Consider the following 144,179-nt stretch of genomic DNA (forward strand, 5'->3'; position numbering starts at 1 on the left):
AAAACAAGGGAAATTTTAATGTAAACTACTCAAGATTAATGAATGCTATTTTTTGGGAGAGAATGAGGGACAATTTTTTTGGGTTTATTGATATTGTTGAAGGTTATTTTTGGCATGAAAAGATTTGCCATGACTTTTGAGTTCCTACTTTTATAATATAGTATGATATGATATGATATATATATAAAGAGAGAGAGAGGAGGGGATTGAACAACGAGATTAGACCCCACCGCACCAACAAATTTTATTATGAGTAAGGATTGAACAACGAGATTACCCCATTTTTGGATCTTGATAGGGTGTTAAAAGTACAAAATGAATATAATTATGCCTCATTTTGAATCAAAAGGGGAAAAAATAATAACATCTCACTTCTTTTGGAGAAGTATTCCTCTGAAGTCTCAGCTGGATTGTGGTAACGGAAACAGCTTCTCTAACATGGCATTAGAAAAGATTTTGTTGGGGTCCAACTCCCTCCGAACTTTGTTGTACGTATCAACTGGAAAGCGCTTCTTTAATCTCGCTTGGAGGGCTGCAAGCTCTTCCTTATCCTTCGGAACCTGCACAAGTGGAAAAGAGGTTGTTTGCAGAAAAATAAAGGAGGTAAACATGTATACAAAATGGAGGACAATTCCCTCGATGTTCCCAGCCTGCTTTTTCTTATGGTTACTTATTCCTAAAAGATCCAGAACAGAGTTCAGTTAGGGTATACCCAGTGCCCGAGGCTCCCGCCACTGCGGGGTCTGGGGAGGGTCCCATAATGTACGCAGCTTTTCCCCTGTTTTCACAGAGAGGCAGTTTCCAGACTCAAACCCGTGACCACTTGGTCACAATGGAGCAACATAACCATTGCACCAGGTTCAGTACAGGAAATAAAAAGTCCTCTCTTCTTTCCCCACTCTCTTACCTTTGGCATGGGAAAATACTTTGTAACCTTGCCAGATTCTAATCCTAAAGCAGTTGAGTCCACAACATATCATAAGGTATATAGTTAGCTAGAATTCCAAGTTATCAAAACCATTGAAGTTCAAGCTATGGAAAGGGTCCTCCAGGTCCAGATGCCAATGTTTAGACCATACACTCCAAAAATGTATGGGCAACCATGAATTTGATACAACTCATTCAAATCAGAAAAATATGAAAGGTGTGAATCATACCTCAATCTTAGCCCAATGTTCATAAGCAGAATATTCATCCCATAACCGTGACTGAGTCAAGCGCCTGTAATGGAAGAACTCCTCCGTAATTTCTTTTCTCTGGCGGGCATCCATTGTAGGAAGGTACATGATTATTCCCACCTAATAACACAACCAGGTGTAGCTCAAGAACATCATTCAACTGTTTATTGGCAAGCTGGCAAAAGATGTGTTTTAAGTGTATTTAATATTCCTTTCATTGGGCCAGTAAGAATTAAAAAAATGCCTTCAGGTGGTAATGATTTTTATTCACTTAGCAAGAAGATGCAAGATAATTCAAATGACTCAAACCCATGCATACATTTAATATTTCCTCTAGCAGTCTAAAAATTGAGATAATAGACAGCAAATCGTTGTTTAACAATACAATAAGACAGCAAGAGGAAGCCCAATCATGATTAAATTTATAATCAAAGTGAATGACGCATTACCCATGAGTATATGTCTTCTTCCCCTGTGCTTGAAGCAGGACTCATAGGGCTCTTACTCCGTGCAGTCCACCTCTGCTCTATAGGAGCAGGTGCTGCTATCCCTTCCCTCTCAATGAGCTGCTTCAAATCTTCAATGTATTTAAGGTCTTTCATGCTTGGCTTAGGTAAGGTTCCTGCAGGGAAACAGGTCTCTGAGACCCATTGTTGGCCACCACAATCAAATCCCAGAATTTCATCACTCCAACCCACTCTGTAACCCTCGGACTTCTTCCAGAATTCAGCTTCGGCTTGATTGACCTTTATGACATGCTCTTTATTGAGTGGATCAAGTGCAAGAAGTTTATCCCTCAGTTCAGTGAATGAAAGCTCATTAATGCCTGGTTCATTACTTGGTGAAAATTGATCAGCTGTTCCTACAGCTCTGCATACAAATAGAATGACGATTAGAAAATTAAAATAGTCATAGTAGCAACATAAAAAGTAGTATATGAATAATCTAAATGTCAGGGGGAAACAATGGGAAAACAAAGAGCTAGAAATGTGAAAAACCTAACACTGCAAGCTGAATCTAGGCAAACAAGCCACCAGATTTAGATGGAATCACCAGAACCAGGGAACCATTGTCATCACGTTAACTACAACTTACAAACAAAATGGCTATACATAAAATATAATAACAATTATTCTAGAAAGGAAGAATATAAACTTGAAGGAACAAAGAGGAATGGTTACATTAATTTGTTTCAGCAATTCTGTTAACTATTCAATCCAACATTTAATGAGATCCTGGATCCACTTAGAGGTGATCTCTTTGAATGAAAAAGGAAAATAGATTGAATACATAGCACCAAAAAAAGAACCGTCAGACAGCTTTGGGCAACCAAAACATGCAATGGAAGGCTCTTCGAAACAACAATTGCAATAAGTTCATAACAATATTACATCTTTGCTATTTAATAAAGAATAAACAATGGCATTACGCATATTTCTTGAGTGACTCCTGGTAGAGTTCACGAACAGGCTGTAGTGCTTCACCCTTCCCATATTTAGGTTTGTACTTAGGTGGACCTTTCCACTTTGAAACAGGGTTGCAACTCACAACCACAACTGTATCTGTGTATGGAATCCACAAGTATTTCACATGCTTATTTTCAGCGAGCCTTTTCCTGCAAAATGATAGCAAACAATATGGTGGTTCATGAACCAAATACTTTTTTACAATATGACATGTGATTTAAAAGGATGCCACGGAAAACAACCAATTAATAGCTTGTGATCTGATGACAGAAAAATTAGATGTTATATATGGATGGAGAAACTAAGTACTTGTGATTTTTTCTAATCTCATTCATGTCAGAGACAAATGTGTGCTCCACGAGCTCGAGTCTCTCAACACATTGGATTGTGGCTTCAGCAATCACTCCAAGGCCCCCAAGACCACAACGAGCTAGATAAAACAGTTCCGGATCTTTTTCTTTTGAAATCTCTATTGTTCCCTTGGCGGGAGTAACCAGCTTCATGCTGATCACCTGCTCATCAATGGGAGGCAACCTTGCACCAGTACCATGTGCACCCACCTGAAAAAGTATTAGTGCAAAATAGAAAACTGAGATCCAAACTATGAAGGAGGTGTTTTGTATTAGAGTATTTAGCAGTCATCTGTTTGCCACATATTTTGCAACAAGATGGAAAAATTATTTGTTCATTATATAACAATAACCACCCGTGAACAGATTTCTTTTCCCATAATGATGCAACCCAAAGGTTCTATCCACTCATTTCAAAAAAATACATAATGGATAACCAAACAATTCTGATAAAGAACTACATTGTATTAGAATGACAGTGTTTGAAGCCAAATAAGAAGTAAGAAGCAAAATCCCCAAAAAAATAAGAGATCTGATACAGAACCAAGCTATTAGAAATATAAAGCTTTTAGAACAGGAAACTACATAATTCACAGCTCATAATTGATATTGCAATATTTAATATGTAAATAAAAAGTATATGGATGTAGATTTATAAGTGAAGCATTACCTCTAAAAATCATGAATGTAATGATTAGTGGGGAAAGGAAATGGTGCATATATTCACAGATGCCTACAGCAGCAAAGACCCCAGAATCAGGAGATTGCTTGTAACTGCATTAATGGATAAATGGCGAACATCCAGATGTGTTTCTTTTTTCTCCACTCAGAGCAATCAATAAAGGTATATGTAGTGTTTTTGGGTCCTCCAATTCAATTTCATTTTCCAAAATCAACAGAATCAAGAAGAATCACTTGAAACTGGTTTGAGTGCATAAAGAAATGAGGCAAATTAATGGGAAAAAAAATAAAAGAAAGAAGGGTCTTTGGAGAGAGCTTGTCAAAATTTAAATGAACCTCGTATGAAAGCCAGGATTCTTGGATAAAAAAAACTAAAAGTTTGAAAAAGAAAACCAAAATACTTCTGCTTGTACTCTTTGTATAAAATACCTCCTTAATAAGAAGATAAACAAAGGGTTAAAAAACCATATATAGCTCTCTAAAGATCTAAAAACTTCCCTAAAATTGAAGGAAAAAAAAACTATTGAAAAGTAGGTTTACTTAATGATGATTTCTTTATTAATTAGTTATTTATACGTAGAAATATCATCAATAAAACATATGATCACCTTCCTACACACAATTGTGAGTTAAAATTGCAAGAAAATACAAAACCCTAAAAACCCTAAAATCTGCCTAGACCTATCCAACCATCCAAACCTCACCAAATTACAACCGAACTCTCTCTTCACTGCCTTTAGCACTCGACCTTAAGCCCTAACCCAAATTCCAACTCTAAACCCTAAAACTCACCACTCATTTTCCCCAAAATCCTAATTTTATAAATTTTGAATTTCCATTCAAAACTTATTAAACTTACACTATTAGCTTCCTATAAACCTGCCTAGCTTTACCAAATAAAATCCAACCCCATTACCCTAACCCTAACCCTAACCCTAACCCTAACCCTAGAATTTGACCTAAACCAACAAATCTGTCCAATCGGCCAACAGGTCCTGGTTACTTGCCTCCTAGTAGATCCTTTGTCTATCTAGGACCACATTAAGAAGCTACTGCTGCTTCTCTTCCACTGTGAAGATTGCTTTGTGTCTGATCAAAGCTGGTGGGATTGGTATGATCCAATCGACACCTTGAGGTGTGAAGCCCGGGTGGTTCGTACAAGCTCTCTCTCAAGTTTTCTGTCCAAGCTAAAAATTTTATTCAAGTTTCTGCTGCAGCTGATTGTTCTCTGCCACTGCTAGTAAGTGTGACAGCATCCCCATCCCCTTACTTCTTCTCATCCTCTACAACCCAACCCTAACCTCCCCCTTTTAATTTTTACTGTTTTCCACACTTTAAACTCTGTTCAGACCTAATCCTCCATCAGAATCTCACTAAATTTAAACCACAACACCCCCTGCCTAGTCCCTACACTCGACCCATACCTCTGCCCCCATTCATCCAGCTAAACGCTAGATCCTCCATTACCATTCTAAACCCCAAAACCCTAACTTACAGCCCAGCCAATTCTAACCATCAAAACCCTACCCAGCCTAACCGAATCTCACTCTCACTCACCCTAACACTCGATCCAAGCCTTGGACCCACTCCTCCATTGCAAACCCTAGAATCCATCAATTTACCCTTTTCCAAAACCCAAAACCCTAACCTGCTGCCTAGCTAGTTTACACACTTTCGTTCATCAAACCATTTAAGGACCTTCACTGATAGACTCCCCCACACCTGCCTAGCATAACCAACACCTCAAACCCTTACCCTAATTTTGACCTAAAACCATTTTCTGCCCCAATCGGCTTACCAGTTCATATCAGATCCTTTTGTACTGTCTCCTAGTTGGTCTCTAACCAATCTAGGACTAGATTAACCACTCTCCTGTCATGTACACTGTAGTCTTTAGGTACCATAAATATGTCATGAACTGGATTTGGCATTCCCCTTACCATAGATAATTCCTACAAGTGGAGAACAGGAGAGATCACTCATGACCCACCACTAGAAATAGATCTAGAGGGTCTCTTCAAGGCAAAACATCGACTAGACTGAATGGTCATGCTATACTATGGCCATTACAAGTCAATAGACTAACAAACATATTTTTCTCCATGCCACCACCAATAATTAACCCCCCCCCCCCTCAAAAAAAATAATTGGCAAACATGTTGGGCTCAAATCTCTGAGATACAGGTGAACATGGTCAAGCAAGTGCCTAGGCAAAATGTGATCATTTTCCTTCACACTATAATCATATAACAATAATAAGTCTAACATAGGTTCATCATCAGCATATAAATCACCAAGTTAAAATATAAGATCCATCAAGGACTAAAGCATTGATGTATTAAACTGAAAATCCAAGATGGTGGCGTAGCTGGAGCACCAGAGTACCAAAATACATCAAAATATTTAGCAATTTGAAATCAGCACTCTTGTTAGAACCTCAAATTGCAATGGTTTGTCAACAGATGAGGAACCCAAAACGACGGTGTAAGCTACTATAAGTCAACCTACAACAAAGTAAGAGCATTTCAAATAGAAAGATTTAAGATTAAAAGGACACCTGAATGATCCCACCAATCTGTTGTTCCCTGATGGAAGCAAAATTCTGCAATGTAAGCCCATGCTCCTTGATCCCATCAACCAGTTGCTGAACTCTAATTCCAGCTTGAACCTTCACAGTCTTTTTCTCCTTATCAACGTCCAAAATCTTATCCATCAAAGCCAAACTCACCATTCCACCTCTCTGCAACCCAATACCATTGGGCGACAACCCAGAACCAACAGGACGAATCTTCTGCTTCTTCTCATTCGCATCCTTCACGATCTTCTCCAACTCTTCCATATTCTCTGGTTGCAGAAAAACCCTAGTTTGGACTTCATGGGTCCCGCTCCAATTTGAAACAGTGTGGAGATCTTCCGGCAACGGAGCATACCGAAAAATGGTAGCTTTCTTGTGCTTGGCATCTTCAGAGAATGGGAATGAGTAATAAGTGCCGATACCACAGCCGAGTAGAAGTGCGAAGTAGCCCAAGTATTTGCGGATTTCGGCATCCGAAAGAGAAGAAGAGGATGGAGAAGAGCAGAATGAACGAATGAAATTGGGATTAGGGTTTACGTTGAAAGGGTTTTGAGGAGCCGAAGTTAATGTTTTCAGGGCCTCAAAGTTAGGGAGCGAGGAGGGTTTCGAAGAACAATGTGGTTTGAGTAAGGTCTGGGCAGAACGCCTCAGATTGAATGCTCGAAACATTCTTCTGGGTTTCTATATTATGCTTGAGTTGGCGAGTTCTTCAAAGCAGAGGAGAAATGGTTCCTTTTTTGTATCACAAGCTGCTCTGGTTTTTTGTGGACCAATGGTCAAGTTAAGCCATTAACCCCATGTCTCTCCATTGTTCCCATCTTCATAATTACCACAACAAACATGGGTTACATAGACTATAGAGCCAAAATATCTACTCTAAGACCCACAACTGAGTCCGTTCTTGTAAGAGATTTCAAGACAAAAATCTGAATTCGATTCCCATATGTATTCGTTAGGGGTATTCGAATCCGTTTAGGGGTATCCCAATTTTTATTCGAATAATTCAAAGGAAAAAAATTAGGGGAAATTACTTGTTTAGCCACTATTAGATTTATGTTTACAAAACTAACCAATCATTGGTTTAATTAACAAAAGGGAGAATGTTACAGCATAGGCTGCGCCCAGGCACATGGGGTGCAGGGGCCAAGGGGGCAGGGTGGTCATTGCACGCCACCCCCATGTGCCTGGGCGCAGCCTACGTTGCAGCACAGAGAACAACGTCCCTTAACAAAATTCAACTGTTTTGAGTTTGGATTTACAAAACTAGTCAAAACAGTACCCATTGCTCATTGAAGAATTTTTTTTTTTTGATAGTTTTAGCCCTCCCTCCTCCTCCTCTTCATTGCCACCCACCAGTAATTTCTCGCGTCCTCCCGCCTCTGCCCCATCTTCTTCTCCCCATCCCCTTTCACATCTCATCTCTCTCTCGTCTTCTATTGCAACAGCAACCAACAAAGATTTCAGGGGTGGAGATGGATGGGATTGGGTAGGAGGTGATGGCAATGGGGCAGAGGAATCGATCTCTGATGGAGTGGGGCGGGGATGCGGGTGGGCTGGTACCAGGGACTTTGAGTATTGGAGGCCAACATGGTAGTGGGTTGGTTTAGCCATAGGTTAACGAAGTGGGTTTACTTATTAATTAAGGTAAATTACACGTCAACCTCTGGTTTTCAAACGAAACTCAAATCACCGCCTATATAAGACCCCAATATGACAAATTAGCCCCTATCGTTAGTTTTATGCTGTTAAGTGATGATGTCAACCAGTTAAATAAATTTAAATCTCTAAACTACCCTTGACATCCAAACATAAATTTTGAAGGGTAGTATTATAAATTTAATTATAATATTTTAGTACAAGGATAAAATAGTCCTTTCACACTAATAACTAACAGTAAACTAACATCGTTACATAGAGGGGAACGAATGAGTATTTTCAAAAATCAGGGGGTGGTTTGAGTTTCATTTGAAAATCAGGAGGTGACGTGTAACTTATCCAATTAATTATTTTGGAAAGCAGCGAAAGTATGCATAAATGTCCAAGACTCACAGATGGATCTGTAATTAGGCCTTACCTCAGGGGAGGTACTTGTAAAAATTTCCCTTGCTTTATCTCAGTTTATCGATTTGACTCTTATTCGGTTCAGGTTGCAAGGGATGCAAAATCAAAACTGAACCGATTAGTAATCAAATTCTCAATTTTGAAAACCAAAACGAAGTTTGATTATACGACATGTGATCGTTATCAATTACGCAGTTGGTTTTCGGTTCCTGATCGAACCAAAACTAATTATTCAGTTGAACGGTTAGAATGTTTGTTACAGTTTTAGCTATTTGCCAGCAAAGAACCGACTTATTTGAGATGAACCAGAAGAAGAATATATTTTCCTGTACTAAAGGTTTCGTTGTCGTTGTTTCCTGCAAAAAAGTGAACGAATTGTGCAGTCCATCCATGTAACAGCGTTGGCGAATCAGAGCTGACGCCTGATCGCTCGAAGCTTGAAACATTACAGAGAGTTTGAGAGGATGAGTATGAGGAGCTCATCGGAGGATTTCTCTGTGGTGGTTCTGGCTTCAGATCTGGGTGTCGACGCTCGACCCTTCTTATTATCATCTTCAGAGGAAAAAGAGAACTGGCATGACTTCTCTGCTTACCTTTCCGATGAAGACTTTTCTGACCTCGACGCCTTGCAGGTCTTCCGTGTCGAAGGCACTGATAACTGCGGCAATCGTATCTTCCGCATCGTCGGCAAGTACTTTCCAGGTCCCTCTCTCTCTGTGTCTCTGTATTTCTGATTTCTATTTTGGGGACCAAATGAAGAAAGGGTTTTAGTACCCATTTGGCCTAGTTGGTTTTTTAAACAGTATTTCTGCTGGATATTGTTTCCTTTTCCCCAACAACCAATCTCTTGAAAGCATTAAATGGGTATCCAAGCTTCCAATTATTTGTTCCCTAGTTTATACTAATATTTAGTGTTCAATGGATATAGGAGAGATTCAATGTGCTTACTTAGGTAAATTTTTTTTCTGTTCTTGTAGTTGTGAGTCCTCATGCTTCAAGTGAAACTCCTACTTTGTTTACCTTATTGATTGTAGACGGAAGAGAAGATGGATGCCATACTTGTCTGTTTTCCTATTAATTTTATTTGAATCGGAGCTTTTCAGCTAAATTTATGAAGAAAAAAAATATGGTATTGCAGAAAATATGTGTATAATGAAATACCCAGATGATTTTAATTTGTGGGAAACAGTTTCTGTGAGATAAAATTAGATTTTGTACAAAAATAAAGATAAAATTACTTTTCTATGTATCGAATTTTGTCAGCTAAATCTGCAGGGGAAAATTACTACTTTGGCAAAAATTTGGGGAAAATGAAACACACATGGAAAATTTTCATGTGATCGAACTTCGAACTTGTCACCGAACTTTTTTATAAAAAAAATTGGGAATAAATGAAACACCTAGATGAAATTACTTGCTTGTTTTAATATCTCCAGCTCCAGTTGTTAGTGGGGAGCGGGTCAAGAAGTATATCTTCCATAAGCTATCCATAGAGTTGCCAGAAGGGCCATTTTGTATTGTTTACATGCACAGCACCGTGCAGAAGGAGGATAACTCTCCTGGAATGACTGTCTTGAGGTGTATATATGAAGCTCTTCCTTCCAGCTACAAGGACAGGCTCCGTGTTGTGTACTTCTTGCATCCTGGTCTTCGGTCAAGGCTCATTTTAGCAACTCTTGGCAGATTCTTTTTAAGTGAAGGGTGAGTGCTGGCTTGATATATGGAGCAGTTAATAACCACAAAACCTACTTTGATGATTACAGTAGGTGGTGTATATCCATTACTTTTTTGGGGTATTAGATTACATTTTGGCTGAGCACATTCTCTGCTGTCTGTCTGTAGCTTATACTGGAAGATCAAGTACATTAGCCGCCTCCAATATCTTTGCGAGAATATAAAGAAAGGAGAGATTGAGATTCCTGAGTTCGTGAGAGATCATGATGATATTCTTGAGCATAGGCCACTTACAGATTATGGGATAGAGCCGGCTCTTCTCCATTTAACTGAGGTTCGACCGATGGGTTACTCGTTTGGGAGGTACGAAGGGAGATGGCAATCTCGAGAGTATGTGTCCTAGTGTCGTCTTTTTAGAGGCTAAAAATTGTACAAAAGGCTTAAATTATGAATGTTATAGCTGATAGAGTCCTATAATTATGCAATCCTTTTGTAACTTAATTTGATAGTAAAGATATGGCAGTGTCATATTTGCAAACCTGGAGAAAAAAAAAAAATTACAAATGTGATATACTTCTTTACTCCTTTATTTGGTAGACATTCAATTCAATCAACCTTCTTGTCTTGCCTTGCTTTTTACAGGTTGCTTGGACTTCTTGTGGCTAAACTCTCCCCCAACACCCCCCCCCACCCATTTTCTTTTTTGCTTTCTTGGTTCCTTTTTCAAAATTTGAATCGTGGGTGCTTCAAATGATGTTCGACATAAATCTATGCTATTCATTTTGCAGTTTCATGGTTCTACTCTAATTCTTTAGTAAATGCATAAGTTCTCTTTTCTGCAGCTGCTAACTAGTAATTTACTGAAAAAATATGTACAATTTATGGAATAGTGGAACTTTTCCCTTCATTGTTGGCTTTGTTATGTGGTTTATCCTGTAAAATTTGGTAAGAGTCCTTTTCCCACTACCATTCATCATAGTTTTCATGACCTTATTGTCATGTTTTATACTTTTATGGAATATGCTTATAGATTAAAATCTTGAAGGCTGTGTCTTTTGAAGGGAATATGTTTGTCATGAATTTCTCACTGAGGAACTTCTTGGTCTTTCTCACTAGGGTAACCATATGTATTTGGGAAAATTACTTGGACACCACCTGTATTTTGGCCATTTTGCTTACAATTATGAACGTTTCAAACAATTACTTGACATCCCCCGAAACTTGACAGTGTTAGTCCGCTGTTAGTGTTTAAATGGAAATATCTATTTTACCCTTATAATCATATCTATTGAAACTTGTTAAGTGTAAATTACACACTTGCCCTTTACATTGAAAAACCTTAAAAAACCCAAATCGGGGAGGTTGCAGTCGCCGGAGAAGAAGCTTGGCAGGTGGTGGGTTGACGGAGGCGCACCGGCTCCGTCTAACCACGTCTCCTCAGTTTGTTTCACACGCGGCACTCTTCTGGCCTTCACAATCCATGCCCTTCTTCCCCATGTTAGTCTAATTACTGCCAGCAAGAAACGGTTCTTCCTATTCTGTTCTTATGCATTCGTGTTCTCCGATCCAATCGACGGAACAGTAGTTCTTAATTTCGGCTTTAATTGAGGGGAAGCAGTGAGAAATTGAGGAAGCAATCGATCCACTGACAGAGCGATGCTGGGGTGGAAAGTGAGGTGAAATGTAAACAGTAACACCGTCACTGGCGAAGAATGGGTTATCTGGGTGTCGATTTTAGGAAATCAGAGGGAAATGGACTTTTGGGAGTGAGGACTAGAATGGGTTTTGGGTGAGTAGAATCCAGAGAAGTGGAATTTCTTTTGTGGTTTCAGAAACGAAAAGTGGATTATGGATTTCAAGAAGAAAGAAAGAAAGAAAGAAGAGTGTAATGGGGAAGAGGGACGATGGTTTCAGAGGCCTAAATGAAAGGAACAGAAGTAGGAGGTCACGGCTACTGGTTTCAAAATGAAGAGAATCGAAAGAGAAGGTGATTTAGAGAGAAAGAAGAAGATGGAGATGTAAGATGGGCAGTGCGCCTGCTACTTCTTCTTCTCCCGGCTCAGGGAAGCTCCGACATCATCGTCTCAGAACTATTTTCAATTTTTCAAAAAAAACATAGAACCTTCCATTCTTTCTTGCTTTCTTCTCTCCCTTTTCCCTTTTTTTGTTTCTCTCCTTTTCCCTCTCTTTTCCTAGAAATTCCGGTTGTGTTTCAAGGCGGTGTCGGCTCCATTTCGGGTGACGGTTCCAATGGTTTTCTCAACGAAGCTTTGCATCGGCCTTTCTGGCTTGACAGTGAAGCGGAGACGCAGGTCAGCGAAGCGCCATTTCGACCATTCGGGCTTAATCTTCTTCCTATTCTATTGGGTTTTTTTTTTTTTCCTTCTATTTTTTGGGTTGCAGGAAGAAGAAGAAAAAAGAGGAGTAAGTGTAAATCTATCATTTCACTACACCTCAAGGGTAGTTTAGGCATTTAAAAAATATTTAACTCATTGTAACGGTGACTGACTAACGGACATGGCTACTTGAAAGAAATGGTAAATTACAAGGGTGTTTAAGTAATTATCTGAAAAATGGATGTGAATAAGCAAAATGACCAAAGTACAAGGAGTGTCTAAGTAATTTTCCCTATATATTTCTATAACAGAAGTATTCTTTCAGTGTGAGCCTGATGTTATTGTAAATAGATGTTATTGTTTTATTTACAAAACTGGAATTTCATCAATCAAGCTTTTGAGTTAAGTGGGATGATAAGTGTTAACATAACTGAATTAGAGAATAGTTGCTTGAGGGATCAAAATGATCAAACAAGCCTTGTATTTATAATGGAGAAAGATTACAACCTAATGACCAAAATACCCATAGTATTGTTGACTTAACTAGGGATTACAAAAAATATAAAAAACAACTGTAAAATGACTAGAATACCCCCACGATATTCTGGTGTACATAATTCAATACTCCCTCTCAAGTTAGAGCAAATATGGCTGCCCAACTTAACTAAAATAAGATGGAACAGTTTTCTAGACAATCCGTTGGTGAAAATATTAGCAATCTGATCAGTAGACTTCACAAAGGAAACACAAATTAATCCGTCTTTCAATTTTTTTTGATGAAATGCCTGTCCACCTTAGCATGCTTTGTGCGATCATGTTGTACCGGGTTGTGTGCAATGTTAATTGTAGCATTGCTGTCACAGTACAACATCATAGGAAGGGGAATAGGAACACCAAGGTCTTGTAGCAAGCCTTTCAACCAAAGTAACTCACAAATGCCTTGTGCCATAGCACAAAACTCTGCTTCAGCACTAGAACGAGCCACCACATTCTGCTTCTTGCTACGCCAAGTGACAAGATTGCCACCGACAAAAGAACAATATCCAGAGATAGACTTGCGATCTGGAGAACCAGCCCAATCGGCATCGGTATAAGCCTCTATCCATAGGTTACCATGAGGAGACAGGAGAATGCTTTTTCCAGGGGTTGACTTCAAGTAATGAAGAATCCAAAGAACAGCCTCCATATGAGACGAATAGGGATCATGCATAAACTGACTCACAGTACTCACAGCAACAGCAATGTCAGGATGTGTGTGTGAGAGATAAATCAGTTTCCCCACAAGTCTTTGGTACTGGTCTTTATTAACAGGTTCACCCTCTGTTTCTTTGAGACAAACAGTAGCCTCCATAGGAATATCTGAAGGGTGACATCCTAACAAACCAGTTTCAGCCAACAAGTCTAAGACATACTTCCTTTGGGAGAGAAAGATGCCTTTGGAAGATCTGATAACTTCAATCCCAAGAAAGTACTGTAGCTTTCCTAGATCTTTAATCTCAATCTCCTGCCCAAGAAAGGTCTTCAACCGACTGATCTCATCACCATCATTGTCAGTGACCACAGTGCCATCCACATAGACTATAAGAACAGTGAGTTTTCCACCAACCCTCTTTATAAAGAGAGTGATCAGCATTACTCTGTTTATAGCCCATAGAAATCATAGCTTTGAGAAACCGCCAAACCATGCTCGAGGTGACTGCTTCAGCCCATAGAGTGCTTGCTTCAATTTGCACACTTTACCTTGATTACTATCACTAAAAAACCCTGGTGGAATATCCATGTACACTTTCTCACCATGTTCTCCATTGAGGAAGGCATTCTTCACATCTAGCTGTTGTAGATCCCATCCAAGATTGACTGCACAAGTTAGCAAAACTCGAACAGTATTCAGCTTTGCAACAAGAGCAAAGGTCTCCTGGTAATCAATCCCATATGTCTAAGTGAAGCCCTTTGCAACTAGACGTGCCTTATATCGATCCACAGTCCCATCAGCCTTTTGTTTGACCACAAACACCCATTTACAGTCCACTGGTTTTTTCCCTGGAGGAAGAGCTATAAGATCCCAAGTATTATTTTTTTTCAGTGCCCTCATTTCTTCCAACATTGCTACCTTCCACTTTCCATCTGTATAAGTTTTTTGCCAATTTTTAGGAATGAAAACAGAAGAAAGAGAGGATGCAAATGCACGAAAAGATGGAGAAAGAGAACTATAAGAAACAAAGCGAGAAATGGGATGCTGGGTGCAAATCCTAGTACCTTTGTGATGAGCAATAGGTAGGTCGGAAGAAGAAGTCTTACCAGGAGAAGATGGATCTATTGTTCGATGGCTGTCACTGAGAAGGGGGGTGAATCAGTGATTGAAATTCTTTTAATTTCTTCCCCACTGATACTGATAGTTACTGGCAGAAACTGAATACAACTCACAAGGTCGTTTACACACCCCAACCAGACTCAAAGGCTCTACCAAGTGTGTACACCCATCCTGCAGCCCACACACTTCAAATGCAAGAATGAACAAACACACAATTCCGCACGCACAACACAAGATATACATGCCAGTACAAAATAGCACCAACTACCTGAGAGCGCCCACTCCCAGTATTTAGCACCTACTAAATACAGTACAAAATCAATAGGGTTTTGGGCTTATAGCAATGCTCTACAAATAAACACAAACTAGAATAGGTCTATCAACAATTTTCACTTATTTCTAGCATACATCACTAACAAGGATGAAGCATAAATAAATAAAGAGTGATAAGAATGCTTAAAACCCTCACACAGGAGGCTTGAGCTTTACTGAGATCAGGTGGAGCCCACTGGAGGTTTCAACTCTGTCCTTTGTGGAGAGATTTGAGCTTTCAAGTAAGCTCTGCCAAGAGGGGACCACAACAGCTCTTTTCTTCTTGTCTTCTTCCTCTTCTTGTATTTTCTCAAAAACACAATCAACACTCCACTTTCTTCATGAACAAAGTTTCAATAGACATGTCCCAATCTTCAAAGAAGCATTTGAAATGAGCTTTTATGCATCTGAAACAACTTTCTATTCTTAAAAAACAAAGCTTGAGAGAGAGAGGAGTTCGTTCCAGTTTCTTTTGATTGTTCTGTTATTTTTTTTTAATGGAAAACCCTTTTTCCTCCCCTTTTTTTTCTCTCTGCTAACGATTCTGTTGTTGTACCCATCTGAAGAAGAAGAACCACTTCTCCTTAAACAACACAAGACATTGTAAAAGGACCAAAAACCCTTTTTAGATAGGCCAATCAAATTTTCATAAAAGGAACCTTCAAACTGAGCATAGATAAATGAACTTCTTGGAGAATTCAAAAAGGATTGCACAGCTTCCAAGATGCTTTTTGGAGAGCAAATCAAATGCTCAAAAAAAGAATCTAAGAACTTATAAACCCCTTTTTAAAAAACAGCCACTCATGACTTTCACGTGATATACCAACAACCCACCTTTTTGAAATCTCTTCAACTTCTTGTTAATTTCAGAAAACCCCCCTTGTTTCACCTATTTATGCCACTGTAGACATAACAATTAATTATTTACATTTAAACCCCTGAGACAAAAACAGAACCTACGTTGCTGGCCGAGAGCATGAATTGAGTTCCAAAATGTTTCAGATTTGCTTCTTTTCTGCGCACCCATACGAAAAAATTCATAACTCCCTCGTCTGACATCGGATTAATGAATCGTTTGAACCGATGGAAAGAGGACTCGACGAACTAACTTTTTCCAGATCAAAGCTCTTCCAAATTCTGCTACAGGACCCACTGAAAAAATCACTGAAAGTATCACAGCCGCAGTGACCTGTGAATTAGGACACAAGTATGAATCCATAAGCCACCAAACACCTCCAAACACTTTGTATCACTGCTGCCCATGCTTGCAATGCTCTGAACTGCTACCAAACAAAATTTCCTGAGCCATTGGACACTGCCATAGCCTCAAGACTAGCCATCTCATCACTGCTCTGCGCTTGGTTGCCAACAATGACAACCTATATGCAACAATCTCCCCCTTTGGAGTTGTTGGCAACCTTCTCATAAACTGTGTGCCTGAATCTACAATCATACACAACATATACTCAAACTCTCCCTGCTTGCAAAACCTGCATTTTCCTTGAGCCACTACTAAGGACAGGAATTCTCCCTATACAGTGATGAGGACTCTCTCTCCCCCTTTGACAACAAGTACAGAGGGATGTACAAGGACTCCCCCTGAGCCCATAATAGGAGCAAATCATCTATAATAACCATGCTCCCCCTTCCCCTTTGCACCTCAGTGCCTGGGAATAAGAACCACTCCCAACTTCTGTCTGAGGAACTCAAACTGCTCCTTGGGTAATGGTTTTGTGAAGCCAACTGTTCTGCTGTGGGGATAAACTCCAATCTTACTACTACTTCTGTGACCTTCTCTCTTAAAAAGTGATATCTGGTTGCAATGTGCTTTGTCCTAGAGTGCATGACTGGATTCTTTGAGATGTTGATAGCGCTTGTATTGTCACAATAAATCACCACAGGCCTATCAAGCTCAACACTCAAATTCTTCATCATCTGTTTCATCCATAACACCTGTGTACAACATGATGTGGTTGCTATATACTCAGCCTCTGCAGTAGAAAGGGAGACCGAATCTTGCTTCTTGCTATGTCAAGCCACTAAACTGCCACCCGAATAAAATGCACCACCACTGGTGTTTTTCCTGTCATCCACATCACCTACCCAGTCTGCATCTGAAAAAGCTGACAGTGTGAAGTTTTTGGTTTTGGGATACCACAGGCCATAGTCATTGGTACCTTTCAAGTACCTGAAGATTCTCTTCACAGCTGCTACATGAGTTTCTTTGGGCCCAGCTTGAAATCTTGCAACCATACACATGGCCTACAAAATATCAGGTCTACTAGCTGTCAAGTACAAGAGACTTCCAATCATTGATCTATAAGTAGTGTGATCAACTAATGGGGATGCATCATCTTTAGTCAACTTGCATCCAGTCATCATGGGTGTACTGACAGGTTTGTAGTCTTCCATGGTGAATCTTTTCAACATTTCTCTCACATACTTGGATTAACAGATAAAAATTCCTTATTTTAGTTGACTGATCTGCAACCCCAAAAAGAATGAGAGTTCACCCAACATAGACATTTCAAATTCTGCCTGCATCTTCTCTGCAAAGTCTCTACACATCTCATCCTTGTGGCCACAAAAAATGATGTCATCTACATACACAACTACCACAATCTGACTATCTACAGTTGATTTCACATACAAATTACTGTCCACCATGCCCTTTTTGAAACCCAAATGACATAAATAGGTGTCCAATCTAGCATACCAAGCTCTGGGAGCTTGTTTCAGCCCATATAAAGCCTTCCTCAATCTGCATACAAGTGTAGAATCTTCACTGAGTTGGAATCCATCCGGTTGCTCTATGTAAACTTCTTCATCCAATGTGCCATTCAAGAAAGTAGACTTAACATCCATTTGATAAACCTTGAAGCCTTTGTGAACTGCTAGTGCTAGAAACAATCTGATTGCCTCAAGTCTTGCCACTGGAGCAAAAGTATCCTCAAAATCAATACCTTCTACTTGAGCATATCCCTTGCATACAAGTCTAGCCTTGTTTCTTACAACTTGACCATCTTCATTGAGTTTGTTTCTGAAGACCCATTTTGTGCCAATTACATTTTTGTCAACTGGCCTAGGAACCAAGTCCCATGTGTGATTTCTTTCAATCTGGTCAAGCTCTTCATTCATGGCTTTCATCCAGCTCTCATCTCTACTTGCCTCGTCAATAGTTTTTGGCTCAACTTGTGAGAGAAGAGAGTAGGTGTTGGAGTACACTCTTCTAGTTTGCCTACCTGCACTCCTGGTTTTCATCCCTGCACTTGGATCACCTATAATTTGATTTTCTGGATGATTCTTAACAGTCCTGCTTTGCCTTTCCTGCTCATTTGCCTCAGTGTCAGGCTTGTCAGGTTCATGCCCATTTCATCTCTTCCTTCTTGCCTATCCTCACCTGCTTCACTCACCTCAGTCAGGTCTTCAACTTCAATAGGATCAACTCCTGAGCTAGTAGAGAAATTTATTTTCTCATCAACCTTGACATCTACACTTTCCACAATTTTGCCAAGTCTTTTGTTGTAGCATCTGTAGGTTTTACTTGTGGTGGAGTAGTCTAAAAAGATGCCCTCATCAGCTCTATCATCAAACTTCCCCAAATCTTGATTTATATTTTTTATGTAGCACTTGCTACCAAAGACTTTGAAATGTCTTGCTGTAGCTTTCTTGCCAAACCAAATCTCATAGGGAGTTTTGTTCTCATGAGCTCTTAACATACATCTATTGTGAATATATACTGCAGTGTGAACTGCTTCTCTCCAAAATTTGTTACCCATGTCATTTTCAATCAACATGGTCCTGGCCATCTCTTGAATAGTCCTGTTCTTCCTTTCTGCAACACCATTTTGTTGAGGTGTTCTTGCAGCTGAGGTCTGTCTTCTGATGCCATTTTCATAACAATATTCTTTGAAGTTTTTCCAGGTGTACTCACCTCCTCTATTAGATCTCAGACATTTAATCACTTTTCCTATTTGTTTCTCAACTTGCTTTCTGAAGACTTTGAATACTTCTAGTGCTTCTGATTTGTGCTTCAAGAAATATGCCCATGTCATCCTGGAGTGGTCATCAATAAATAAGATAAAATATCTCTGTCCTGTGATGCTCTGTGTCCTCATAGGACCACATATATCAGTGTGTACCAACTCCAATGGTTGACTGGTGTGGTACTCTTTTGACTTGAAAGATGTTTTAGTTTTTTTCCCTTTCTGACAAGAATCACAAATATGGTTTGATGGTTTTTTCAAAATAGGTATATCTCTAACAGCCTTCTTTGAAGAAATTTTTCCAAGACTGTTAAACCCAATATGTCCAAGCCTCCTGTGCCATAACCATGACTCTTCCTCCATGCTTACCATACAAGTGTCTTTAACTGTCTCTGTCAAGGTGTAGAGATTCCCTAAAGTTCTCTTTCCTGTTGTCATCAACTTCCCTGTGTTTGTTCTTCTAATTTCATAACCCTGGCTATTAAACACCACTTCATGTCCCCTATCATAGATTTGACTGATACTGAGTAAGTTGTGTTTAAGCCCTTCCACATACAACACATCTTGGGATTGCACCTTCCCATTGTTGAGACTAATGGTACCCTTTCCAACTATTTTGGCACCATCATTGTTCCCAAACTTCACTGACCCACCTGCATAGGTTTCTAACTTCTCAAACCCCTTCTTGTCTCCTGTCATGTGACTTGAGCAGCCACTATCAAGAATCCATGGTGTTGAGCTTTGAAAGCTGTTTGTACAACCATAGAACTGTTGCCCTTTTCTGCACTGCTCTTTTGAACCCAAACTCTGTTTCTTGATTGAGGTTTCTGTAGTTGCTTCTCTCTAGGAATCTGTTTCTTAGGCTTGATTGCTTTAACACTTCTGACATTACCTTGTCTATCTCTGTTGTATGGTCTCTGTGAAGGAAATACAATTCTGCAGTCGCTGACAATATGTCCATAATTGCTACATCTGTAGCACTCAACCATCACATCCATCAAGGGTGCAAAAGGATTCCTGTCAACAAAGTTTGGTGGACCAAGATTGAATTTGCAATCTGAAATTTTGTGTCCAAAAGTATTACACTTGAAACAATGACCTTGAAAGAACTGTCTTTGTCTCATTGGCTCTCTTTGCCATTTGTACTGAGCCCTGTGATCAACAACATTTCTAGCTTTTTATTGAGAAAGATAGTAATAACCAAAGTTCTCTACTCTCCTGCCTGGCCATGCCATTTGTTGTTGTCTAGCATGGTTAGTCTTATGGGGTGGAGTTTGGTTTTTCTCAACTCTCTTATCCTTTACAGTACTAGGATTCTGTGATGTGCCTTTTCCTTTTCCCTTGGCACTCTTTGATGATTCTCCTACAAATCCAAGACCGAATTTGTTGTGAGTTGATCTTTGAGAACTAAGGATCTCATCAAGCTTCTTACTACTAGGATGCACTTGTGAAGATGTTTCTATGTCATGTATACTTGAGTCATTCTCAAACTCAGCTACCTTTGCCTTGAGAGCATCAATCTCCTTCTGAAAATCAGAATATTCAGCTAGGATATTGGACTCTTCTTCCAATTTAGTCTTAAGAGATAGATTTTCTGATTCAAATTTTGTGCATTTTGTAATTTTCTGTGACAACTCCTCTTCAAGATCTTCTAAAATTTTTCTTGATTCATCTGCTTACTTTTTCAACTGAAGAACTAATTGTTATTGTTCCTTAAGATTTTGTGAAACTTGTTTAACCTTCTTTCTTTCTTTCTTGAGCTCTTTGAGAGCAGATCTCAACTCAGCTTCAAAATCCACTTCTCCTTCTTCTTCATCTTTTGAGGTTATACTTGTTCTAAGTGAATCATTCCCTTTTTCTTTAAACACCATGAACATGGCATGATCATCTACATCATCTGAATCATTTTCAGATTCTTCCTCGGATGTGTCACTGTTTTTCTTGGAGGTAAAGCTTCTTTTCTTGGGCTTGAATTTCTTGCTTTTATGGGAAACATATTTTTTCTTTCCTCTGACTTTGGTCCATTTATCTTCCTCATCATCATCACTTTCTATTTTGTCCTTGTGAGGACATTTGGATGCAAAGTGTCCAACTTTACCACAGTTGAAGCACTTAAATGGAAGTTTGTTTTTATACTTCCCTGTCCCCTTTTTCAATTTTCAGGTGAAGTGGGCTATGACCTCATCATCATCACTGTCTTCCTCTTCTTCACTCTCAGATTGCTCCTTCAGCTTTAATTTTTTCATTGTCTTGAATGCTGCCTGTTTGTCAATTGACTTGCCCTTTTCTGTTCTCATCTCATAAGTCTTGAGTGTGCCATGTACTTCATCAAGTGTAATTGTATCCAAGTCTTTGGCTTCTTCAATAGCTGAGACTTTGGAATCATATCTAGGCAATACAGATCTAAGAATCTTTTGACATACCACAGAGTTGTCAAGAGTTTCTCCAACTCCCCTGATGGAGTTCACAACTTCATTAACTCTGACCATGTAGCTGTCAATGTCTTCTTCTTCAGTCATCTTAAGACTCTCAAATTGTGCTCTAAAAATCTGCAGTTTAGCTTTCTTAATTTTGGCATCTCCTTCATAGATGCTTTTCAAGCTATCCCAGACCTCTTTTGCTGTATTGCAATCCATCACTTTAGCCATGACATCTTTACTCAACCCTGACATGATAGTATTCAGTACTCTGAGATTGTTTCCATAGGCTTTCTTGGCCTCATTATCTGTAAGTGGAGTGGTTGGTTATGTATATCCATTAACTACTGACTGTCATACATCATACCCAAGGGACCCTACATATATCTGCATTCTTTTCTTCCAGAAGATATATTTAGTACCATAAAAAATAAGAACTCTCCCTGAGTCTTTTGAACTCCCTTCACATGTAGCCATGTTGACCCTGATCACTCAGATGTCGATGAGACTGTGATTGAGTCCAAGCTCTGATACCAATTGTTGTTCGATGGATGTCACTGAGAGGGGAATGAATTAGTGATTGTTTTAATTTCTTCCCCACTGATACAGATAGTTACTGGTAGAAACTGAATACAACTCACAAGGTCGTGTACACACCCCAGCCAAACTCAAAGGCTTTACCAAGTGTATACACCCATCCTGCAACCCATACACTTCAAATGCAAGAATGAACAAGCACACAATTCCACACGCACAACACAAGATATACGTGGTTCAGCAAGTTGCCTACATCCACGGAGCAATGCCACTATGGGCTTCGTATTTGCTCAATACTCAACTTTTGCTGCACCTACAGTTGGGAGCACCCACACCCAATTTTTCTCAGCATAGAACTGAGAGGGCAAATAATGCCAGTACAAAATAGCACCCACTACCGGAGAGCGCCCACTCCCAGTATTTAGCATCCACTAAATACAGTACAAAATCAATAGGGTTTTGGGCTTATAGCAATGCCCTACAAATAAACACAAACTAGAATAGGTCTATCAACAATTTTCACCTATTTCTAGCATACATCACTGACAGGGATAAAGCATAAATAAATAAAGAGTGATAAGAATGCTTACAACCCTCACACAGGAGGCTTGAGCTTTACTGAGATCAACTGGAGCCCACTGGAAGTATCAACTTTGTCATTTGTTGAGAGATTTGAGCTTTCAAGTAAGCTCTACCAAGAGGAGACCACAACAACTCCTTTCTTCTTGTCTTCTTCCTCTTCTTGTATTTCTCAAAAACACAATCAACACTCCACTTTCTTCATGAACAAAGCTTCAATAGACAAGTCCCAATCTTCAAAGAAGCATTTAAAATGAGTTTTTATGCATCTGAAACAGTTTTCTATTCTTCAAAAACAAAGCTTGAGAGAGAGAGGAGTTCGTTCCAGTTTCTTTTGATTGCTCTATTATTTTTTTTTAATGGAAAACCCTTTTTCCTCCCCTTTTTTTTTATTTCTCTGCTAACGATTCTGTTGCTGTACCCATCTGAAGAAAAAGAACCACTTCTCCTTAAACAACAAAAGACATTGTAAAAGGACCAAAAACCCTTGTTAGATAGGCCAATCAAATTTCCATAAAAGGAATCTTCAAACTGAGCATAGATAAATGAACTTCTTGGAGAATTCAAAAAGGATTGCATGGCTTCCAGGATGCTTTTTGGAGAGCAAATCAAATGCTCAAAAAAGGAATCTAAGAACTTATAAACCCCTTTTTAAAAAACAGCCACTCAACATGATACACCAACGACCCACCTTTTTTAAATCTTTTCAATTTCTTGATAATTTTAGAAAACCCCCCTTGTTTCATCTATTTATGTAGGCATAACAATTAATTATTTGCATTTAAACCCCTGAGACAAAAACTTAACCTACGTTGCTGGCCGAGAGCATGAATTGAGTTCCAAAATGTTTCAGATTTGCTTTTTTTCTGCGTACCCATACGAAAAAATTCATAACTCCCTCGTCTGACATCGGATTAACGAACCGTTTGAACCGATGGAAAGAGAACTCCACAAACTAACTTTTTCTAGTTCAAAGCTCTTCCAAATTTTGTTGCGGGACCCACTGAAAAAAATCATTGAAAGTACCACAGCCGCAGTGATCTGTGAATTAGGACACAAGTATGAATCCATAAGCCACCAAACACCTCCAAACACTTTGTATCACTGCTGCCCATGCTTGCAATGCTCTGAACTGCTACTAAACAAAATTTCCTGAGCCACTGGACACTGCCATAGCCTCAAGACTGGTCATCTCATCACTGCTCTGCGCTTGGTTGCCAACAATGACAACCTATATGCAACAGGATCTGGATCCTGAGTCGGCAACTAAATGGGTATTGGTGCTACAGTGGATTGAAGCTGCTCTCTTTTGGAACATCCCTTTTTGTAGGTGAGAATGTTAGAGTTGTCAATTCTCTTCTGAAATTCACTGATGGTTCTCTGGATTGGAGTCAGCTCCCCCTGACTAGGAACATTACCACCATTATTTCCTACGAGCTCCCCCTGTAAAGGATTCCCTTTGGATGAAGGGGCAGCAGTCAATGGAGATGGGGTAGCAGCCAATGGAGATGGGGGAGCCACACACTTACACATTAATTTTTTATTATCACTTAATATGTATGGTTGTTATGATATGCTATTCATTTGTGGTTTTCTTTCTACACACACATCCACACACTTACACATGTAAATAACCATACTCATACATGCAATTGCACTAATCAATATCGAGTATTTAGTATTGGGTTTTGATCAATTCTTGCTCTATTATATATATGTTGTGTTTACGTTCTATTCCATGGACCTGCATTTAGCCCTGATGAAGGGAAGAGAAGGGTTATACATCTCGGTTGCAGAGAAGAGATTAACACAGTTCAGTTAAGGGCTGAAACAACTAGTAGATGTTTAGGATATATATCGGTCCATCGGTTTTGCACTACGCTGCTTGGTTTACAATGAGTGTTTTTCTATTTTGTTTGTACTTTCTTGGTGGGTAAGGTAGGATTCAAAACCCTTGGCATCAGCTTTTCAACCTGCACCACTCAAGGACTAAAGACTTGGGTTCCAATACATTATCTTGTTTATTTATAAAACGATTTTCTTTGAACTCGTGGAAAGTAGAAACACACAAATGATTGGAGCCTCAAAGCCAATGAGAGACAGAGAGAGAGAAGAATTCACTCTTGTACTGTATCAAATGTAAAGTATCCACTTTGCAGAAACACTGCGGGTTTTGCTTGTTTCTATTTGAAGGCTTCAACACCATCGTTGCCCATAATTATGGGATTCAATGCCTTCCTAATAAGCCTTTGGTTTTTATGGTGCAAGACACAACATAATCTTTTTCTCTCTCTCTCTCGCTCTCTCTCTGTTGTTAATATAGTGAAAAGTAGAATGCAACTTCCCTAAGAAGTACTCTTTGGTGAGGAGGCTAACCCGACAATCTGCCATAACCTTCAAATTCAGCGAAGAGGAGGTTTCATCGAAAAAGATCCTGTGCATCCGGGCAGTCGGGCTGCATGTGCAGTGCCAGGCTGAAGGCGGCGCACTTTGACCGCCTTACCCCTGCTCGGGCAAAACTCTTGGGCAGGGGTAAGGTGGTCAAAATGCGCCACCTTGAGCCTAACGCTGAACATGCAGCCCGGCTGCCCGGATGCACAAGATCCGAGTCGGACGTTTCATACTTGCGTTTATCTCCATTTCTAAACATGAATAACCAATGTTGCATCGGAATAAAGAGCCTGAACTGTACATGTCATCCATTTTCGAAGGACATAAATAATGGAATTTGGCTATCTCTGAGCCTATTCAAGGCAGTCATGCCAACTTCACAGTTGCCCACTTGATCATGTGTATCCTCATCTCTATTACAACCAGACTGTTCATTGAATGTGTCAGCACTAGGGTGAAACTAATAACAGTGATTCCCATTGCATCTCTTATTTTTAATTTACTATTTTATCCTAAACAAAAGGGCAAAATTGGAATAAGATTTAGATTAACATTGAGCAAACAGATTACGTTTCAGTTAAGTTTCTGTTATATTATTTTTTAACAATAAATAATCAGAAGTAAATGTGATTTGTTGAGCTTCAGCCACGTACATGTAGCTGTAGGAGGAACATTCCTGCTATTTTTTTTTTTTGATGAAAACAGTCTTGCTATGCTATGGCCATAGCAGCGAAATTTTATCCATACATGAGGCTACCCTGGTCTTCTAGCCTAGTTGACCATATATCACGCCATCAACATTGCTTTGTCTGTCATGCAAAATTGATGTGGCCTATATTGCCACTTAGCAGTAATTACTTTTATCTATTATGATTGGGAGTTACTCAATAACTGCTCTTAGTAGTTACGAGTCGGAGACTCGGAATGGTAACCATGGTTCTAAGTATCGGTATCATATCGGGCGATACGTACTAGTTTTTGCTAGTCACTGATATCGACATTGTACCAATAGCGTATCGATAGCACGGTACAGACAAGGGGTAAAATGATCCAAAAACTCATTTTTTAAAGGAAATCAAGGGGTAGTTTTGTCCAATACAACCGATCTAGGCCGATACCATATCGGTATCATATCAGTTTTTTTGTGTTGCCAATACCCATTCTGATACCGTGCACTAAAACCATGATCGTAATGCTCATTTGAACTTGGACGTTGCATTGACAATTGTATATGATGCTCATGAGGATTGTGCAATTGTTACATGGCTACCTTGGTCTTCTAGCCTAGCAAACCGGCCATATATCACGCCTCAACATTGCTTTATCTGTCATGTAAAATTGATGTGGCCTATATTGTCACAGTAGCATGCATTACTCTTATAGCAATTATGAGTGGGAGTTATTTTTCACCAAAAAAAAGAAAAAGGGCTGATGTTTACTGTGCCGCAGCACAGCCTATGAGCTTGCAATTCAGGGGACAGGGTGGTCATTTCACTCACCCCACCCCATGTGTGGCAAAAAAAATAGAGCAAATTACATGCACCCCACCTGTAGTTTGAAACAATATCAAAACACCCCCCTAGTTTCACCTTTTACAAAATACCCCCTAATGGTTCACGGTGTTAGAGAATTGTTAGTTTTGAAAGTAAAAAGACAAATTTACCCTTTATACTTCAGTGACCTATATTAATTACCATTTTACCCTCCATGACCTTTTTCTCCCCCAAAACAAAAATTCTCTAAATCGATTTAGGGTTTTACCTTCACACCATCTCCGGCGAAGGTTGCAAAGACAATACATCTCCGACGGACATCCCCTGGCCCAGCCACCCTCCAGCGAAGGTTAGTTTCTCCATCTCCTCTCTTTCTCTGTATGTTATTGTGAAATTCAAACACCTGAACCATTAAACCTTCCCTGCTATTCCAGCAACTCACACCTCCGAACAGACAACCCTGTAACCATTCCCACCCCTGCTTTTCATTGTCATTCTCTTTCAACTTGTATAACAGAAATTTGAGGGTTCTTGAAGAATTCTTCCCAATATTCTTCAAGAACCTTGCAACCAAAAACAGTTCTCCATTTGATTCAACCAGGTAGCTTATATACCCATCACCGCAATCGATTGAGTCGTCGTTATGATAAAGGTCATATTATGGTGACGCACCGCCACCCATGAAGGTGTGTTTTTTGAGTATTCATATCAAAAACCCTAACTCTCTTTAACAGACCAAGTGCATAATCTTCTCCACCACCAGAAAATATGATGTCTCCATCATCAAAGGAAAACTTAGATCGGCTCTTTTATGGTCCAATAGACCATGACCTGTCTCTAGATTTACAAAAGAATAGCTCCCTTGATGCTATGTGGGAAACCACCATCCAATCTTTACTGGTCTTAGGATTGGAAGACAAGATCACATTAAGAACAGATTTCAGGGGTTCAAGAATGAAAGGTGGAAGTTGAATTCTGGCTTTTGTGAATGGATTTAATAAGAAACAATGGCCATCCAATGCATCAGAAAACATAAACAACCATCCTTTTGTAGAACCGCGACACAAACTCTTACTAATATGAGGTATTCTTACCTGGTGAATCATATTTTAAGGGATAATGAAAATACTATCTTCTCCATTTTGTGTATCATGGGACGAGAAGAGTAACCATGGTATGAGCTGCCAAATGTCGTCGAAGATAGCCAGAGAGGACAGTGGAGCAGTTTTCGGTTTGGGGATTTATAGAAGTAGCAACACCTTCTTCAATTTCCTCTCTTCAATAGCAAATGATAGCAAGACCGCAAGCACCGACGATGATTTATAGCGACGTAGCTCCACCGGTGATGATTTATAGCGCAGAAGAGACGGTGTTGATTCTCCTCTTCACGATTCGCCAGAGAAGAAAGGGAAGATGGGTTTGGGTGTTATGTCTCATAAGGGTAAAATGGTCCATGGGATAAATTGAAGGGTAATGTAGGGTTTTTCAAAAGTTTAACGACAACTAACAGTTTAAACTTGACGGTAAGGGCTAATTTGTAAGCCTCCTAATTATCCAGGGGGTGCACGTAAAAGGTGAAACTAGGGGGGGTGTTTTGATATTGTTTCAAACTACAGGAGGGGTGCATGTAATTTGCTCAAAAAAAAAGGAAACTAAGGGGATGTTTTGATATTGTTTTGATAAAACTATAGGAGGGGTGCATGTAATTTGCTCAAAAAAAAAAAAAAAAAAAATAGTTATGAAGGTTTACCCCACAAAAAACAAAAAAAAAAAAAAAAAAAATTGGAAGAAAAGGTAGTTTTGAGTCGGAATCGTAACCCCCATTAGGGTTATCAGAAAAAAAAATATTGGTAACCCCCATTAGAGCTTGGACGGTGTTGGAGTGGAAATTGGTGGGGCCATGACCTTGCCTGCGTAAGCTCACCACACACCATTCATGTTATCATTTTCTATACGAAATTCATAGACGTACTACTATATTTATCGACGACGGTGGCCGCAAAAGCTCTAATTTCACTGATCTTTTTCCGGAAGTTCGTCAATTTCTGAACATTCGACTCCTAAGTACAATACGTTAATAGCTCTGCTGCGGTAAGCCTTCTTCTACTCGAAGTCTCGAACCCCTTTTTCTTGAATTCAATTTATAAATGAGGGTTTTAGTTTCAAGTGAAGTTAAGTGTGCTTTCGTATTCTTCTTATCCATATATTAGCAAAATATTCTCCGGTCCAGTTTAAATTGTCGAAGCTTTGCGTCCAATTGCTGATTTCCTGCTCTTTATTGGTGAAACTTTTAGATTCTATCGAGGACCCAGCTCAAGCTGAACTCAGTTGTGAATTTAGCAGAAGCTCGCGAGATTCAGTTCAGAAGGTGGGAATCTCCAAGCCCAGTTAGCGTTTACGTGTAATTCTTGATACCCTCTTCTGATTTTGCGGGATTTTCTAAAATTCATCTCAAATTTCCATGGGTACTCTGTTAAGAGCACACAATAAGCTTGAATTGCTACACCCACTTCATGGGTTTGCAGAAAAACGCAATCTTTTATGCTTTCCAAAGGGTCAACACCAGTTCATATTTGGTTCCAAGAGGTCTCATCAGACGTGGTGGAGGAATGGTTGTGTTAGCGCCCGCAGTGGTTCTGTCTTGGAGCTTGTTCCGGAAACCAGAAAAGAGAATCTTGAGGTTCAGCTCCCCTTGTATGACCCATCAAAGGGTCTGGTTGTGGACCTTGCAGTTGTTGGGGGGAGGCCCCGCAGGACTTGCTGTTGCACAACAGGTCTCTGAGGCTGGCCTCTCCGTTTGTTCAATTGACCCATGTCCAAAATTGATCTGGCCGAACAACTACGGTGTCTGGGTAGACGAGTTTGAAGCCATGGATCTGCTTGATTGCCTCGACACAACCTGGTCTGGTGCCGTTGTGTTCATCGATGACAAGACAAGGAAGTATCTGGATAGACCTTATGGTAGAGTTAATAGGAAGATGCTGAAATCGAAAATGATGCACAAGTGCATAACAAATGGTGTCAAGTTTCATCAAGCCAAGGTTATTAAGGTTATTCATGAGGAATCCAAATCTTTTTTGATCTGCAACGATGGAGTCACAGTTCAGACAACTGTAGTTCTTGATGCCACTGGGTTCTCAAGGTGCCTTGTTCAATATGATAAGCCGTATAACCCTGGGTACCAAGTGGCCTATGGGATCTTAGCAGAGGTGGAAAACCACCCCTTTGATGTGGATAAGATGGTTTTCATGGATTGGAGAGATTCACATCTAACCAACAAGAAAGAATTGAGAGAAAAGAATAGGAGGATCCCCACATTTCTGTATGCAATGCCCTTCTCATCCAAACGGATTTTTCTAGAAGAGACTTCTCTTGTTGCTCGACCTGGAGTTCCAATTGAAGAGATACAGGAAAGGATGGTGGCTAGGTTGAGAGCCTTAGGTATAAAAGTGAAAAGCATTGAAGAAGATGAGAGATGTGTTATTCCAATGGGAGGCCCCCTTCCTGTGCTCCCTCAGCGGGTTGTAGGAATAGGTGGAACTGCAGGTATGGTGCACCCCTCAACTGGTTATATGGTGGCAAGAACTCTTGCAGCCGCTCCAGTAGTTGCAAACTCGATAGTTCAGTACCTTGGCTCTGAGAGAGGGCTTTCAGGAGATGAAATGTCTGCCCAAGTTTGGAAAGATTTGTGGCCCATAGAGAGGAGGAGGCAGAGGGAATTCTTCTGCTTTGGTATGGATGTTTTGCTTAAGCTTGATTTACAAGGCACAAGGAGGTTCTTTGATGCATTTTTTAATCTAGAGCCTCATTACTGGCATGGATTCTTGTCATCTCGATTGTTTCTTCCTGAGCTTCTATATTTTGGGCTTTCTCTATTCTCTCAAGCCTCCAATACTTCTAGGATAGAAATTATGGCTAAGGGCACAGTTCCTTTGGTAAACATGATGGGCAACTTAATACAGGACAGAGACTAGAATGTAAGATTTCCATTTGACATCTAAATTTTACATTCTATAACCAGTACATGTCAATGTAACTACTCAATTTTTATGCAATGTTCTTGTTTGATCTTGTTAAACATCAAGGTAATTTGCTTGAAATATAGTTCTGGTTATTTATGTTACATTACATACATACTATGTAACAATATAGTTATCCTTTTGCTATATTGATATGAAGAATTAGTGGCTGTTAAACTGTAATTGTTGGATATATTTCCAAAGGCTTCTCTTTTATGGTTTGGGAATTTCATTTTATTTTTGGAATTGATTTGGGATTATATGAATAAAACAACACAAACTGTGTATCATGATGGAAAACAAAAGCAAATATCCATGAGAACATTCAGCAGAAATATTTATCTATGATATTATGAATCTAATGTGAATAGGGGTATACAGGTGTCATCTTGATGAGGTTGTGAACATCATGGGGGTCATGCAACATTTGTGAGAAACAGAATGCAATTTATCAATTTCTGCAACTGAACCTATCCTTCCCCATTAACTTAGTAGGAAACCTATGCTGCCTGTTGTCAGGCATATTTATTGGAATCCCAATTCTTCTGGCAAGAATAAGTGATTAGGCAGACATACTCATGGAGTACCAAATTTAATGAACTAAATTTGGGTCTCAAGCAGACTGAAGTGAAAAAGTTGATTGCTAAATACGTATAAACTGAGTATTTTGGGGTTGGTCAAAACTAAGGTCAGATCTGTAAATAAAGATTTGATCTTCCATTCTATTTGTCCAACTGGTTAAAAACGAGTTTCAAGCATTAAAGGTCAGGTTTGGATTTGTTGGGACCCTTCTGCTGTGGACATTAAAATGTTCAAATCTTCCCGCCATAAACTGTTTTGTGTGCTCCATTGCTTGGTTGCATGGGAGCAAGTGGAGGCTCATGAGCAAGTCAAGTAGGGGGCGTTAACTAAAGAGGTAGTACGAGATTGCTTCACACCTCGCGGTGCTTACACCTCTCGCTTATTGAAATTCTGTTCAAAAACCTCGTACGAGAACTTGTATAGGGAAAGATTTCCCTGCGGTGCAGAAGTTCTCTCATACCAACTTAGCTTCCCACCGCTGCTATTGGCATAACAACCGGTACACCTTAGGTTGTCCCAACCCAGTCCTCTCGCACTAGGGTGGGCTCCTTGCAATTCTCCCTTTTACACCAACTGTTGATAGGAACCTGTTAGCATTGTTATGGAGTACTTTTTTCCTTTCGTCCAAGCTGGATCTTTTTTCTTTAATATTAGTATAATCCAGCTTGAGGGGGAGTGTTAGAATATATGTACTCCAGAATACCGTGGGGGTATTCTGGTCCTTTTGCGGTATTTTTATATTATTAAGTGTACTTAGCTTATGTCGGCTATGTGGATTTTAGTCCCACATCGCCTAGCTTAGACTATTTGTAATTTCCCCTCTATTATAAATAGAGGGGCTTACCTATCAATATAACAAGCCATTCCATTATTTTATTCCCTCTCTCTGACCCACGGTTCAACCAACATGGTATCAGAGCTGGTCTGATCTAGGTTAGAGAGAAGAAAAAAACCCTATTTCTCCCTACTTCTCCTCCATCGATCTCTCTCTTCTTCTCCCTTTCTCGGTTTTCTCCTTCTCCTGTTCTTCTTCTTCTTCTCAGCTATAAAGGGGCAGCACTAATGAGGTAAACTGAGAATATCGATGACTTAGTTGCTGCCCCCCCTTCCTTTCTATTTTTTTATTAAAAAATCTGCTCGAACCCTGCTGGAGCCACATTTGCGATTTGGAGTTCCCCTTTTCTTTGGAGATCAGATCTCTATCACCTAATGAAAACTGATCCTCCAATTTTGGAGCACCCTATGCAGCCTTTTCCAGCCCTATTCTGCCCTATTCCAAAACCTAACTTCCCTTTTTTCTTTCTCTCCATCTTTTCTTAAGTTTTCCAGCCACAATCCCTAAATCGATCTCACCTTGTTAGGGTTTTTTTGAAAATCCTAACTCCAATCGATTTTGGGGCTTCCCTTGTCAGATGTAGTTAATTTTCAGGGATAATTTCCTACTACTACCAGCCTTAATCGACCTCAGTTTGGCCACTATCTGATGGCTAGATTGTACCTACAACAAAACCTTCTCAACCTGCTATTTTTGGTTACCTGTTAAAACCCTGACTCAAATCGACATTAGGGTTACAGGTTTCAGTTTTTGCTGCCTTTTGGAGGGATGCTTACTCCACCTACAAGGATCACTCGACCTCAGTTTCAGCCTCTTTCCAAGTGTTTGAAGACCCCTAACCCCAATCGATCCTTTTCTTAAGGGTTTTTTCAAAAACCCTGACAAATATCGATTTTAGGGTTAGGGTTGATTGCTGCTATTGGAGTTTTTTGGAGGTGTTTCTACCATCAAGAAGGACATTCTACTTCAACTATTCTTGGCTTGAAGAAGGTCTATTGCACATGATAGCTGCTGCCCTATTTTTCTACAATTTTTTGGTGTTTCTCCCACGTGAAGATCAAGTCTCAATTACCAAGGAGATTGGTTATTCGAACTGGAGATCCATTCCAACAATGGTGGTCAGCATCTATTACCAGAAGACATCACCTTTGACAAGTCATCATCACTTTGTTGAAGCCCCCTTCCCTACAATCGATCTTCCCTTTCAGGGTTTTTTACAAAGCCCTGACTGTAATCGATCTAAGGGTTAGGGCAGTCCACTATTGCTGATTTTTTGAGGAAAGTTTTATAAACATCGGAGGAGTAGTCAGCCCCTATTTCAACATCATTCATCAGTTCTTTTTGGCAAAATTCAGGTTCATTCTTATAGCTCGGTTTCTCCAATTATCAACCTATGTTTCTTACTTGTTCCTAAATGGCTGGCTGCTTCAACTACCTATGGATCTGTCTGGTTATTTATCTTATATTTGTTGGTTATTTTGAGCTTTCATGCCTACCTGACTGGTGTTATTGATTGGCTTCTGTAAGCATGACTGGTTGACATGTTACTGCTGCCTTTATGTGGACTACTGCTGCCCTATTATTGTGACTGAGTTTCCTATTATTGGAGATCGAATTTCTTTCGTTATTGAAGACTCGAATCTACTACCCTGGAGATCAGCTTATTTGGGATTACAACAGTGTGTTCCACGGTTCTTGGTTGCAACTACGAACCTATTCAGTTATGTGAAGCTTTTCTGGTTCATATCTGGCTCACCTAGGAGCTTGAATCCTAGCATGGTTACTAATTCAGATCTGATCCAATTTGTGTGGAAGCTTCTACAATCCATTGCTGTCTAGATATCTTCGTTCGTATTGTTTAGCATGTGGGAGTTTATACCTTGGAGTTTTTGCACACTTGTTCCTCCTTGTTTGAAGTTTGATCAAGCCTTGAAGAATGGAGCCTTTCCTTACTTCAAATCAGATTTGTATCCTTGTCAGATTTGAATATTGGAGTAAGGAGTTTCTCCCCTGCAAGAGTTTCCATAAAAAGTGTTTGTTTGATCTTTTGAAGATGGTTGGAGATTTATATGTTGCATTACTTCCTCCATACTTCATTATCCCACTGTTTTTTTCTTCACCACCTCCCAAACCATACCTTTGGCATAGCCCATAACCACCTTGGAAGTTAATGGTATTCTTTTCATTGCCATTTCTTCTTTTTCCATTACCCTTGGCAGCTTTTGGAAAATTTTGGAATATTATGTTTTGCCCTATATCTTACATCATCCCTGTTATGTCCACGTGTATTACACGTGAGGGGGGGATTATATACAGTATACCTACAGCCATTGCAGAAAGCAGAACTTGTAGGAACACTTGGTGCAAAACATAAAAGGTCAGAGGTTTCACCATTGCCAATGGGTATCTACTTTGTTATTGGGTTTAGTTTGCCGCAAGGGGGAGGTTGGCCTTAAAATTTTGAAGATGTTTGGTTATTGCCTGCCTATATGAGGTTCTACAGTTGGGTTGTTTTTTCGCTGCTTGCTCTTTACTGCTGCCTGATACATCTGCTCGCTACGCTAGTCACTTATCTTCAAGATTATCAGTCCGAGATTCATCACTGGACAGCTGCTGAAGATTGGTGAAAGTTTACTGATCAAGTCTGCCCAAGTTTTGAAGATCTAATTTTACAAGTTCTTGAAGGTTTATTTGGGAGCTGCGTTCATCTTGAAGCTGGATTCTGCTACACCTTATCTTTTCCCATTTTATTCAAGTTGGACATTAGTACCTTGTATGCGCCAACTTGAGGGGGAGTGTTAGCATTGTTATGGAGTACTTTTTCCCAAGGATTTAAGTCTCGGTGCGTATCGTATCGTCTCGGCCGATACGTCTCGGTATCGGTCGTGGTCGATACGATACAGGCCGAGACGTATCTTTTTTTTTTTTTAAATGTAAATTGTCGATCAGATCGAGACGTATCGACCGAGACGTACCGATACGATACGATACGATCGATACGTATCGATACAGCCGAGAGTTTTTAAAAAAAATTATTTTATTATATTTAAAAAACGATATGTATCGCGACCGATACATACCGATACATATCGAGACGACTCGATACGTCTCGGTATGTATCGTTAACTTAAAAAACACATGGCCATTTCATCATTTTCACCCAAAACTCGATTTCTAGCAGTCCAGGCGGAAAAAAGGTCTTCCCAGCTTTGAGAAACCCTTCTAAAAACACATTTAAACTTGCTTTTTGGGTAAGATTTCTTGAGGGCTTTCAATTCTTTGCCAAAAACGAACTTAGAGGAGCTGAAATCACATCATTTGGTGGATCTAACAGCCTACATTCGAATTCAAAAGCTGTTCTTGAAGGGTTAGGTAAGTTTTTTGAAAAAAACTTGAATCTTTTGCTTTAATCTTTGATTATTGGTATGTTTTTTGGTATGAATCAAAGAGAATATGTTAAACAAACATAGAAATTGCATTCTTTGTATGTATTTACAAAGATTTGGTTTCAAATCCATGTTTCTTTGACCATTTTTACCCAAAACCGAAAATTCCTTCTTTAAAATGAAAATTTTTTTTTTTTTCTTCTTAACTTTAAAACAAATGGTAATGTTTATAAGATATGGAGTACATTATGTATAGATGTATGACATCCCAAGAAGATTATACATTTACCCTAAAATCTGTATTTTTTTTTTTTGTGGGTATTTTCTGAATTTATAAAATACTTAAAAAAATGTAAAAAATCTGATTTTTCCATCTATACTCTTTCATTATAGTTTGATAAAATGTATAATTGGCTGAAATAGAATCAAAGACTTAGATTCATATATGTAGTACATTATGTCATTTTTTTTAATTATTTAAAAAATTAAATAATGTGTAACTAGTTGTAGAAAATATAAAAATGTTTAAATATTGTTTATGGCAACTTTGCTAGGTAGTAAATAAAAGAAGATGATGCAATGCATGACATGCATCATAATGTGTGTCTATACTTGTATAGTTGTATAAATAATAAATTATTGATGTGTGGATTTGAATATTGTTTAATATATATCTTATATAGTTATCTACTTTTGTTTGGTATTTAGGACGATGCCGCGACAACAAAACATTGGGTGGTCTTATTGTACCAAAATAAACAATAATAGATTGCATACACAGTGCAACTTCTGTGACACCCAACATCTTGGAGGTTGGGTAACTCGCAAAAAGAGCACATGGCAGGAGGATATGGAAATGTTTCCAAGTGTACACGATGCCGTAGAGTTAAGCAGGCAATGCAAAAACACCTTAGAGATTCCAAAAAAATCCAAGCAAGCACATGATGATGTTGATGCATTGGTGAAAAATTTGATGGAAGATTTTGAAGATTATGAAGGATCGGATATGGAAGCGCGGAGGACCCGAGTTGGCATTGGCGATGAAACAATCAAGACATGAAGCAAAAGAGCAACAATGGAGAGCGAGCAATTGATTAGAAGTCAATCAACTCGACCCGCCAGGGCCCTGTAGATATTGGTGTTGGCTCCTCTTGTCGTCCATCTCTAAGTAAGGGTAAGCAGCCTGTTGGCCTTAGTAGAGCAACCAGTGTGAAGGGATGTTTGACCGGTTTACAAAGAGTGGTAAGGGTAAGAGAAAAAAAGAGCCCAGATATCGAGACATGGATCCTAATGTCTATAGAGCAAGGGATGCTAGCCAACAGAGGATTGAAGAAAGCTTTCAACCCAAAACACTTAGTAAAAGGATAGGCGAACAATCTCCGGATGGTTCCACAGTTCTATGATTCCACCACATAAGGCCAAAGATCCCCACTTCAAGGCCATGGTAAAGGAGATTCAGCGGTGTGGGAAAAATGTTAAGCCACCCACACCTCATGAGATTGCTGGGCCTTACTTGGATGATATTGTCCAAGAGGTGCATGAGTATGTAGAGAGGTTCAAGGAGAAGTGGCCACTATATGGAGTGACCATCATGTGTGATGGATGGAGTGGACCAACAAGATTATCCATCATCAATTTTCTTATCTACTGTGATGGAAGGACGATCTTCCACAAGTTGGTCAATGCATCTAGTGAAATCAAAGACGCTAACTACTTGTACAAGTTAATGGATGAAGTTGTGGAGGACATAGGAGAAGAAAATGTTGTCCAAGTAGTAACTGACAATGCAGCAAATTTCAAGAAAGCTGGTCAGTTGCTTATGTTAAAGAGGCAACATTTATTTTGGACACCATGTGCAGCTCATTGCATAGATTTGATGTTTAAGGACATAGGAGAATTGCCCAAGGTCCAAAAGTTGATTGGTAATGCAAGGAAAATCACCAACTTTATTTACAACCATAGTTGGGTTTTGGCATTGATGAGGAGTTATACATAAGGGGATTTAGTGAGGCCTGCAACAACAAGATTTGCAACAAATTACATTGCAATTGATAGCCTCATTTCCCGAAAGCATGGGCTGCTACAGATGTTCACCTCTACTGAGTGGTTGACTAGTAATTATGCAAGGTCTGAAATTGGGAGATTTGTTTAAGATCTTGTTACCTCCTCAAATTTTTGGGCTGCAATGGGCCGACTTTATAATGTTATGATGCCACTCTTTTGTCTGCTTCGAGAGGTTGATGGGGATAAAGAGCAGACCATGGGTAAGATGGTAGATGCCATAGGATGTGTGAAGAGAAAAATACATGGGAATAATCCAACATCAAACAAGAAGTATTTGAAGATTATATCCGATCGATGGGAAAATATGTTGGTTCAAGATGTTCATTGGGCAGGTAATCTTATAAGTATATGATTTTGGTTTCATTTTAAACACTTAGTAGTTAGTAAGTTACTATTTATTTATTTATTATTAGAATTTCTAGGTTTCTAACCATCCATTACAAACCATGTGCAGCATATTATTTGAATCCGGATATCCAATACTCCAATGATATAGGGTGTAGATCGGATCTATTGCGTGCCCTAAGGAATGTTGTGAACAGAATGGAGCCAGATGTAGCGAAGGCCACACTTGCCATGGATGAGGTTAGAACTAAATTAGTTGTATAAATGATTGAAACCAAGAATAGAGTGATTGGTGGAAGTGGAACTAATATATATATTTTTTTAATACCTCTCTAGGCTAAGTATTTTCGGGAGGCCACTCGTGGTTTTGCTGATAGAATGGCTATCCATGCTAGGAGCACACAACGCCCAGGTAAGTTAGGTTTACCTAATTTATTATATCATTTAAAATTTGTTTTAAGGTTTTGTCTTTTAATATTTCATTTATTATTGTGCGGTGATTGGTGGCTCAATTATGGGGTACTAGTGCTCCACACTTAACCCGAATTGCAATTCGAGTATTATCCCCGACGGCATCCTCTAGTGGCTGCGAACGTAATCGGAGTACATTCGGGTTGATACACACCAAACCCCGGAATCGTCTCGCTTATTCAAAGTTGGAGAAGCTAGTGTATGTCCATTACAACATGAAGTGAAGCTTAAATATTTAGAGCTGGAAAGAGAAGGAGATGATGTAGATGTCAACCCAATCGACATCAACCACCTACTTGACGATGAAGATCCATTTAGAGCATGGATAGAAGATACCGATAAGGTATTGGTGATGGATCAATTAAGTGAGGATCGCCAGACAACCAAACCTGATCCAGTGATAGAGAGCATCATTCAACAGATGGATGAGGATGCAACACAGCCACCATCACAAGATCCTTGTCTTAATGTTGAAGAAAATGAAAGTAGCTCTGAAGAAGGTTTAGTCAGGAGGACGAGGTCAGGTCATCCGTATGGAGGAACTCAACAACATGTTGATGATGAGGATGAAGACGACGATGGTGATGGTGATGGTGATGGTGGTGGTGGTTCTGTTGCTGCTGCTGCTGATGATGATGATGATGATGATGATGATGATGATGACGATGATGATGATGGTAGTGGTGGTGGTGGCCATGGTGCTGGAGGTAGTGGTGGTGGCCATGAGGCTTCACAACATCGTGCTGGGGTTCAGTTCACATGTGAGGCAGGATACACACATACTACCCAAGATATGGATCATGGTGCTGAGCCTGCTGGCCATAAGACTTACTCGCGGAAGCCGCATAAGGGCAAGTCTGCCAAGCGCTCCCACAATCCATATGATAGTGATATGCTTATGAGTGGCATGGAGTCACTTAGCATTAGTTCGATTATCTTGGTGCTTCATCAGGCCATGGGCATTATGCATCAGGTTCTTCTTCAGGCTATGGACATGGGGCTTCTGTAGGGTATGGAAGTTATGGATACGGAGAGAATCAAGCACAAGCACAACCTAGTGCTGTCGTGACATTAGCCACTCCAGAGCAGTACACACGATTCTACTATGAGTGGGAGAGTCACTACCATCGAGTATTTTGACTGGGCTCGTGATTGTGCTTATGTTCGGACAAGACACAACATCATCCTAGTCGGTCCTATTGTTAAAGACCCTTACAGACATGACTTTGATCCACCCCGACATTCTTCATGGCAATAGAGTGACTCTATATGTAAAGAATTTCATCATTTAATCTTTTATAACAATTTCAAAGTGCTGCACTTGTCTGGTTATTGATTATTCACAATTCTTAGTATATATGCATGATATATGACACAAATTGCTTGTTTATATTGTTTTTTGTGTCCAAAAGTGTATTTTCATGTGTATTTTGATCATTTTCATGCGTTTCTGCACCGATCGATACGTATCCCCGATACGATACGATACGATACGATACGTCTCTTAAAATCGCCTGACCGATACGATACCCGATACCGAGACTTAAATCCTTGCTTTTTCCCTTTAGTCCAAGCTGGATATTCTTTCTTTAATATTAGTATTATCCAGCTTGAGGGGGAGTGTTAGAATATATGTACTCCAGAATACCGTGGGGATATTCTGGTCCTTTTGGGGTATTTTTATGTTATGAAGTATACTTAGCTTATGTCGGCTATGTGGGTTTTAGTCCCACATCGCCTAGCTTAGACTATTTGTAATTTCCCCTCTATTATAAATAGAGGGGCTTACCTATCAATATAACAAGCCATTCCATTATTTTATTCCCTCTCTCTGACCCACGGTTCAGCCAACAGAACCGAACTGTCTCACAATTTTCTAAACCCAACTCACGTACCGCTTGAATCAGTGAACAACCGAACCCTTGGGACCTTCTTCATCCCCATGATGAGTCAACATCAAGGTGCCAAACGACTCCATCGATAAGAGCTCTTGGGAGTCATCAGCCTCTTATCCCCGGCGTAGCTTTGATGAATTGAGCAAGAGCTCATTGGCTCTGTAGGTTTCCAAACTTATGGTTTTGAAGACCTTTAAGATGTCAAATTGGCAAAGCAATATATAATTTGTTCATACCAGTGGTTGCATTGTGCAAGTTATGCAATTTTCATTATGGTAAAAGTCCAGACAGAAAATTCAATACATTAACCAGTTGCATTGAGTATAAATTAATTATTTATATCTCTATGAATTTTTATATAAAAATATCTGACTCATGCTACAAAACACAATTTCGTTGATGCTTTGTAAGTATGAACATCAATGCTGAATAGTGTAAGGTCTTTTCTCAGAATGTGTAATTGAAATGATATTTGCTCTCTAAATAGGAAAACAAAGAAAACAAATCTCATTGGGATAAGCCAAAGTGCAGCACTAGAGCTTCCACTGTTTATGGCTTAAATTTATATATTAATGCACCCAATAGGGAAGGGAAAGAAATGGGATGCTGCACTCTATGCCTAGAAATCCGTGTGAAACAGATTTAATATCGGGCAGAGGAGAAAAGGTTTTCTATGGTTCATTAGTTATAGGAGAAGCACACACAAACACATGCATATGAACACACCCAGACCCCCTCCCCCCCAAAACCCAGTCTTTAAGGTATTTCTATCCTTGTGTGAAGATTGTAAAGATGGTGAAAATGGAAATGGAGAATTGATAAGAGTTGCAGGGACAATCAACTTGCGACTACTACTCTCGAGGGAAGACTAAAGTTGGTCTGAATGACACTGAGGATGATAACAAGGGACACAGCATTACTGAAACCATTATCCAGGGGCTCTTCAAATGTGCTGTGACACAGGTCATCCATCCAGTTCCTCAATTTGTTCTTGTAATACTTGTCAATGCTGCACCTTGACTTCAAGATACTGGTGTACCAAGTCAGTTGTCCAGTCATTGAAGAGATTGACCAATTGTTCGGTGATCCCAAGGGTGCCTGATTAGTATGCCCCTTTGAGTGCAACTCTTTCAGTACTTCATCAGCACTATCAAGGAAATCTAGGACATAGACAAGGAGGTGATCGTATGGTCATCAGGAGCATATCTTGTACACCACCAGGTCCAGGTACTTTGTCTAATTGGTTGAGTCATGCATGGATGTCTATTCAAGGAAGTGACCAACCAATATCGTCAGGTAAACGTGGTCTGGTAAATTTGAAAAGGGCATCCTTTAAGCTACATGTGTGACTCATCCACTTGAACTGAATCTCCACTGCTTTAATCCTTGACTGAATGAAATGGGTGGTAATCATCTTTTTTTTTTGGGTGGGGATGATGCACTAGCTATAGCAACTTCAGAGAGTTCATGCACTGAGGAGTTAGGCCGTGAGAAAATCAAGGAGATTAAGGTGGTGATGTTCCTTCAGAAAACAGGGCCCTTGGTTTACACTATTTGTAGAATTGAATGCAACCCAAGAGGGGGATGAATTGGGTTGTGACCAAATTAAACAAAAAATAACAAACAAATCACATACCCAAAATTATTCTTAACATCGCATAATAGCATACGATAGAAAACAAATAAGAAACAAGTAAAGAGAGTGTCCTGGAGGATGTTACTAATTGCTTAATGTAGACTAAGTGCAAGGGAGAGATAGAAAGAGAGAGACAATCAAGCACACAACAATTTAGAGTGGTTCAGACCAATTGTCCTACGTCCACGACCTTAATCACAGATCAAAGATTTCTCTACTAACCAATTCTTTTCCCAGACAAGAATCAAGCCCTTACACCAACTCAATCACTCTTTCAAATTGAGCATCTAGGCCACCCTTGGTCAAGGATTTCCTTCAAACCACACAGGCTTCCTTTTACAGCAAATATGGCTTCTTCTTTCAAGCCTGATACTATAACACCCTTAAGTACATTGTGATCAAAACAAGGTGGTCTTCTTCTTTTAAATTGAACACGTTGCAGCTCTTGTTCTTCAACCCTTTCTTAAGATGATGTAGCACTTGAACACAGTCACACAGCAGCAGCTTTTTCAAAATGATGTACACAATGAAGTTCAACAGCTCTTCTAAAGATGATGATAGAATGATGCTTGTACTAGTTGATTGTTGTTGTATTCTCCTTTATTGAGCAATACTTGACATCAAATGACTCCCCTATATATAGGCAACAAACTAATTGTTAAGCTAGCCGTTAGAGTCGAGCTCAGTTTCTCTTTGAACATTTGAACTCCATTTTCTTTTCCAAGAGAAACTAGCTGTTGGAGAACCACTTATACTTAAAAAATGGTTAGAAGTATTAATTTATTTAGTCTCCAATGTTCAACTTATAAATTCCAAGAAAAACTAGCTATTGGAGCTCAACATCTGTGAAGATGTTTAAGAGTTCCACTCAAGTGGTTATTAAAAATGAGCCAAATTCCTGTTAACTTCTTAACCACTCGGTAATTATTACTATCACATGGAAGACCGCATGACAGCCACGAAAGACTGCGGCTGCAAGGACTCAAGACTGTCACTCTTTGACACAGATGGATGTTGATTATAGAAGACCGCGAGATTGTCCCTCTGAGAAGACTTAGTTTCAATCACACTCAGATATGCACAAAAGATTGCACGAAAGACCGTGATGGTCGGCTGTGGACACAAAACTTTAAACCTTGGTTGTCCGTGAGTTGTGACAGAGAGTATTTTTGGTCTGCTAATTAAGCTTGGTCATCTGTCCCTGTCTACGGATTACCGTGGACAGTAAACTTAGATAACTCTCTAAGTCAGACCACCTAGTTTTCTTGGTTTTTTCATTTACATAATTTTTTATGCAACTATTTTGGGCTTTTTACATCTTGTTGATCAAATACATTAGGATTATAAATATATGCCAATACAAATCAAATCCTAATTTTGTGCTTACAAGAATCCTTCAACTTGATGTTTGCTTTCAGCTCCTTTATCTTTCAAGCAACAAAAGACTGTCCCCTGTACGTAGAAGACCGTCTCCACCAGTTCTTCATCAGTTAACATGTCTTGTTCTTTCTTCAACTGTACCTCTTCAGTAGCTTGGGTATCATTAATCTCTTAGCACATTAGCACACATGTTAGTACACCCAAACACACATCACACAATGGTTTTCATATCTAAAACACATAATATATAAATGTAACCTTCTAGGTCCAACATTGTTTGATGAATTTGATAACCGTTTATTTCCATGTTTCTCTAGGGAATTTCAAGCTCATCAATTGTTTGAATTTTTAAATCATTTAATAGATGATTCAAAATATTGGAGGGTTATGTCTTTCCTAAAAGACACCTAAATGACCAATAGGTGTGTCTACTAGAAGATATGTTTGAATGGTCAACAAACATATCTTGTGGGAACAGACACGTTGTTTGGGCATGTCTTTTTGAGACACCCCTTGGAGGTGTTTCTTACTCTCCTATATATAGAGAGGATGCTAAACCCATTTCTCCAACAGTTTTAGACAATCTCAATTTCTATTTTGTTTGGCCAATTGAGCACAACTATGAAGTATCCCAATGTGACCCAATAAGCGAGTGCAACGATTATTAGAGGGGTCTGTGGGGTTGTATTATCTTGGAGGATGATTTGCAAGAACCCGGTTTGCACCGTATGGGCGTTTACAGTCTTAAGGAAAGTGTCTAGTGGCACGACTCAGCCCCACTGTTTCCTTACAATTCTTCTTATATTTTCAGGTTCATAATGCCGTGTCTAGTGCTTATATTTGCCGATGTCAATCGTAGATTGTCTATGGTTCAGAAACATTTTTATTCCCCTTGTCATATTCTGGAATATTTCCAACATCAATGCCTCGAGAACTATAAATGGAAGTTGGTTCTCCACAAGAACATGTCCTTTAACATGAATGCTAGCTATATTGTGACTCTTCATTGTTATGCCTATTATGCACAATGCTATCAATGCAATGGGTAATGAAGCAACCATCTAAGAAATCATCAATGTGAATTTTGTTGGATTTTTTGACATTTGATGTATGTTCATCAAACCCAATTTAATTGGATTAAATTAATTAATCACTTTTTTATTATGTGCTTGTTATAATTGTTATATGTGAGCAACAGTCCAATAGTACCGTTACTTGTTCTCAACTATGGACAGACTTGGGCACTATGTTCTAGGGTTGCCATATTGTATATATATTTCCCTAATAGGAAATGATTAGAAATATAAATACAGGCACTTTAATGTGTTGAATACTAATCCATTGATTGCAAATTATGTTGCAAATATTTTAGCTTCATTGAATGAATCGGGAACGAGATCAGGCTCTATTGATTTCGATTCAAATAATCTCGAAATTCACAAGGAACGGTCGGATTCAGTACACTTGGAATCGGGGTTATTTGGAACTAACCCTGGCTGATTCTGAGTTAAATTGATCGATTCCCTTTGATTTTTTGAACAATGCTCCCTGTAAGTATTTATTTTGTTCTGTTTTAATAGAATTGTTAAGGGCTGCCCAGGGTGCTGAGTTGGGGGGTATGAATTAAAAAGATCTGCAAATTCAGCCTATGGAAATAAAATAGTACTTCCATTTGGTTCATTCTGGATCATTGAAGCCTAAAACAAACTTGCCTCGTCCACTTAACCAATTAAAACTACACCATATGAATTAAAATCTCCACCTTTATTTAGTTCAAATTCTAAATACAATGTGAATAACTGAGTATTTATCGTCATTATGAAACTGAAACTGCAAACCAAAGTGATGCATACTGATATTTGTTATTAACCACAACATAGGGGGACTGACTCCACAAGCAATAAATAGCATAAGATCAATAACCGGCATGAAAGAAATAATAATTCAGTGAAACTCACTATGCTCACACACTATATATGACTGGCAAAACAGAAGAAGACAGAAACCTTGATCAGCTTTAAACTCAAAGCACACACATTAATCCACACAGTAACTCTGAGTAAAACAGAGATGCAGTTCCAAGGGGCTGGTGAAGAAAGTAGTTCCAAGTATTTGTAGTATGTTTGTTGCTTGCATGCAGCATGAGTTAGCATCAGCTGTAATGAATTTTCCTCGAAGATTTTGGAGTTCTCCGATTCTCATTGCTTCCTCCTCTTGGGAATACAGCAAAGTAAGCCTGCGCAAAGGTGAGAATGATAATTACTGCTGCAATAATGGACGCAACTGCGGTCAAGGGGCTACTGAAATGTGTGCTCCTAATTTCACATGCCCATTTAAACCTCTTGGACGTGTAGCAATCCTCAATTTGGTCCATAACAGTAGTATATTTACTTGGGCTTGGCACCAATTTCATTGCCAATTCATTGAAGAGATCAGCCACTTCTTGGTCGCTGCCAAGGAGATTGATGAGTATTTGCTTTGACCGCAGCTTTTTCACATCTTCAGCATGATCAATGAGTGCATCCAGGAAACAAATGTATGAAGTGACTATAGAGTCGTCAGTTGGGCCATTAGGGCATGCTTCATATGCTACCAAGTTCAACAATTTGGCTTTGGCTAAGTCATCAATAACAAGTTGAGGAAGAAACAAGTCTGCATAACAGCGATGAACTTTTAATTCAACATCTTTTAACCTTCCACTTTCACTTTGCTTGAACTTGATCCCTCCTGTTTTTAGCTCAATGGCCGAACGGAACGTATGCCGCATTTTTCGAAATTCAATCTTTTCTCCACCAGCAGCGAGCACCTTGTGGAGTAGGTGAAGGAGGTGAGGATGTCTATCATTTATCTTGAAAGATGTCAAGTGGCTGGCGCCGTCGAGGTTAAGTTGACTATTTGTTACAAATTTTTGGATGCAATCTTCCCAGTCACTTATGCTGCCTTTGAAGTACATTAAGGCCTGAAGAACTAGAAAGGGCAGTTGGTTCTCCAGCAAGAACAAGTCCCCTAAAACGAAGGCTAGGTGATGAGTCCTCAGCTTCGTTTCATTGAGCTTATTCTTACCCAGACACCAAATGATATGAAGAATGAAACAACCGTCCAGGAACATCATGCGCATGAATTTATCATCGTCGTTGTTGTTGTTGTCGTCGTCGACGTCATAACACAACCTTGCATTGCGAGCCACTTCCTCAAACCAATCTAATTTTTCAATGTCTTTGTCGATGAACTCCTTTGCTATTGAAGCCTTGAGCTTCTCCTCTTCTTCGAGCTCTTTTTTCCCATGGTGGTAAGGACCAATAGAGACCATCATGGGATCAAAGCAGCCTTTGTGTTTGTCAATGCCATGCAGGAATGATGGAACCTTATGTATATGCTCCTTTGTTTCAAATTGATGGGTTTCTAGCTCAATTAGTATCGGCAGCAGCCACTTTGGAGGTCTCTCCATGACCACAGTAGATCTTTCACGCTCATCAACTATAATGGCAGGTGCGGTACTACTACTGCCTCTGCTAGCTTCATTTGGATTTTCCATGATAACCTTTCTTTTCTCTGACCTCTCAATGCTAATAGAAGCTCTTGCATTCATGCTAGCCATTATTCAAACACACAACAAAAGAAACAGTTAATTTCATAGTTGCAATAGTACATTTACATTTGCATTTTATACGATCAGTGGAAGTAGAATGATCCGTCCTTTGCTCAAATTTCAAGCTTGGTATTGCATAGAAATTCCTTTAGTGTGTGTGTGTGTGTGTCACTACTTTTCCTCTTTGTTGAACATATTTTTCTCTTACCTCGACGGATGAAAGTGGGTTAGTTCCAAGGAGAGGAAAGTATAAGAACCTTCCAGATGGGTATCAAGGTCTGTAGTGTTCATGGCTCCTCAAACTTTAACCATCAGGAGATTCATGAGTTGCTTGACCAGGAATCGACATTTCTCTCTTTCTGAGACAGACTTGAAGTGGAATATGCAAGGAATCCCTTTCCTTATATTGGGGAGGTCCTTGATAGGGGTGGTCTTCCTTAGTTTCCCTTCTTGGGGTGAGTTGTATATCTTGGTTTTTTTGGTTGTTTTTATAGTTTTCTCTTTCTTTTAATAAAGTGATTTACCTATCCCCCCCCCAAAAAAAAAAAAAAATCCCTGCTTTCCTGATGACTGTCGTTATCTCAAAGCTTGAAACTGCTTTTCTCATGCATGGTAGGGCTGCAAGGGGCTGTAAAGAGAGGGTGGGCTTGGTGCAACAGTAAGGTTGCCCCATTGTGACCAAGAGGTCACGGGTTTGAGTCTGAAATAGCCTCTCTACGAAAGCAGCAGAGGTAATGCTGCGTAGATTATGACCCTTCCCAGACCCCGTAGTACCGGGAGCCTCGTGCACTGGGTGAGCCCTATTGGTGGGGCTGTAAAGCATTCAGTTTTTACATGTTGAATCAATTATGTTCATAGGCATGAGAAAAAGTCTGGAATTAGATGATCTTTGTATCAAGTTATTAACCAGCATTCCGACACGAGATATATTCTCTTTTTTTTTTATTTTTTTATCTTTTCCCTACCAACACTCTGCTTTAATCTTCTTAAACAGGAAAAGAGAGAAACCCAGTTGAGTATTATCTCAGTTACTTGGAGTTCAATGCACATTTTGAACTGTTTGGCTACATTCTTTTTTGGTTCTTTCGCTACCAATACTCTGCTTTAATCTTCCTAAACAGGAAAAGAGAGAAACCCAGCTGCGTATTGTCTCAGTTATTTGGAGATCACTGCACATATTGAACTTTTTTGGCTTCGTTCCCTTCTTTTTCTCTTATGCTGCTTTTGTTTCCCTCCCATCCCTCAAATATTTTATGAGTTATATTCAAAATCAACACAAATTGAGTAAAGATGTTTTCTCAAAAGTGTGGTGGTATCTTAATCCTTGGTCCATTTGGGACCCATGGGGGACTCAATCCCATTACAGAGTTGGATTCTTTCCTTCACTCAATCATATTCAAAGTGTTTATTGATCATGTACAACAAAAATCATGTCAAGAACTCAAGACTCAAATGGAAGGAAAAAATTATAAATAATAGGGAAATTTATGTCTACCACCCCTTTGTTTTCAAAGAATTATGTCTACCACCCCTGGGATTTAAAAAATTATGCCTGTACCCTTGAGTACTAACTCTGTTAGTTTTAGAAGAAACTGACAATTTCGCCCTTTCTTATAGTTAAATAAACCCACCCCACCCCACCCCACCCTTGTAACGACGACCTTCCATTATTGCGCCAACGACCGCCTATTGCTTTGGTGGATGTTGCGGGCATTTCCAAGGACTTCCTCGCTTCATCTATTTTTTTTTCTTTCTCCTCTCTTCTTTGTTCTGTCCATCTCCTCCTTATAAATATAGTGATTGTTGGAGATCAAGTCCATCTCTGGACCTCACTCTCAATCTTATTCAAAAATCATCCAGACCCAAATCCAAAACCACAACGACAACAAAAACAACAACAACAACCAGAGCATACAACAGAAGGCTTCAACCAAGTAATTGATGATGAAAGGATTTGAAACTGAGGGGTTGGTGGTAGGAGAAGCAATTGAAGAGAAACAAGAAAATGACAAATTAGTAATTATGGAAGGCGTGTAGTAGAAATTAGAAAGGAAGAGGTTAGACCGAAACAATAGTTCGTATATGAAATCCAATTTCAGATACTCTATCCAACTCTAATGCTAATCGTTGATTCAAAAGCCGAAAACCTAACCTTAAACCTGAACCAATCATTTCAAGGATTGTGGCGTGATAAATCAAACCTTAGTATTTGATTGTAAGTAAATTTTTGAGGAAAAAATCTGAATACATAATGGATTAAATCAGGACGGGTAAACCTTTCTTGTTTGTAGCAAAAACATGTGCAAAGCTCTCGAATCTCAACTACGAAATAATTCATACTCATTTTGTGAAATCCCTCTTTTGGTCTGATATATCGTCCAAACAGTCATGGTAAATATGTGGGCACCATTATATAGAGATCGTTCTTTACCATCTCTCCTTCGGTCACCTCTGCAACACACCACAGACATAGAGATGAAGGGAAAGAGAGAGAGAGAACGTGCTTGCAGAGACCGTCGAGAAGCTCTCTGTGTTCAGCGATGGGGATGGCAATGGTGAGCTCTGTGTTCGGCTTTCCTTTTTGAGACAATGGGGTTTCAAACAAATGAGGGTAAATATGTAAAAACACCTTCATTAAGGGTATTATGGGTATTTAGTTAATATTTGGGGATGAGTTCATTACTTAACTGTTCTCATCTAACGGTAAGGGTACATTTGTAAGAATCTTTTAAAATACAGGGGAAAGAGATAACAATCGTACAAAACTGCACACGGGGAAGGATGCCCAGCGATCCTGATCCTGTTTGAAGAAATAAAGCATCTGGGTATGGAGTGCAAGAGAAGTTATCACATGTCCCTTAGATTCAAGACATAATTAAAGTTCGAAAGTGGCATCATTTGCTACTTCATCCTATTATCATTGATGACTCAACTAAGCCCAAGTTGTCGATGTACTTTCGGTAGCCTACCAAACATGTCTTGATGTTCCTAATGACTTCTCCGCAGTTACCTCTTAGAATGTTTCCTGAATTCTCTATTAATCGATAGTGCTGAGGTTGTGAAAACCTGTTTGAAAGGGGTTTTTTTTTAGGGCAAGAGATCTTTACTTAGTCGCATAGTCTCTTTACATAAGCGTCTGGGTCAATGGGTGAGCATGCTTAGGTAGATACCCAGGGGGCAGAGGCGTCATCTCACGGTGTCTTATGAGAGGGCGTAGGAAACACCATCAAGTAGGGATCTTTTTTCTTGTTTTTTTTAGGGAAAATTACATTGCCACCCCCTGAGGTTTGCATTAAATATAGAACTACCCCTTGTGTTTCTAAATTATACAATCACACCCCCTGAGTGGACGGTGAATAGACGGTGTTAAATAATACATTCTAAATACCAACTTTGCCTTCTTCTAATATCATGTTAATACTTAGTGAAAAATTCCAACTTTACCCTTTAACCTTTATGTTACAAAATCCTCTTTCTTCTACGGAAACTCCACTGTCCTCTCCGGGAATCTGCGAGGGAGGAGCTCTCCGAATGTAAAAGGCACGAAGACGCAAATTCCAAAGCTTCCACTTTCCCACTTTCTCTTCTCTTCCCTTTTCACATCAAGCAGGTTCTAGAGATTACCAATACCACAGGGCCTAACCTCCCACCTCCTCCCTCCAAAATATATTCATTTTTACGGAAAGAAAAGAAACTCTCCATTGTGCAAGAAACCCTCCATTGTTGACTGAAGAACATCCTTCACAACAATTCGTATCAGAAATAGATAGTCATCACAGAAAACCGAATCAAAATCAAAGAAACGCAAAAAAGAAGAATAAGAGAAACATAAAAGGCCATTAAAAACCTACCTAGTCCAATTAGACGGACTACTCCTAAAATTTTGATCAGATCATCAGATAGAGATATCGGTAATTGATAACAATGTTGTCATTCGTTACAAATCGACGGAAAGAGACCATTTTCTGGTGGATTTCGCTTTTGCAGAAAGAGGTTAGTCAATTGAGAGTGGATACAATGTCTGCAAATAGAGAGAGAGAGCTCTTAAATGATCAAAATTATAGGAAGAAAGAGAGGATACGCAACGAAGTTCTTTGTACGCCTCACGTATGTACGGTCCACCTTATAGGGTGTGAATCCGCACCAGACTATTTCCGGTACAGAAGATTCGAACCGAAACAGAAAGTACCGAAATGAGATTTACAACAAAAAGGACTTTCGGGGATTCTCGCCGAAAAAAATTGTTTGAACTGAAGCATTAGGAAGCACCTCCAGGCTCTAGCTAGCACTGCTGTTACAGTGTTGGGCTCAAGATAAGTTTGTTTTTTGGTTTTTTTAACTTCCAGAAGCTAAAAAGCTTCTTTATCAAAAGGTAATCACAAGCATCAAATTTATGCCCGCCCTTTTGATTTCTATGATCGAATTAGCATATTCTTCAATTTTGTTCCGATTTCCAGAAAGCATATTCATCATCCGAACGCTTCTCTGTGTTTAGGAAAAACACATTTCTTCTTCAAAGTTTCAGCTTTTCAGGTGGTGGGGCTAGTGGGGTTGCAGAGAAGAAGAAGAAGGAGGGATGGTGATGGATGGGTCCCATTAAATTTATTTCAATGTAAAATTAGAAAAAAGAAAAAAATTGAGCAATTAGGGGTATATTAGTCATTTTAAGTCATGAACTACCAAGGGAATGATATAACGGAGTGGGGCTGTCTGTAACAACTAACCAAACCTCAGGGGGTGTGGCTGTATAATTTAAAAACATAGGAGTCACTCTGTATTTAATATAAACCTCAGGGGGTGGCAGTGTAATTTTCCTTTTTTTTTATTATTTAGTTTTTGTGTTTTTTTTTCATATGCCCCCTCGGTTTCTGACAATGGATTGATGTATTTGTTGGTCCCAAATTGTTTTCATGAGTACAAATAGGTTTTCATTGTTTTCCAAAAACTAAAATTTTGGGAGTGTTTGAATGTAGTTAGAACTTGATACCTTTTAATTGCCTCTTTTCTTATTCTAAAAAGTCCTTTAAGATAGGATTATAAAAGGATTTTCAAAAATTATTTGAAAATGACATTATGTTATTATCAAAATGTGTTATTTATGCACATTTTTTGAGTATACATATGAAAAAACATTATTATGAAAAAAAATGTGTATCATACTAAAAAGACAAAAAAGTATAATTACAAATTATTTGACACCTTTTAATAATGACATAATGATAAATGACTTTTTCAAAACGGATTTTGTTATTGAGACTTCTTAATATATCAAATAATATGTAACCATATTTTTTTGTCCATTTGAGTTTAACTTCATTTTTTCTTTTCAACTAGGATAAATCAAGTCATTTCACATGTGTATTAGAAAAATATGCAAGACAATAACACCTTTTAATAATGACATAATGATAAGTCCATTTCAAAATATTATTTTGGAAGTCCTATTTTACCCCTGACTTAAAAAAACTTTTGGGAATAAGATAAAGGATAATCAAAAGAAAGTGTCAAGTTCTAAATATATTTTTATAAAAAAAAAAAAAAAAGTTCTAAATACATTATTACCTGTAGAGGTTCCGTTTAGACTGTTCCTTTTAAAAATACTATATTATTATGAGCTAAAATTTTAAGTGGTCAAAATTACCCTAGATGACATTTATGACCTCATATCCCTATTTACAAGCGCACCATCACATCATTTTATTTTTGAAACAGAGTCGAACTTCAACCATCGGATGGTTAAACACAGTCAATACCTCAACCATCAGATAGTTGCATGAGCATCAAGTATTCTTGTTGAACGGTTGATACGTTGACTGTGTTCATACACGACTGTGTGTAAAACCTTTCACCTACTAATATAATATTAGTAAGGAAAAAACTCATTTGAATGTCCAACTTTGGTAAGCTTTTTGAAAGCGGCTAATTTTTTTAGTGTCGTAAGGGATGATTATGCTAAACTTATGATCACTGGATGGATGGTACTAGGTCTGGATTAACAATGTATCAATTTCAAAGCTTAATTCAATCAAATATCCTCTCATTCCTCATGTATGTCCATACACACCTATGACTACTAATGTGCACTATCTTATAATTTCGACTTTTCAAGCTTCAAAGTTATCACTTGGCAACTCTGTCAGGATTGAATTCATACATGTGAGCAGGGGGCCTTGGGTTTTACTTGTCCAATAAATTTGGGTCCCCATCCAATCTACCTGTGGTAAATTTAAGATGTGTAGGAAAATTAGAGGTCATTAAATTAGATGTAAAATCTATAAGCTCCCCCTACCCAAAGTTTTAAGTATCATAACGTATCCGCCGATACTAACTGATATCTATCTCATTTTTAGGATATCGATACAATACGATACGACATCGATACATGAACCAATACAGTTGACACTTATTGCAATATACACTAGATACATCTTTATCAGTGACTCAAAACACTAAACAAGAGCTCTTGTAAGGCATTGTAATCAATTTTGTTTTGGGAAAAAATCAACTTGATTCTTTGTTTTTACTTGCAAAAGCAAGTCTAGTAATGTTGACTTCATCATCATTTGGTTATTAAACAATCTGTAATCAAGGATTTAAATTAGATTTGTAATCATCAATGTGAATTTTGTTGGATTTTTTTATATTTGATGTATGTTCATCAAACCCAATTTAATTGGATTAAATTAATTAATCACTTTTTTATTATGTGCCTGTTATAATTGTTATATGTGTGCAACAGTCCAATAGTACCGTTACTTGTTCTCAATTATGGACAGACTTGGGCACTATGTTCTAGGGTTTCCGTATGGTATATATATTTCCCTAATAGGAAATGATTAGAAATATAAATACGGGCACTTTAATGTGTTGAATACTAATCCATTGATTGCAAATTATGTTGCAAATATTTTAGCTTCATTGAATGAATCGGGAACGAGATCAGGCTCTATTGATTTCGATTCAAATAATCTCGAAATTGACAAGGAACGGTCGAATTCAGTACACTTGGAATCGGGGTTATTTGGAACCAACCTTGGTTGATTTCGAGTTAAATTGATCGATTCCCTTTGATTTTTTGAACAATGCTCCCTGTAAGTATTTATTTTGTTCTGTTTTAATAGAGTTGTTAAGGGGTGCCTAGGGTGCTGAGTTGGGGGGTATGAATTAAAAAGACCTGCAAATTCAACCTATGGAAATAAAGTAGTACTTCCATTTGGTTCATTCTGGATCATTGAAGCCTAAAACAAACTTGCCTCGTCCACTTAACCAATTAAAACTACACCATATGAATTAAAATCTCCACCTTTATTTAGTTCAAATTCTAAATACAATGTGAATAACTGAGTATATATCGTCATTATGAAACTGAAACTGCAAACCAAAGTGATGCATACTGATATTTGTTATTAACCACAACATAGGGGGACTGACTCCACAAGCAATAAATAGCATAAGATCAATAACCTGCATGAAAAAAATAATAATTCAGTGAAACTCACAATCCTCACACACTATATATGACTGGCAAAACAGAAGAAGACAGAAAACTTGATCAGCTTTAAACTCAAAGCACACACATTAATCCACACAGTAACTTTGAGTAAAACAGAGATGCAGTTCCAAGGGGCTGGTGAAGAAAGTAGTTCCAAGTATTTGTAGTATGTTTGTTGCTTTCTTTGCTTGCTTGCAGCATGAGTTAGCATCAGCTGTAATGAATTTTCCTCGAAGGTTTTGGAGTTCTCCGATTCTCATCGCCGCCTCCTCCTCCTCTTGGGAATACAGCAAAGTAAGCCTGCGCAAAGGTGAGAATGATAATTACTGCTGCAACAATGGATGCAACTGCGGTCAAGGGGCTACTGAAATGTGTGCTCCTAATTTCGCGTGCCCATTTAAACCACTTGGACGTGTAGCAATCCTCAATTTGGTCCATAACAGTAGTATAGTTACTTGGGCTTGGCACCAATTTCCTTGCCAATTCATTGAAGAGATCAGCCACTTCTTGGTCGCTGCCAAGGAGATTGATGAGTATTTGCTGTGACCGCAGCTTTTTCACATCTTCAGCATGATCAATGAGTGCATCCAGGAAACATATGTATGAAGTGACTATAGAGTCGTCAGTTGGGCCATTAGGGCATGCTTCATATGCTACCAAGTTCAACAATTTGGCTTTGGCTAAGTCATCAATAACAAGTTGAGGAAGAAACAAGTCTGCATAACAGCGATGAACTTGTAATTCGACATCTTTTAACCTTCCACTTTCGCTTTTCTTGAACTCGATCCCTCCTGTTTTTAACTCAATGACCGAACGGAACGTATGCCCCAGTTTTTTTTGAAATTCAATCTTTTCTTCACCAGCAGCGAGCACCTTGTGGAGTAGGTGAAGGAGGTGAGGATGTCTATCATTTATCTTGAAAGATGTCAAGTGGCTGGAGCCGTCGAGGTTAAGTCGACTATTTGTTACAAATTTTTGGATGCAATCTTCCCAGTCACTTATGCTACCTTTGAAGTCCATTAAGGCCTGAAGAACTAGAAAGGGCAGTTGGTTCTCCAGCAAGAACAAGTCCCCTAAAACGAAGGGTAGTTGATGAGCCCTCAGCTTCGTTTCATTGAGCTTATTCTTTCCCATACACCAAATGAAATGAAGAATGAAACAACCATCCAGGAACATCATGCGCGTGAATTTACCATCGTTGTTGTTGTTGCTGTTGTTGTCGTCGTTGTTGTCGTTGGCGTCGGCGTCATAACACAACCTTGCATTGCGAGCCACTTCCTCAAACCAGTCTAATTTGTCAATGTCTTTGTCGATGAACTCCTTTGCTATTGAAGCCTTGAGCTTCTCTACTTCTTCGAGCTCTTTTTTCCCATGGTGGTAAGGACCGATAGAGACCATCATGGGATCAAAGCAGCCTTTGTGTTTTTCAATGCCATGCAGGAATGGTGGAACCTTATGTATATGCTCCTTTGTTTCAGGTTGATGGGGTTCTAGCGCAACTAGTATCGGCAGCAGCCACTTTGGAGGTCTCTCCATGACCACAGTAGATCTTTCACTCTCATCAACTATAATGGCAGGTGCGGTACTACTACTGCCTCTGCTAGCTTCATTTGGATTTTCCATGATAACCTTTCTTTTCTCTGACCTCTCAATGCTAATAGAAGCTCTTTCATTCATGCTAGCCATAAGAAACAGTTAATTTCTTAGTTGCAATGGTACATTTACATTTAGTTGCAGTGGAAGTAGAATGATCCGTCCTTTGCTCAAATTTCAAGCTTGGTATTGGATAGAAATTCCTTAAGGGGGTGTGTGTGTGTGTCACTACTTTTCCTCTTTGTTGAACATTTTTTGCTCTTACCTCCACAGATGAAAGTGGTTTAGTTCCAAGGAGAGGAAAGTATAAGAACCTTCCAGATGGGTATCAAGGTCTGTAGTGTTCATGGCTCCTCAAACTTTAACCATCAGGAGATTCATGAGTTGCTTGACCAGGAATCGACATTTCTCTCTTTCTGAGACAGACTTGAAGTGGAATATACAGGGAGTCCCTTAGTTTCCTTGATAGGGGAAGGTCCTTGATAGGGGTGGTCTTCCTTAGTTTCCCTGCTTGGGGTGAGTTGTATATCTTGGGTTTTGTGGTTGTTTGTATAGTTCTCTCTTTCTTTTAATAAAGTGATTTACCTACCCCCCCCCCCCCCCCCTCTCCAAAAAATAAAAAATCCCTGCTTTCCTGATGACTCTCGTTATCTCAAAGCCTGAAACTGCTTTTCTCCTGCATGGTGGGGCTGCAAGGGGCTGTAAAGAGAGGGTGGGCTTGGTGCAACAGTAAGGTTGTCCCTTTGTGACCAAGAGGTCACGAGTTCGAGTCTGGAAATCGTCTCTCTACGAAAGCAGCAGAGGTAAGGCTGCGTACATTATGACTCTCCCCAGACCCCGCAGTGCCGGGAGCCTCGTGCACTGGGTAAGCCCTATTGGTGGGGCTTTAAAGAATTCAGTTTTTACATGTTGAATCAATTATGTTCATAGGCAGGAGAAAAAGTCTTGAATTAGATGATCTTTGTATCAAGTTATTAACCAGCATTCCGACACGAGATATATTCTTTTTTTTTTTTTTTTCTTTTCCCTACCAACACTTTGCTTTAATCTTCTTAAATAGGAAAAGAGAGAAACCCAGTTGAGTATTATCTCAATTACTTGGAGTTCAATGCACATTTTGAACTTTTTGGCTACATTCTTTTTTTGTTCTTTCCCTACCAACGCTCTGCTTTAATCTTCCTAAACAGGAAAAGAGAGAAACCCAGCTGAGTACGTATTGTCTCAGTTATTTGGAGATCACTGCACATATTGAACTTTTTTGGCTTCCTACCCTTCTTTTTCTCTTATGCTGCTTTTGTTTCCCTTCCATCCCTCAAATATTTTATGAGTTATATTCAAAATCAACACAAATTGAATAAAGATGTTTTCTCAAAATTGTGGTGGTATCTTAATCCTTGGTTCATTTGGGACCCATGGGGGACTCGATCCCATTACAGGGTTGGATTCTTTCCTTCACTCAATCATATTCAAAGTGTTTATTGATCATGTACAACAAAAATCATGTCAAGAACTCAAGACTCAAATGGAAGGAAAAAATTATAAATAATAGGGAAATTTATGTCTAGCACACCTGTGTTTTCAAATAATTACGTCTACCACCCTTGGAATTTCAAAAATTATGTCTGTACCCCTGAGTACTAACTCTGTTAGTTTTAGAAGAAACTGACAATTTCGCCCTTTCTTATATTTAAATAAACCCACCCCACCCCACCCTTGTTACGACGACCTTCCATTATTGCGCCAACAACCACCTACTGCTTTGGTGGATGTTGTGGGCATTTCCAAGGACTTCCTCTCTTCATCTATTTTTTTTTCTTCTCCTCCCTTCTTTGTTCTGTCCATCTCCTCCTTATAAATACAGTGATTGTTGGAGATCAACTCCATCTCTGGACCTCACTCTCAATCTTATTCAAAAGTCATCCAGACCCAAATCCAGAAACCACAACGACAACAAAAACAATAACAACAACCATAGCATACAATAGAAGGCTTTAACCAAGTAATTGACGATGAAAGGAGTTGAATCCGAGGGGTTGGTGGTAGGAGAGGCAACTGAAGAGAAACAAGAAAATGACAAATTAATAATTATGGACGGCGTGTAGTAGAAATTAGAACGGAAGAGGTTAGACCGAAACAATAGTTCGTATATGAAATCCAATTTCAGATACTCTATCCAACTCTAATGCTAATCGTCGATTCAAAAGCCGAAAACCTAACCTTAAACCTGAACCAATCATTTTAGGGATTGTGGTGTGATAAATCAAACCTTTCAGTATTTGATTGTAAGTAAATTTTTGAGGAAAAAATCTGAATACATAATGGATTAAATCAGGACGGGTAAACCTTTCTTGTTTGTAGCAAAAGCATGTGCAAAGCTCCCGAATCTCAACTACGAAATAATTCATACCCATTTTGTGAAATCCTCCTTTTGGTCTGATATATCGTCCAAATAGTCATGGTAAATATGTGGGCACCATTATATAGAGATCGTTCTTTACCATCTCTCCTTCGGTCTCCTCTGCAACACACCACAGACATAGAGATGGAGAACGATAGAAAACGTGCTTGCAGAGACCGTCGAGAAGCTCTCTGTGTTCGGCAATGGGGATGAGGATGGCGATAGTGAGCTATGTGTTCGGCGATGGCCGATGGGGATGGCAATGGTGAGCTCTGTGTTCGGCTTTCCTTTTTGAGACAATGGGGTTTCAAACAAATGAGGGTAAATATGTAAAAGCACCTTCATTAAGGGTTTTATGGGTATTTAGTTAATTTTGGGGGATGAGCTCATCACTTAATTGTTCTCATCTAACGGTAAGGCGACATTTGTAAGAATCTTTCAAAATACAGGGGAAAGAGAAAACAGTCGTACAAAACTGCACACAGGGGAGGGCGCCCAGCGATCCTGTTTGAAAAAATAAAGCATCTGGGTGTGGAGTGCAAGAGAAGTTATCACTTGTCCCTTAGATTCAAGACATAATTAAAGTTCGAAAGTGGCATCATTTGCTACTTACTTTATCCTAATATCATTGATGACTCAACTAAGCCCAAGTTGTTGATGTACTTTTTTGGTAGCCTACCAAACATGTCTTGATGTTCCTAATGACTTCTCCGCAATTACCTCTTATAATGTTTCTTGAATTCTCTATTAATCAATAGTGCTGAGGTTGTGAAAGACCTGTTTGAAAGGGGTTTATTTTTTTTTAGGGCAAGAGATCTTTACTTGGTCGCATAGTCTCTCTACATAACCGTCTGGGCCAATGGGTGAGCACGCTTTGGTAGATACCCAGGGGGCAGAGGCATCATCTCACGGTGTCTTATGAGAGGGCATAGGAAACACCATCAAGTAGGGATCTTTTTTCTTTTTCTTTTTTTATTATTTATTTTTTGTGTTTTTTTTTTTCATATGCCCCCTCGGTTTCTGACAATGGATTGATGTATTTGTTGGTCCCAAATTGTTTTCATGAGTACAAATAGGATTTCCTTGTTTTCCAAAAACTAAAATTTTGGGAGTGTTTGAATGTAGTTAGAACTTGATACCTTTTAATTGCCCCTTTTCTTATTTTAAAAAGTTCTTTAAGATAGGATTATACAAGGATTTTCAAAAATTATTTGAAAGTGACATTATGTTATTATCAAAAGGTGTCATTTATGCACATATTTTGAGTATACATATGAAAAAACATTATTATGAAAAAAATGTATATCATACTAAAAGGGCAAAAAAGTATAGCTACAAATTATTTGACACCTTAAAGGGTGTCTATAAGAAAGCTCCATTTCTAAAACTCCTTTTTGTTCTTTTATATGATTAATGACTTTTTCAAAATGGATTTTGTTATTGAGACCTCTTAATGTATCAAATAATATGTAACCATATTTTTTTGTCCATTTTAGTTTAACTTCATTTTTTCTTTTCAATGAGGATAAATCAAGTCATTTCACATGTGTATTAGAAAAATATGCAAGACAATAACACCTTTTAATAATGACATAATGATAAGTCAATTTCAAAATATTATTTTGGAAGCCCTATTTTACACCTGACTTAAAAAAACGTTTAGGAATAAGATAAAGGATAAAAGGTGTTAAGTTCTAAGTACACCTTTACCAAAAAAAGAAAAAAAAAATTCTAAATACACTATTACCTATAGATGTTCCATCTAGACTGTCCCTTTTAAAAATATCATATTATTAGGAGCTAAAATTTTAAGTGGTCAAAATTACCCTAGATGACATTTATGACCTCATATCCCTATTCACAAGCGCACCATCACATCATTTTATGTTTGAAACAGAGTCGAACTTCAACCATCAGATGGTTAAACACAGTCAATACCTCAACCATTAGATAGTTGCATGAGCATCAAGTATTCTTGTTGAACGGTTGATACATTGACTGTGTTCATACACGACTGTGTATAAAACGTTTCACCTACTAATATAATAGTAGTAAGGAAAAAACTCATTTGAATGCCCAACTTTGGTAAGCTTTTTGAAAGCGGCTAATTTTTTTAGTGTTGTAAGGAATGATTATGCCAAACTTATGACCATTGGATGGTTGGTACTAGCTAGGTCTGGATTAACAACGTATCAATTTCAAAGTCTAATTCAATCAAATATCCTCTCATTCCTCATGTATGTCCATACACACCCATTACTACTAATGTGCACTATCTTAGAATTTTGAGTTTTCAAACTTCATAGTTATCACTTGGCAACTCTGTCAGGATTGAATTTATATATGTGAGCAAGGGACCTTGGGTTCTACTTGTCCAATGAATTTGGGCCCCCATCCAATCTGTCTGTGGTAAATTTAAGATGTGTAGGAAAATTAGAGGTCATTAAGTTAGATGTAAAATCGATAAGCTCCCCCTACCCAATGCCTTCCCATTTGAATTCCCTCCTGTACGTATCAAATGTAAAGTATCCACTTTGCAGAAACACTGCGGGTTTTGCTTGTTTCTGTTTGAAGGCTTCAACACCATCATTGCCCATAATTATGTGATTCAATGCCTTCCCAATAAGGCTTTGGTTTTTATGGTGCAAGACACAACATATTATCTCTCTCTCTCTCTCTCTGTATTGTATCAAATGTAAAGTATCCACTTTGCAGAAACACTGCGGGTTTTGCTTGTTTCTGTTTGAAGGCTTCAACACCATCGTTGCCCATAATTATGGGATTCAATGCCTTCCCAATAAGGCTTTGGTTTTTATGGTGCAAGACACAACATATTATCTCTCTCTCTCTCTCTCTCTCTCTCTCTCTCTCTCTCTCTCTCTCTTTGTTGTTAATATAGTGAAAAGTAAAATGCAACTTCCCTGAGAAGTACTCTTTGGTGAGGAGGCTAACCCGACAATCTGCCATAACCTTCAAATTCAGCGAAGAGGAGGTTTCATCGAAAAAGATCCTGTGCATCCGGGCAGTCGGGCTGCATGTGCAGTGCCAGGCTCAAGGCGGCGCACTTTGACCGCCTTAACCCTACTCGGGCAAAACGCTTGGGCAAGGATAAGGTGGTCAAAACACGCCGCCTTGAGCCTGACGCTGAACATGCAACCCGACTACCCAAATGCACAGGATCCGAGTCGGAGGTTTCATACTTGTGTTTATCTCCATTTCTAAACATGAATAACCAATGTTGCATTGGAATAAAGAGCCTGAACTGTACATGTCATCCATTTTCGAAGGACATAAATAATGGAATTTGGCTATCTTTGAGCCTATTCAAGGCAGTCATGCCAACTTCACAGTTGCCCACTCGATCATGTGTATCCTCATCTCTATTACAACCAGACTGTTCATTGAATGTGTCAGCACTAGGGTGAAACTAATAACAGTGATTCCCATTGCATCTCTTATTTTTAATTTACTATTTTATCCCAAATAAAAGGGCAAAATTGGAATAAGATTTAGATTAACATTGAACAAACAGATTACGTTTCAGTTAAGTTTCTGTTATATTATTTTTTAACAATAAATAATCAGAAGTAAATGTGATTTGTTGAGCTTCAGCCACGTACATGTAGCTGTAGGAGGAACATTCCTGCTATTTTTTTTTTAATTTTTTTTGATGAAAACAGTCTTGCTATGCTATGGCCATAGCAGCGGAATTTTATCCGTATATGAGGCTACCCTGGTCTTCTAGCCTAGTTGACCATATATCACGCCATCAACATTGCTTTGTCTGTCATCCAAAACTGATGTGGCCTATATTGCCACTTAGCAGTAATTACTTTTATCTATTATGATTGGGAGTCACTCAATAACTGCTCCTAGTAGTTACGAGTTGGAGACTCGGAATCGTAACCATGGTTTTAAGTATCGGTATCGTATTGCCCGTATTGGGTGATACATACTGGTTTTTGCTAGTCACTGATACCGATACTGTACCAATACCGTATCGATAGCACGGTACAGACAAGGGGTAAAATGGTTTAAAAACTCATTTTTTTAAGGAAATCAAGGGGTAATTTTGTCCGATACAACCGATCCAGGCCGATACCATATTGATATCATATCGGTTTTTCGTGTTGCCAATACCCGTTTCCCTACCGTGCACTTAAACCATGATCGTAACGCTCATTTGAACTTGGACGTTGCATTGACAATTGTATATGACGCTCATGAGGATTGTGCGATTGTTACATGGCTATCCTGGTCTTCCAGCCTAGCTGACCATATATCACGCCTCAACATTGCTTTATCTGTCATGTAAAATTGATGTGGCCTACATTGTCACAGTAGCAGGCATTACTCTTATAGCAATTATGAGGGGGAGTTATTTTTCACCAAAAAAAACAGAAAAAGGGCTGATGTCTACGTACTGTGCCACAGTGCAGCCTATGAGCCTGCAATTCAGGGAACAGGGTGGTCATTTCACTCACCCCACCCCATGCGTTTGGCAGAACATTTGGCAAAAAAAAAAAGGTGGGAGTTACATAATATTAATAACTGCATTTAGTAGTTATGAGTGCTTACCAAAAATTAAAATAAAAAAAAAGAAACAGTTAATTTCTTAGTTGCAATGGTACATTTACATTTGCATTTTATAAGATCAGTGGAAGTAGAATGATCCGTCCTTTGCTCAAATTTCAAGCTTGGTATTGCATAGAAATTCCTTAAGGGTGTGTGTGTGTGTGTGTGTGTCACTACTTTTCCTCTTTGTTGAACATATTTTGCTCTTACCTCGGCAGATGAAAGTGATTTAGTTCCAAGGAGAGGAAAGTATAAAGAACCTTCCAGATGGGTATCAAGGTCTGTAGTGTTCATGGCTCCTCAAACTTTAACCATCAGGAGATTCATGAGTTGCTTGACCAGGAATTGACATTTCTCTCTTTCTGAGACAGACTTGAAGTGGAATATACAAGGAGTCCCTTTCCTTATATGGGGGAGGTCCTTGATAGGGGTGGTATTCCTTAGTTTCCCTGCTTGAGGTGAGTTGTATATCTTGGTTTTTTTGGCTGTTTGTATATTTCCCTAATAGGAAATGATTGGAAATATAAATACGGGCACTTTAATGTGTTGAATACTAATCCATTGATTGCAAATTATATTGCAAATATTTTAGCTTCATTGAATGAATCAGGAACGAGATCAGGCTCTATCGATTTCGATTCAAATAATCTCGAAATTGACAAGGAATGGTTGGATTCAGTGTACTTGGAATTGGGGTTATTTGGAACTAACCCTGGTTGATTCTGAGTTAAATTGATCGATTCCCTTTGATTTTTTGAACAATGCTCCCTGTAAGTATTTATTTTGTTCTGTTTTAATAGAATTGTTAAGGGCTGCCCAGGGTGCTGAGTTGGGGGGTATGAATTAAAAAGACCTGCATGTTATGTTAAATCGATCCGAATAGGGACAAAATCCCAAAAGCCAGGATCTCCATAGGGCGTTCAAGAAAACAACCAAATAAATAATAGAAAACAGGGATAGAACCACCAACCTTGTTTCGCATCCATGACGACGACAATCGTAGCAAAAAATAAAGAACAAGAACTAGGTGCTTCTCCTCTATTCCCAAAGTAACTGGCTTGATGAGAATGCCGTATGCGCAGGGACGATGAACACTGAATATCTCCCTCTCTGTCCAGAATGCACTCCTCAATAATGATTTGAGAATAATTAGTTGTCATGGCTAGAGGGGGGACCTAGCTCTCCTTATATAGTAATTCCTATATGGTTTGATTCATCACAGTCCAAATAGGAATCCATCTGTCCACACTAAAGCCAGTCCACGTTATACTTCTAATACAACTTAATGACCCCACTTTATTAGATCAAAACCCTAATTAGCCTAGTTTAGGGATTTAATTATGTCCACATGGAATTATATTAGGACTAAAATTCCAACATTCTCCCACTTGGACTTACATTAAATTTTTCATTTTTAAAAGAGATTTAAAAACAGGTTTGACCAAAACAAATCACAGGCTAACAACCTTTAAGAAAACTTTATGTGCACATTTTTTAAAAATAAATTGGTCTAGAGGTAGTATAAAAAAATCAATCCTGCCCCATAGAGTTTTAGACACCGAATCATAGCGGTAACTGCATCTATGATCAAACGACACAACGCCTTCCATGGTCACGAGAGCCCTCAATTCTACTAACACGGATGCAATGTGGTAGTGTGACAACGAGATAATACTTACATACTGATTCCTTATGTATTATCTATTTATCAGTCCAAAATTTCTCTTCTTTAAGTGGCACAGGCTCACTAGAAAAATAATCTTTATAATTCCAACGAATCTGTGTGTCTCATCTTGAATAACTCAAGTTTTACTTTATGTGTTACAAGACATACCTTTAGGCTAATAACTTAATGCCCCAGCCTTGCTTAAGGTTAACATATTCCTTAAGTCTTTAAAACTAGATATATATACATCATGTTAATAAATGAAACACCCATGTGTTCAAAAAAAATTTGCATGCAATGACAACTGATATATATAAGCCAAAGTTTATCACATGGTAAAAATTACAGATGAAAAAGAAACTTCATTTTACAATGGAGCAAAAACAACTCCCATTAATCAACCGCATCCCATGATGCATCTAAGCCCATGCTTTTGACATGTCTTTCAAAACACAAGGGTGAAGACCTTAGGTTAGGAGATCTTTAACCATATCATCTGTACCAGTATGCTCCACTGCAATGTCACATTTCCTTTCTGTCTCCTTTACGGTCAAATACTTGACTTTCATGTGCTTAGACCCTCTAAGTCCTTTATTGTTGTTTATAAGCAACACAACAAAGCTGTTATCACTATATATCTGGATGGGTCTATCCACAAAATTTAAAATGGTCAACTACTTTATGAGATTCCTGAGTCAAATAACCTGAGTAGCAGCCTCATGATATGCTACAAACTTTACCTGTATAGTCGAAATGGTTACCAATGTCTATTTTGAACTGTTCCATGATACTGCCCTTCCTGCCATCAGGAAAACATAACCAGATGTGGACCTCCTATCATCCTCACAGTCAGCAAGGTCGGAATCTGTATGACCCACTAGCTTGAGTTCAGGAATGTGTCCTTATGTTGCATATAATCTTTTGTCCCCTTCAAGTACCTTAATACTTTCTTGGCAGCAACCCAGTGGCTAAGACCAGGATCTTACTAATATCTGCCAAGAAGACCCATCACAAAGGCAATATCCGGTCTGGTACAGACCTGAGCATCCATGATACTACCTAGTGCGCTAGCATAAGACACCTCATTATTTCATTCTTCTCAGCTTCATTTTTCGGGCATTGTGTCGAGCTCAGTTTGTCACCCCTGAGAATAGGAACATTCTCAAGTTTGCAATCCAGCATACTGAACCTCTCCTGAATACGATCAACATAAGCCCTCTGAGAAAAACTTAGTAAACGACGAGAACGATCCCTATGGATCTCAATGCCAAGGACAAAAGAAACCTCACCAAGGTCCTTCATGTCAAATTCCCTAGATAATAGTTGCCTTCAGTTATGCAACATCCCTAGGTCACTGCTAGCAAGCAGGATGTCATCCACATAAAATATGAGAAAACAGAATTTGCTCCCACTGACCTTGTGATATACACACTGATCCACTTTGTTTTCCACAAAATCGAATGAAGTCACGACACTGTCGAACTTCAAATACCACTGCCTGGAAGATTGCTTAAGACCATAAATAAACTTCTTAAGTCTACACAAGATGATCTGAACCATCCACCGTAAAACCCTCAAGTTTAAATCAACAAGCTCCCAAACAACATTATGTTTCATCGATTGCACCTCATTTCTCATCACATCTAACCACAAATCTAACTGAGAACTAGAAACAACGCCTGAATAAGTAACTGGATCAACCACACAACCAATGTCGTAGTCATGCTCTCCCAGATAAACCTTATAGACAGAAGGTATTTCTGAATTTCTCTCCCTGATGGATTTTCGTAATGGTGCCACCACTGCCTCACCCTGAATCTGAGAAATCTCAGCTGGAACTGCATCAATGATAGGATCCTCAACCGCATCTTGATTAAGAGGAATCTCATCAGGTGCTACATGAATATCAAGGACCATATCAATATCAGGCTCTTGAACTCCAGCAAGTGTAACTAATGGCATAGTATGCCCCACAGCCGTCTGAATAGGTAGAAGAACAGGTACTGATGTACCAACCATGTCACTATCTTGAATAGTCTGAGAACAGTCATTCCTTTTGGCCACATCAAATTCCAGAAACTTTGCTGTCTATAAGTCCATAATCCTAGTGTCTCCGTAGGGATTATAAAATTTATATCCCTTCGAATGATCTGGGTAGCTAACAAAATAGTCACGTGTAGTCCTAGGATCCAACTTGTTCAAAGTCAGATAATATAATTTTACTTCTGCAGGGCACTCCCAAACTCTAAGATGGTTTAAACTGGGTTTAGTAACTACATGGTTAAGGATATAAGGAGTAGTTTTCAAAACCTCTCTCATAAGAACTTAGGTAAATTGTCTTACTAACCATACTCCTCACCCGTGCGGTTATGCCTTTCGGCGACACCATTTTGCTCAGGACTTTCTAACATAGTAAACTGACCAACTATCCCAGAGTCCTCTAGGTATTTGGCAAACAGGCCCTTAAGCTGTCCAGCATCGCTATGTCTGCCATAATACTCACCCCCACGATCGAATTTAACAATTTTAATAACTTTCCCCCGCTGTTTCTCAATCTCAGTCCTAAAAATCTTGAACTTGTCAAGAGATTCAGACTTTCTTTAATTAAGAACAGATAGCCATATTGGGAATAGTCATCTGTAAAAATGATGAAATAAAAAATTTCTACACAATGTGGCTGAATAGGGACCACTGATGTCAGTGTGAATGACCTCCCACATGTCAGAACTATGGACTATAGTTTTCTTCTTTATCTTGGTCATATTTCCCTTACAACAGTCTACATAAGTTTCTAGATCACTTTCGAGAGTAGATAGGATGTCAGACTTTATCAGCCTTTCCACTCTTGGCTTAGAAATTTGACCTAGCATCTTATGTCACAATGTGAAAGACCGTTCTTTAGGTAAGGGTCTTTTGAAAACAACGTTTTCAACATTATAGGAGGCATAGATATCATTGGGAGATAAACACAGTCTGTACAATCCATTGGACATAATGCAGAAACCAACTTTACTTGAAACAAATTCATCATACTGTTCTTTATTTCAAAATGGTAACTACCAATGTCCAACATTGAAACCGAAATTAAATTCCGCCTGAAGGATGGTCCATAAAAAGTGTTCTTTACAGTCAAATTAAAACTAGAAACTAGTAATAAAATGATATCTCCTACGAACTTTACGTCAACATATCCATCGTTCCCTATGACTAGCCTTGATTCATCCTGATTTGGCCTCTTCTGGTTTATGAATCCATGTATGGTAAAAGCAACACAGTTAGTTGCCCCGCCATCTAGCTTCAAGAACTGGATGACGCTTCTGATAGATTGGATTCACAAACAAAAACCAAATAATCAATACCTGATGGCTTGGGTTTTGATAATCAAGTCTTGTATTTGTTGCAGTCCTTCTTTATGTGACCCTTCTTCTTGCAAAAGAAGTAGCGATCACTCTCTTTCTTGAAAGAGTCCTTCTTGGGAATCTGATGGTACTCTTTATTGGCAGACTTATGAGTATGGTGTTTAGACTTTTCACTCTTATGGGATGTGGAAGTAAAAGGGACAGTGTGGGCTTTATCTTTCTTTAGTTTCTCTTCCTCAGATACAACCCTAGAAATAAGGTTATTAATACTCCAGACACCATCCTGAAAAAAATAATTGGTTTTGATGATGTCAAACTTAGAAGGTAGGGTATTAAGAACTTGACGAACAATCAAGGCACCAGGAAGAGCAACATTCAAGGCTTTGATTTTGGTTTGATAGTTAACCATCCAAACAATATAATCCCTAATACCCCCAGAACCATGATATTCCATATTAAATAACCCTTGCAGAAGTCTCCCAATCTCAGCATTCGATGAAAGTTGATATCTCTTCAAAATTGCATCCAACAACTCCCTGACAGTACATTTATCAGGCAGACCACTTTTTAGGTGTTCCGGTATTGACCTCTTTATAGACAGTACAGCTAAGCGATTATTCTTTTCCCATGTAGAATGCACAGATTTTTCACCCTCAGTACTATCAGCTGTTAGGTCCATTGGTTTATCTATAACAAGGGACGTATGCACATTTGCCATCTCCATAGCAAACATAATGTCCTCTTTCCACTTCTTAAAATTTAACCCAATAAGAACCTCAATAGTGATCATATGATTGTTGACAGAAAAGGTGACTGAAAATTTAAACAACAAACAGTACAATAATCAGCATGATGCAAGTATAGCTTGAAACTTTATAAGCTAATAAGAATTTTACACACAACGTTGTGAAAATACCTTTGGGCTGAATTCCCAACATGCAATTGTAAAAATCCCTACATACCAGTGACCATGGGAATACAACTCAACTTTCAAAATCCACCACCTTTGGGTGTGTAGAATTCTAGGGTTAGCCTATTCATATGCATACTGTATAGGTACCTCTTCAAGTACCAATACATGATCACCACCTTTGGGTGTATGACCACATATCAGAGTTGAAGGACATCCCATAACTGTATGAGACCGATGTTTCACAAATCCAACAAGGAAGGTCGCTTTGGCGGCTGCATCCTGTCGAACCCATGGAACCCTCTCTTGGGATTTTTCAAAATTACTTACATCCCAAAAAAATTTATGTTATCTTATAATTTATGACAAGGGGCTTAAATGTCTTAAAACTAACACAAAAGGCTAACAATTTTGTTAATCAAGGTAGGTATTCTAGCAAGTCAGAAAATTAGTTCGGTTCCCAATGGAACGAACCGATAAATTCCAAAAAAGGGCATGCATCAAAAGAATATCAAAAAGATTTAAAATATGCATACCTGATCAAAACAGAGGGCACCACTGTGTAGAGCACAGAAAAATAGAGCCAAGGCAAAAAATGGGACCCCAAACAGAGTCTCGTAGCTCCCAGAAAGGCCGATCAAAGTTTTAGGCCCAAAATGCTTGACTGTACTGGTTTGACCGGTCCGTATGGTCAAACCAGTTTAGTCAAACCAAACCAATTTTGGTTCAAGCCCGGTTTAATCAAGTTAGGTTTACTGGTTTGTTCCAGAACATGCTGGGTCAGGGCTTGGTCTGTTCTGGGCCAGTTCTTTATGGTTCACTAGCCCCGATCCAGTTCTATACAAGTCAACTGGAACAGGGTCGGTCCGGCCTACTGATGGTTCAACCCTCTGGTCCAACTGGGTTGGGTCAACCCGAAACGGGTCAGCAATCCAGGTTATCGGGTCGATCCGACTCGGGTGGCGCACATTAGTATAGCATTAAAGCTGTCTTAGGCGCACGATAGCAAAACCCCCAAAACCTTTTTGTTTTTAATCCCAGCCGGAGAGTGAGATCCACTCGCCGCTGCCGCCGGTGCGTGAGGGCGCGTCCGGCGGCGATAATCCACATACCGGAATTTCTGATTTTTTATGCTCTATCCACCCATGTAATTAGATTTGACTTTTGTCGGCTAAAAAAATCGGCATTATGCCTATGTCCGTACGGGTTTTGCCAAAATCTGAAAAACCCTAACAAACTTGATTCCAATCGAAAAAATTTTGATTCCCTTAGCATGATCTATTATTTTGAATCCATATAGGTTCAGGAACGGATCTATGGAGGCTCTGATACCAATGTTATGTTAAATCGATCCGAATAGGGACAAAATCTCAAAAGCCAGGATCTCCATAGGGCGTTCAAGAACACAACTAAATAAATAATAGAAAACAGGGATAGAACCACCAACCTTGTTTTGCATCCATGATCACAACGATCGCAACGGAAAATAAAGAATAAGATCTAGGTGTTTCCCCTCTATTCCCAAAGTAACTGGCTTGATGAGAATGTCGTATGCGCAGGGACGATGAACACTGAATATCTCCCTCTCTGTCTAGAATGCATTCCTCAATAGTGATTTGAGAATAATTAGTTGTTATGGGTAGAAGGGGACCTACCTCTCCTTATATAGTAATTCCTATAGGGTCTGACTCATCACAGTCCAAATAGGAATCTATCTGCCCACACTAAAGCCAGTCCACATTAGACTTCTAATACAACTTAATGACCCCACTTTATTAGACCAAAATCCTAATTAGCCTGGTTTAGAGATTTAATTATGTCCACATGGAATTATATTAGGACTAAAATTTCAACACTGCAAATTCAGCCTACGGAAATAAAATAGTACTTCCATTTGGTTCATTCTGGATCATTGAAGCCTAAAACAAACTTGCCTCGTCCACTTAACCAATTAAAACTACACCATATGAATTAAAATCTCCACCTTTATGGAGTTCAAATTCTAAATACAATGTGAGTAACTGAGTAAATATCGTCATTATGAAACTGAAACTGCAAACCAAAGTGATGCATACTGATATTTGTTATTAACCAGAACATAGGGGGACTGACTCCACAAGCAATAAATAGCATAAGATCAATAACCTGCATGAAAGAAATAATAATTCAGTGAAACTCACAATGCTCACACACTATATATGACTGGCAAAACAGAAGAAGACAGAAACCTTGATCAGCTTTAAACTCAAAGCACACACATTAATCCACACAGTAACTCTGAGTAAAACAGAGATGCAATTCCAAGGGGCTGGTGAAGAAAGTAGTTCCAAGTATTTGTAGTATGTTTGTTGCTTTCTTTTTTTGCTTGCTTGCTTGCAGCATGAGTTAGCATCAGCTGTAATGAATTTTCCTCGAAGATTTTGGAGTTCTCCGATTCTCATCGCTTCCACCTCCTCCTCTTGGGAATACAGCAAAGTAAGCCTGCGCAAAGGTGAGAATGATAATTACTGCTGCAATAATGGACGCAATTGCGGTCAAGGGGCTACTGAAATGTGTGCTCCTAATTTCACGTGCCCATTTAAACCTCTTGGACGTGTAGCAATCCTCAATTTGGTCCATAACAGTAGTATATTTACTTGGGCTTGGCACCAATTTCATTGCCAATTCATTGAAGAGATCAGCCACTTCTTGGTCGCTGCCAAGGAGATTGATGAGTATTTGCTGTGACCGCAGCTTTTTCACATCTTCAGCATGATCAATGAGTGCATCCAGGAAACATATGTATGAAGTGACTATAGAGTCGTCACTTGGGCCATTAGGGCATGCTTCATATGCTACCAAGTTCAACAATTTGGCTTTGGCTAAGTCGTCAATAACAAGTTGAGGAAGAAACAAGTCTGCATAACAGCGATGAACATCTAATTTGACATCTTTTAACGTTCCACTTTCGCTTTTCTTGAACTCGATCCCTCCTGTTTTTAGCTCAATGGCCGAACGGAACGTATGCCGCATTTTTCGAAATTCAATCTTTTCTCCACCAGCAGCGAGCACCTTGTGGAGTAGGTGAAGGAGGTGAGGATGTCAATCATTTATCTTGAAAGATGTCAAGTGGCTGGCGCCGTCGAGGTTAAGTCGACAATTTGTTACAAATTTTTGAATGCAACCTTCCCAGTCACTTATGCTGCCTTTGAAGTCCATTAAGGCCTGAAGAACTAGAAAGGGCAGTTGGTTCTCCAGCAAGAACAAGTCCCCTAAAACGAAGGCTAGTTGATGAGTCCTCAGCTTCGTTTCATTGAGCTTATTCTTCTCCAGACACCAAATGATATGAAGAATGAAACAACCGTCCAGGAACATCATGCGCGTGAATTTATCATCGTCGTTGTTGTTGTTGTTGCTGTCGTCGTCGTCGTCCGCGTCATAACACAACCTTGCATTGCGAGCCACTTCCTCAAACCAATCTAATTTGTCAATGTCTTTGTCGATGAACTCCTTAGCTATTGAAGCCTTGAGCTTCTCCACTTCTTCGAGCTCCTTTTTCCCATGGTGGTAAGGACCGATAGAGACAATCATGGGATCAAAGCAGCCTTTGTGTTTTTCAATGCCATGCAGGAATGATGGAACCTTATGTATATGCTCCTTTGTTTCAGGTTGATGGGTTTCCAGCTCAACTAGTATCGGCAGCAGCCACTTTGGAGGTCTCTCCATGACCACAGTAGATCTTTCACGCTCATCAGCTATAATGGCTGGTGCGGTACTACTACTGCCTCTGCTAGCTTCATTTGGATTTTCCATGATAACCTTTCTTTTCTCTGACCTCTCAATGCTAATAGAAGCTCTTTCATTCATGCTAACCATTATTCAAACACACAACAAAAGAAACAGTTAATTTCTTAGTTGCGATAGTACATTTACATTTGCATTTTATAAGATCAGTGGAAGTAGAATGATCCGTCCTTTGCTCAAATTTCAAGCTTGGTATTGTATAGAAATTCCTTAAGTGTGTGTGTGTGTCACTACTTTTCTTCTTTGCTGAACATATTTTTCTCTTACCTCGACAGATGAAAGTGGTTTAGTTCCAACGAGAGGAAAGTATAAGAACCTTCCAGATGGGTATCAAGGTCTGTAGTGTTCATGGCTCCTCAAACTTTAATCATCAGGAGATTCATGAGTTGCTTGACCAGGAATCGACATTTCTCTCTTTCTGAGATAGACTTGAAGTGGAATATACAAGGAGTCCCTTTCCTTATATGGGGGAGGTCCTTAATAGGGGTGGTCGTTTCCCTGCTTGGGGTGAGTTGTATATCTTGGGTTTTTTTGGTTGTTTGTATAGTTTTCTCTATCTTTTAATAAAGTGATTTACGTACCCCCCAAAAAAAAACAAAAATCCCTGCTTTCCTGATGACTCTCGTTATCTCAAAGCTTGAAACTGCTTTTCTCATGCATGGTGGGGCTGCAAGGGGCTGTAAAGAGAGGGTGGGCTTGGTGCAACAGTAACGATGCCGGGAGCAAGGGGATGTAAAAGAGGTCACGGGTTCGAGTCTGGAAATAGCCTCTCTATAAAAACAACAGAGGTAAGGCTGCGTACATTATGACCCTCCCTAGACCCCGCAGTGCCAGGAACCTCGTGCACTGGGTAAGCCCTATTGATGGGGCTGTAAAGAATTCAGTTTTTACATGTTGAATCAATTATGTTCATCGGCATGAGAAAAAGTCTAGAATTAGATGATCTTTGTATCAAGTTATTAAACCAGCATTCCGACACGAGATATATTATTTTTTTTTTGTTTTTTTTTTTTTTTCTTTTCCCTACCAACCCTCTGCTTTAATCTTCTTAAACAGGAAAAGAGAGAAACCCAGTTGAGTATTATCTCAGTTACTTGGAGTTCAATGCACATTTTGAACTTTTTGGCTACATTCTTTTTTTGTTCTTTCCCTACCAACACTGTGCTTTAATCTTCCTAAACAGGAAAAGAGAGAAACCCAGCTGAGTATTGTCTCAGTTATTTGGAGATCACTGCACATATTGAACTTTTTTGGCGTCCTACCCTTATTTTTCTCTTATACTGCTTTTGTTTCCCTCCCATCCCTCAAATATTTTATGAGTTATATTCAAAATCAACACAAATTGAATAAAGATGTTTTCTCAAAATTGTGGTGGTATCTTAATCCTTGGTCCACTTGGGACCCATGGGGGACTCAATCCCATTACAAAGTTGGATTCTTTCCTTCACTCAATCATATTCGAAGTGTTTATTGATCATGTACAACAAAAATCATGTCAAGAACTCAAAACTCAAATGGAAGGAAAAAATTATAAATAATAGGTAAATTTATGTCTACCACTCCTTTGTTTTCAAACAATTACGTCTACCACCCCTGGGATTTAAAAAATTATGTCTGTACTCCTGAGTACTAACTCTGTTAGTTTTAGAAGAAACTGACAATTTCGCCCTTTCTTATATTTAAATAAACCCACCCCACCCCACTCTTGTAACGACGACCTTCCATTATTGCGCCAACGACCGCCTACTGCTCTGGTGGATGCTGCGGGCATTTCCAAGGACTCCCTCTCTTCATCTATTTTTTTTCCTTCTCTCTTCTTTGTTCTGTCCATCATCTCCTTATAAATATAGTGATTGTTTGAGATCAAGTACATCTCTGGACCTCACTCTCAATCTTATTCAAAAATCATCCAAACCCAAATCCAAAACCACAACGACAACAAAAACAACAACAACAACAACAACCAGAGCATATTACAGAAGGCTTCAACCAAGTAATTGATGATGAAAGGATTTGAAACTGAGGGGTTGGTGGTAGGAGAAGCAACTGAAGAGAAACAAGAAAATGACAAATTAGTATTTATGGAAGGCGTGTAGTAGAAATTAGAACAGAAGAGGTTAGACCGAAACAATAGTTCGTATATGAAATCCAATTTCAGATACTCTATCCAATTCTAATGCTAATCGTCGATTCAAAAGCCGAAAACCTATCCTTAAACCTGAACCAATCATTTCAGGGATTGTGGCGTGATAAATCAAACCTTTTAGTATTTGATTGTAAGTAAATTTTTGAGGAAAAAATCTGAATACATAATGGATTAAATCAGGACGGGTAAACCTTTCTTGTTTGTAGCAAAAGCATGTGCAAAGCTCTCGAATCTCAACTACAAAATAATTCATACCCATTTTGTGAAATCCCTCTTTTGGTCTGATATATCGTCCAAACAATCATGGTAAATATGTGGGCACCATTATATAGAGATCGTTCTTTACCATCTCTCCTTCGGTCTCCTCTGCAACACACCACAAACATAGAGATGGAGGGAAAGAGAGAGGGAGAACGTGCTTGCAGAGACTGTCGAGAAGCTCTCTGTGTTCGACGATGGGGATGGGGATGACGATAGCGAGCTATGTGTTCGGCGATGGGGATGGCAATGGTGAGCTCTGTGTTCGGCTTTCCTTTTTGAGACAATGGGGTTTCAAATAAATGAGGGTAAATATGTAAAAGCACCTTCATTAAGGGTATTATGGGTATTTAGTTAATATTTGGGGATGAGTTCATTACTTAATTGTTCTCATCTAACGGTAAGGGTACATTTGTAAGAATCTTTCAAAATACAGGGGAAAGAGAAAACAGTCGTACAAAACTGCACACGGGGAAGGACGCCCAGCGATCCTGATCCTGTTTGAAGAAATAAAGCATCTGGGTGTGGAGTGCAAGAGAAGTTATCACTTGTCCCTTAGATTCAAGACATAATTAAAGTTCGAAAGTGGCATCCTTTGCTACTTCATCCTATTATCATTGATGACTCAACTAAGCCCAAGTTGTCAATGTACTTTCGGTAGCCTACCAAACATGTCTTGATGTTCCTAATGACTTCTCCGCAATTACCTCTTAGAATGTTTCCTAAAATCTCTATTAATCAATAGTGCTTAGGTTGTGAAAGACCTGTTTGAAAGGGTTTTTTTTTTTAGGGCAAGAGATCTTTATTTGGTCGCATAGTCTCTCTACATAAGCGTCTGGGCCAATGGGTGAGCACGCTTAGGTAGATACCCAGGGGGCAGAGGCGTCATCTCACGGTGTCTTATGAGAGGGCGTAGGAAACACCATCAAGTAGGGATCTTTTTTCTTTTTTTCTTTTAGGGAAAATTACACTGCCACCTCTTGAAGATTGTATTAAATACAGAGCGACCCCCTGTGTTTCTAAATTATACAGTCACACCCCCTGATTGGACGGTGAGTAGACGGTGTTAAATAATACATTTTAAATATCAACTTTGCCCTCTTCTAATATCATGTTAATATTCAGTGGGAAATCCAAACTTTACCCTTTAACTCTTATGTTACAAAATCCTCTTTCTTCTTCGGCAACTCCACTGTCCTCTCCGGCAATCTGCGAGGGAAGAGCTCTCTGAAGGTAAAGGGCACGAAGACGAGAGCAGATGCAGAGTTGCAGTCCCATTGATAACTTTCCAAATTCCAAAGCTTCCACTTTCCCACTTTCTCTTCTCTTCTCTTTTCACATCACACAGAGAGAGAGAGAGAGAGAGGGAGCAGGTTCTAGAGATTACCAATACCACAGGGCCTAACCTCCCACCTCCTCCCTCCAAAATATATTCATTTTTACAGAAAGAAAAGAAACTCTCCATCGTGCAAGAAACCTCCATTGTTGACTGAAGAACATCCTTCACAACAATTCGTATCAGAAATAGATAGTCATCACAGAAAACCAAATCAAAATCAAAGAAAAGCAAAAAAGAAGAATAAGAGAAACATAGAAGACCATTAAAAACCTACCTAGTCCAATTAGACGGACTTCTCCTAAAATTTTGATCAGATCATCAGATAGAGATATCGGTAATTGATAACAATGTTGTCATTCGTTACAAATCGACGGAAAGAGAGCATTTTCTGGTGGATTTCGCTTTTGCAGAAAGAGGTTAGTCAATTGAGAGTAGATACAATGTCTGCAAATAGCGAGAGAGAGCTCTTAAATGATCGAAATTATAGGAAGAAAGAGAGGATAAGCAACGAAGTTCTTTGTACGCCTCACGTATGTACGGTCCACCTTATAGGGTGTGAATCCGCACCAGACTATTTCCGGTACAGAAGATTCGAACCGAAACAGAAAGTACCGAAATGAGATTTACAACAAATAGGACTTTCGGGGATTCTCGCGGAAAAATAAAGTTTGAACTGAAGCATTAGGAAGCACCTCCAGGCTCTAGCTAGCACTGCTGTTGCAGTGTCAGGCTCAAGATAAGTTTGTTTTTTGGTTTTTTTAACTTCCAGAAGCTAAAAAGCTTCTTTATCAAAAGGTAATCACAAGCATCAAATTTATGCCGCCCTTTTGATTTCTATGATCGAATTAGCATATTCTTCAATTTTGTTCCGATTTCCAGAAAGCATATTCATCATCCGAACGCTTCTCTGTGTTTAGGAAAAACACATTTCTTCTTCAAAGTTTCAGCTTTTCAGGTGGTGGGGCTAGTGGGGTTGCAGAGAAGAAGAAGAAAGAGGGATGGTGATGGATGGATCCCATTAAATTTATTTCAAGGTAAAATTAGAAAATAGAAAAAAATTGAACAATTAGGGGTATATTAGTCATTTTAAGTGATGAATTACCAATACCATATCACTTAATGGGAATGATATAACGGAGTGGGACTGTCTGTAACAACTAACCAAACCTCAGGGGACATGGCTGTATAATTTAAAAGCATAGGGGTTACTCTGTATTTAATATAAATCTCAGGGGGTGACAGTGTAATTTTCCCTTTTTTTTATTATTTAGTTTTTGTATTTTTTTTTCATATGCCCCTTCGGTTTTTGACAATGGATTGATGTATTTATTGGTCCCAAATTGTTTTCATGAGTACTAATAGGTTTTCCTTGTTTCCCAAAAACTAAAATTTTGGGAGTGTTTGAATGTAGTTAGAACTTGATACCTTTTAATTGCCTCTTTTCTTATTCTAAAAAGTTCTTTAAGATAGGATTATAAAAGGATTTTCAAAAATTATTTGAAAATGACATTATGTTATTATCACAAGTTGTTATTTATGCACATTTTTTGAGTATACATATGAAAAAACATTATTATGAAAAAAATGTGTATCATACTAAAAAGACAAAAAAGTATAATTACAAATTATTTGACACCTTTTAATAATGACATAATGATAAATGACTTTTTCAAAACTGATTTTGTTTTTGAGACTTCTTAATATATCAAATAATATGTAACCATATTTTTTTGTCCATTTGAGTTTAACTTCATTTTTTCTTTTCAACTAGGATAAATCAAGTCATTTCACATGTGTATTAGAAAAATATGCAAGACAATAACACCTTTTAATAATGACATAATGATAAGTCCATTTCAAAATATTATTTTGGAAGTTCTATTTTACCCCTGACTTAAAAAAACTTTTGGGAATAAGATAAAGGATAATCAAAAGAAAGTGTCAAGTTCTAAATATATTTTTATAAAAAAAAAAAAAAAAAGTTCTAAATACATTATTACCTGTAGAGGTTCCGTTTAGACTGTTCCTTTTAAAAATACTATATTATTATGAGCTAAAATTTTAAGTGGTCAGAATTACCCTAGATGACATTTATGACCTCATATCCCTATTTACAAGCGCACCATCACATCATTTTATTTTTTGAAACAGAGTCGAACTTCAACCATCGGATGGTTAAACACAGTCAATACCTCAACCATCAGATAGTTGAATGAGCATCAAGTATTCTTGTTGAACGGTTGATACGTTGACTGTGTTCATACACGACTGTGTGTAAAACCTTTCACCTACTAATATAATATTAGTAAGGAAAAAGCTCATTTGAATGTCCAACTTTGGTAAGCTTTTTGAAAGCGGCTAATTTTTTTAATGTCGTAAGGGATGATTATGCTAAACTTATGACCATTGGATGGATGGTACTAGGTCTGGATTAACAATGTATCAATTTCAAAGCTTAATTCAATCAAATATCCTCTCATTCCTCATGTATGTCCATACACACCTATGACTACTAATGTGCACTATCTTATAATTTCGACTTTTCAAACTTCAAAGTTATCACTTGGCAACTCTGTCAGGATTGAATTCATATATGTTAGCAGGGGGCCTTGGGTTTTACTTGTCCAATAAATTTGGGTCCCCATCCAATCTACCTGTGGTAAATTTAAGATGTGTAGGAAAATTAGAGGTCATTAAATTAGATGTAAAATCTATAAGCTCCCCCTACCCAAAGTTTTAAGTATCATAACATATCCGCCGATACTAACGATATCTATCTCATTTTTAGGATATCGTAATACAATACGATACGATACAACATCGATACATGAACCAATACATTGACACTTATTGCAATATACACTAGATACATCTTTATCAGTGACTCAAAACACTAAACAAGAGCTCTTGTAAGGCATTGTAATCAATTTTGTTTTGGGAAAAAATCAACTTGATTCTTTGTTTTTACTTGCAAAAGCAACTCTAGTAATGTTGACTTCATCATCATTTGGTTATTAAACAATCTGTAATCAAGGATTTAAATTAGATTTGTAATCATCAATGTGAATTTTGTTGGATTTTTTTATATTTGATGTATGTTCATCAAACCCAATTTAATTGGATTAAATTAATTAATCACTTTTTTATTATGTGCCTGTTATAATTGTTATATGTGTGCAACAGTCCAATAGTACCGTTACTTGTTCTCAACTATGGACAGACTTGGACACTATGTTCTAGGGTTTCCTTATTGTATATATATTTCCCTAATAGGAAATGATTAGAAATATAAATACGGGCACTTTAATGTGTTGAATACTAATCCATTGATTGCAAATTATGTTGCAAATATTTTAGCTTCATTGAATGAATCGGGAACGAGATCAGGCTCTATTGATATCGATTCAAATAATCTCGAAATTGACAAGGAACGGTCGGATTCAGTACACTTGGAATCGGGGTTATTTGGAACCAACCCTAGTTGATTTCGAGTTAAATTGATCGGTTCCCTTTGATTTTTTGAACAATGCTCCCTGTAAGTATTTATTTTGTTCTGTTTTAATAGAGTTTTTAAGGGGTGCCCAGGGTGTTGAGTTGGGGGGGGTATGAATTAAAAAGACCTGCAAATTCAGCCTATGGAAATAAAAGAGTACTTCCATTTGGTTCATTCTGGATCATTGAAGCCTAAAACAAACTTGCCTCGTCCACTTAACCAATTAAAACTACACCATATGAATTAAAATCTCCACCTTTATGGAGTTCAAATTCTAAATACAATGTGAGTAACTAAGTATATGTCATCATTATGAAACTGAAATTGCAAACCAAAGTGATGCATACTGATATTTATTATTAACCACAACATAGGGGGACTGACTCCACAAGCAATAAATAGCACAAGATCAATAACCTGCATGAAAGAAATAATAATTCAGTGAAACTCACAATGCTCACACACTATATATGACTGGCAAAACAGAAGAAGACAGAAACCTTGATCAGCTTTAAACTCAAAGCACACACATTAATCCACACAGTAACTTTGAGTAAAACGGAGATGCAGTTCCAAGGGGCTGGTGAAGAAAGTAGTTCCAAGTATTTGTAGTATGTTTGTTGCTTGCTTGCAGCATGAGTTAGCATCAGCTGTAATGAATTTTCCTCGAAGGTTTTGGAGTTCTCCGATTCTCATCGCCGCCTCCTCCTCCTCTTGGGAATACAGCAAAGTAAGCCTGCGCAAAGGTGAGAATGATAATTACTGCTGCAACAATGGATGCAACTGCGGTCAAGGGGCTACTGAAATGTGTGCTCCTAATTTCACGTGCCCATTTAAACCACTTGGACGTGTAGCAATCCTCAATTTGGTCCATAACAGTAGTATAGTTACTTGGGCTTGGCACCAATTTGATTGCCAATTCATTGAAGAGATCAGCCACTTCTTGGTCGCTGCCAAGGAGATTGATGAGTATTTGCTGTGACCGCAGCTTTTTCACATCTTCAGCATGATCAATGAGTGCATCCAGGAAACATATGTATGAAGTGACTATAGAGTCGTCAGTTGGGCCATTAGGGCATGCTTCATATGCTACCAAGTTCAACAATTTGGCTTTGGCTAAGTCATCAATAACAAGTTGAGGAAGAAACAAGTCTGCATAACAGCGATGAACTTGTAATTCGACATCTTTTAACCTTCCACTTTCGCTTTTCTTGAACTCGATCCCTCCTGTTTTTAACTCAATGACCGAACGGAACGTATGCCCCAGTTTTTTTTGAAATTCAATCTTCTCTTCACCAGCAGCGAGCACCTTGTGGAGTAGGTGAAGGAGGTGAGGATGTCTATCATTTATCTTGAAAGATGTCAAGTGGCTGGAGCCGTCGAGGTTAAGTCGACTATCTGTTACAAATTTTTGGATGCAATCTTCCCAGTCACTTATGTTACCTTTGAAGTCCATTAAGGCCTGAAGAACTAGAAAGGGCAGTTGGTTCTCCAGCAAGAACAAGTCCCCTAAAACGAAGGGTAGTTGATGAGCCCTCAGCTTCGTTTCATTGAGCTTATTCTTTCCCATACACCAAATGAAATGAAGAATGAAACAACCGTCCAGGAACATCATGCGCGTGAATTTACCATCGTTGTTGTTGTTGTTGTTGTTGTTGTTGTTGTTGTTGTTGTTGTCGTCGTCGTTGTTGTCGTCGTCGTCGGCGTCATAACACAACCTTGCATTGCGAGCCACTTCCTCAAACCAGTCTAATTTGTCAATGTCTTTGTCGATGAACTCCTTTGCTATTGAAGCCTTGAGCTTCTCTACTTCTTCGAGCTCTTTTTTCCCATGGTGGTAAGGACCGATAGAGACCATCATGGGATCAAAGCAGCCTTTGTGTTTTTCAATGCCATGCAGGAATGGTGGAACCTTATGTATATGCTCCTTTGTTTCAGGTTGATGGGTTTCTAGCGCAACTAGTATCGGCAGCAGCCACTTTGGAGGTCTCTCCATGACCACAGTAGATCTTTCACTCTCATCAACTATAATGGCAGGTGCGGTACTACTACTGCCTCTGCTAGCTTCATTTGGATTTTCCATGATAACCTTTCTTTTCTCTGACCTCTCAATGCTAATAGAAGCTCTTTCATTCATGCTAGCCATAAGAAACAGTTAATTTCTTAGTTGCAATGGTACATTTACATTTAGTTGCAGTGGAAGTAGAATGATCCGTCCTTTGCTCAAATTTCAAGCTTGGTATTGGATAGAAATTCCTTAAGGGTGTGTGTGTGTGTGTCACTACTTTTCTTCTTTGTTGAACATATTTTTCTCTTACCTCGACAGATGAAAGTGGTTTAGTTCCAAGGAGAGGAAAGTATAAGAACCTTCCAGATGGGTATCAAGGTCTGTAGTGTTCATGGCTCCTCAAACTTTAACCAGCAGGAGATTCATGAGTTGCTTGACCAGGAATCGACATTTCTCTCTTTCTGAGACAGACTTGAAGTGGAATATACAGGGAGTCCCTTAGTTTCCTTGATAGGGGGAGGTCCTTGATAGGGGTGGTCTTCCTTATTTTCCCTGCTTGGGGTGAGTTGTATATCTTGGGTTTTTGGGTTGTTTGTATAGTTCTCTCTTTCTTTTAATAAAATGATTTACCTACCCCCCCCCCCCCCCTCCAAAAAAATAAAAAATCCCTGCTTTCCTGATGACTCTCGTTATCTCAAAGCCTGAAACTGCTTTTCTCCTGCATGGTGGGGCTGCAAGGGGCTGTAAACAGAGGGTGGGCTTGGTGCAACAGTAAGGTTGTCCCATTGTGACCAAGAGGTCACGGGTTCGAGTCTGGAAATAGTCTCTCTACGAAAGCAGCGGAAGTAAGGCTGCGTACATTATGACCCTCCCCAGACCCCGCAGTGCCGGGAGCCTCGTGCACTGGGTAAGCCCTATTGGTGGGGCTTTAAATAATTCAGTTTTTACATGTTGAATCAATTATGTTCATAGCCAGGAGAAAAAGTCTTGAATTAGATGATCTTTGTATCAAGTTATTAACCAGCATTCCGACACGAGATATATTCTTTTTTTTTTTTTTTTTTTTGCCCTACTAACACTCTGCTTTAATCTTCTTAAATAGGAAAAGAGAGAAACCCAGTTGAGTATTTTCTCAATTACTTGGAGTTCAATGCACATTTTGAACTTTTTGGCTACATTCTTTTTTTGTTCTTTCCCTACCAACGCTCTGCTTTAATCTTCCTAAACAGGAAAAGAGAGAAACCCAGCTGAGTACGTATTGTCTCAGTTATTTGGAGATCACTGCACATATTAAACTTTTTTGGCTTCCTACCCTTCTTTTTCTCTTATGCTGCTTTTGTTTCCCTCCCATCCCTCAAATATTTTCTGAGTTATATTCAAAATCAACACAAATTGAATAAAGATGTCTTCTCAAAATTGTGGTGGTATCTTAATCCTTGGTTCATTTGGGACCCATGGGGGACTCAATCCCATTACAGGGTTGGATTCTTTCCTTCACTCAATCATATTCAAAGTGTTTATTGATCATGTACAACAAAAATCATGTCAAGAACTCAAGACTCAAATGGAAGGAAAAAATTATAAATAATAGGGAAATTTATGTCTAGCACACCTGTGTTTTCAAATAATTACGTCTACCACCCTTGGAATTTCAAAAATTATGTCTGTACCCCTGAGTACTAACTCTATTAGTTTTAGAAGAAACTGACAATTTCGCCCTTTCTTATATTTAAATATACCCACCCCACCCCACCCTTGTTACGACGACCTTCCATTATTGCGCCAACGACCACCTACTGCTTTGGTGGATGTTGTGGGCATTTCCAAGGACTTCCTCTCTTGATCTATTTTTTTTTCTTCTCCTCTCTTCTTTGTTCTGTCCATCTCCTCCTTATAAATACAGTGATTGTTGGAGATCAACTCCATCTCTGGACCTCACTCTCAATCTTATTCAAAAGTCATCCAGACCCAAATCCAGAAACCACAACGACAACAAAAACAATAACAACAACCATAGCATACAATAGAAGGCTTTAACCAAGTAATTGACGATGAAAGGAGTTGAATCCGAGGGGTTGGTGGTAGGAGAGGCAACTGAAGAGAAACAAGAAAATGACAAATTAATAATTATGGAAGGCGTGTAGTAGAAATTAGAACGGAAGAGGTTAGACCGAAACAATAGTTCGTATATGAAATCCAATTTCAGATACTCTATCCAACTCTAATGCTAATCGTCGATTCAAAAGCCGAAAACCTAACCTTAAACCTGAACCAATCATTTTAGGGATTGTGGTGTGATAAATCAAACCTTTCAGTATTTGATTGTAAGTAAATTTTTGAGGAAAAAATCTGAATACATAATGGATTAAATCAGGACGGGTAAACCTTTCTTGTTTGTAGCAAAAGCATGTGCAAAGCTCCCGAATCTCAACTACGAAATAATTCATACCCATTTTGTGAAATCCTCCTTTTGGTCTGATATATCGTCCAAATAGTCATGGTAAATATGTGGGCACCATTATATAGAGATCGTTCTTTACCATCTCTCCTTCGGTCTCCTCTGCAACACACCACAGACATAGAGATGGAGAGCGATAGAGAACGTGCTTGCAGAGACCGTCGAGAAGCTCTCTGTGTTCGGCAATGGGGATGGGGATGGCGATAGTGAGCTATGTGTTCGGCGATGGCCGATGGGGATGGCAATGGTGAGCTCTGTGTTCGGCTTTCCTTTTTGAGACAATGGGGTTTCAAACAAATGAGGGTAAATATGTAAAAGCACCTTCATTAAGGGTTTTATGGGTATTTAGTTAATTTTGGGGGATGAGCTCATCACTTAATTGTTCTCATCTAACGGTAAGGCTACATTTGTAAGAATCTTTCAAAATACAGGGGAAAGAGAAAATAGTCGTACAAAACTGCACACAGGGGAGGGCGCCCAGCGATCCTGTTTGAAAAAATAAAGCATCTGGGTGTGGAGTGCAAGAGAAGTTATCACTTGTCCCTTAGATTCAAGACATAATTAAAGTTCGAAAGTGGCATCATTTGCTACTTACTTTATCCTAATATCATTGATGACTCAACTAAGCCCAAGTTGTTGATGTACTTTTTTGGTAGCCTACCAAACATGTCTTGATGTTCCTAATGACTTCTCCGCAATTACCTCTTATAATGTTTCTTGAATTCTCTATTAATCAATAGTGCTGAGGTTGTGAAAGACCTGTTTGAAAGGGGTTTATTTTTTTTTAGGGCAAGAGATCTTTACTTGGTCACATAGTCTCTCTACATAACCGTCTGGGCCAATGGGTGAGCACGCTTTGGTAGATACCCAGGGGGCAGAGGCATCATCTCACGGTGTCTTATGAGAGGGCATAGGAAACACCATCAAGTAGGGATCTTTTTTCTTTTTCTTTTTTTATTATTTATTTTTTGTGTTTTTTTTTTTCATATGCCCCCTCGGTTTCTGACAATGGATTGATGTATTTGTTGGTCCCAAATTGTTTTCATGAGTACAAATAGGATTTCCTTGTTTTCCAAAAACTAAAATTTTGGGAGTGTTTGAATGTAGTTAGAACTTGATACCTTTTAATTGCCCCTTTTCTTATTTTAAAAAGTTCTTTAAGATAGGATTATACAAGGATTTTCAAAAATTAATTGAAAGTGACATTATGTTATTATCAAAAGGTGTCATTTATGCACATATTTTGAGTATACATATGAAAAAACATTATTATGAAAAAAATGTATATCATACTAAAAGGGCAAAAAAGTATAGCTACAAATTATTTGACACCTTAAAGGGTGTCTATAAGAAAGCTCCATTTCTAAAACTCCTTTTTGTTCTTTTATATGATTAATGACTTTTTCAACACTGATTTTGTTATTGAGACCTCTTAATGTATCAAATAATATGTAACCATATTTTTTTGTCCATTTTAGTTTAACTTCATTTTTTTCTTTTCAATGAGGATAAATCAAGTCATTTCACATGTGTATTAGAAAAATATGCGAGACAATAACACCTTTTAATAATGACGTAATGATAAGTCAATTTCAAAATATTATTTTGGAAGCCCTATTTTACACCTGACTTAAAACAACGTTTAGGAATAAGATAAAGGATAAAAGGTGTTAAGTTCTAAGTACACCTTTACCAAAAAAAGAAAAAAAAAATTCTAAATACACTATTACCTATAGATGTTCCATCTAGACTGTCCCTTTTAAAAATATCATATTATTAGGACCTAAATTTTTAAGTGGTCAAAATTACCCTAGATGACATTTATGACCTCATATCCCTATTCACAAGCGCACCATCACATCATTTTATGTTTGAAACAGAGTCGAACTTCAACCATCAGATGGTTAAACACAGTCAATACCTCAACCATTAGATAGTTTCATGAGCATCAAGTATTCTTGTTGAACGGTTGATACATTGACTGTGTTCATACACGACTGTGTATAAAACGTTTCACCTACTAATATAATAGTAGTAAGGAAAAAGCTCATTTGAATGCTCAACTTTGGTAAGCTTTTTGAAAGCGGCTAATTTTTTTAGTGTTGTAAGGAATGATTATGCCAAACTTACAACCATTGGATGGTTGGTACTAGCTAGGTCTGGATTAACAACGTATCAATTTCAAAGTCTAATTCAATCAAATATCCTCTCATTCCTCATGTATGTCCATACACATCCATTACTACTAATGTGCACTATCTTATAATTTCGAGTTTTCAAACTTCATAGTTATCACTTGGCAACTCTGTCAGGATTGAATTTATATATGTGAGCAAGGGACCTTGGGTTCTACTTGTCCAATGAATTTGGGCCCCCATCCAATCTGTCTGTGGTAAATTTAAGATGTGTAGGAAAATTAGAGGTCATTAAGTTAGATGTAAAATCGATAAGCTCTCCCTACCCAATGCCTTCCCATTTGAATTCCCTCCTGTACGTATCAAATGTAAAGTATCCACTTTGCAGAAACATTGCGGGTTTTGCTTGTTTCTGTTTGAAGGCTTCAACACCATCGTTGCCCATAATTATGTGATTCAATGCCTTCCCAATAAGGCTTTGGTTTTTATGGTGCAAGACACAACATATTATCTCTCTCTCTCTCTCTGTACTGTATCAAATGTAAAGTATCCACTTTGCGTAAAACACTCGGGTTTTGCTTGTTTTCGTTTGAAGGCTTCAACACCATCGTTGCCCATAATTATGGGATTCAATGCCTTCCCAATAAGGCTTTGGTTTTTATGGTGCAAGACACAACATATTATCTCTCTCTCTCTCTCTCTCTCTCTTTGTTGTTAATATAGTGAAAAGTAAAATGCAACTTCCCTGAGAAGTACTCTTTGGTGAGGAGGGTAACCCGACAATCTGCCATAACCTTCAAATTCAGCGAAGAGGAGGTTTCATCGAAAAAGATCCTGTGCATCCGGGCAGTCGGGCTGCATGTGCAGTGCCAGGCTCAAGGCGGCGCACTTTGACCGCCTTAACCTTGCTCGGGCAAAATGCTTGGGCAGGGATAAGGTGGTCAAAACACGCCGCCTTGAGCCTGACGCTGAACATGCAACCCGACTACCCGAATGCACAGGATCCGAGTCGGAGGTTTCATACTTGTGTTTATCTCCATTTCTAAACATGAATAACCAATGTTGCATTGGAATAAAGAGCCTGAACTGTACATGTCATCCATTTTCGAAGGACATAAATAATGGAATTTGGCAATCTCTGAGCCTATTCAAGGCAGTCATGCCAACTTCACAGTTGCCCACTCGATCATGTGTATCCTCATCTCTATTACAACCAGACTGTTCATTGAATGTGTCAGCACTAGGGTGAAACTAATAACAGTGATTCCCATTGCATCTCTTATTTTTAATTTACTATTTTATCCCAAATAAAAGGGCAAAATTGGAATAAGATTTAGATTAACATTGAACAAACAGATTACGTTTCAGTTAAGTTTCTGTTATATTATTTTTTAACAATAAATAATCAGAAGTAAATGTGATTTGCCGAGCTTCAGCCACGTATATGTAGTTGTAGGAGGAACATTCCTGCTATTTTTTTTTTTAATTTTTTTTGATGAAAACAGTCTTGCTATGCTATGGCCATAGCAGCGGAATTTTATCCGTATATGAGGCTACCCTGGTCTTCTAGCCTAGTTGACCATATATCACGCCATCAACATTGCTTTGTCTGTCATCCAAAACTGATGTGGCCTATATTGCCACTTAGCAGTAATTACTTTTATCTATTATGATTGGGAGTCACTCAATAACTGCTCCTAGTAGTTACGAGTTGGAGACTCGGAATCGTAACCATGGTTTTAAGTATCGGTATCGTATTGCCCGTATCGGGTGATACATACTGGTTTTTGCTAGTCACTGATACCGATACTGTACCAATACCGTATCGATAGCACGGTACAGACAAGGGGTAAAATGGTTTAAAAACTCATTTTTTTAAGGAAATCAAGGGGTAATTTTGTCCGATACAACCGATCCAGGCCGATACCATATCGATATCATATCGGTTTTTCGTGTTGGCAATACCCGTTTCCATACCGTGCACTTAAACCATGATCGTAACGCTCATTTGAACTTGGACGTTGCATTGACAATTGTATATGACGCTCATGAGGATTGTGCGATTGTTACATGGCTATCCTGGTCTTCCAGCCTAGCTGACCATATATCACGCCTCAACATTGCTTTATCTGTCATGTAAAATTGATGTGGCCTACATTGTCACAGTAGCAGGCATTACTCTTATAGCAATTATGAGTGGGAGTTATTTTTCACCAAAAAAAATAGAAAAAGGGCTGATGTCTACTCACTACAAGAAAAGACGTCTTTTGCGGCGTTTTGTAAGTGCCGCCATAGCTTACAAAAATGCCGCTATATGATTCAGCGGCGTTTGTAATAAACGCCGCACATATGTCGTCAAATGTACCGCCGAAAATGTATCACGGCGTTTATGAGATATGCCCGTGTAGGTATACTTTCGCCGACGTTTGTTAGTAAATGTCGCCATATATACTCTATCACGGCATTTTGGGACACGCCGCTATAGATTGGTAAACGTTGGTATAATATTATTTATTTGCAGCATGTTTACATAAACGCCGGGAAAATACCCTATGGCGGCGTGTCTTAAACGCCGGTATATGTTGCTAAATATATGTTGTTTGCGGCAGTTGTTTATAAATGCCGGTAAAACATATGGCAGCGGCGTTTCTTAAATGCCGTCATATATGGTGGCTTTTATTATTGCGACGTCTGTTAAATAACGCCGTCAAAAGTAATATTTTTTTTTTTTAAGAATCTGTTCTCTGTGCTGCAGCACAGCCTGCATGACCACCCTACCCCCCCTATTTCATATATAATATATATTCATTTCAGACCATAAAAATACACATTAATCCACAAAGCAATAATTTTACTAATGCCCAACATCCACTAATATGAAATATCAAACATTAAAAAAGTATTAATTCAATCTCAACTTAACAAGAAAAAATGATAAAACCCTCTTGGTTCACAACCACCAACAAAAAATAACTGTATTTAGTCCATTCTAATTATCAACTACAAATAACAAAAGGGAAAAATAAAAAGAAAGGTTCCCATTGATCGACTCCAGGTCAAAAACCTCAAACAATATATCTTTCAATTCTTAGTGCATTAACATAATATGATTTCAAATACTCCTGGACGATATTAAGACCCTCAAATTCTTCCCTATAGCCCTGCACATCAGTAGGAAGATGGGAAACCATAAGAGAAAGAAATCAGATTTATGCTAAACTAGAAAATGAATTAACATGAACTTCATTGTAGTTTTTACTCACCTTTACAACGACACAGCAGGAGCAACCAACCACCTCTCTGACCTTGCCCACTGAGTCAATCTTACGCAACGACATAAGAAAAAGAGAAACACAAAAGAAACAATCTGTTTGTGAAAGGTGATGTTACAATGCCATTCAATGCATTTTAAAAACTAGTTAGAGCCACAATCAAGGTCACTCAACTACTTTGAAGATGGGGGAGAAAAAGGACAAGCAGAAAAGGGCATAAAAATCCTCTCTTTAAGGGAATAGAGTTCAAGTAGTTCTTAACTTCTGTTTTAGGATATGATTATGAGTCTTCTTTTTTTTTTTCTTTTTTATATAAAATTGTAACCCATTGAACATACTTGAGTTGAATGGATTGAATCAATTGTTTGTTTAGTATCTGTGGTGCATGTCCCTGCTCAACTCAGGTATGAGCTATTCATCACAGGTGTGAACCTGCTGTTCTTCTCCATTCTAATTTCTTCTGTCCTCCTTCTTGCCTTCTTCTCGTACTTCTTCCTCTTTACTTCTTGGCTTATCTGATTCCAAACCAAGCACATACCCTATTTTTCTGTCAATTTCCAACCTGCATCATTTGACAATATCTTATTCATATTAGTTTGGTCTCTTCTTAGATTTGGTGTTTATGTTGCTAATCTCTCTTGAATCCTAGCAATAGTCTAATATTTTTTATCCTTATCAAGATATATGAATTACAAGCAACCAGCCTACGATACCTCCTCTAGCCTTATTAAGATATTATTTTCTGGCCTGGAAATCATAAGTAGACCCAAGCAATTCTATTGCTGAAGTTACAGTCCAGCTTAATTAGAGTTTCCTAAGTTCAGACATCTTTTAGAACCCCTGTTTATTTACGTCTCTTCTTCCCCTCTCTAATTTCTAAAATCAGTAAATTATTCCCTCATGAATACAATCATTGGGTAGTGTTTAGTGAAAACAGAAAAACCATTTTTTTAAAAACTGCATTAAATTTTTTGAATCTATTTAGTTTCTCAGTTTTCTTCAAATCCTTCAATCAGATCCTGGTCCTACGTGTGGTCCTATCTTCTTTTTTTGATAACAGCTGGTTGTCTTTAAACTGAATATAAATAGTAGCTTGTCAAGATGTACAATAAGGAAAGCAGAAACTGCAGATATTTCCAAAACCCCGTTGCACAGCATAGGAAACTTAAGAAGTGTAGAAAGAGGTAACCATATAGTCTGAGTTGTATAAGTGTCGAATGATACCAAATTCTGAATTTCTAGTAACTACCACTTTATGGAATAGAATATGTCGAATCCAGGAGTTTTAGAACATACTACATACCCAAGACTGATCTTGCCTTCTTCAAGATAAGGTTGAGATTTTGACTCTTAAAGCTCTCACCTACTACTTATGGGAATCAAGAGTGGTTATGAAAGAGACATGATGGCTTATAAAGAAAAGCAAAAAAAGGTAGTATATAAACAGAAGGGTGGGGGGGAGGGAACTGAGTTGAGAATGGAAAATCTATTGTCAAGCATCCCATTCTTTAGGTTTTTGGGTGAGGATTTCTAGTTTTCTAGTAGAAGTATGAAACGAGCCATCAAAACCCATCTTCAGCTACTAACAAGCAACCAAGAAAGGCCCTTGAGAATATCAAGGTAAAAAAGTTCAGAAGGGGAAGGACGGAAGCATATTGAACTATGATAGGAAAAAGCTAATAAACAAAATGAGCAGAAAGCACAGATTTAAAGAATCTATATCTAGAGAACCAATTAACAAGAACTTGATACTTCCAATTTTTGCCATCTTGGAGAGTCTCATATCATTCATGCTCTGCGTTTTGGAGAGACTTAGAATGGATAAGGACAGAGAAATAGATTGCCTACCATGGCAGGTGAATTATCATCATAATATAGTGAAGGGTTCAATGTCATCAAATCAAAATGAAAAAGGATTTTAAAGTCATAACCCCTATAAGCAATCAGATTAAAAAGAAAACATTTTAATCTGATGGTGGATTGTTGTCATTCAACCCATATTGTTTCCATAACCAAGGAATCTCTTGGCAATAAATAGCAATTGTATTAGCAATCATCCCCTAGTAAGCTCCAGAGGAAGGGCTTTTTGAAACAACTCATTAACCAATTCACTCACAATCAACATTCTAGATTGCTTTTTATTAGTCTCTGCTACAAGCTACTCTTCATGAGATCAAGGAGTCCAATAGCTGACAAATACTGTTTCATCCTCCAATGAAACTACGGTTTCTGGTACACAGGAAATGAAGAGAATATAATATGATTCATGCAACTCACATTTCTTCTTGAGGAAGAAGCTAATTAACATCACTTGGATGCTCACCTCTTTCCCATACATACTGCTGATCTTAAATCTAACGGTCAGTTTTTTATGTTGATATGGCCAGATCTGAATCTAGATCTAATGGTTCAGAATTTAAGCAATAATTGTCTGATATAAATAATTCTTACAACAAGAAATCAGACATAAAAAAACTAAGTATTTGAAATTGATGGATTAAGTTGATTGGAGAGAGTTGATGGGTGAAGTTGATTGAGAGAGAGAGAGAGAGAGAGAGATAAGTCTTTCCTGAAATAGGATTTGAGCTTTAAACCAATGGATAGGATGGAGAAGAAAAGAAGATTAGTTTAAAGAGAAATAGTAGGAGCAAAGAAGGGGAAAAGAGTAATAGCTGTAGGAGGGGAATAGAGAAGTTAATGAGAGGGAGATACCAACTTAGAGCAAAAAGGATGAAGAGAGCTATTGTGGTTGAGAGAGAAATATCTTAACCAAGCCAATTCATTCCACTCATACCCCTTATCACTCTCTTACTCCAAGGCCGTGTTTGGTTACACTCACTGAAAGTAATTTTATTGTTTTCTAGCTCACAAAAGCAGATTGTGAGCAGAATTGCATTTGGCAAGCTGGTCTGTTTTTCTACTCGGAGAGAGTAGTTCTGGGTCAAAAACTGCTCAGTGAGCACATTTGGCAGGGCAAAAATTTATTGCTTTTAATGTTTTTGAACACTTCCGTCAAAAGAAAAAACACGACTTTATCCGGTCCCCACTCTCGACTCCCTCGCCCTCGATTCTGTCGCAACACCACCATCTCCTACAATGGTGCTTTCACCATATAACTAAAACACAGCCGAACATATCTGAAGAAAGTACAAGCTCAGGTCTGAAACCAGCGAAGGAAGGAGCTAGCAGCAGAGAGTCAACTCAGAAGCAACGAGAAGGAGAGCAGCGGTGATCAAACAAACAGAGAAGAATGCCAGAACGATGATGGGGTTCTGATCCTAAAAAGAACATTTAGATAAAAAATGAAGCTAGACATTCAGATCTGAAACTCAACAGGACACTCAAGAAAGCAGGAACGAAGCAAAGTCCCATTACTGAGAGAAATATGCAGGGAAGAAGAAGGAACCAGTTCCAAAACGAAGTAGAACACTCAAATCTGAAACGAAACTGGAAACGCAGCAGGAATGATTAAGTTCATAAAAGAAGAACCAGGGAATCAAGAAAGAAAACATTTAAAAATAAAAATAATGTTACAGAAATATATAAAACTCTCTTCAAGTGAATGAATAGGATTAAAGCATGGAACCAAAAAATAAGACCAAATAAATCTGCTTAAATCTCAATAAACGAATACAGAAATAATTTTCTCAGAAACTGAATGGAAGAAAATAAAGCAACCCGGGTTGAGTCTTACCATACCTTAAATTTCTGCTTATTGCCTTTATCCCTAAATTGTTAGTTCCTATATTCCATTTAGACTCCATTTGTTCCAAGTGAAAACCCCGGAAAAGAAAAATTTTGAGGTTAAATTTGTTTGAAACATATAATGCCAGAAACAATGCAGCCATGGTCTTGAAGACACCACTTCCTTCCATTGATTTCACATTTTGTTGGCAGTACACTGCCTATTCATTAGTTCTGTTGCAGCAGTATTACTTATTCTAAATTTATTTTCTGCTATCTAGTTACTATTTTCCAGTCTCACTAACTAATTTGTCCTTCATTGTTACTAAAATTGTCCTATGTTCTAATATTGATCCTTACTTTCTATTTTCTACAAGGTTTCTAAATTTGTTTTTGAAAAAGTCTCTATTTTCTAGGCAGTGCTACAACTTCAGATCCAACCATTGGATTGGAACCATATTTTGACGGTTTATTTCCCTATTCCATATTGTCCTCCAACCTAGATTACAACCCCATCAGATTCCTCAGTTTCAAGTTATTTCAGATCTCTCTATTCTGGTTCCTAAGGATTTGTCCTGCAATCTTTACTTGTGATATATTTTTAGTCTCAACCTAACATAGAATTGATGGATGTAAGAAAGAGGGCCTGAAAGTTTACCTGTACAGATAGACTGTCAAAATCTAAGCCAGCTTATGCAACGGCCTCAATTATCAGTTGTTCAAATTAATATGTGATCAAGATTAATATATATAATACTTAAGATAAACAAACCAATAAAATTTAATAATTTGTAACTTACATAAGTTAACTGAACACTGTGAACTACCTCTACCCAAGAGCCCTTGGGTGATAATTTCTATTTGGCGCTTCATTGCATCCATTTCTGTCAACCTTTCTTTCAAAGTATCTATTTCTACCAACTTTTCTTTCAAAGTGCCCATTTCTGTCAATTCTTCTCTCACAGTTCTAAGCTCTTCCCTCAATTCTCGTACTTCTCTTTGCGCTTCTTCTTGCTGTCGTCTTGCCTCAATATTTCTGGGTGTGGTGCCAAAAGTAGTCGGCTTTACACCTAAGCCTTGACCAAACACTCGGCCGCTTGAATCTGGGCCGACCACTGCCACAAACGCTTTGTCTTGGACAGGTTTCATTTCTCTCATTTCTGGGGGTTGTTCCTCCAATTTCTCATCAATCTTGTTCTACAAACCAATGTAAAATAGGTTAACATCAGAATAGAAAAGAACATACATTCCATACTTAGTACTCATTCCTCTCCCTCTTTCTCTATTTCTCCTTCTCTTTTTATTAAATAATCATAAAAATTTCATCCATTTCTCGAAGACATACAAATATGAGACAAGAAAGAACTCCGAAAGGAAGAACCTAAAGAGAGAGGGAGGAAAAAAACATGCACAAAAAAGGAACATAGATGACTCACTCGGAAAAATCTCAAGCATCACAAATTGAGAAGAGAAAAAGGAAAAAAATAGGGTCCCAAAATTTGATAATGAATTGCTTTAAAAAAATACAGCAACAGTGAATGAAAAGGGTTGAGATTACTATCAAACAACAGCCTTAGAATACTTACTATGATTTCTCACGCAGCCTGATCTATGATGCTGCCATCTCTCCTTGTATGGGTTCTCTTAAATAATTGTACTCTGGAAGGTCTCAAAGTCTCATCCACATTCAACTTCTCATCAGAAGCAATGCAGAGATCTTGAACTTTGCTTCAATGTGGCTCTCAATACACTTCCAACAACACTTGGTCCTTTCCTTCATGGCCAACCTTCTCTCTCAAATGCTCTCATTGCAGCACTGAAGAGAGCTCAAGCACACCAGAGGAGCGGTTGCATAGAACAACAGCAACAACAACCTCTCCTTGCCATTAAGGTAGCACTAGAGCAGCTCATTATATCCATTTTAGATGACCCTAGTGTTAGTAGGGTAATGAGAGAAGCTGGATTCTCCAGTACAACTGTGAAGAACAACCTAGAGGACGTTTCAGCTTGTTCTGTTTTTCAGTGCTATAGCAGCTCTGGTGGGGGATTCTCTCTTCTACTTGTTCTCCTCCTATTGAAACTCATAGAGAGATTAGCAACCACAGGAGTTTCTGGCAAACCCATTTGTTGAACTGCTATTTTGAGCAAAACCCACTTCTCTTTTCTACTCCAAAGAAGCCTTTAAGTTCCATCTTCATCGATTCAGCCACGAAAAGGAGGATTTCAGGTTGGTTTTGGAGGTTCGATGAGGAAGAAAAGAAGGAATACAGTGATTGTTGGGGACTCCGTTTCAACTACTAAAGGGTAGTTGCGAGCTCATGGGGAAAGTGGAAAGAAGCGAGGTACCTGACGAATTAAGATTGGCCCACTTTATTAAATTTCAGTTATCCTCTGTCTCTTTGAGGTTCATGAAGAGAGAGGATATGGAGATGAAGGTTGCAGACTTGAGAAGGAAGGTGGGTTCTCTTGTAACAGGAGGTGGGAGCAATCATCTATGCTGGAGATCTCAAATGGGTAGTTGAAGGTGGTGTTGGTGAGAAAGAGGGAGGATTCTCAGCAGAAGTATGTAGTTATAATGCTACTGATCATCTGGTTGCAGAGATAGGAAGGTTGCTCTCAGACTATAGCTGCTCAAACAGTGAATAATCACCAAATGTGAATAATCACCAAATTTTCTTTTGATAATCACCAAATGTGAATAAAATACAGTACCCACAATAAATAGAAAAATAAAAACAGAGCATTAGTTACTATATATGAAATTCATTTACCATATTTGTATTGACTGGAAAATTTAGAGATTCTTCTTTCTTTTTTTTAAATTCCTTTTTTGCATTAGATTTAATCTTTTCTTTTCTTTTTTTCATTCTTGTAGTGCCCTTGACTCAAAGGTATCTCTCTCTCCAAACACATCTCTAGTGCCAAAAACAAAACCTTTCACTCCTAAGGAAGAACCAGACAGTCTCACCTGTTGTGCTGATTGTATCTCCAATTTTGAATCAATAAGCAACATAATTACCTTTAAAAAAAAATACTCAAATGAATAAACTGCCCAACCTACCTGGGGTAAGACCAACAACGACTAGGTTGAGATTAGGACTTGCATGGCTAGGTCCAACAAAGCAGACCAATGAAGGATTCTAGTCGGTAGGCCTTCGAACCTTACAGACACCCCTAGCAAGACAAGAAACACATAAGTTAAAATGTAAAACTACCAATTTTTCTCACAGTTAAGCTCGAGGTTAAAATGTAAAACTACCAATCCTTCCCACAGTTAAGCTCAGCACTTAGGTGATTACCATCCAAAGACTAGTATCTTGACATTAGATTAAGATAGAATTGAACCGAACAGAACCAGGTCATGCGGACATAAGCGCGGATCTATATAAACTAAAACAGACTTATTCAAACAGATCTGTATAAACTACAAAGAGACTTATTCAATGAATTAGCACAAATACGAGAATTGTTTTTATGTACTCTATGTTTTAAAACCCAAGATGAATAGAAATCGCAAAGATACATACAAGTGATATTTAGTTCCAACTTCCAATCCCAATCTTGATCTTCTTAGGCCAAGAGGGGAGAATTAAGGGGCTGGGGGTGTTGGTGTCAAGCTGTAATGTTCATATATGACATTAGATTGATTTACTAAAAGGAAAGGGATCATGGTCTTGACCTTATAATGAGAGACCATTATTAATGGATCTTAATTAAAAAGGTAGGAATAAGTCACCCGGTACAGCCCATAAAGTCAGAATCAAGACAAAACCCATTGGAGAACTTTCTTTAGTTGGTTTTAAAACATATAAGAATCTGTGAATGGTTGGGATTTGGGAAAAAGTTCAAGAGTTGGAGGTAACAAGGAGAAGAGGGGAGATAAATCCATTAATATCAGAAACTTAGAGAGGTGAATGAATATATGGAGAAAAGTAGCAAATTTAAGACAAATCGAGAAGTATCAAATATCAGTCCCTTCCCCTGTTAAAATATTTTTTTAGGTCAATGTCCAGCTCTACAATGAGAGGGAGTTAGACATTGAGAGTAACAAACAGGGGAGGAAGATGTATAGGGGGGTGTTGAGATTAGAGAGTTGAGAAGCTTTCATCATTTGTCAATCTATCCACACATATGAAGCACGGTTTAGGTTATCAATTAATGCAGTTTTTGCAAAGCACAATTTAAATCACCTTAAGCAAAGACAGAATCCAAAGTTTCCCAACATCTATTCATTAGCTTGGGTAACTAATCAAAGAATAAGGTGTTAGTTTGGTGATCAACACATGCACCACCCAAGTTTCATCATTTAAAAGACTTGAACACTATTTTGAAGAGATAGTGAGAAGTACAATCAACGTCAAAATCTAGAGAGTTTAAACAAAGATAAACTGCTTTAGGGCTATCAATATCCACTCAATTCCATTTAAAATTGTAATCAAATAAATTAAATGCCATTGATTTTGATTAATGAATATTTGGAAGAATGAAAGATATTTCTTTTAAGTTTCTTATAGCTGGCTTAGCCTTGTACAGATATTCTGTAATTTAGGGTTACCTCAACCCCACTTCCATTTTAAATAAATTCTTTCTTAGCTGATAAAAACAAAAATGAGAATTGAAATGGTAAATTAATGTTATCTTTAGATATCTTTCACTACTCCTTTCACAAGGATTATTAAAGGTACTTGTTCTATTACTCTTCTCAGCCATGTTCATGGAATACCAAACTCCTACAATTCTTGCCACAACCATAAACCAAGACACAACTAATTTATTAAAATTTAAAATTCAATCATGGCCATACTATATATATATATATATATATATATATATATATTAATTAAGGAATCAAAAGTTTGGACCAAACTGTAGTTATGCTTTTATATTTGGTTTTTCCATAGAAATTAACATCTGATCAACTAGCAAGAACACAAATACATAAAAAATTAACACCCCCCCTCCAAAACACACACACACACACAAAAAAGAATATAAAGTAAAATCATTAGATTATACACGGATTACAATTAATAATTGCAGCCAGGATCAGGTTCATAGAAGATTTCAATCTTTACTTAACTACAGATTACAACTAACAATGATGAGTACATAGACAAACAACATCACATATATGCATGATTCAGTGTGCTTGGAATTGGGGTTATTTGGAACTAACCCTGGTTGATTCTGAGTTAAATTGATCGATTCCCTTTGATTTTTTGAACAATGCTCCCTGTAAGTATTTATTTTGTTCTATTTTAATAGAATTGTTAAGACCTGCATGTTATGTTAAATCGATCCGAATAGGAACAAAATCCCAAAAGCCAGGATCTCCATAGGGCGTTCAAGAAAACAACCAAATAAATAATAGAAAACAGGGATAGAACCACCAACCTTGTTTCGCATCCATGATGACGACGATCGTAGCGAAAAATAAAGAACAAGAACTAGGTGCTTCTCCTCTATTCCCAAAGTAACTGGCTTGATGAGAATGCCGTATGCGCAGGGACGATGAACACTGAATATCTCCCTCTCTGTCCAGAATGCACTCCTCAATAGTGATTTGAGAATAATTAGTTGTTATGGCTAGAGGGGGGACCTAGCTCTCCTTATATAGTAATTCCTATATGGTCTGACTCATCACAGTCCAAATAGAAATCCATCTGTCCACACTAAAGCCAGTCCACGTTATACTTCTAATACAACTTAATGACCCCACTTTATTAGATCAAAACCCTAATTAGCCTAGTTTAGGGATTTAATTATGTCCACATGGAATTATATTAGGACTAAAATTCCAACATTCTCCCACTTGGACTTACATTAAATTTTTCATTTTTAAAAGAGATTTAAAAAAGGTTTGACCAAAACAAATCACAGGTTAACAACCTTTAAGAAAACTTTATGTGCACATTTTTTAAAAACAAATTGGTCTAGAGGTCGTATAAAAAAATCAATCCTGCCCCATAGAGTTTTAGACACCGAATCATGGAGGTAACTGCATCTATGATCAAATGACACAACGCCTTCCATGGTCACGAGAGCCCTCAATTCTACTAACACGGATGCAATGTGGTAGTGTGACAACGAGATAATACTTACATACTGATTCCTTATGTATTATCTATTTGTCAGTCCAAAATTTCTCTTCTTTAAGTGGCACAGGCTCACTAAAAAAATAATCTTTATAATTCCAACGAATCTGTGTGTATCATCTTGAATAACTCGAGTTTTACTTTATGTGTTACAAGACATACCTTTAGGCTAATAACTTAATGCCCCAGCCTTGCTTAAGGTTAACACATTCCTTAAGTCTTTAAAACTAGATATATATACATCATGTCAATAAATGAAACACCCATGTGTTCAAAAAAAATTTGCATGCAATGACAACTGATATATATAAGCCAAAGTTTATCACATGGTAAAAATTACAGATGAAAAAGAAACTTCATTTTACAATGGAGCAAAAACAACTCCCATTAATCAACCGCATCCCATGATGCACCTAAGTCCATGCTTCTGACATGTCTTTCAAAACACAAGGGTGAAGACCTTAGGTTAGGAGATCTTTAACCATATCATCTATACCAGTATGCTCCACTGCAATGTCACATTTCCTTTCTGTCTCCTTTACGGTCAAATACTTGACTTTCATGTGCTTAGATCCTCTAAGTCCTTTATTGTTATTTATAAGCAACACAACAAAGCTGTTATCACTATATATCTGGATGGGTCTATCCACAAAATTTAAAATTGTCAACTACTTTATGAGATTCCTGAGTCAAATAACCTGAGTAGCGGCCTCATGATATGCTACAAACTTTACCTGTATAGTCAAAATGGTTACCAATGTCTATTTTGAACTGTTCCATGATACTGCCCTTCCTGCCATTAGGAAAACATAACCAGATGTGGACCTCCTATCATCCTCACAGTCAGCAAGGTCGGAATCTGTATGACCCACTAGCTTGAGTTCAGGAATGTGTCCTTATGTTGCATATAATCTTTTGTCCCCTTCAAGTACCTTAATACTTTCTTGGCAGCAACCCAGTGGCTAAGACCAGGATCTTACTGATATCTGCCAAGAAGACCCGTCACAAAGGCAATATCCGATCTGGTACAGACCTGAGCATCCATGATACTACCTAGTGCGCTAGCATAAGACACCTCATTATTTCATTCTTCTCAGCTTCATTTTTCGGGCATTGTGTCGAGCTCAGTTTGTCACCCCTGAGAATAGGAACATTCTCAAGTTTGCAATCCAGCATACTGAACCTCTCCTGAATACGATCAACATAAGCCCTCTGAGAAAAACTTAGTAAACGACGAGAACGATCCCTATGGATCTCAATGCCAAGGACAAAAGAAACCTCACCAAGGTCCTTCATGTCAAATTCCCTAGATAATAGTTGCCTTCAGTTATGCAACATCCCTAGGTCACTGCTAGCAAGCAGGATGTCATCCACATAAAGTATGAGAAAATAGAATTTGCTCCCACTGACCTTGTGATATACACACTGATCCACTTTGTTTTCCACAAAATCGAATGAAGTCACGACACTGTCGAACTTCAAATACCACTGCCTGGAAGATTGCTTAAGACCATAAATAAACTTCTTGAGTCTACACAAGATGATCTGAACCATCCACCGTAAAACCCTCAAGTTTAAATCAACAAGCTCCCAAACAACATTATGTTTCATCGATTGCACCTCATCTCTCATCACATCTAACCACAAATCTAACTGAGAACTAGAAACAACGTCCGAATAAGTAACTGGATCAACCACACAACCAATGTCGTAGTCATGTTCTCCTAGATAAACCTCATAGACAGAAGGTATTTCTGAATTTCTCTCCCTGATGGATTTCCGTAATGGTGCCACCACTGCCTCACCCTGAATCTGAGAAATCTCAGCTGGAACTGCATCAATGATAGGATCCTCAACCGCATCTTGATTAAGAGGAATCTCATCAGGTGCTACATGAATATCAAGGACCGTATCAATATCAGGCTCTTGAACTCCAGCAAGTGTAACTAATGGCATAGTATGCCCCACAACCGTCTGAATAGGTAGAAGAATAGGTACTAATGTACCAACCATGTCACTATCTTGAATAGTCTGAGAACAATCATTCCTTTTGGCCACATCAAATTCCAGAAACTTTGCTGTCTATAAGTCCATAATCCTAGTGTCTCCGTAGGGATTATAAAATTTATATCCCTTCGAATGATCTGGGTAGCTAACAAAATAGTCACGTGTAGTCCTAGGATCCAACTTGTTCAAAGTCAGATAATATAATTTTACTTCTGCAGGGCACTCCCAAACTCTAAGATGATTTAAACTGGGTTTAGTAACTACATGGTTAAGGATATAAGGAGTAGTTTTCAAAACCTCTCCCATAAGAACTTAGGTAAATTGTCTTACTAACCATACTCCTCACCCGTGCGGTTATGCCTTTCGGCGACACCATTTTGCTTAGGACTTCCTAACATAGTAAACTGACCAACAATCCTAGAGTCCTCTAGGTATTTGGCAAACAGGCCCTTAAGCTGTCCAGCATCGCTATGTCTGCCATAATACTCACCCCCACGATCGGATTTAACAATTTTAATAACTTTCCCCCGCTGTTTCTCAACCTCAGTCCTAAAAATCTTGAACTTGTCAAGAGATTCAGACTTTCTTTAATTAAGAACAGATAGCCATATTGGGAATAGTCATCTGTAAAAATGATGAAATAAAAAATTTCTACACAATGTGGCTGAATAGGGACCACTGATGTCAGTGTGAATGACCTCCAACATGTCAGAACTATGGACTACAGTTTTCTTCTTTATCTTGGTCATCTTTCCCTTACAACAGTCTACATAAGTTTCTAGATCACTTTCGAGAGTAGATAGGATGTCAGACTTTATCAGCCTTTCCACTCTTGGCTTAGAAATTTGACCTAGCATCTTATGTCACAATGTGAAAGACCGTTCTTTAGGTAAGGGTCTTTTGAAAACAACGTTTTCAACATTATAGGAGGCATAGATATCATTGGGAGATAAACACAGTCTGTACAATCCATTGGACATAATGCAGAAACCAACTTTACTTGAAACAAATTCATCATACTGTTCTTTATTTCAAAATGGTAACTACCAATGTCCGACATTGAAACCGAAATTAAATTCCACCTGAAGGATGGTCCATAAAAAGTGTTCTTTACAGTCAAATTAAAACTAGAAACTAGTAATAAAATGATCTCCTACGAACTTTACGTCAACATATCCATCGTTCCCTATGACTAGCCTTGATTCATCCTGATTTGGCCTCTTCTGGTTTATGAATCCTTGTATGGTAAAAGCAACACAGTTAGTTGCCCCGCCATCTAGCTTCAAGAACTGGATGACGCTTCTGATAGATTGGATTCACAAACAAAAACCAAATAATCAATACCTGATGGCTTGGGTTTTGATAATCAAGTCTTGTATTTGTTGCAGTCCTTCTTTATGTGACCCTTCTTCTTGCAAAAGAAGTAGCGATCACTCTCTTTTTTGAAAGAGTCCTTCTTGGGAATCTGATCGTACTCTTTATTGGCAGACTTATGAGTATGGTGTTTAGACTTTTCACTCTTATGGGATGTGGAAGTAAAAGGGACAGTGTGGGCTTTATCTTTCTTTAGTTTCTCTTCCTCAGATACAACCCTAGAAATAAGGTCATTAATACTCCAGACACCATCCTGAAAAAAATAATTGGTTTTGATGATGTCAAACTTAGAAGATAGGGTATTAAGAACTTGATGAACAATCAAGGCACCAGGAAGAGCAACATTCAAGGCTTTGATTTTGGTTTGATAGTTAACCATCCAAACAATATAATCCCTAACACCCCCAGAACCATGATATTCCATATTAAATAACCCTTGCAGAAGTCTCCCAATCTCAGCATTCGATGAAACTTGATATCTCTTGAAAATTGCATCCAACAACTCCCTGACAGTACATTTATCAGGCAGACCACTTTTTAGGTGTTCCGGTATTGACCTCTTTATAGACAGTACAGCTAAGCGATTATTCTTTTCCCATGTAGAATGCACAGATTTTTCACCCTCAGTACTATCAGCTGTTAGGTCCATTGGTTTATCTATAACAAGGGACGTATGCACATTTGCCATCTCCATAGCAAACATAATGTCCTCTTTCCACTTCTTAAAATTTAACCCAATAAGAATCTCAATAGTGATCATATGATTGTTGACAGAAAAGGTGACTAAAAATTTAAACAATGAACAGTACAATAATCAGCATGATGCAAGTATAGCTTGAAACTTTATAAGCTAATAAGAATTTTACACACAACGTTGAGAAAATACCTTTGGGCTGAATTCCCAACATGCAATTGTAAAAATCCCTACATACTAGTGACCATGGGAATACAACTCAACTTTCAAAATCCACCACCTTTGGGTGTGTAGAATTCTAGGGTTAGCCTATTCACATGCATACTGTATATGTACCCCTTCAAGTACCAATACATGATCACCACCTTTGGGTGTATGACCACATATCAGAGTTGAAGGACATCCCATAACTGTATGAGACCGGTGTTTCACAAATCCAACAAGGAAGGTTGCTTTGGCGGCTGCATCCTGTCGAACCCATGGAACCCTCTCTTGGGATTTTCCAAAATTACTTACATCCTCAAACAATTTATGTTATCTTATAATTTATGACAAGGGGCTTAAATGTCTTAAAACTAACACAAAAGGCTAACAATTTTGTTCATCAAGGTAGGTATTCTAGCAAGTCAGAAAATTAGTTCGGTTCCCAATGGAACGAACCGATAAATTCCAGAAAAGGGCATGCATCAAAAGAATATCAAAAAGATTTAAAATATGCATACCTGATCAAAACAAAGGGCACCACTGTGTAAAGCACAGAAAAACAGAGCCAAGGCAAAAAATGGGACCCCAAACGGAGTCTCGTAGCTCCCAGAAAGGCCGATCAAAGTTTTAGGCCCAAAATGCTTGACTGTACTGGTTTGACCGGTCCGTATGGTCAAACCAGTCAAACCAAACCAAACCAATTTTGGTTCAAGCCCGGTTTAATCAGGTTAGGTTTACTGGTTTGTTCCAGAACATGCTGGGTCAGGGCTTGGTCTGTTCTGGGCCAGTTCTTTATGGTTCACTAGCCCCGGTCCAGTTCTATACAAGTCAACCAGAACTGGGTCGGTCTGGCCTACTGATGGTTCAACCCTCTGGTCCAACCGAGTTGGGTCAACCCGAAACGGGTCAGCAATCCAGGTTATCGGGTCAAAATTCGGGTCGACCCGACTCGGGTGGCGCACATTAGTATAGCATTAAAGCTGTCTTAGGCGCACGATAGCAAAACCCCCAAAACCTTTTTTTTTTTAATCCCAGCCGGAGAGTGAGATCCACTCGCCGCTGCCGCCGGCGCGTGAGGGCGCGTCCGGCGGCGACAATCCACATACCGGAATTTTTTATTTTTTATGCTCTATCCACCCATGTAATTAGATTTGACTTTTGCCGGCTAAAAAAATCGGCATTATGCCTATGTCCGTACGGGTTTTGCCAAAATCTAAAAACACCCTAACAAACTTGATTCCAATCGAATTTTTTTTTATTCCCTTAGCATGATCTATTATTTTGAATCCATATAGGTTCAGGAACGGATCTATGGAGGCTCTGATACCAATGTTATGTTAAATCGATCCGAATAGGGACAAAATCTCAAAAGCCAGGATCTCCATAGGGCGTTCAAGAACACAACCAAATAAATAATAGAAAACAGGGATAGAACCACCAACCTTGTTTTGCATCCATGATCACAACGATCGCAACGGAAAATAAAGAACAAGATCTAGGTGTTTCCCCTCTATTCCCAAAGTAACTGGCTTGATGAGAATGTCGTATGCGCAGGGACGATGAACACTGAATATCTCCCTCTCTGTCCAGAATGCATTCCTTAATAGTGATTTGAGAATAATTAGTTGTTATGGATAGAAGGGGACCTAGCTCTCCTATATAGTAATTCCTATAGGGTCTGACTCATCACAGTCCAAATAGGAATCTATCTGCCCACACTAAAGCCAGTCCACATTAGACTTCTAATACAACTTAATGACCCCACTTTATTAGACCAAAACCCTAATTAGCCTGGTTTAGAGATTTAATTATGTCCACATGGAATTATATTAGGACTAAAATTTCAACACTGCAAATTCAGCCTACGGAAATAAAATAGTACTTCCATTTGGTTCATTCTGGATCATTGAAGCCTAAAACAAACTTGCCTCGTCCACTTAACCAATTAAAACTACACCATATGAATTAAAATCTCCACCTTTATGGAGTTCAAATTCTAAATACAATTTGAGTAACTGAGTAAATATCGTCATTATGAAACTGAAACTGCAAACCAAAGTGATGCATACTGATATTTGTTATTAACCAGAACATAGGGGGATTAACCAGAACATAGGGGGACTGACTCCACAAGCAATAAATAGCATAAGATCAATAACCTGCATGAAAGAAATAATAATTCAGTGAAACTCACAATGCTCACACACTATATATGAATGGCAAAACAGAAGAAGACAGAAACCTTGATCAGCTTTAAACTCAAAGCACACACATTAATCCACACAATAACTCTGAGTAAAACAGAGATGCAATTCCAAGGGGCTGGTGAAGAAAATAGTTCCAAGTATTTGTAGTATGTTTGTTGCTTTCTTTTTTTGCTTGCTTGCTTGCAGCATGAGTTAGCATCAGCTGTAATGAATTTTCCTCGAAGATTTTGGAGTTCTCCGATTCTCATCGCTTCCACCTCCTCCTCTTGGGAATACAGCAAAGTAAGCCTGCGCAAAGGTGAGAATGATAATTACTGCTGCAATAATGGACGCAATTGCGGTCAAGGGGCTACTGAAATGTGTGCTCCTAATTTCACGTGCCCATTTAAACCTCTTGGACGTGTAGCAATCCTCAATTTGGTCCATAACAGTAGTATATTTACTTGGGCTTGGCACCAATTTCATTGCCAATTCATTGAAGAGATCAGCCACTTCTTGGTCGCTGCCAAGGAGATTGATGAGTATTTGCTGTGACCGCAGCTTTTTCACATCTTCAGCATGATCAATGAGTGCATCCAGGAAACATATGTATGAAGTGACTATGGAGTCGTCACTTGGGCCATTAGGGCATGCTTCATATGCTACCAAGTTCAACAATTTGGCTTTGGCTAAGTCGTCAATAACAAGTTGAGGAAGAAACAAGTCTGCATAACAGCGATGAACATCTAATTTGACATCTTTTAACCTTCCACTTTCGCTTTTCTTGAACTCGATCCCTCCTGTTTTTAGCTCAATGGCCGAACGGAACGTATGCCGCATTTTTCGAAATTCAATCTTTTCTCCACCAGCAGCGAGCACCTTGTGGAGTAGGTGAAGGAGGTGAGGATGTCTATCATTTATCTTGAAAGATGTCAAGTGGCTGGCGCCGTCAAGGTTAAGTCGACAATTTGTTACAAATTTTTGAATGCAACCTTCCCAGTCACTTATGCTGCCTTTGAAGTCCATTAAGGCCTGAAGCACTAGAAAGGGCAGTTGGTTCTCCAGCAAGAACAAGTCCCCTAAAACGAAGGCTAGTTGATGAGTCCTCAGCTTCGTTTCATTGAGCTTATTCTTCTCCAGACACCAAATGATATGAAGAATGAAACAACCGTCCAGGAACATCATGCGCGTGAATTTATCATCGTCGTTGTTGTTGTTGTTGCTGTCGTCGTCGTCGTCCGCGTCATAACACAACCTTGCATTGCGAGCCACTTCCTCAAACCAATCTAATTTGTCAATGTCTTTGTCGATGAACTCCTTAGCTATTGAAGCCTTGAGCTTCTCCACTTCTTCGAGCTCCTTTTTCCCATGGTGGTAAGGACCGATAGAGACAATCATGGGATCAAAGCAGCCTTTGTGTTTTTCAATGCCATGCAGGAATGATGGAACCTTATGTATATGCTCCTTTGTTTCAGGTTGATGGGTTTCTAGCTCAACTAGTATCGGCAGCAGCCACTTTGGAGGTCTCTCCATGACCACAGTAGATCTTTCACGCTCATCAGCTATAATGGCTGGTGCGGTACTACTACTGCCTCTGCTAGCTTCATTTGGATTTTCCATGATAACCTTTCTTTTCTCTGACCTCTCAATGCTAATAGAAGCTCTTTCATTCATGCTAACCATTATTCAAACACACAACAAAAGAAACAGTTAATTTCTTAGTTGCGATAGTACATTTACATTTGCATTTTATAAGATCAGTGGAAGTAGAATGATCCGTCCTTTGCTCAAATTTCAAGCTTGGTATTGTATAGAAATTCCTTAAGTGTGTGTGTGTGTCACTACTTTTCTTCTTTGCTGAACATATTTTTCTCTTACCTCGACAGATGAAAGTGGTTTAGTTCCAAGGAGAGGAAAGTATAAGAACCTTCCATATGGGTATCAAGGTCTGTAGTGTTCATGGCTCCTCAAACTTTAATCATCAGGAGATTCATGAGTTGCTTGACCAGGAATCGACATTTCTCTCTTTCTGAGATAGACTTGGAAGTGGAATATACAAGGAGTCCCTTTCCTTATATGGGGGAGGTCCTTAATAGGGGTGGTCGTTTCCCTGCTTGGGGTGAGTTGTATATCTTGGTTTTTTTGGTTGTTTGTATAGTTTTCTCTATCTTTTAATAAAGTGATTTACTTACCCCCCAATAAAAAACAAAAATCCCTGCTTTCCTGATGACTCTCGTTATCTCAAAGCTTGAGACTGCTTTTCTCATGCATGGTGGGGCTGCAAGGGGCTGTAAAGAGAGGGTGGGCTTGGTGCAACAGTAACGTTGCCGGGAGCAAGGGGCTGTAAAAGAGGTCACGGGTTCGAGTCTGGAAATAGCCTCTCTACAAAAACAACAGAGGTAAGGCTGCGTACATTATGACCCTCCCTAGACCCCGCAGTGCCAGGAGCCTTGTGCACTGGGTAAGCCCTATTGATGGGGCTGTAAAGAATTCAGTTTTTACATGTTGAATCAATTATGTTCATAGGCATGAGAAAAAGTCTTGAATTAGATGATCTTTGTATCAAGTTATTAAACCAGCATTCCGACACGAGATATATTATTTTTTTTTTTGTTTTTTTTTTTCTTTCTTTTCCCTACCAACCCTCTGCTTTAATCTTCTTAAACAGGAAAAGAGAGAAACCCCAGTTGAGTATTATCTTAGTTACTTGGAGTTCAATTCACATTTTGAACTTTTTGGCTACATTATTTTTTTGTTCTTTCCCTACCAACACTCTACTTTAATCTTCCTAAACAGGAAAAGAGAGAAACCCAGCTGAGTATTGTCTCAGTTATTTGGAGATCACTGCACATATTGAACTTTTTTGGCGTCCTACCCTTCTTTTTCTCTTATGCTGCTTTTGTTTCCCTCCCATCCCTCAAATATTTTCTGAGTTATATTCAAAATCAACACAAATTGAATAAAGATGTTTTCTCAAAATTGTGGTGGTATCTTAATCCTTGGTCCACTTGGGACCCATGGGGGACTCAATCCCATTACAGAGTTGGATTCTTTCCTTCACTCAATCATATTCGAAGTGTTTATTGATCATGTACAACAAAAATCATGTCAAGAACTCAAGACTCAAATGGAAGGAAAAAATTATAAATAATAGGTAAATTTATGTCTACCACTCCTTTGTTTTCAAACAATTACGTCTACCACCCCTGGGATTTAAAAAATTATGTCTGTACCCCTGAGTACTAACTCTGTTAGTTTTAGAAGAAACTGACAATTTCGCCCTTTCTTATATTTAAATAAACCCACCCCACCCCACCCTTGTAACGACGACCTTCCATTATTGGGCCAACGACCTCCTACTGCTCTGGTGGATGTTGCGGGCATTTCCAAGGACTTCCTCTCTTCATCTATTTTTTTTCCTTCTCTCTTCTTTGTTCTGTCCATCTCCTCCTTATAAATATAGTGATTGTTGGAGATCAAGTACATCTCTGGACCTCACTCTCAATCTTATTCAAAAATCATCCAAACCCAAATCCAAAACCACAACGACAACAAAAACAACAACAACAACAACCAGAGCATATTACAGAAGGCTTCAACCAAGTAATTGATGATGAAAGGATTTGAAACTGAGGGGTTGGTGGTAGGAGAAGCAACTGAAGAGAAACAAGAAAATGACAAATTAGTATTTATGGAAGGCGTGTAGTAGAAATTAGAACAGAAGAGGTTAGACCGAAACAATAGTTCATGTATGAAATCCAATTTCAGATACTCTATCCAACTCTAATGCTAATCGTCGATTCAAAAGCCGAAAACCTATCCTTAAACCTGAACCAATCATTTCAGGGATTGTGGCATGATAAATCAAACCTTTTAGTATTTGATTGTAAGTAAATTTTTGAGGAAAAAATCTGAATACATAATGGATTAAATCAGGATGGGTAAACCTTTCTTGTTTGTAGCAAAAGCATGTGCAAAGCTCTCGAATCTCAACTACAAAATAATTCATACCCATTTTGTGAAATCCCTCTTTTGGTCTGATATATCGTCCAAACAATCATGGTAAATATGTGGGCACCATTATATAGAGATCGTTCTTTACCATCTCTCCTTCGGTCTCCTCTGCAACACACCACAGACATAGAGATGGAGGGAAAGAGAGAGGGAGAACGTGCTTGCAGAGACTGTCGAGAAGCTCTCTGTGTTCGGCGATGGGGATGGGGATGGCGATAGCGATAGCGAGCTATGTGTTCGGCGATGGGGATGGCAATGGTGAGCTCTGTGTTCGGCTTTCCTTTTTGAGACAATGGGGTTTCAAACAAATGAGGGTAAATATGTAAAAGCACCTTCATTAAGGGTATTATGGGTATTTAGTTAATATTTGGGGATGAGTTCATTACTTAACTGTTCTCATCTAACGGTAAGGGTACATTTGTAAGAATCTTTCAAAATACAGGGGAAAGAGAAAACAGTCGTACAAAACTGCACACGGGGAAGGACGCCCAGCGATCCTGATCCTGTTTGAAGAAATAAAGCATCTGGGTGTGGAGTGCAAGAGAAGTTATCACTTGTCCCTTAGATTCAAGACATAATTAAAGTTCGAAAGTGGCATCCTTTGCTACTTCATCCTATTATCATTGATGACTCAACTAAGCCCAAGTAGTCGATGTACTTTCGGTAGCCTACCAAACATGTCTTGATGTTCCTAATGACTTCTCCGCAATTACCTCTTAGAATGTTTCCTGAATCTCTATTAATCAATAGTGCTTAGGTTGTGAAAGACCTGTTTGAAAGGGTTTTTTTTTTTTAGGGCAAGAGATCTTTACTTGGTCGCATAGTCTCTCTACATAAGCGTCTGGGCCAATGGGTGAGCACGCTTAGGTAGATACCCAGGGGGCAGAGGCGTCATCTCACGGTGTCTTATGAGAGGGCGTAGGAAACACCATCAAGTAGGGATCTTTTTTCTTCTTTTTTTTTAGGGAAAATTACACTGCCACCTCTTGAAGATTGTATTAAATACAGAGCGACCCCCTGTGTTTCTAAATTATACAGTCACACCCCCTGATTGGACGGTGAGTAGACGGTGTTAAATAATACATTTTAAATACCAACTTTGCCCTCTTCTAATATCATGTTAATATTCAGTGGGAAATTCAAACTTTACCCTTTAACTCTTATGTTACAAAATCCTCTTTCTTCTTCGGCAACTCCACTGTCCTCTCCGGCAATCTGCGAGGGAAGAGCTCTCTGAAGATAAAGGGGACAAAGACGAGAGCAGATGCAAAGTTGCAGTCCCATTGATAACTTTCCAAATTCCAAAGCTTCCACTTTCCCACTTTCTCTTCTCTTCTCTTTTCACATCACAGAGAGAGAGAGAGAGAGAGAGAGAGAGAGAGAGAGAGAGAGAGAGAGAGAGAGAGATTACCAATACCACAGGGCCTAACCTCCCACCTCCTCCCTCCAAAATATATTCATTTTTACAGAAAGAAAAGAAACTCTCCATTGTGCAAGAAACCTCCATTGTTGACTGAAGAACATCCTTCACAACAATTCGTATCAGAAATAGATAGTCATCACAGAAAACCAAATCAAAATCAAAGAAAAGCAAAAAAGAAGAATAAGAGAAACATAGAAGACCATTAAAAACCTACCTAGTCCAATTAGACGGACTTCTCCTAAAATTTTGATCAGATCATCAGATAGAGATATCGGTAATTGATAACAATGTTGTCATTCGTTACAAATCGACGGAAAGAGAGCATTTTCTGGTGGATTTCGCTTTTGCAGAAAGAGGTTAGTCAATTGAGAGTAGATACAATGTCTGCAAATAGCGAGAGAGAGCTCTTAAATGATCGAAATTATAGGAAGAAAGAGAGGATAAGCAACGAAGTTCTTTGTACGCCTCACGTATGTACGGTCCACCTTATAGGGTGTGAATCCGCACCAGACTATTTCCGGTACAGAAATACCGAAATGAGATTTACAACAAAAAGGACTTTCGGGGATTCTCGCGGAAAAATAAAGTTTGAACTGAAGCATTAGGAAGCACCTCCAGGCTCTAGCTAGCACTGCTGTTGCAGTGTCAGGCTCAAGATAAGTTTGTTTTTGGTTTTTTAACTTCCAGAAGCTAAAGCTTCTTTATCAAAAGGTAATCACAAGCATCAAATTTATGCCGCCCTTTTGATTTCTATGATCGAATTAGCATATTCTTCAATTTTGTTCCGATTTCCAGAAAGCATATTCATCATCCGAACGCTTCTCTGTGTTTAGGAAAAACACATTTCTTCTTCAAAGTTTCAGCTTTTCAGGTGGTGGGGCTAGTGGGGTTGCAGAGAAGAAGAAGAAAGAGGGATGGTGATGGATGGATCCCATTAAATTTATTTCAAGGTAAAATTAGAAAATAGAAAAAAATTGAACAATTAGGGGTATATTAGTCATTTTAAGTGATGAATTACCAATACCATATCACTTAATGGGAATGATATAACGGAGTGGGACTGTCTGTAACAACTAACCAAACCTCAGGGGACATGGCTGTATAATTTAAAAGCATAGGGGTTACTCTGTATTTAATATAAATCTCGGGGGTGACAGTGTAATTTTCCTTTTTTTATTATTTAGTTTTTGTATTTTTTTCATATGCCCCTTCGGTTTTTGACAATGGATTGATGTATTTATTGGTCCCAAATTGTTTTCATGAGTACTAATAGGTTTTCCTTGTTTCCCAAAAACTAAAATTTTGGGAGTGTTTGAATGTAGTTAGAACTTGATACCTTTTAATTGCCTCTTTTCTTATTCTAAAAGTTCTTAAGATAGGATTATAAAGGATTTTCAAAATTATTTGAAAATGACAAAACTGTTGTTATTTATGTTTTTGAGACTGAAAAAATCTAAAAGACAAAAAGTATAATTACAAATTATTTGACACCTTTAATAATACATAAGATAAATGACTTTTCAAAACGATTTTGTTTTGAGACTTCTTAATATATCAAATAATATGTAACCATATTTTTTTGTCCATTTGAGTTTAACTTCATTTTTTCTTTTCAACTAGGATAAATCAAGTCATTTCACATGTGTATTAGAAAAATATGCAAGACAATAACACCTTTTAATAATGACATAATGATAAGTCCATTTCAAAATATTATTTTGGAAGTTCTATTTTACCCCGACTTAAAAAACTTTTGGGAATAAGATAAAGGATAATCAAAAGAAAGTGTCAAGTTCTAAATATATTTTTATAAAAAAAAAAAAAAAGTTCTAAATACATTATTACCTGTAGAGGTTCCGTTTAGACTGTTCCTTTTAAAAATACTATATTATTATGAGCTAAAATTTTAAGTGGTCAAAATTACCCTAGATGACATTTATGACCTCATATCCCTATTTACAAGCGCACCATCACATCATTTTATTTTTGAAACAGAGTCGAACTTCAACCATCGGATGGTTAAACACAGTCAATACCTCAACCATCAGATAGTTGCATGAGCATCAAGTATTCTTGTTGAACGGTTGATACGTTGACTGTGTTCATACACGACTGTGTGTAAAACCTTTCACCTACTAATATAATATTAGTAAGGAAAAAGCTCATTTGAATGTCCAACTTTGGTAAGCTTTTTGAAAGCGGCTAATTTTTTTAATGTCGTAAGGGATGATTATGCTAAACTTATGACCATTGGATGGATGGTACTAGGTCTGGATTAACAATGTATCAATTTCAAAGCTTAATTCAATCAAATATCCTCTCATTCCTCATGTATGTCCATACACACCTATGACTACTAATGTGCACTATCTTATAATTTCGACTTTTCAAACTTCAAAGTTATCACTTGGCAACTCTGTCAGGATTGAATTCATATATGTGAGCAGGGGGCCTTGGGTTTTACTTGTCCAATAAATTTGGGTCCCCATCCAATCTACCTGTGGTAAATTTAAGATGTGTAGGAAAATTAGAGGTCATTAAATTAGATGTAAAATCTATAAGCTCCCCCTACCCAAAGTTTTAAGTATCATAACATATCCGCCGATACTAACTGATATCTATCTCATTTTTAGGATATCGATACAATACGATACGACATCGATACATGAACCAATACAGTTGACACTTATTGCAATATACACTAGATACATCTTTATCAGTGACTCAAAACACTAAACAAGAGCTCTTGTAAGGCATTGTAATCAATTTTGTTTTGGGAAAAAATCAACTTGATTCTTTGTTTTTACTTGCAAAAGCAACTCTAGTAATGTTGACTTCATCATCATTTGGTTATTAAACAATCTGTAATCAAGGATTTAAATTAGATTTGTAATCATCAATGTGAATTTTGTTGGATTTTTTTATATTTGATGTATGTTCATCAAACCCAATTTAATTGGATTAAATTAATTAATCACTTTTTTATTATGTGCCTGTTATAATTTTTATATGTGTGCAACAGTCCAATAGTACCGTTACTTGTTCTCAACTATGGACAGACTTGGACACTATGTTCTAGGGTTTCCTTATTGTATATATATTTCCCTAATAGGAAATGATTAGAAATATAAATACGGGCACTTTAATGTGTTGAATACTAATCCATTGATTGCAAATTATGTTGCAAATATTTTAGCTTCATTGAATGAATCGGGAACGAGATCAGGCTCTATTGATTTCGATTCAAATAATCTCGAAATTGACAAGGAACGGTCGAATTCAGTACACTTGGAATCGGGGTTATTTGGAACCAACCTTGGCTGATTTCGAGTTAAATTGATCGATTCCCTTTGATTTTTTGAACAATGCTCCCTGTAAGTATTTATTTTGTTCTGTTTTAATAGAGTTGTTAAGGGGTGCCTAGGGTGCTGAGTTGGGGGTATGAATTAAAAAGACCTGCAAATTCAACCTATGGAAATAAAGTAGTACTTCCATTTGGTTCATTCTGGATCATTGAAGCCTAAAACAAACTTGCCTCGTCCACTTAACCAATTAAAACTACACCATATGAATTAAAATCTCCACCTTTATTTAGTTCAAATTCTAAATACAATGTGAATAACTGAGTATATATCGTCATTATGAAACTGAAACTGCAAACCAAAGTGATGCATACTGATATTTGTTATTAACCACAACATAGGGGGACTGACTCCACAAGCAATAAATAGCATAAGATCAATAACCTGCATGAAAAAAATAATAATTCAGTGAAACTCACAATCCTCACACACTATATATGACTGGCAAAACAGAAGAAGACAGAAAACTTGATCAGCTTTAAACTCAAAGCACACACATTAATCCACACAGTAACTTTGAGTAAAACAGAGATGCAGTTCCAAGGGGCTGGTGAAGAAAGTAGTTCCAAGTATTTGTAGTATGTTTGTTGCTTGCTTGCAGCATGAGTTAGCATCAGCTGTAATGAATTTTCCTCGAAGGTTTTGGAGTTCTCCGATTCTCATCGCCGCCTCCTCCTCCTCTTGGGAATACAGCAAAGTAAGCCTGCGCAAAGGTGAGAATGATAATTACTGCTGCAACAATGGATGCAACTGCGGTCAATGGGCTACTGAAATGTGTGCTCCTAATTTCGCGTGCCCATTTAAACCACTTGGACGTGTAGCAATCCTCAATTTGGTCCATAACAGTAGTATAGTTACTTGGGCTTGGCACCAATTTGATTGCCAATTCATTGAAGAGATCAGCCACTTCTTGGTCGCTGCCAAGGAGATTGATGAGTATTTGCTGTGACCGCAGCTTTTTCACATCTTCAGCATGCTCAATGAGTGCATCCAGGAAACATATGTATGAAGTGACTATAGAGTCGTCAGTTGGGCCATTAGGGCATGCTTCATATGCTACCAAGTTCAACAATTTGGCTTTGGCTAAGTCATCAATAACAAGTTGAGGAAGAAACAAGTCTGCATAACAGCGATGAACTTGTAATTCGACATCTTTTAACCTTCCACTTTTGCTTTTCTTGAACTCGATCCCTCCTGTTTTTAACTCAATGACCGAACGGAACGTATGCCCCAGTTTTTTTTGAAATTCAATCTTTTCTTCACCAGCAGCGAGCACCTTGTGGAGTAGGTGAAGGAGGTGAGGATGTCTATCATTTATCTTGAAAGATGTCAAGTGGCTGGAGCCGTCGAGGTTAAGTCGACTATTTGTTACAAATTTTTGGATGCAATCTTCCCAGTCACTTATGCTACCTTTGAAGTCCATTAAGGCCTGAAGAACTAGAAAGGGCAGTTGGTTCTCCAGCAAGAACAAGTCCCCTAAAACGAAGGGTAGTTGATGAGCCCTCAGCTTCGTTTCATTGAGCTTATTCTTTCCCATACACCAAATGAAATGAAGAATGAAACAACCGTCCAGGAACATCATGCGCGTGAATTTACCATCGTTGTTGTTGTTGTTGTTGTTGTTGTTGTTGTTGTTGTTGTTGTTGTCGTCGTTGTTGTCGTCGTTGTCGGCGTCATAACACAACCTTGCATTGCGAGCCACTTCCTCAAACCAGTCTAATTTGTCAATGTCTTTGTCGATGAACTCCTTTGCTATTGAAGCCTTGAGCTTCTCTACTTCTTCGAGCTCTTTTTTCCCATGGTGGTAAGGACCGATAGAGACCATTATGGGATCAAAGCAGCCTTTGTGTTTTTCAATGCCATGCAGGAATGGTGGAACCTTATGTATATGCTCCTTTGTTTCAGGTTGATGGGTTTCTAGCGCAACTAGTATCGGCAGCAGCCACTTTGGAGGTCTCTCCATGACCACAGTAGATCTTTCACTCTCATCAACTATAATGGCAGGTGCGGTACTACTACTGCCTCTGCTAGCTTCATTTGGATTTTCCATGATAACCTTTCTTTTCTCTGACCTCTCAATGCTAATAGAAGCTCTTTCATTCATGCTAGCCATAAGAAACAGTTAATTTCTTAGTTGCAATGGTACATTTACATTTAGTTGCAGTGGAAGTAGAATGATCCGTCCTTTGCTCAAATTTCAAGCTTGGTATTGGATAGAAATTCCTTAAGGGTGTGTGTGTGTGTGTCACTACTTTTCTTCTTTGTTGAACATATTTTTCTCTTACCTCGACAGATGAAAGTGGTTTAGTTCCAAGGAGAGGAAAGTATAAGAACCTTCCAGATGGGTATCAAGGTCTGTAGTGTTCATGGCTCCTCAAACTTTAACCAGCAGGAGATTCATGAGTTGGTTGACCAGGAATCGACATTTCTCTCTTTCTGAGACACACTTGAAGTGGAATATACAAGGAGTCCTTTTCCTTATATGGGGGAGGTTCTTGATAGGGGTGGTCTTCCTTAGTTTCCCTGCTTGGGGCGAGTTATATATCTTGGTTTTTTTGGTTGTTTGTATAGTTTTCTCTTTCTTTTAATAAAGTGATTTACCTAACCCCCCACCCCCAAAAAACAAAAAATAATAATAATAAAAATCCCTGCTTTCCTGATGACTCTCGTTGTCTCAAAGCTTGAAACTGCTTTTCTCATGCATGGTGGGGCTGCAAGGGGCTGTAAAGAGAGGGTGGGCTTCGTGCAACAGTAAGGTTGCCCCATTGTGACCAAGAGGTCACGGGTTCGAGTCTGGAAATAGCCTCTCTACAAAAGTAGTAGAGGTAAGGCTGTGTACATTATGACCCTCCCCAGACCCCGCAGTGCCAGGAGCCTCGTGCACTGGGTAAGCCCTATTGGTGGGGCTGTAAAGAATTCAGTTTTTACATGTTGAATCAATTATGTTCATAGGCATGAGCAAAAGTCTTGAATTAGATGATCTTTGTATCAAGTTATTAACCAGCATTCCGACACGAGATATTTTCTTTTTTTTTTTTCTTTTCCCTACCAATACTCTGCTTTAATCTTCGTAAACAGAAAAAGAGAGAAACCCAGCTGAGTATTGTCTCAGTTATTTGGAGATCACTGCACATATTGAACTTTTTTAGCATCCTACCCTTCTTTTTCTCTTAAGCTGCTTTTGTTTCCCTCCCATCCCTCAAATATTTTATGGGTTATATTCAAAATCAACACAAATTAAATGAAGATGTTTTCTCAAAATTGTGGTGGTATCTTAATCCTTGGTCCATTTGGGACCCATGGGGGACTCAATCCCATGACAGGGTTGGATTCTTTCCTTCACTCAATCATATTCAAAGTGTTTATTGATCATGTACAACAAAAATCATGTCAAGAACTCAAGACTCAACTGGAAGGAAAAAATTTATAAATAATAGGGAAATTTATGTCTACCACCGTTGTGTTTTCAAATAATTACGTCTACCACCCTTGAGATTTCAAAAATTATGTCTGTATCCTTAAGTACTAACTCTGTTAGTTTTAGAAGAAAATGACAATTTTGCCTTTTCTTATATATAAATAAACTCACCCCACCCCACCCCACCCCACCCTTGTTACGATGACCTTCCATTATTGTGCTAGTGACCACCTACTGCTCTGGTGGATGTTGCAGGCATCTCCAAGGACTTCCTCTCTTCATCTTTTTTCTTTTCTTCTCCTCTCCTCTTTGTTCTGTCCATCCCCTCCTTATACATACAATGATTGTTGGAGATCAACTCCATCTTTGGACCTCACTCTCAATCTTATTCAAAAGTCATCTAGACCCAAATCCAGAAACCACAATGACAACAAAAACAACAACAACCAGAGCATACAATAGAAGGCTTCTTCTTATAATAAAAAATGCAATAGAAGGCTTCAACCAAGTAATTGATGATGAAAGGATTTGAATCCGAGGGGTTGTTGGTAGGAGAAGCAACTGAAGAGAAACAAGAAAATGACAAATTGATAATTATGGAAGGTGTGTAGTAGAAATTAGAACGGAAGAGGTTAGACCGAAACAATAGTGTTCGTATATGAAATCCAATTTCAGATACTCTATCCAACTCTAATGCTAATCGTCGATTCAAAAGCCGAAAACCTAACCTTAAACCTGAACTAATCATTTCAGGGACTGTGGCATGATAAACCTTTCAGTATTTGATTGTAAGTAAATTTTTGAGAAAAAAATCTGAATACATAATGGATTAAATCAGGGCGGGTAAACCTTTCTTGTTTGTAGTAAAAGCATGTGTGAAGCTCTCGAATCTCAACTACGAAGTAATTCATACCCATTTTGTGAAATCCCCATTTTGGTCTGATATATTCATCCAAATAGTCATGGTAAATATGTGGGCACCATTATATTGAGAGCGTTCTTTACCATCTCTCCTTTGATCTCCTCTACAACACATCTCAGACACAGAGATGGAGAGAGAGAGAGAGAGAGAGAGAGAGAGAGAGAGAGAGAGAGAGAGAGAGAGAGAACGTGCTTGCAGAGACCGTCGAGAAGCTCTCTGTGTTCGGCGATGGGGATGGCGATAGTGAGCTATGTGTTCGACGATGGGGATGGCAATGGTGAGCTCTGTGTTCAGCTTTCCTTTTTGAGACAATGGTGTTTCAAACAAATGAGGGTAAATATGCAAAAGCACCTTCATTAAGGATATTATGGGTATTTAGTTAATATTTGGGGGATGACCGGCCTCGTCACTTAACTGTTCTCATCTAAGTAGGTGTACATTGGAAAAGAGAAAACTCGTACAAAACTGCACACAGGCATCCTAGTGCCCAGCGATCCTGTTTGAAAGGGGGTTTTTTTTTTTAGGGCAAGAGATCTCTACTTGGTCGCATTGTCTCTACATAAGCGTCTGGGCCATTGGATGAGCACGGATACCTAAGAAACAGAGGCATCATCTCACGGTGCCCTATGAGAGGGCGTAAGCAACACCACCAAGTAGGAATCTTTTTCCTTCTTTTTTTTTTTAATTATTTAGTTTTTGTGTTTTTTTTTCATATCCCCCCCACTTGGTTTTTGACAATGGATTGATGTATTTGTTTGTCTCAAATTGTTTTCATCAGTACAAATAGGATTTCCTTGTTTTTCAAAAACTAAAATTTTCGGAGTGTTTGAATATATTTAGAACTTGATACCTTTTAATTGCCCCTTTTCTTATTCTAAAAAGTTCTTTATGATAGGGTTATAAAAGGGGCTTCAAAAATTATTTGAAAGTGACATTATGTTATTATCAAAAGGTGTCATTTATGCACATTTTTTGAGTATACATATGAAAAAGCATTATTATCCTTATTGAAAAAAAAAATGTGTATCATACTAAAAAGGTAAAAAAATACAGTTAGAAATTATTCGACACCTTTTAGGTGTCAATAAGAAAGCCTCATTTCTAAAACTCTTTTTTGTTCTTTTATATGATTAATTACTTTTTCAAATGGATTTTTGTTATTGAGACCTCTTAATGTATCAAATAATATGTAACTAGGGATGTAAACGGATCGGATTCGGCTCGGATAGTGCTATATCCGCATCCGCATTCGATTAACTTTCGGACGAATTCGGATAATACTAAACGGATACAGACACCACTTAAGAAACTTTACTGAAAGGGGAAAGAAACTTATTCTATAATTAATTCTACTATATATCTTTGGTAACCCTTATATGGTCACTTGCCAAATCAAGTCATTGTCAGCCACAGTGTGGATTTTACAGACACAAATTAAAGAATCCATAAAGATGTTCATTGCGACTTAGTATCCATCTTTTAATCTTGGTTTATACCTGCCTTGTAACTACTTCCCAAGTAAAAGAGAAGCCACCGAATCCCACTATTAATACACTTAGCTACCTGATCATGTCTCGCATATATTATACAAGGAAACCTATTTGCTTACCAAAATTGTCTTAGTCTTCATTATAGTTGGTGAGAGTGTGAGGAGATATGACTTCCTCTGTTAACATAGTAGAGAGATCGAGCTCAACCTCCAGCTCCAGCTCCAGCTCCATCTCCATCTCTCATCATCATCAGCAGCAACCAGAGTGGTTGCTATCAATACTGGCCGAGACCAACCAGCAAGAAACACTACTTGGAGAGTCTCAAAGAAAGCCAAGAATTTACAAGGTTCCTTCAATTCTTCGTGACATCCAAACACATGCAGATTCTTTTGATCCTATGGTAGTCTCTTTTGGTCCTTATCACCATGGCAACCCTAAACTTGCCATGATAGAGGACCTCAAGGTCACAATAGCTAAGCAGTTAGTATCAGGAAGAAACCTTCAAGAATTCTCCAATTTCGACGAAGTAGCTCGTGATGCGAGAGAGTATTATGATAAGGAATTAACAGATCGATTCAGCGAAGAAGATTTTCGGCGTATGATGTTCCTTGATGGTTGTCTTCTCCTCTATTCAATTGATTGTATAATGAACCCTACTGAGGAGGATTCTAGGATCAAGAACAACCAAATGGCTTTTATCTCAAGAGACATTCTCTTGCTTGAGAATCAACTCCCTTATATAGTTCTCCACACCTTGATGAGCTACAATATCCCTAGAGAACATAAAGGAGAAAATTTGGTCCATAAATTCATCAAAAGAAGCCGAAGCAATCAGCACTTGTCATTGCCGCCGCCGTCGTCGTGGGAGAATCTGCAAGATCAACCCCCTCATCTCCTTCATCTTCTTAGGGAAGAGCTTGTTGGTACAGTACCTACTCATCCTCATGAACCAATTAACCCTTTAGACGAATTCAACGATTGGCATTCGTTTCGATCCGTCTCTGAGCTTAGGGCTGGGGGAATTGAATGCAAGAAAAGTGGTAGTTCAAGCTTGAAAGATGTAAGTTTCAATCCTCAGAGCTTTCATGGAGATCTATCTCTTCCTCCAATTGTTGTTGATGACAATACCAAATCTATGTTCTTAAATTTGGTTGCTTATGAAGCAAGCCCTGATTTTACTAATGATTATGCTGTCACCTCTTACATATGTTTTATGGATGCACTTATTGATCATGCTGAAGATGTTAAATTGTTGAGATCAAAGGAAATACTCCTTAACTTACTTGGAAGTGATGAAAAAGTGGCTGATCTCTTCAATGATTTGGCAACCAATTTGGTTCCAAACCCTAATGAGTATAGAGATGTTAAGGGAAATATTGAGAAATATTACAAGAAAAAGAGTGTGATTTGGATAACAGAAATGTTGGAAACACATTTCAGAAGCCCATGGACTGCTCTTGGTTTCCTTGTTGCTTTGGTTATTATTCTTCTCACCTTTGTTCAGTCTTACTTTTCAATCTTCCCTAGAGGTGGTGGTGGTGGAGATCAGCAACGTTCAAGAACTCCAGCAAGGAAAATTCCTTACAACAACTAGTCATTATTTATGAAATTAATGGAGATGTTTTTTTTTTTCCTCTTTATGTTTAAATCTTTAGGTTTCCTTGAAAGATCAGTTGTGTGTGTTCTTTATACAAGTCATGCATGGCTGCATGATAGATTTATATATTTTATGCATTTCTATTCTTTTTTACTGAAGATTTTTTGGTTTGGTTTCCAAATGTTATCTTTTTCCTTTGGATTTAATACTAGAATATGAGAAACAATGTTGAAAGAAGTGGTTGAATGTACATTTCAATTAAGAAGCAATATTCAATGAAAGTTTGGGGGAAAAGAATTATGAGTGGAAATCTTTACTATTAGATAAATTAATGGGAATGCCTGCATATCAATTTGTTTACATTTCATTACCTATATTTCTCCAAATACACTCATTCTAGAATGTGAAAGAGGATTTCCAATAATACTTTCTTGTTATTGGTGAAACCTAATCTCAGTCCAAAAAGTTTTGTGGTAGTTCTTTGGTGGGCCGTTTCGTCTTCGAAACATGCCAAAATGGCCAAAAAATGCATATGCTTGTAGAGCTCATCGAGAGCTTCGAATTGATATGCATTTCAACTTATTCCGGTTTAGGTCCGAACCGGGTAGATTACAAGGGCAATTTTGTACTTTCTAGGGTTAAGGTTTTCCTATATAATGTTGTTATCTTTTTGAGAGATGTGTGAGATGGTTTTGTATTTTGCTTTATGGATTAGTGGATTCGTACTATCGCTTGGTCGTCAACGTAGCCTTCCTACTTGGGGGTGAACCATGTAAATCTTGTCTTATACGAGTTTTTTTTCTCTTTTTCTTTTCATTTTCTTTAACAAATCATCATTCTGAGTATTGCTTTCTTAACATTTCCAACATCAATGAGAAATTAATGTTTTGCCTCTGTGGTTTGACTGTCTAGGTATGCCTGTACGTTAATCCTATGCATCCTTCTCATAATATATTATTTTATTGATCATTCGCAAAACAAAACAAAAAAAAGAAAAAAGATTTACCTTAGCGAATGCAATGCTCAAACTTAACTAATTAATACCTATTTTCTCAATCGTCAACAATTAAGGATTTACCAAGTGTTTTCTTATGTTAGCCGCATTTTTAATGAGTGTGAAGGAGAAAAGGAGTCAAGGGGGCCAAAGGCAGAATAAAAAAAAAAAAGGGCGACAAGAGGAAAGAAAGAAAAATAAAGTATAATACTCAAACCAAGTATGATCATTTTTCCTTTAACTTTTACTATTCTTCATTTTATATATTCCTCTTTAAAGAGTTTCCTTTAATTAATATATAATGATATGATACAAAATATTATTGGTTCTTTAAATAAATAAATGGTTGAAGGTGTCTTATCAGGAATATAAATAATGATTCAAATTAAACCAGACCTTTGTAACAATTCTCTCACTTGTGCTTTTTATATACTTTGTTTTAATCTCAAATCTTATCAGTTTTTCACTATTAATACTTACCCAAGGTTAGAGTTTGTTACAAGAGATAATATTGAGAGAGGTGGTAAGAGAGAAGAGTCTTTAGCTATCTAAACATTATCTTAACACACAAGGTTTGTTACACATCAATTCATCCCCTCAAGTGGAGGATTTGTGTTGCGGATCTTCAACTTGTCCAGTAGTAACTTGAACCATGGGCTAAGCAACCCCTTTGTAAGTATGTCAACTAATTGATCCATGGTTGAAATGAACTATACTTGGAGCTCTTTGTGCGCAACCTTCTCCCGCACAAAATGAAAAATCAATCTCAACATTTTTTTTTTTTTTTGGATGAAAGAAAATTATTTTCAACGAAAAAATGAGAATCTTTCTCCCAAAAAAAAAATTAAATAAAAGGAGAAAGAACAAGAAAAATAACAAAAAAATCAAGGAGAAAGCTTCACAACAAAACAATGGACTAACCCTACAACCAAATCAAACCGAAAGAAAACCACCCAAAGATGAACTAAAGGACAAGATCAACTCCAACCAGCCACTCACGTGATTCTAAAATTGACTTTTTTCCCATTAGGATTATAGGGAAGAATAGGAGGACCCATCCATCTCCCGCTTTGATTCTTAGAAGCAAATGAAGGACTTTCCCAAACCAAATTGACATCATTAGACCCAAGTTCTAGCTCCCATACCATTAACACCAAGAACACTTGCATCCACACTAGGATCTCCCCGCAGAGTTTCGATGACATGATCATACCCTAGGTGAACAGTGCACCCACAATTGATCTGTATTGGGCTGGTATTGTCCTTTAATCCTATATTTTGATTTTCATACGATTTGGGAAGGGAATGTCTCTTATAGATGGATCATAATGGATTAGATTGGTTTAATAGATACTTCTAGATTGGCTTTGGTTTTTTTTTTTTTTTTGGTAGAATAGATTGACTTTGGTTATAAATATTTATTTTAATCCGTTTTAGATTTGGTCTTGATTTGGGTAAGGCATTGGTATTAAGTTCTTTGATTTTGTAATTAAATCTGATTTGAGATTGGTAATTTATCAACCCATGGATTTATGGATTTTCAAAATGGATGAATTTGAGTTTGGTAAAATATTGGGCTCCATATCTGGGTCGGGCATCCATTGCTTTAAGTTTGTAGATTATAGATAATGAGCTCCATCAAGAAAGATTGGGCCTACATGTTGGGGCTTTGAATTCAAGCATGACACTGTGATTGGATCTTAAGTTGGATCATTTGAATCTCATGGGGTCTACATGTCGTAGGTCGCGTGTGGAGAGGCTATAACCCATATATGAGGCTTGAGTTCATGTTAGCGTTTAAAATGAGGACCTCGGGGATTATGCCATTAGATCTATTTAATCAGGGTTATGGGATTCCAAATAATTTTCCAAAATAATTTTGAATAGAACATAGGGTTTCATACAGTTCATACACAGACTCTTGAAGCCCAACGTTATTTTGGAAATCCTAATTCCAATTCCGATGTTTGGGTCATCATGTTGGCCCCCTCCTCAATTTGGATCATTTGAAACTCTATTTAGGATCTGATTAGTTCATTAGAGTTTAGGTAATCGATCCCTTGATTAGCTTTAGAAATAGATCGGGTGAGAGGGAGGATGCCCACCATATGTGGCCTGAGTTGAAGCACGAAACATATTGGGACTCGTAGGACGTAATTGCATAGTCTTTAGGACGGAAATTGGGCTAGTTCGTCATCTAGCCCGTGGATGTTTTGAACTCTTTATCCTCATGCGCTTAGTTAATTTATGCTATCATTTCTAATGTAATTAGCTAGATTGCTTTTGAATAATGCTCTATACTCCATGATCCATGCTTAGTTTAATTAGATTGATTTCCTTAATGCTTAGTGTTTAACACCTTAGCTTAGAATAACTTAGACATTTGGTTTAAGATGTAAACTTTGGCATATAGACGTCTAGTCTTAAGTGCTTAGTCTTAGGATGATTTAAATTTAGAAGGATTAATTTTAGGGTTTTAAATGCAAGCTTAAGTCCAACAATGGTTTATAGAGAGACGACCGATTTTGACCGAGCGGACTAGGTGCCTAACACCTTCCCAGTCCGTAATCTGACACTTACCCAATAACCTGGGTAAATCATAGCCTTTTCCATAAAGCTAGAGTCATTAGTTTCTCCCCTTGAGTGAAAGACATTTATGAGTCTTAGACCCTTATCTAGATGGCGGCTCTATCTTACCTATTTTGAGAAATGTTTTATCAAAATAAAGCATAGGGGTCAAGGTTCTTGATCATTACCATTCGCCCATCGAATCATGTTAAATTTTTTTTTTTTTTTTTTTTTTGATGACTTGAAAAGATTCAATAGTTCGGACAAAACTTTATTCTTTTGCGAGTACCAGGGTACAATTTTTAAGGTTTACTTGCGAGATCCAGTTCGCAAGAAGAACAACCACCCTGTTGGGGATTCGAAAATAGCAGCGACTCGGGGATTCGGATATAGTAGTGTCTCCGTTGGGGATTATGTCAACCTCCTGATTGACCATTGTTTGCTTAGCTTGCTTGTAATTCTAGTTTATGTGTTTTTCTTTGTTGTTTTCCTTTTTCATGCATTTGCACTCGCACAATTGCATTGTGCACTGCACGGTCTGCTTCTACCCCCAGCGGAGTCGCCATTGTAAGAACAATGGGTGAAAATCTGAATCCCCAACAGGAGGGTTGTTCTTGCTGCGAACCAGATCTCGTAAGTAAACCCTAAAAATTGTACCCAAGTACCCTCGAAACATGCTAAATATGTAAGATTGGAGCCGCCACCTAGATAAGGGTCTAAGACCCATAAATGTCTCTCACTGAAGGGGAGAAACTAATGACTCTCAATGAAAAAGGCTATGGCCTACGCAAGTCATTGGATAAGTGTCAAGTGGACTGGGAAGGTAGTAGATACCCAGTCCGCCCGGCCGAAACAGATCATCCCTCTTTAGACCATTGCTAGGACTAAATTTGCTTGCAAACCCTAAAACTAATTCTTCTAAATCTAAGTCATTGTAAGACTAGGCATCTATGTACCACAATGTGTAACTTAAGTCATATGTCTAAGTTATCCTAAACTAAGATGTAACATGGAATATTCATCTAATTAAGAAAGACATAGAGGCAATTATTTATACAAAACTAATTACATTAAACATGAAACATTACACAAAATCAAATAAGCTAATTACACTCGCAATGACACATCAAGTTAAATGCATAAAGTATTCTAAACATCCACGGGCTAGATGACAGACTAACCCAAATCTTGTCCTAAAGATCATGCATCTATTTCCCATGGGATCCCAACATGTAACGTATTTCAACACGGGCCACGGGTGGGCATTCTCCCTCTCATACGTCCTAATTCTAAGGCCGATTAATGGTCCAATGATTGAGCATCCATAATCTAATCGATTTACCTTATCAAAAAAAAAATTAATCTAATCGATTTTCTAAATAGGGTTTTAAATAATCTGAATTGGAGAAGGGGACCAACATGAGAACTATTTCAACGGTATGAAGAAATCCCAAAACAAGCCAAAGCCTCATTGGTTTTAAGAATTGATGTCAGAATCATATGAAATCCTATATTCTACCCAAAACCACTTTTGAAAACTCATTAGGAATCCCATAACCCCAAATTGAACCTACATGAATCTGAAAGGTGTAACCCCGGGGTCCCAATTTGACGATAAAGCGCACTCACAAGCACAAAAGATGGGCTATCCTCTCTACATGATCTAATCTTGATTAATGGGCCTAGGCCCAAATCAAGTTATGGGCCCAAATCAAATTCTAATGGCCCAATATTTGATTGACCGAATATAAAGCCCTGTTCAAGCATAAAATATAACTGAAGCCCATCGAAGCATAAAATATAATTGAAGCCCAGCCCACATTAAAATTACTTGACCAAATACCTTTCAATTTTTAAATCTAAAACCCATTGAAAAACCTGAAGCTAAATAGGCCTAGCCCATGGACCCATATCTTATATTGACCCAACCTTGATTCAAAGATCAAAGGAGTGATAGCTGAATCTTAAAACCATTTGAACCCAAAGGTCTATGCCATTTCAGATCATAACCCCAAGATCCAAAATATCCGGCCAAGATTGATTGCAACCCTTAGATTTAAGATGCCATCTGAGATTCTAAGATTGCAGACAGGAAAGCAGAACCTCCAAAAGGGATGGCTCATCGGAGCTCGGCATTTCAATTAGAGCCAAATGACAAAACATGATAACGGGAGCATATCACATAACAACAACAATTAAACCTGAGCTAAACCGAAAATAAAAATCCAAAACAGGGGGAAGGGGATCATGCAACAAACATAAGATAAATGGGTAGAACAGTGGAGGATTGGGGGCATGGCAGTATATACGGATCACAAGAAAACAGAGCAAAATAAAATGGAAATAGAAATTCACCTGAGAGGATTTGTGTGACCACCAGCTGAGCAATGAGTTCCAGCGGCTCGATGAACCAATCGACCAAGATAATGGGGTTGGGGATTTAATTACAGACCATTAAAGAAACCAATTAAAATGAAAAAAGAAGAGGAACTGCAACTCGGTCAGCTCCATTGAAAGTCTAGTTCATCCATGTGTGTAATGCCTCAAAACCCGAACGGTCGGATTTTGAGTCGTTAACTCAAATCAACCTGTTAATTCTCAAGGCAACACAATGAACACTTAGGATAAAATATCATATTGACAGTCATTAAATTTAAAATCGAAATAAATATCCGAGTCTTCCAAAAGAGAAACATAACCAATGTTCTAAACCAAATAAACTGAAATAGAGTTAAAGTTCAACATGGACTATCCAACTCAAAGAACATAAAATACTATTCTGAAGATAAAAACAAAAATTTCTCTTGGGCAAGCTCTTCCAAATCACTTGCGCTCAAAACCACTCTTCCCCAAAATTTTCTGGCTATATCTACGTCCTCATCTCAAGCTTGACCAAAGTCCTCATCTGCAAAACATCACATTCTGCCTGAGTTTTGGAAACTCAATAGGCTATCTTAATAAGAAAATGAAATGCTTGAGAAGACATGATATCAGTGGTGCAAGGACTAGCCGAGTAACAAAACGTAATGTATGCAAGTGTAAATTTTGTTACATTCATAAATTTTCAAAATACGATATCCATGAATTACATTTCAAAATCCAAATAAAATTCGAAATGAAAACTATACTAAATTTCGTATACTCTATCCATCAAAGGGGCAAATGGCCATTGAAAGTATCCCACGACAAAATATGACATCTCATTTCAAAGCAAAGGTGGTTACATGGAAAGTTTTCTTATATACTTATAGAGACGGGCAAAAATCATCAAAATAACTAGTGGTACAAGTATAGCCCAGTAGACTACTTTACTAATACGACACGAATACTAATGCTGGCCTATTCCCGTTCCTTACCCATCATAAGATGGTCTAGGACTTACAAAACAAATCAGATTCAAAGGCAAAGGGCTTTCACCTCCCACACCGTAGTACGGGGTTTCTAGTGAGAAGTAACAAAAGGGACTCTACCGGTAGGACCATAATCCATTTTTCTGGGCAGCCACCCCCCAAAGACTAGTAAACCAGTCCCACTTTTGGTTCAAATGTATTCTCAAAATATAATAGAGTAAAACATTGAAAAGTTCTTTAGACTAGTCACGTAAGAATGGACCCCAAAATAGGGTTTAAAACAATATGTCGGTGTACTGAACTGTTACATGAAATAAAAACCCAAACATAATTTTAATGCTACATAAGAGCGTGTAAACCAAAACAGAATTTTAACACTAGATAACAGGACATAGACCAAAAACAGAATTTAAATACAACTACAGAAATTTAATGAATAATCAAAACAGAATTTAAATACAGCAATAGAAATTTAATGAATTAAACCAAAACAGATTTTAAATACAACTACAGAAATTTAATGAATAAAACAAAAACAGAATTTAAATACAACTGCAGAAATTTAATGAATAAAACCAAAACAGAATTTGAATACAACTACAAAATTTTTAATGAACAGAAACTCTAAAACAGAATTTAAATTGCATATCATGGATTCCCTAAACAGAAATTTAATTCACATGTCATGCATTCAAGTATGTGAACATGGATACTCAAATCAGAATTTTCCTCCATATAACTCTAACCTTTGAAGGGCTCTTAAACATTAAACACTAATCCACAACAAGGAAAGAACGTAGAATAAGGAACCTACCTCCAACCAAGTCGACGTCCTCACTCCTCTCCTTAGCCGTGATTCTTCTTAACCCTTCTCTTCTCCTTTTTCAATCTTCTTTGGCTCCTCTTATGCTTGAAGTCTTCAGGCCAAGATGGGATGATTCCAAAAGGCTTATTCTCCTCTGTATATAAAACCCAAAACCCAATCAGAAATAGGGAAGGAAATCAGACGTGATTCCTCCCCCTTCCCCTCTTTCCCCTTTTTTTCTTTCCTTTTCTTTTCTTTCGTTTTTTTTTCCTTCTTTCCATTTTTTTTCCTCCACGATCCCTCAATGGGTTAGCCCAGTGACCCAAATTGGCTCTCGGGTCAAGCCCAAAATTTTGGGTCACTACATTCTCCCCTCCTTAAAAGAAATTTGGTCCCCAAATTTAAATAATCATACCTGATTTAAATAACTCTGGGTACTTTGCTCTTGCGTTCGCCTCACATTCCCATGTCGCCTCTCCTGCTCCATGATGTTGCCATTTCACTTTAACTAATGGAATCACCTTGCCCCTCAAGGTATGCTCATTTCGATCAACGATCTGAGTTGGATTCTCTTCATACGTTCCATCTTCTTGAATGACTATCGGCTCTGGGTCAATCACCTGAGATGGATCTGCATTGCACTTCCGAAGCATAGAAACATGAAAAACATTATGCATCCTTGACATCACTGCAGGCAACGCCAATCGATAAGCTCACTTGCCCACTTTCTGAGTGATCTGATACGGCCCAACGTACGTTGGACTCAACTTGCCCTTCCTTGAAAGGTGAGACTTTCAAAAACACTTGATCGCCTTCTTCGAATTCCATTTCCCGTAGTCTTTTGTCTGCATAACTCTTTTGTTTGCTCTGAGTTGATCTAATCCTCTCCCGTATGAGTGCAACTTTATCTGCGGTTTGCTGTACTAATTATGGTCCAAGGACCTTTCCCTCTCCAACCTCACCAACACACTGGTGATCTACAAGGCCTCCCATACAAAGCCTCATAGGGAGCCATTTGAATACTAGACTGATAGCTATTATTGTACGAGAACTCCACCAATGGCAAATGTCTATCCCAATCTCCGTGAAAATCCATAACGTAGGCGCAGAGCATGTCTTTCACTATCTGGTTAACCCTCTCTGTCTGACCATCAGTCTGAGGGTGAAAGGCAGTACTGAAATCTAGTCTTATCCCCATAGCCTTCTAAAGACCTTTCCAAAATCCCGAGGTGAATCTTACGTCTCGGTCGGATAAGATCGATACTGGAACCCCGTGTAATTGTACTATCTCCGTCACATAAATCTCTGCCAATTTCTCCAAAGACTAATTTTCTTTAATGGCCAAGAAATGCGATGATTTAGTCAGTCGATCAACTATAACCTAAATAGCATCCTTGCCACTTCTTGTCCTTGGTAACCCTATAATAAAGTCCATAGAAATATTTTCCCATTTCCACTCCGGGATCTCAAGAGGTTGGAGCGACCTCCCGGTCTTTGATGCTCTGCCTTGACCTGCTGACATACCAAGCAGGTAGACACAAACTTTGCTATCTCTCTCTTCATGTTACCCCACCAGAAGGTTTCTTTCAGATTCTTGTACATCTTCGTACTACCTGGGTGGATAGTATACTTAGAGTTGTGTGCCTCATCCAAAATTGTTCTCCTCAGTTCGGCATCCTTTGGAACACAAAGTCTTCCTCGAAACCATATACTTCCATCTTCCCCTCTTGAGAAATCTGGATGAGAAACTAGGTTAGACTTAACTTTTTCCAAGAAAGGATCTCCACACTGTTTTGCCTTAATCTGACTCATAAGAGTTGGTTGTGCTATGAAACTCGCAATCAGGGATTTCTCCTTCCTACAATGCACATTCAAACCCAGTTTACTAAACCCCTCCAATAGCTTCCATTCTTTACTCATCAAGCTTTCCAATCTTGCAGCTGGTTGTCTACTAAGGGCATTGGCCACCAAATTCGCCTTGCCAGGGTGATAATTAACAAAAAAAAGCGTAATCCTCAAGGAATTCCACCCAATGCCTCTGTCTCATGTTTAATTCCTTCTGCGAGAAGATATACTTCTGTAGACACTGAATTTTGTCACCCCTTGGCGATGATGACAACAGGACACGGACAGACATCGGTATCTCTCTCAAGAAGGACTCTTGTCCCTACATCTAAACCAAATCACCCTAACATCCCTAAAATGACTTATAAGACCCTTTTACCAAATGCTGAAGGAGGTACTGCTCACCCTCCCCCACCACGACGGTCCCGCTAGCAGGTTAGCAGGCCGTGGGGGTCTAGGGGGGCAGGTAGTCCCTAGCGGGGGGTGGAGCCCCCCGATAGAAAATTTTTTAAAGAGTCAGAAGGGAGCCAAAAACCCAAACAATAAGGAAAAATGACACTACGCCCCCACGACGCAGTGGACTCCTTCCCACGGCGCCGTACGCTCCTTCCATGGTGCCGTAGGCTCCTTCCCACGGCACCGTGGGGATGTGTACCAGATTTTCACGGCACCACGAGGGGGTGTGACGTCAGCTTGCTGACGTCACCCACGACGCCGTGGAAAAGTCCCCCACGGTGCCGTGGAGATGTGGAGGACTTATCTGGCCAGGAGAGAGAGGGGACCCCTCCCTATAAATAGGAGGGTCCCCTCCCTCATTTCTAAAGCTTTTCTCGGGTAAGGAGACCCTCCAGGGCTTGTTTTGCCCCCTTTTCACCCTATTTTCCTCCATCTTTCCCTCGTGAGTATGTGAGTGAGTGGAGTTCTTCGACGTCGGTAGATCCTTCGGTTACCCATCCAAGCATAGAGCAATTCTGTTCTTGGGTATTGTTATCCCGTCAGTGTACGAATAACGAAAAACCCCCTTCACAGCCGTTATTCTGTCTGTATACAGATAATGAGAATCTCTTATATAGCCGTTACTCTGCCCGAAGTCTGAGGGACAAAACTCATCTCGTATAGCCTCATCCTATCCGACAAGAGAGAGACAAGTTGATCGTCCGTCTCCACCTGAGCCGTGGGACATCACATATTTCGCCCTCAGTGCGCTTTCATTTATTTCTTGCATTTCTAGATAGGTATTTGTCTCTTTCCCTCTCATTATTTTTGGCATAATGTAGACAATTAAAGTAACTCATTTTAGTGTACATAGTAAATGATTTTTCTTTCTTTGTCATGATTAGTGCATCATAACTTAGCCTTACATGTTAGTATAAGATATATTATTAAGGGAGAATATTCGAAAACCAGCATCTAGTAGAAAGATCGGTTTATCCGGGCGAGGTGGGTGCCTAACACCTTCCCACCTTCGTAACCTGACTACTTACCCTGAATCTCTGACCAGACCATATGGAATCATGTAGCCCTTTCCGCTAACCCCGGATGGGGCTACACCCATTGGGTCCTAGGCCCTAATCCTAGGTGGCGACTCCATTCTTTTATAAAGCATGATCCCAATCCCTATGATGATATATCGAAATGATACGCCATTATTCATCGAAGCCAATCCTTGTCGCCATAAGGCTGAGGAACCCTCATCCCGAGGACCACGGTACTTACAGTGGCGACCCCGCTGGGGATATGTCAAGCTTTCAACACTAGATGCTCTCGTTAAATGCAAGAATATTCTCCCATATGTATTGTTTGTATGATAACATGTTTGGTTAACCCTTTTGTTTGTATTAACTGCACCATGCATAGTGCTCGAAGTGAAATCAAACGACGAGGGTACTCCCTGTCGTACCTCTACCCCCGGGGAGGTGAGGTACGTCATGCTAAGTACTCTGAGATCGGATGATAGCCGCTTTCTGTACCACTTTTGTATACACACGCACTGCATGGGAACACTCTTATCCCCGTAGTTAGTCGTTGGACCCCATGAGTAGTCATGGGTAATTCATGGCGAAGCTACAACCTTTGATATTTACTGTACGAGTTTAGAATCACCAGTGAGGGTATTCACTAGTGTGTTGTGGGATGCTTTAGCCATTCAAAAAAGGCACTAACATGATTACTCTGAGATTGAGTGACCAAATCTTCAGGTATATTAAAAGAACCACGTACCCGCAATTCGCAACCACGAGCGATAGGTATATCGATTCTGTCAAGGGTGACCTTTTTCTGTCCTATCAGCCTACCCCTTACATGCATCGTGTAGGAAAATAGACCATATATGATTAGGGTGCGACACAAACTAACCCTTGTTAGCTGTAAGAAAGACCGAGTTTAAGGTCGCTTGATGATTAATCTGGCCTCAATACGAGATGCCGCCCAAAGTAAGGAATTCCATAGTCCCGCGATAGTCCCTCGAAGAAAGATGGGAGCCCACTCCCGTATGATGGATTCCAACATGTCTCTCGAAAATGGGGCACCTCGTATTGATTTAAGATATAATCATCAGGAACCTGAAACTCGGCTTTCTTCTTTGTTTGTTTATTTTTCTTTTTTAAGAAATGTTTGGGCGACGATGGCATTTGAAGTATGGTCTGAGAGAACTTCTACGATATCAGAAGCTCCAATGACGACTTCGATTACTTGAGCCAAATAAAATACAAAAAAAAAATGATAAAAATAAAATACCAAAAAAATGATAAAAATAAAATACAAAAAATGTTTAAAATAAAAAAAATATTTTACATACTCAAGTAAATTCCTTGTGACCTGAAATAATTCTCTCTGACTTATGTAAAGCACAATTCACATCAAAAGACTTCCTATTACCCGCATGAGCCTGTTATGACAATAGGCTAACCCAAACTGGTCCGACCCAATCCAGAGGTGTTTAGGACTTCCCCTTCTCCACCCAACATCGTGAGGCAGAGTTTGATCTGGCTTTTCCCGAATAGAATCACCATGGATTCGTTAGGCAGTAATCCACCCGAAGTACGGTTAGGTCGACAAATGGACCAATTATAGGCTGAGGTGGCAGAGATGAAGCAATTTATGGTGCAAATCTTGCAAATAGTACGAGACATGTCCCAAGGAGGTATAATACCTACTTTTAGGGAGCCGGAGCATGCTCAACCTATGACTCGCAGAATAGTCCCGACAGTGCCTAGGGTACCCACCAGGATTATGATGGAGGAAGAAGATGCCGTGATCAACGTAACTCAGGAGTATCCCAAGACTGAAAGGGAGCGTATGATGAGAGAGAAAGTTAAAAAGCTTGAAATTGTTGTCAAGGACACAGTTCACGAGGAACCTGAAGATAACTTGGTGTTCTTCCCTGAAGGAAAGATACCAGAAGACTTCAAATGGAAATTGGATAAATTTGATGGTTCAGGTGATCCTAAAGCTCACCTCAAAATCTTTGCTACAGTGGCTAAATCTTGGGGCCTCACGGAAAAGCAAATGGGGCAGACTTTTTTGTACTCGCTTGCTGGACCTGCTTTGCGATGGTTGATACAGTTAGATCAGGCACAGACTCAGACTTGGTCAATGGTGGTGAGAGCCTTTACAAAGCAGTACTCATATAACAATGAAGTGGATGTCACACGGAGAGAGTTGGAGACACGAAGGCAAGGCCCTACTGAAGGGTTCTACAATTTCATCATGAGGTTTAGAGAGAAGGCCGTAAAGATATGGAATCGCCCGACAGAAGCAGAACAGGTGGAAATGATCCTGGAGAATCTATACGGAGAATATCACGATTGCCTTTACTACCAACACCTCAAGACTTTTGAAGAGCTAATGGTCGTAGGGAAGCGTATTGAAGACAAATTGTTCAGAAAGGCATATGGCCAGTATAGCCACACAATGCAATATCAGAGCCAAAATTCAGAGGGGAATATGGCAAATTCAAGACAACATGAGTTCACCGATTTGGGTGTGGCTAGGTCTCTTACATATGCTGAATTGAAGAAACTGGGACTTCTGGGCACGGTTCCTCCACGACAGGTTAGGGATCCTCCACCATTTTGGCATGACCCAAATCAATACTGTGACTATCACACCCAAGAGGGGCACCCCACTAATGAATGCATTGTACTCGGGCATGCAATCCAAGACCTGCTGGAAGCAGGAAAATTCAAGCCAGGGGCAAAACAACGGTCTATTAATCAGACAATCAATGCCCCCGAAGAAGATTTAGAAGGGTTTGACCCCACCTCCTTGATCCAAGCTTTGCCGGTTCCTTTAGAAGAGGTAGTGACAGGTCAAAAGTCTCCATCAATGATGTTCGCCCATGATGTTCATGAATCCTCTCTTCCTTCAACAACTGATATGACCAAGCTGAATGGGTTTGAAGGCCATGAAGAAATCAAGGAAAAAGAGGTTCTGGCAGGATTGCAATATCGGGTTGACCTTTTACCTTTCCATCTCCAAGAACAGATCATGCATCAGGTCTTACAATCAAGGAGTGAAGATTGCCTAGATTTGTTTCATGAAATTACTCTCCTCAACCGTGGGAATGACGACCTCCGAGGACTTCCTGTCCATCCAGATTATCCTTTCTTCAATATCTTTGGGATAAGAGACCTCTACCAATTGTCTATTGAAGCCCTTTGTTTCCTTTTGTACCTTTGCAAAAGGTACGTGGTAGCATTCAGCTTTCGTGTTCCAGAATTGTTGACCTATATGAGTCAGGATGAATTGCATCAAGAAATTGTCCCTCCTCGGTCAAACACAATGAAATTTCTTCTTTGATTTCAGACACAGACTCAATGGTTCGAGCAATTATTCAGTTGTGCAAAATGGAATGTCCTCTATACCCTCCATAACCCTTATTGGATACAGGAGTCGCGAGAAGAACCAAATGCGAATCTAATCATGCGTCAACCTCACTGCACCTTTCATTTTGGTACAACATTTAATTTGGTGGATTTCTTTAACAGAGGATACAGAAAGGATGATTGGGAGAAGATAAGGAATCATTTGTGTGAGATTAACGGGAAAATCCTTTTGATGCTACCACCAATTTTAAAAGAGAATACTTCTTTTACATTGCCAGCCTACAAAGTGGTAGAATCGCCGAAGAAAGTTCTCCATATTCCTCCGATGGAACAGGGGCAAACACTGATTGAGGACATCACTGTCGCCCGAAGGCGTTAAACTACGGTCATTAACTTGACGAGCATTAGTCTTGCTGACTGAAAATAGTTCCAGCACCCAGCTCTAGTTAGAGGGGCATTTTTTTGAGTACAAACTGCACAGTCCCGTAACAAAGCAGTGACAGTACTTCACTCTTGTGTAGACAGGATCGCACTGAAGACATCATCGGGTTTGCATCCCTTAGTTCTTTAGGTCTTTTCATTAAGTCAAATTTCCTTCTGTAAACTCATCCACCGTGTATTTTCCATTAGCCGTCAATGAATATGTTCTCTTGTCCATCTACTCGTTCTCTTTCTTTTCTCTTTCATCCAAATAATAGTTTATGATGATCTCATGATTGCTAGTTTTAAAAAATAAATAAATAAAAATAAAATAAAATTTTACTACCCTTCTTTCCAATGTCAAAGTCTTGATGGTCAAAGATTTGGAGCTTTCCATACATCTGATCCCCTTCCAACGAGTCGGAAGCCTGGATAAAGATTTCATCTCATAAAACCTGTTAAGGGAGGCCCCCTTTGGCCGCTAGTCATCTCAAATAAACCCTGAGACAATAAAATCCGCTAGTCCCCCAATTGTGCCTTAGCTGTTCCCTTTAAAAAAAATAAAAAAAAATAAACTCACTTTAGCCCAACCACACCTCATTATCCATATGTCCTCTTGCTCATCAAAATGTCCCATCGGCTTCAGGGTCTGACCGGAAGAGGTCTCTCCGTAAAGTAAGATGTCACAAGGGCAATACGTTTCCGAAGGATGCAAAAAAAAAAGAAAAAAAGAAGAAGAGAGTAGCTCCGTCTCCACAATCAAAATTGGGCCAATCTCAAAAAGAAAAAAAAATGAGAGTTCAAAATAAAAGAAAAAAAAAAAAAAACAAGAAGAGAGTTCAAAAAAAAAAAGAAGAGAAAAAGGTTCAAAAAAAAAATGAACGACAACAAAAAGAAAAAAGAAAAAAAAAAAAAAAAAAAGAGAGAGAAAAGATGATGCATTGGCTTAAGGCATTGCAAATAATTGGGAGCACTTAGACCATGGGGCAAAAATAACCATTTTTCCTTCGGAGACAATATTGTCAAAATTATCAGGGTTAAAATTACCAAAGTCTTCAATTGAGACACGAGAGGGATTGCCAAACTTCTTGATTACATTCCCCAACAAGTTCAGTTACCAGAATCTTGGTAAAGTTTTGGGAGCAGAAGTGTAGAGTCATGGTTAGACCCTAGGGGCACATTTGAGCCTTTACCATCCTTTGGAACCCAGTCCTAAGCCCCATTACAACCTAGTAAAGCCCTCCCGGGCCAAATGGTGATGAGACTCTCGTCCACAGCTTCGAGCTCACCCAGCTATGATGGAACTTAATCATCAAGGCTTTGACATTAAGGCATCTTTGTCCTGAACTACGTTCGACCTGATCCCTATTTGGGGTACGTAGGCAACTTGATGAAGTAATAATCAAGTTCGGTCCTCCCACATGTACAGTTTTCCATTCGTCCATGTACAACTTTTCATTTTTGCTCACTTGCATCATATCTATCATATTTCTACTTTTTCCCCTTTCCCACTAGTATCCCTCTCTCTTTGATGCGATCCGATGATGTGAAGAAAAAGAAACACGTCTACCAAGATCATGAACATTTCTGAAGAGATGATTAGGGGATTAAATGCCAGCAGCATTGTACTCACCTTCTCAACCAGTAAGACGACCAGAAGAATTAACTTGTCACTGAGGCAATCTCTATCCAAGATAAGAAGGACAAAGGAGCATAAGGAAAAAGGATTTGTTTCCTTGGGGCAATCCACCAGGCAAGAGCATGTGAAATTAAAAGGGCATGTTGTCCATGAAGATCGACTCCCAATCATGAAGAGTCTTAGCCTAAAAGAAAAAATGATCATATAAGCAGAGAAGGATGATACTGTCTGGGATAAACTGCCATGACTTTCCATGAAGGGAGGGAAGGATGACCTATCCACCCATCTTGTTCATACACGTTCTCTCAATTTACCCCTTTGACTCGCTTTGTCAAAAATTCACCCCACACCTGTTCGATGTTGGATAAGCGATGTTTGATGAGTCTACGTGTGTAACGGGATGAGAATAATATCTCTATGTGGAATTGTGCATTACTAGGTCAGAATGTGAATAACCATAAGTTTTCAAAATAAATTTCTCTCACAAATAAGATTGTTTCTAAAAAAAAAAAAAAAGGGGGTTTGAGTGAATCTCAGATTTCTTTGCCAAAATATATTTTTTGATAACGTATAATTGTGCACTAAACTTTTGTGAAGGACAAGTGTTGTGCAACACAAAAATGGAGAATATCTGGTAAGTGTCTATGGTTGTATGTGATTACTTTTCACTTGCTTGTATTTGTGTCATAAACATTTGCATAGAATTGATTACTTGCATAGGGTTGTGTTTTCCTTTTTGCATGACATAATTTGCATTAGGACTGTGATTCCCTTTGCATGCAAAAAAAAAAAAAGATTACTTGCATAAGATTGTTTTTTGTTGCATTTTGGATCATAATGCAAACTACCTGAGTTTTAGTGATAGACTTCTTTGTCATTGTCATCATGGATCCGTGTGCATAAGATTGCATTTTCCTTTAAGCATTCCAGTAATCTGATCATGATAGCACTCATGTGCTATCCTATTTTCATCATCATAATGCCCATGCACTACTTGGCATCTAATGGTATACATTTTGGATTGCTTTTCCACTTTCATTATGGCTACACATGCATAGGATTACATTTTCCTGACCAATGTCTTGATCATATGCCATCTGAATTTTCATTTCCGTTGCACTCGCGTGCAACCTACTCAGTCGATCATGGCAGAATTCATATACAGTCTGGGCTCTGATCATTTAGTTCCATCGAACCCTCATACTTCCTGCACTCACGTGCAGTTGCACTATCTGATAACTGTTGAATTCATGTACAACTCGACCTCCAATGATTTGGCCCCATGTACAGTTTGACCAAGTCCTTAACCACTTCTGCACTCATGTGCATTTGGTTTTTTGGATCACTGTTAGTTTGATCTTTCTGTTATACCAGATTCACGTATGATTCCACACTCTCGTGCAATTTGATCCTTTTGATCCCTGCTATACTTGTGTATAGTTCGATTACCATTTGAATCTTCAGTCTCTATTGTACTCGTGTGCAAATTGACCCATCATTCGATCCTCATTGTACTCGTGCACAAGATTGATCCAGTATCTGATCCCCCTTTGCACTCGTGTGCAAGTTAATCATTGACATTTCTAATCCTCGCTATACTCACGTATAGTTCAATCATCCCATAAATCTTCGATCTCATTGTACTCGCGTATAAGATTGATCCATTATATGATCCTCCTTACTCATGTACAAGTTAATCATTAGCATTTTTTATCTTCACTATACTTGTGTGTAGTTCGATCATCCAGTAAATCTTTGGTCTCCATTGTACTCGAGTACAGATTGACCCATCATCCTGATCCTCTTTGTACTCGTGTACAAGATTGATCCATTATCTGATTTTCCTTGTACTCGTGTACAAGTTAATCATTAGCATTTTTTATCTTCACTATACTTGTGTGTAGTTCGATCATCCAGTAAATCTTTGGTCCCCATTGTATCATGTACAGATTGACCCATGATCCTAATCCTCTTTGTACTCGTGTACAAGATTGATCTATTATCTGATTTTCCTTGTACTCGTGTAGAAGTTAATCATTAACATTTTTTTTATCTTCACTATACTCGTGTGTAGATCAATCATCCCGTGAATCTTCAGTCTCCATTGTACTCATGTAAAGATTAATCCATCATTTGATCCTCATTGTACTCATGTATAAATTAATCATTGAACTTTCTGATCCTCTCTATACTCGCGTGTAGTTCGATCATCCCATGAATCTTTCGGGCTCCATTGTACTCATATACAAATCGATCCTTTTTAGTCTAAACCCATCGACAATTTATCATCCAAATCATTATTTCATTTGGCCACTACCGGACACATGTATGGTCTGATCGTTGTGATCTCTTAACCACTTTTGCACTTACGCATAATTTTGTCATCCAACCATTGTCAAAACTCGTGAATGGCTCATTCCCCAGCAAGCATTTCAGATGAGACCCGTCCCTCACTAAACCATATCTTTCCCTCGGAATGACTGGAGTGTGTCATTCCACAGGTCAGCCAGATCGGCTATAAGTTTGTTATACCATTGTGGCTTTCCACGTGCCATCATCGATAGAATGATGTCTATACCATGCGAGCACCTTCTCTATGACACAATACTTCTTCGGCATCAGGAGGGTCTTACCTTGTAAAACAAAGAAAAAACAAAAACCTAAAAGAAAAATATTTTTAAGAAAGGCCCTGATAAGGGGGAAAAACCCTAAACGTTGAGAAAAAGTCCTCATACATAAACTCCAATCATCTATCATGAATCATACTAACTCTTGTTCAAGATGTTAGCACCAAGATCAATCGAGTCCTCTTGCTCCAAATCAAGATCAATCGAGTCCTCTTGCTCTCAACCAAGATCAATCGAGTCCTCTTGCTCCCAATCAAGATCAATCGAGTCCTCTCGCTCTCAATCAAGATCAATCGAGTCCTTTTGCTCCTAATCGAGATCAATCGAGTCCTCTTGCTCCCAATCGAGATCAATCGAGTCCTCTTGCTCCCAATCGAGATCAATCGAGTCCTCTTGCTCCCAATCGAGATCAATCGAGTCCTCTTGCTCCCAATCGAGATCAATCGAGTCCTCTTGCTCCCAATCAAGATCCATCGAGTCCTGTTGCTCTCAATCAAGATCAGTCGAGTCCTCTTGCTCCCAATCAAGATCAATCGAGTCCTCTTACTCCCAACCAAGATCAATTGAGTCCTCTTGCTCCCAATCAAGATCAATCGAGTCCTCTTGCTCCCAATCAAGATCAATCGAGTCCTCTTGCTCTCAATCAAGATCAATCAAGTCATCTTGCTCCCAATCAAGATCAATCGAGTCCTCTTGCTCCCAACCATGATCAATCGAGTCCTCTCAATCAAGATCAGTCGAGTCCTCTCAATCAAGATCAGTCGAGTCCTCTTGCTCCCAATCAAGATCAATCGGTTTATCAAAAGATTTCATCGCGGTTAACCGCCTGTTTGGCAACTCTGGTCGAGTGGTGCCTTATCTAAATCTTAGGTCGAGCGGTGCCTTATCACCCTCAAATTTGATCTTTGGGCCAAGTGGTGCCTTATCACCCTCAAAATTCTATCCCTAGTGGAGCCCCTCATATTTGATCTTTTGGGCCGACTGGTGCCTTATCTTAAAATTTGGGCCGAGTGGTGCCTTATTTAAATCTTTGGTCAAGCGGTGCCTTATCACCCTCAAATTTGATCTTTGGGCCGAGTGGTGCCTTACCTAGCTCTTCGATCAAGTGGTGCCTTATCACCCTCGAAATTTGATTGAGCAATGCTCACAAGATAGAGATTTAGTTTTTTCGAGTTTTTCTTTTGAGAATTATCGAAAGATTTCATCGTGATTAACCGTCTGTTTTTAGCAACTTTGTCGCCTTTGAGCAAAGCGTCAGCAGTACATGCTCTTGGTGACAAAATTAGATGGTCTTTTATCTTTACCCTTCGGCTGTTGGCACAAGGCTCGGCCAAAGAGGGGCAAACTGTAGACACAGAATTTTGTCACCCCTCGACGATGATGACAACAGGACACGGACAGACATCGATATCTCTCTCAAGAAGGACTTTTGTCCCTACATCTAAATCAAATCACCCTAACATCCCTAAAATGACTTATAAGACCCTTTTACCAAATGCTGAAGGAGGTACTGCTCACCCTCCCCCACCACGGCGGTCCGACAGAACATTTTCTGAACTCACACCCCCCGACAGAAAATTTTTTGAAGAGTCAGAAAGGAGCCAAAAACCCAAAAAATAAGGAAAAATGACACTGCGCCCCCACGACGCCGTGGACTCCTTCCCACGACGTCGTAGGCTTCTTCCACGGCGTCGTAGGCTCCTTCCCACGGCACCGTGGGGATGTGCACCAGATTTCCACAGCGCCACGAGGGGGTGTGACGTCAGCTTGCTGACGTCACCCACGACGCCGTGGAAAAGTCCCCCATGGCACTGTGGAGATGTGGAGGACTTATCTGGCCAGGAGAGAGAGGGGACCCCTCCCTATAAATAGGAGGATCCCCTTCCCTCATTTCTAAAGCTTTTCTCGGGTAAGGAGACCCTCCAAGGCTTGTTTTGCCCCCTTTTCACCCTCTTTTCCTCCATCTTTCCCTCGTGAGTATGTGAGTGAGTGGAGTTCTTCGACGTGGGTAGATCCTTCGGTTACCCATCCAAGCATAGAGCAATTCTGTTCTTGGGTATTGTTATCCCGTCAGTGTACGAATAACAAAAAAACCCCTTCACAGCCGTTATTTTGTCTGTATACAGATAATGAGAATCTCTTATATAGCCGTTACTCTGCCCGAAGTCTGAGGGACAAAACTCATCTCGTATAGCCTCATCCTATCCGACAAGAGAGAGACAAGTTGATCGTCCGTCTCCACCTGAGCCGTGGGACATCACATATTTCGCCCTCAGTGCGCTTTCATTTATTTCTTGCATTTCTAGATAAGTATTTATCTCTTTCCCTCTCATTATTTTTGGCATAATGTAGACAATTAAAGTAACTCATTTTAGTGTACATAGTAAATGATTTTTCTTTCTTTGTCATGATTAGTGCATCATAACTTAGCCTTACATGTTAGTATAAGATATATTATTAAGGGAGAATATTCGAAAATCAGCATCTAGTAGAAAGACCGATTTATCCGGGCGAGGTGGGTGCCTAACACCTTCCCACCCTCGTAACTTGACTACTTACCTTGAATCTCTGACCAGACCATATGGAATCATGTAGCCCTTTCCGCTAACCTCGGATGGGGCTACAACCATTGGGTCCTAGACCCTAACCCTAGGTGGCGACTCCATTCCTTTATAAAGCATGATCCCAATCCCTATGATGATATATCGGAATGATACGCCATTATTCATCGAAGCTAATCCTTGTCGCCATAAGACTGAGGAACCCTCATCCTGAGGACCATGGTACTTACAACTTCAAGCTCTTGTGGTCAGTGAAGACTTTAAATTATCACCATACAAGTAATGTCGCCAAATCTTCAAAGCGAACACCATTGCTGCAAGTTCCAAATCATGAGTTGGGTAATTGACTTCATGTGTCTTCGATCAATTGCCTTGACGCGTAAATAATAACCCTTCCTCCTTACATCAGGACACAACCCAAACCCCTCTTCGATGCGTCACAATAAACCACTAACTCTTCGTTTTCGGAAGGTAGGGTAAGTACAGGGGTTGTTGTCAATTTCTTCTTCAATTCCATGAAGCTCTCCTCACACTCCGCTGTCCACACAAACTTCTCATTCTTCCTGGTCAACTTAGTTAACAGAGCTGAAATCTTAGAAAACCCTTCTACAAACCTTCTGTAATAACTTGCCAAGCCCAA

General features: G+C 38.7%; 7 protein-coding genes, 1 long non-coding RNA gene and 2 pseudogenes across 9 annotated transcripts; 4 read left to right on the forward strand and 6 right to left on the reverse strand.

Annotated features, from left to right (window-relative positions):
- Nucleotides 1–305: 305 nt before the first annotated feature.
- On the reverse strand, nucleotides 306–25,923 carry LOC122651937 (L-galactono-1,4-lactone dehydrogenase, mitochondrial). The gene is made up of 8 exons (XM_043845514.1): nucleotides 25,913–25,923; nucleotides 18,875–18,878; nucleotides 6,233–7,004; nucleotides 2,954–3,204; nucleotides 2,608–2,793; nucleotides 1,628–2,048; nucleotides 1,158–1,298; nucleotides 306–560 (listed from the first exon to the last, which is right to left on the reverse strand). The coding sequence occupies exons 3-8, from the start codon at nucleotides 6,917–6,919 to the stop codon at nucleotides 402–404; spliced, it is 1,845 nt and encodes a 614-aa protein (XP_043701449.1). The 5' UTR covers nucleotides 6,920–7,004; nucleotides 18,875–18,878; nucleotides 25,913–25,923; the 3' UTR covers nucleotides 306–401.
- Nucleotides 8,709–10,465, forward strand: LOC122651938 (ganglioside-induced differentiation-associated protein 2-like). Of its 2 annotated transcripts, none has more exons than XM_043845515.1 (3): nucleotides 8,709–9,013; nucleotides 9,748–10,012; nucleotides 10,154–10,465. In XM_043845515.1, exons 1-3 carry the CDS (start codon nucleotides 8,776–8,778, stop codon nucleotides 10,386–10,388), a joined length of 738 nt encoding a protein of 245 aa, XP_043701450.1. In that variant the 5' UTR covers nucleotides 8,709–8,775; the 3' UTR covers nucleotides 10,389–10,465. The 2 variants fall into 2 exon arrangements, with proteins under 2 accessions (XP_043701450.1, XP_043701451.1); XM_043845516.1 differs by having other exon boundaries at nucleotides 8,709–8,998.
- Nucleotides 25,924–28,662: 2,739 nt separating the features above from the next.
- On the forward strand, nucleotides 28,663–30,431 carry LOC122652706 (annotated as a pseudogene).
- A 1,006-nt stretch (nucleotides 30,432–31,437) lies between these two features.
- LOC122652884 lies at nucleotides 31,438–40,098 on the reverse strand. Its single transcript, XR_006331663.1, has 2 exons — nucleotides 39,907–40,098; nucleotides 31,438–31,535 (listed from the first exon to the last, which is right to left on the reverse strand). It is a non-coding gene; the product is annotated as an uncharacterized LOC122652884 (long non-coding RNA).
- Nucleotides 40,099–45,112: 5,014 nt separating this feature from the next.
- LOC122650781 (UPF0481 protein At3g47200-like) lies at nucleotides 45,113–46,558 on the reverse strand. Its single transcript, XM_043844164.1, has one exon. The coding sequence runs from the start codon at nucleotides 46,556–46,558 to the stop codon at nucleotides 45,113–45,115; it is 1,446 nt and encodes a 481-aa protein (XP_043700099.1).
- Nucleotides 46,559–54,251: 7,693 nt separating this feature from the next.
- Nucleotides 54,252–55,718, reverse strand: LOC122650782 (UPF0481 protein At3g47200-like). Its single transcript, XM_043844165.1, has one exon. It carries the CDS (start codon nucleotides 55,716–55,718, stop codon nucleotides 54,252–54,254), a length of 1,467 nt encoding a protein of 488 aa, XP_043700100.1.
- A 24,489-nt stretch (nucleotides 55,719–80,207) lies between these two features.
- On the reverse strand, nucleotides 80,208–81,698 carry LOC122650783 (UPF0481 protein At3g47200-like). The gene is made up of 2 exons (XM_043844166.1): nucleotides 81,285–81,698; nucleotides 80,208–81,122 (listed from the first exon to the last, which is right to left on the reverse strand). The coding sequence occupies exons 1-2, from the start codon at nucleotides 81,696–81,698 to the stop codon at nucleotides 80,208–80,210; spliced, it is 1,329 nt and encodes a 442-aa protein (XP_043700101.1).
- A 2,554-nt stretch (nucleotides 81,699–84,252) lies between these two features.
- LOC122650784 lies at nucleotides 84,253–95,764 on the forward strand (annotated as a pseudogene).
- Nucleotides 95,765–105,897: 10,133 nt separating this feature from the next.
- Nucleotides 105,898–107,361, reverse strand: LOC122650785 (UPF0481 protein At3g47200-like). The gene has a single exon (XM_043844167.1). It carries the CDS (start codon nucleotides 107,359–107,361, stop codon nucleotides 105,898–105,900), a length of 1,464 nt encoding a protein of 487 aa, XP_043700102.1.
- Nucleotides 107,362–120,473: 13,112 nt separating this feature from the next.
- LOC122650786 (UPF0481 protein At3g47200-like) lies at nucleotides 120,474–121,902 on the forward strand. The gene has a single exon (XM_043844168.1). The coding sequence runs from the start codon at nucleotides 120,474–120,476 to the stop codon at nucleotides 121,899–121,901; it is 1,428 nt and encodes a 475-aa protein (XP_043700103.1). The 3' UTR covers nucleotide 121,902.
- Nucleotides 121,903–144,179: the final 22,277 nt, after the last annotated feature.

The sequence above is a fragment of the Telopea speciosissima genome, chromosome 2 (genome assembly GCF_018873765.1).
Source record: "Telopea speciosissima isolate NSW1024214 ecotype Mountain lineage chromosome 2, Tspe_v1, whole genome shotgun sequence".
NCBI classification, from domain to species: Eukaryota; Viridiplantae; Streptophyta; class Magnoliopsida; order Proteales; family Proteaceae; genus Telopea; species Telopea speciosissima.

What these genes read in the sequence shown, in the direction of transcription:
- LOC122651937 (XM_043845514.1), bottom strand. Translation starts at nt 6,919, where the DNA reads ATGTTTCGAGCATTCAATCTGAGGCGTTCTGCCCAGACCTTACTCAAA. An exon ending in GAGTCACTCAAGAAATATGC is followed by an intron (nt 2,049 to 2,607) that starts GTAATGCCATTG and finishes ATTTGTATGCAG; the next exon opens with AGCTGTAGGAACAGCTGATC. An exon ending in AAGAAGACATATACTCATGG is followed by an intron (nt 1,299 to 1,627) that starts GTAATGCGTCAT and finishes TTGTGTTATTAG; the next exon opens with GTGGGAATAATCATGTACCT.
- LOC122651938 (XM_043845515.1), top strand. Translation starts at nt 8,776, where the DNA reads ATGAGTATGAGGAGCTCATCGGAGGATTTCTCTGTGGTGGTTCTGGCT. An exon ending in CGTCGGCAAGTACTTTCCAG is followed by an intron (nt 9,014 to 9,747) that starts GTCCCTCTCTCT and finishes TAATATCTCCAG; the next exon opens with CTCCAGTTGTTAGTGGGGAG. An exon ending in AGATTCTTTTTAAGTGAAGG is followed by an intron (nt 10,013 to 10,153) that starts GTGAGTGCTGGC and finishes GTCTGTCTGTAG; the next exon opens with CTTATACTGGAAGATCAAGT.
- LOC122650781 (XM_043844164.1), bottom strand. Translation starts at nt 46,558, where the DNA reads ATGGCTAGCATGAATGCAAGAGCTTCTATTAGCATTGAGAGGTCAGAG.
- LOC122650782 (XM_043844165.1), bottom strand. Translation starts at nt 55,718, where the DNA reads ATGAATGAAAGAGCTTCTATTAGCATTGAGAGGTCAGAGAAAAGAAAG.
- LOC122650783 (XM_043844166.1), bottom strand. Translation starts at nt 81,698, where the DNA reads ATGAATGAAAGAGCTTCTATTAGCATTGAGAGGTCAGAGAAAAGAAAG. An exon ending in TTGAGGAAGTGGCTCGCAAT is followed by an intron (nt 81,123 to 81,284) that starts GCAAGGTTGTGT and finishes TGTATGGGAAAG; the next exon opens with AATAAGCTCAATGAAACGAA.
- LOC122650785 (XM_043844167.1), bottom strand. Translation starts at nt 107,361, where the DNA reads ATGGTTAGCATGAATGAAAGAGCTTCTATTAGCATTGAGAGGTCAGAG.
- LOC122650786 (XM_043844168.1), top strand. Translation starts at nt 120,474, where the DNA reads ATGACTTCCTCTGTTAACATAGTAGAGAGATCGAGCTCAACCTCCAGC.